Genomic DNA, 123,486 nt, shown 5'->3' on the forward strand with positions numbered 1-123,486 from the left:
GTCCACTGATAGTTGACTAGCGAAACAGGAGGGGCTCTGAAAGACACGGGGGTGTCCACTGATAGTTGACTAGCGAAACAGGAGGGGCTCTGAAAGACACTCATGTCCACTGATAGTTGACTAGCGAAACAGGAGGGGCCACTGTCCACTGATAGTTGACTAGCGAAACAGAAGGGGCTCTGAAAGACAGGGGGTGTCCACTGATAGTTGACTAGCGCGAAACAGGAGGGGCTCTGAAAGACACGGGGTGTCCACTGATAGTTGACTAGCGAAACAGGAGGGGCTCTGAAAGACACTCATGGGGTGTCCACTGATAGTTGACTAGCGAAACAGGAGGGGCTCTGAAAGACACTCATGGGGTGTCCACTGATAGTTGACTAGCGAAACAGGAGGGGCTCTGAAAGACACTCATGGGGGTGTCCACAGGAGGGGGCTGAAAGACACGGGGTAGTAGTGACTAGCGAAACAGGAGGGGCTCTGAAAGACACTCATGGGGGTGTCCACTGATAGTTGACTAGCGAAACAGGAGGGGCTCTGAAAGACACTCATGGGGGTGTACACTGATAGTTGACTAGCGAAACAGGAGGGGCTCTGAAAGACACTCATGGGGGTGTCCACTGATAGTTGACTAGCAAACAGGAGGGGCTCTGAAAGACAACTGGAACAACTGGAACGTAAAAGACACCCACTAAATTTTCCCAAGAGGCAAACAAAATAAAAACCCAAACTGGAAAGACAGGAAGCAAAACCAAAACTGGGAAGATCAGACACAGGAATGTTTATCTAGAAATCAAAGCGGGATGCGAACTAAAAGGTGTTGACCCTCCAGAACTCTCAAGACCACTGGCCCAGCCGCTTTTAAATTTCACCTGGGCACTTCACTGATTTCCTTATATGAACTGTAACTCAGTAAAATCTTTGAAATTATTACATTTATATTTTTTGTTCAGTGTAGTTCAATTACATGTAGTTCCCCGACAGCCCATTTTGTTTACAGTCTTTGGTATGACTAATTTTGTCCATTCTTCGTTATAAACCACCTGTTTTTGTAGGGGATAATACATGTCTATTCTGAGGAAGAGTTCCTTATCAGTAGGAAACACACTTTAGTGTGAAACTAAAGGAGGGACTAAGGCTACATAACAAATGACACACTATTCCCGATACAGTGCACTACAGAGCGCTATGGGCTAAAAACAAACTTCACTGCATTGCTGCACCACCTACAGGACGATATGAGAAACTACGGACTCCATTGAGAATGTGACTCAATAGCACCACCTACAGGACGACAGGGGAACTTAATTTATTTCAAACAGTTTTCACAGGATGAAACATAGTAGAATAGTTTATTTATTAAAATCAGATCAATACTCAGATAATAAAAGAGACAAATCAGTAAACTGTGTTTACCAGAGAATGTTCATTAGCACTGTAGTATACTATACTACTGTTTTGTGTCCCTACTGGCACCCTATTCCCTATATAGTGCACTACTTTAGGCTCTGAGCAACATTAGTGCACTATATAGGGAATAGGGTGCCATTTGGGAATCATGTTATATGATCAATATCAGATCGTGTACATTCTAAATGGATGGATGACATTTTACCATTAAGACCAGGGTCCCAAATGGCACCCTATTCCCTAATTATATAGTGCACTACTTTTAGCCAGAACCCTATGGGCCCTGGTCAAACGTAGTGCACTAAATTGGGTGTCATTCAGGACTCCAATAACAATTTCTTGTCAAACATCACATTCTGACACTTTAAAAAGCTCATATTTGAGCTCACAGAGTAAACCACTGATGTTCTGCAAAAGGGAGGAATAGTGTCCTGAATGGTGTCCCAACTCCCTTTATAGTGCAGTCCTTTTGACCAGAGTGAATAGTGTCCCTACTCCCTTTATAGTGCAGTCCTTTTGACCAGAGTGAATAGTGTCCCTACTCCCTTTATAGTGCAGTCCTTTTGACCAGAGTGAATAGTGTCCCTACTCCCTTTATAGTGCAGTCCTTTTGACCAGAGTGAATAGTGTCCCAACTCCCTTTATAGTGCAGTCCTTTTGACCAGAGTGAATAGTGTCCCAACTCCCTTTATAGTGCAGTCCTTTTGACCAGAGTGAATAGTGTCCCAACTCCCTTTATAGTGCAGTCCTTTTGACCAGAGTGAATAGTGTCCCTACTCCCTTTATAGTGCAGTCCTTTTGACCAGAGTGAATAGTGTCCCTACTCCCTTTAGAGTGCAGTCCTTTTGACCAGAGCCCACAGTGAATGGTGTCCCATTTGATCAGAGCCCACAGTGAATGGTGTCCCATTTGATCAGAGCCCACAGTGAATGGTGTCTCATTTGACCAGAGCCCACAGTGAATGGTGTCTCATTTGACCAGAACCCACAGTGAATGGTGTCTCATTTGACCAGAGCCCATAGTGAATGGTGTCTCATTTGACCAGAGCCCACAGGGAATGGTGTCCCATTAGGGACATCATGAAGCAGTAAAACCTCCCATCGTGATCACAGTTCAGACACACAATGGCACGTTTCCAGTACTGTTATTTCGTAGTCCGCTTAGAGAGGACTTTTATTTTGAAGCCACCGCCACCCCCGTGTCTTCACTAGGAGATGATTGGACAGTGTCTCTCATGTGACACTCTTGGTGCCTCTTCAGCTGCCCTGACGCCGTGAACCCTTTCCCACATGCGCTACACAGGAAAGGCCGCTCCCCGGTGTGTGTCCTCATGTGTAGCTTCAGACTCCCCGGTGTGGTGAACCCCTTATCACAGACAGTACAAGGGTACGGCCTCTCTTTAGTGTGTGTGATCTGGTGCACTTTCAGGTTGCCAGATTGGGCGAAACTGGTCCCGCATATGGCGCAGATGAATGGTTTCTCTCCGGTGTGTGTCCGCTGGTGGCTCTTCAGGTCTCCAGCACGCAAGAAGGTTCGGCCGCAGAAGGAACAGCAGAATGGTTTCTCTCCGGTGTGGGTTCTCTGGTGGGTCCGCAGGTTCCCCAGCTCTGTGAAGCTCTTCGATTGGAGACAGATAAACAAAAAGACAAAAACAAAAATGAAAGAGGGGAAGCAGAGAAATATCGCACATATAACAGATCTACAGCTTATAAGACTTGCTTTCAAAGAGAATGGAAAATCTATAACTCATTTCTATCTGAAAACTGTTGGTTCGTACACAAAGCTACATAAGGTAACTTTAATTGACACGCACCTTGCCACACTGGCAAATGTGGTAGGTCTTCTGCCCCGTGTGGAGCAGCTTGTGTTTCTTCAGGTCGTGGGCTCGGGAGAACCGTTTCCCGCACTCTGAGCATTGGTGTGGTTTCTCCTTGGTGTGTGTCTGCAGATGGGTCTTCAGGTTGCCGCGGATGGCGAACCCTTTACCGCATACGGAGCAGTGGTGGAGGTTCTCCCCTTTGTGGATCATCTGGTGGCACTTGAGCGACTTGAATCAAAACCAACTTTATTTAGATCATTACTTACAACAAAATGCAGTGCAAAGTGCTTCCCATACATAAAATCAATAAACCGTGTAAAAAGATAAAAACAAAACAGCAGACGAGGAGTAAATAGATCAATTTTAAGACCGTAAAACAACAACGAACCTTGAAGTAGGAGAAGCTTTTCCCACAGTCATTGCAGTGGTACGGTTTCTCCTCCCGGTGAGTCTGCTGGTGGTCTTTATAGTGGGCCAGCCGGGAGAAGCTTTTCTGACACTGGGAACACTGGTACGGTTTCTCCCCTGTGAATAGAATAACTTCATATTGATTCAAACTGGGGTTGAGAACAACGTTGCAGAAGTGGGCGGCAGAGTGGGGAGTTTCTCTCTGTGCTTAGTTATAATCAACTTCATGTTAAAAAAAATGCAATAAAATAAGCTAATGCAATTGAAGGCATGTATCAAATACTTGCTTATACTGAAACTCCCAATGTCATATCCAACCGTTATACTATCATAAAGCAATAGTCGTGTGTGTGTGTGGTCACCGAAATGATCATTTCAGCACTGACTTGATTGGGACAGCGCCACCACATTGCTTTAAGAGGAGTGTGGGTGACTCGTCTTGATAAATCAATTAACTAAAATGGCAGATTTTTTATTTTAGTCGCTGAATGTTCGTTTGGATATTGGATAACAATTAGGCCGGGGAAATGTTAGCTAAGTGAGTAATTGGATTCCAGTTTGCTCATATATTAAGTGATCAGAGCATTTTGCCAGCGTGTTATGTAGCTTAACAAGTGGATTCTGCTCTTCTCTGGCGTGGCAGCCTGTCCTCCTCCCAACCGAAGGCCTGTGTCTTGTCTGATAATCAGTCAATGAGAATTTATTCAACTTAAAAATCGCTGTCTGTACATCAGACTGAATTCACAACCCCTTGACTTTTTCCAAAATGTTTCATCATGGCCACAAATGTCTCTGGCCCAGCCACTACTGGAATCCTGGCTGCTGCTGCGGCTGAGAGAGAAACGTAGTGGGCTGAAAAGGTGGGCAGACTTCCATAGTTTTTACCCCCCCCCTTAACACAGCATGGCAAGCCTGAAACCGTCGGGCTGAGAATGAGAACTCTACACAGAACACATACCAATGATATGGAAGACAGAGACAAGATGAACATAAATACATTTTCATTTAAAAGCCGGTACAAAACATTGAGTGTCTTTCTGAGAGATATAAATCTGAGAGATAAAACAGCCCATGTATTATATAACAGACCTGTGTGGATGCGCTGGTGGATCTTGAGGTTACCCTGCGCAGTGAAACCTTTCCCACACTCGGAACACTGGAACGGCTTCTCTCCTGATACACAGACAGAACGTTTCAATGTCACAAATAACAGATTAAAAAAACACATTGACGCCCAATCCAAAGAGAGTTGAGACACTGATAACATTTGTAGGCAATTATAATATCAAAATCTGTTATAATACATTACATCATATCATTAACATCATGTATTTTTATTTAATTTGGCAAGTCAATTAAGAACACATTCTTATTTACAATGACGGCCTAGTGGGTTAAACTACCTTGTTCAGAGGCAGAACGACAGATTTTGACCTTGTCAGCTCGGGGGATTCGATCCAGCAACCATTTCGGGTTACTGGCCCAACGCCCTAACCACTAGGCTACGCTGCCGCGCCCTCATCATCAACAAACATCCCATGACATCATCCTTTATACACCTGGAAGAAGGAGCCACTACACCTGTGTGGGTCATCTGGTGTTTCTTCAGCCCTCCCAGACTGGTGAAAGTCTTCCCACACTGATGACAGACGTGGCTCACCCTCTCTCCTAGGGATGAGTTAGAGGTACCGATAAAGTCAAGCAAGAGCATCCATATATATCGATTCCAACATTTTGTCATCTAAGCCAGAAATCTTGCTTGTTTGTAGGTGACCAAATACTTATTTTCCACCATAATTTGCAAATAAATTCATTTTAAAAAATCCTACAATGTGATTTTCTGGATTTCTCTTCTCATTTGGTCTGTCATAGTTGGAGTGAACCTATGATGAAAATTACAGGCCTCTCATCTTTTTAAGCTGGAGAACTTGCACAATTGGTGGCTGACTAAATACTTTTGCCCCACTGTATATCGATTCCAACATTTTGTCATCTAAAAATAACACAGTTAAGTGATATTTCCCATTGCTAGACATATTTTTGATTCAGCCCCTCAATAAATGTGTGGCACATGCTTACCTCTCTCTTACTATGATAATAATACATACAACTTTTAAAATGTGACTGACCCCTCTCTCCTGTGTGGATACGGATTTATTTAGCATTTACATGAGAAGACCTCTACACTTCACAGCACTTCTACATAGAGAAGTAGTCGACGTCACTAAGAATGGTCCCAAATCCATCAGAAACATCAGACTGCATGGTCTGGTCTGGTGGATGTTGTGATGTTATGACAGGCATGGTCTGGTCTGGTGGATGTTGTGATGTTATGACAGGCATGGTCTGGTCTGGTGGATGTTGTGATGTTATGGCAGGCATGGTCTGGTCTGGTGGATGTTGTGATGTAATGTTATGACAGGCATGGTCTGGTGGATGTTGAGTTGTTATGGCAGGCATGGTCTGGTCTGGTGGATGTTGAGTTGTGATGTTATGGCAGGCATGGTCTGGTCTGGTGGATGTTGAGATGTTATGACAGGCATGGTCTGGTGGATGTTGAGTTGTTATGGCAGGCATGGTCTGGTGGATGTTGTGATGTTATGACAGGCATGGTCTGGTCTGGTGGATGTTGAGATGTTATGACAGGCATGGTCTGGTCTGGTGGATGTTGTGATGTTATGACAGGCATGGTCTGGTGGATGTTGAGTTGTTATGGCAGGCATGGTCTGGTCTGGTGGATGTTGAGATGTTATGACAGGCATGGTCTGGTGGATGTTGTGATGTTATGGCAGGCATGGTCTGGTCTGGTGGATGTTGAGATGTTATGACAGGCATGGTCTGGTCTGGTGGATGTTGAGTTGTGATGTTATAGCAGGCATGGTCTGGTGGATGTTGAGTTGTTATGGCAGGCATGGTCTGGTCTGGTGGATGTTGAGTTGTGATGTTATGGCAGGCATGGTCTGGTCTGGTGGATGTTGAGATGTTATGACAGGCATGGTCTGGTGGATGTTGAGTTGTTATGGCAGGCATGGTCTGGTCTGGTGGATGTTGTGATGTTATGACAGGCATGGTCTGGTCTGGTGGATGTTGAGTTGTGATGTTATAGCAGGCATGGTCTGGTCTGGTGGATGTTGTGATGTTATGACAGGCATGGTCTGGTCTGGTGGATGTTGAGTTGTGATGTTATGGCAGGCATGGTCTGGTCTGGTGGATGTTGAGATGTTATGACAGGCATGGTCTGGTGGATGTTGAGTTGTGATGTTATGACAGGCATGGTCTGGTCTGGTGGATGTTGAGTTGTTATGGCAGGCATGGTCTGGTCTGGTGGATGTTGTGATGTTATGACAGGCATGGTCTGGTCTGGTGGATGTTGTGATGTTATGACAGGCATGGTCTGGTCTGGTGGATGTTGTGATGTTATGACAGGCATGGTCTGGTCTGGTGGATGTTGTGATGTTATGACAGGCATGGTCTGGTGGATGTTGTGATGTTATGACAGGCATGGTCTGGTCTGGTGGATGTTGTGATGTTATGACAGGCATGGTCTGGTCTGGTGGATGTTGTGATGTTATGACAGGCATGGTCTGGTCTGGTGGATGTTGTGATGTTATGACAGGCATGGTCTGGTCTGGTGGATGTTGTGATGTTATGACAGGCATGGTCTGGTCTGGTGGATGTTGTGATGTTATGACAGGCATGGTCTGGTCTGGTGGATGTTGAGTTGTGATGTTATGGCAGGCATGGTCTGGTGGATGTTGAGTTGTGATGTTATGGTAGGCATGGTCTGGTCTGGTGGATGTTGTGATGTTATGACAGGCATGGTCTGGTCTGGTGGATGTTGAGTTGTGATGTTATGGCAGGCATGGTCTGGTCTGGTGGATGTTGAGTTGTGATAATTGGCAGGCATGGTCTGGTGTACTGAAGTTGGCGCTGTGGTGCAATAAGGCTTGAGCACCACCATGGCTGCTTACAGCTATATTCTATCTTGTAATAGTTTATGCAAAATACTGAAAAATAATCATTGTTCACAATAACCTGTGTGGATGGTGAGGTGTCTCTTCATGTCGTCTGAGCGTGAGAAACATTTCCCGCAGACGGAGCACCGGTGGGGTTTCTCTCCGCTGTGAGTCTGTGTGTGCCTCTTCAGGCTTCCCACAGTGATGAAGGTCTTGCCACACTGGGAGCAAGGGTGTGGCTTCTCCACTGCACTCTGAGCGTTCGAACTCTGTTCATTCTCCCCGTCTGAACAGTCTGTGTCCGAGTTGGCGCCCCCTCCTGTTTCCGTGACAACACTACAGGTTAAATACGGTCGGGGAACCGTGTGTATCTCTTTCAGATCAATTTTCTCTTACGTAAACACTATAAACTATCAAAGTGGATACAACCAAAGCTTTTTATCATCCCCATGAATGGTTATTGTGGTCTGTGATTACCGGAGTTGGTCTCATCTCCGCCACCTCCCTCCTCCTCTGCATCTCTTCTAACAATAGAAAGCCCTGTTAAAATACAGATTCACATGAATAGTACCGATAATATCCATCAGAACTTCTATAACCAGGCAACCAGGTAACCAGGCAACGGGGGCCTGAGTGTCTGCTGATGTTTATTATTTCTGTCAATCAGTGTTTGATATAGACATGGGTAACCAGGAGTGTACAATAATGAGTGCAGAAGGATAAGAGCCCAGAGGACTCTACTGTACCACCACCACTACCCAGAGGACTCTACTGTACCACCACCACTACCCAGAGGACTCTACTGTACCACCACTACTACCCAGAGGACTCTACTGTACCACCACTACTACCCAGAGGACTCTACTGTACCACCACTACTACCCAGGGGACTCTACTGTACCACCACTACTACCCAGAGGACTCTACTGTACCACCACTACTACCCAGGGGACTCTACTGTACCACCACTACTACCCAGAGGACTCTACTGTACCACCACTACTACCCAGAGGACTCTACTGTACCACCACTACTACCCAGAGGACTCTACTGTACCACCACTACTACTGTACCACCACTACTACCCAGAGGACTCTACTGTACCACCACTACTACCCAGAGGACTCTACTGTACCACCACTACTACCCAGAGGACTCTACTGTACCACCACTACTACCCAGAGGACTCTACTGTACCACCACTACTACCCAGAGGACTCTACCACTGAGGACTCCACCACTACTACCCAGAGGACTCTACTGTACCACCACTACTACCCAGAGGACTCTACTGTACCACCACTACTACCCAGAGGACTCTACTGTACCACCACTACTACCCAGAGGACTCTACTGTACCACCACTACTACCCAGAGGACTCTACTGTACCACCACTACTACCCAGAGGACTCTACTGTACCACCACCACTACCCAGAGGACTCTACTGTACCACCACCACTACCCAGAGGACTCTACTGTACCACCACTACTACCCAGAGGACTCTACTGTACCACCACTACTACCCAGAGGACTCTACTGTACCACCACTACTACCCAGAGGACTCTACTGTACCACCACTACTACCCAGAGGACTCTACTGTACCACCACTACTACCCAGAGGACTCTACTGTACCACCACTACTACCCAGAGGACTCTACTGTACCACCACTACTACCCAGAGGACTCTACTGTACCACCACCACTACCCAGAGGACTCTACTGTACCACCACCACTACCCAGAGGACTCTACTGTACCACCACCACTACCCAGAGGACTCTACTGTACCACCACCACTACCCAGAGGACTCTACTGTACCACCACCACTACCCAGAGGACTCTACTGTACCACCACCACTACCCAGAGGACTCTACTGTACCACCACCACTACCCAGAGGACTCTACTGTACCACCACTACTACCCAGAGGACTCTACTGTACCACCACTACTACCCAGAGGACTCTACTGTACCACCACTACTACCCAGAGGACTCTACTGTACCACCACTACCCAGAGGACTCTTCTGTACCACCACTACCCAGAGGACTCTACTGTACCACCACTACCCAGAGGACTCTACTGTACCACCACTACCCAGAGGACTCTACTGTACCACCACTACCCAGAGGACTCTACTGTACCACCACTACCCAGAGGACTCTACTGTACCACCACTCCCCAGAGGACTCTACTGTACCACCACTACCCAGAGGACTCTATCCTCACCCCATTCCAGCGAGCTACTGTCCTGCTACTACCCAGAGGACTCTCTCCCACCCCATTCTAGTGAGCTACTGTCCTGCTACTACCCAGAGGACTCTCTCCCACCCCATTCCAGCTAGCTACTGTCCTGCTACTACCCAGGACTATCCTCACCCCATTCCAGCTAGAAACTGTCCTGCTACTACACAGAGGACTCTATCCTCACCCCATTCTAGCTAGCTACTGTCCTGCTACAAGCCAGAGGACTCTCTCCTCACCCCATTCCAGCTAGAAACTGTCCTGCTACTACCTAGAGGACTCCCACCCCATTCCAGATAGCTACTGTCCTGCTACTACCCAGAGGACTCCCACCCCATTCCAGCTAGCTACTGTCCTGCTACTACCTAGAGGACTCCCACCCCATTCCAGCTAGCTACTGTCCTGCTACTACCTAGAGGACTCCCACCCCATTCTAGCTAGCTACTGTACCGCTACTACCCAGAGGACTCCACTGTACCACTACTACCCAGAGGACTCTACTGTACCACTACTACCCAGAGGACTCTCTCCCACCCCATTCTAGCTAGCTACTGTACCGCTACTACCCAGAGGACTCCACTGTACCACTACTACCCAGAGGACTCTACTGTACCACTACTACCCAGAGGACTCTCTCCCACCCATTCTAGCTAGCTACTGTCCTGATACTACCCAGAGGACTCTCTCTCACCCCATTCCAGCTAGCTACTGTCCTGCTACTACCCAGGACTATCCTCACCCCATTCCAGCTAGAAACTGTCCTGCTACTACACAGAGGACTCTATCCTCACCCCATTCTAGCTAGCTACTGTCCTGCTACAAGCCAGAGGACTCTCTCCTCACCCCATTCCAGCTAGAAACTGTCCTGCTACTACACAGAGGACTCTATCCTCACCCATTCCAGCTAGCTACTGTCCTGCTACTACCTAGAGGACTCCCACCCCATTCTAGATAGCTACTGTCCTGCTACTACCCAGAGGACTCCCACCCCATTCCAGCTAGCTACTGTCCTGCTACTACCTAGAGGACTCCCACCCCATTCCAGCTAGCTACTGTCCTGCTACTACCTAGAGAACTCCCACCCCATTCTAGCTAGCTACTGTACCGCTACTACCCAGAGGACTCCACTGTACCACTACTACCCAGAGGACTCTCTCCCACCCCATTCTAGCTAGCTACTGTACCGCTACTACCCAGAGGACTCCACTGTACCACTACTACCCAGAGGACTCTCTCCCACCCATTCTAGCTAGCTACTGTCCTGCTACTACCCAGAGGACTCTCTCCCACCCCATTCTAGCTAGCTACTGTCCTGCTACTACCCAGAGGACTCTCTCCCACCCCATTCTAGCTAGCTACTGTCCTGCTACTACCCAGAGGACTCTCTCCCACCCCATTCTAGCTAGCTACTGTCCTGCTACTACCCAGAGGACTCTCTCCCACCCTATTATAGCTAGCTACTGTACTACTACCCAGAGGACTCTACTGTACCACTACTACCCAGAGGACTCTACTGTACCACTACTACCCAGAGGACTCTACTGTACCACTACTACCCAGAGGACTCTACTGTACCACTACTACCCAGAGGACTCTCTACTCACCCGATTTCACTGCTTCGCCTTCCTCCTCATCCATGTCCACTTTCACAACGTTCTGCCCTGGTGGAGAACACAAGATACAGTACTGACAACAGACAGTAGTGATGAATAGACTAGCCTGACAACAGACAGTAGTGATGAACAGACTAGCCTGACTGACAACAGTGATGAACAGACTAGCCTGACTGACAACAGTGATGAACAGACTAGCCTGACTGACAACAGACAGTAGTGATGAACAGACTAGCCTGACTGACAACAGACAGTAGTGATGAACAGACTAGCCTGACTGACAACAGACAGTAGTGATGAATAGACTAGCCTGACTGACAACAGACAGTAGTGATGAATAGACTAGCCTGACAACAGACAGTAGTGATGAATAGACTAGCCTGACAACAGACAGTAGTGATGAATAGACTAGCCTGACAACAGACAGTAGTGATGAATAGACTAGTCTGACAACAGACAGTAGTGATGAATAGACTAGCCTGACTGAAAACAGACAGTAGTGATGAATAGACTAGCCTGACTGACAACAGACAGTAGTGATGAATAGACTAGCCTGACTGACAACAGACAGTAGTGATGAATAGACTAGACTGACTGACAACAGACAGTAGTGATGAATAGACTAGCCTGACTGAAAACAGACAGTAGTGATGAATAGACTAGCCTGACTGAAAACAGACAGTAGTGATGAATAGACTAGCCTGACTGAAAACAGACAGTAGTGATGAATAGACTAGCCTGACTGAAAACAGACAGTAGTGATGAATAGACTAGCCTGACTGAAAACAGACAGTAGTGATGAATAGACTAGCCTGACTGAAAACAGACAGTAGTGATGAATAGACTAGCCTGACTGACAACAGACAGTAGTGATGAATAGACTAGCCTGACTGACAACAGACAGTAGTGATGAATAGACTAGCCTGACTGACAACAGACAGTAGTGATGAATAGACTAGCCTGACTGAAAACAGACAGTAGTGATGAATAGACTAGCCTGACTGAAAACAGACAGTAGTGATGAATAGACTAGCCTGACTGAAAACAGACAGTAGTGATGAATAGACTAGCCTGACAACAGACAGTAGTGATGAATAGACTAGCCTGACAACAGACAGTAGTGATGAATAGACTAGCCTGACAACAGACAGTAGTGATGAATAGACTAGCCTGACAACAGACAGTAGTGATGAATAGACTAGTCTGACAACAGACAGTAGTGATGAATAGACTAGCCTGACAACAGACAGTAGTGATGAATAGACTAGCCTGACTGACAACAGACAGTAGTGATGAATAGACTAGCCTGACTGACAACAGACAGTAGTGATGAATAGACTAGTCTGACTGACAACAGACAGTAGTGATGAATAGACTAGTCTGACTGACAACAGACAGTAGTGATGAATAGACTAGTCTGACTGACAACAGACAGTAGTGATGAATAGACTAGCCTGACTGACAACAGACAGTAGTGATGAACAGACTAGCCTGACTGACAACAGACAGTAGTGATGAATAGACTAGCCTGACTGAAAACAGACAGTAGTGATGAACAGACTAGCCTGACAACAGACAGTAGTGATGAACAGACTAGCCTGACAACAGACAGTAGTGATGAATAGACTAGCCTGACTGACAACAGACAGTAGTGATGAATAGACTAGCCTGACTGACAACAGACAGTAGTGATGAATAGACTAGCCTGAAAACAGACAGTAGTGATGAACAGACTAGCCTGAAAACAGACAGTAGTGATGAATAGACTAGCCTGACTGACAACAGACAGTAGTGATGAATAGACTAGTCTGACTGACAACAGACAGTAGTGATGAATAGACTAGTCTGACTGACAACAGACAGTAGTGATGAATAGACTAGCCTGACTGACAACAGACAGTAGTGATGAATAGACTAGCCTGACAACAGACAGTAGTGATGAATAGACTAGCCTGACAACAGACAGTAGTGATGAATAGACTAGCCTGACAACAGACAGTAGTGATGAATAGACTAGCCTGACAACAGACAGTAGTGATGAATAGACTAGCCTGACAACAGACAGTAGTGATGAATAGACTAGTCTGACAACAGACAGTAGTGATGAATAGACTAGCCTGACTGAAAACAGACAGTAGTGATGAATAGACTAGTCTGACAACAGACAGTAGTGATGAATAGACTAGCCTGACTGACAACAGACAGTAGTGATGAATAGACTAGCCTGACAACAGACAGTAGTGATGAATAGACTAGCCTGACAACAGACAGTAGTGATGAATAGACTAGCCTGACAACAGACAGTAGTGATGAATAGACTAGTCTGACAACAGACAGTAGTGATGAATAGACTAGCCTGACTGACAACAGACAGTAGTGATGAATAGACTAGCCTGACAACAGACAGTAGTGATGAATAGACTAGCCTGACAACAGACAGTAGTGATGAATAGACTAGCCTGACAACAGACAGTAGTGATGAATAGACTAGCCTGACTGACAACAGACAGTAGTGATGAATAGACTAGCCTGACTGACAACAGACAGTAGTGATGAATAGACTAGCCTGACTGACAACAGACAGTAGTGATGAATAGACTAGCCTGACTGACAACAGACAGTAGTGATGAATAGACTAGCCTGACTGACAACAGACAGTAGTGATGAATAGACTAGCCTGACAACAGACAGTAGTGATGAATAGACTAGCCTGACAACAGACAGTAGTGATGAATAGACTAGTCTGACTGAAAACAGACAGTAGTGATGAATAGACTAGCCTGACTGAAAACAGACAGTAGTGATGAATAGACTAGTCTGACAACAGACAGTAGTGATGAATAGACTAGCCTGACAACAGACAGTAGTGATGAATAGACTAGTCTGACAACAGACAGTAGTGATGAATAGACTAGCCTGACTGACAACAGACAGTAGTGATGAATAGACTAGCCTGACTGACAACAGACAGTAGTGATGAATAGACTAGTCTGACAACAGACAGTAGTGATGAATAGACTAGCCTGACTGACAACAGACAGTAGTGATGAATAGACTAGCCTGACTGACAACAGACAGTAGTGATGAATAGACTAGCCTGACTGACAACAGACAGTAGTGATGAATAGACTAGACTGACTGACAACAGACAGTAGTGATGAATAGACTAGCCTGACAACAGACAGTAGTGATGAATAGACTAGCCTGACAACAGACAGTAGTGATGAATAGACTAGCCTGACAACAGACAGTAGTGATGAATAGACTAGCCTGACAACAGACAGTAGTGATGAATAGACTAGCCTGACAACAGACAGTAGTGATGAATAGACTAGCCTGACAACAGACAGTAGTGATGAATAGACTAGTCTGACAACAGACAGTAGTGATGAATAGACTAGACTGACTGACAACAGACAGTAGTGATGAATAGACTAGCCTGACAACAGACAGTAGTGATGAATAGACTAGCCTGACAACAGACAGTAGTGATGAATAGACTAGACTGACTGACAACAGACAGTAGTGATGAATAGACTAGCCTGACAACAGACAGTAGTGATGAATAGACTAGCCTGACAACAGACAGTAGTGATGAACAGACTAGTCTGACTGACAACAGACAGTAGTGATGAGTAGACTAGCCTGACAACAGACAGTAGTGATGAATAGACTAGCCTGACTGACAACAGACAGTAGTGATGAATAGACTAGCCTGACAACAGACAGTAGTGATGAATAGACTAGCCTGACAACAGACAGTAGTGATGAATAGACTAGCCTGACTGACAACAGACAGTAGTGATGAATAGACTAGCCTGACAACAGACAGTAGTGATGAATAGACTAGTCTGACTGACAACAGACAGTAGTGATGAATAGACTAGCCTGACAACAGACAGTAGTGATGAATAGACTAGCCTGACTGACAACAGACAGTAGTGATGAATAGACTAGCCTGACAACAGACAGTAGTGATGAATAGACTAGCCTGACTGACAACAGACAGTAGTGATGAATAGACTAGCCTGACTGAAAACAGACAGTAGTGATGAATAGACTAGTTTGACTGAAAACAGACAGTAGTGATGAATAGACTAGTCTGACTGACAACAGACAGTAGTGATGAATAGACTAGCCTGACTGACAACAGACAGTAGTGATGAATAGACTAGCCTGACTGAAAACAGACAGTAGTGATGAATAGACTAGCCTGAAAACAGACAGTAGTGATGAATAGACTAGCCTGACTGAAAACAGACAGTAGTGATGAATAGACTAGCCTGACAACAGACAGTAGTGATGAATAGACTAGCCTGACAACAGACAGTAGTGATGAATAGACTAGCCTGACTGACAACAGACAGTAGTGATGAATAGACTAGCCTGACTGACAACAGACAGTAGTGATGAATAGACTAGCCTGACTGACAACAGACAGTAGTGATGAACAGACTAGCCTGACAACAGACAGTAGTGATGAATAGACTAGCCTGACAACAGACAGTAGTGATGAATAGACTAGCCTGACTGACAACAGACAGTAGTGATGAATAGACTAGCCTGACAACAGACAGTAGTGATGAATAGACTAGCCTGACTGACAACAGACAGTAGTGATGAATAGACTAGCCTGACTGAAAACAGACAGTAGTGATGAATAGACTAGTTTGACTGAAAACAGACAGTAGTGATGAATAGACTAGTCTGACTGACAACAGACAGTAGTGATGAATAGACTAGCCTGACTGACAACAGACAGTAGTGATGAATAGACTAGCCTGACTGAAAACAGACAGTAGTGATGAATAGACTAGCCTGAAAACAGACAGTAGTGATGAATAGACTAGCCTGACTGAAAACAGACAGTAGTGATGAATAGACTAGCCTGACAACAGACAGTAGTGATGAATAGACTAGCCTGACAACAGACAGTAGTGATGAATAGACTAGCCTGACTGACAACAGACAGTAGTGATGAATAGACTAGCCTGACTGACAACAGACAGTAGTGATGAATAGACTAGCCTGACTGACAACAGACAGTAGTGATGAACAGACTAGCCTGACAACAGACAGTAGTGATGAATAGACTAGCCTGACTGAAAACAGACAGTAGTGATGAATAGACTAGCCTGACTGAAAACAGACAGTAGTGATGAATAGACTAGCCTGACAACAGACAGTAGTGATGAATAGACTAGCCTGACTGACAACAGACAGTAGTGATGAATAGACTAGCCTGACTGAAAACAGACAGTAGTGATGAATAGACTAGCCTGACTGACAACAGACAGTAGTGATGAATAGACTAGTCTGACAACAGACAGTAGTGATGAATAGACTAGCCTGACAACAGACAGTAGTGATGAATAGACTAGCCTGACAACAGACAGTAGTGATGAATAGACTAGCCTGACAACAGACAGTAGTGATGAATAGACTAGTCTGACAACAGACAGTAGTGATGAATAGACTAGTCTGACTGACAACAGACAGTAGTGATGAATAGACTAGTCTGACTGACAACAGACAGTAGTGATGAATAGACTAGTCTGACTGACAACAGACAGTAGTGATGAATAGACTAGCCTGAAAACAGACAGTAGTGATGAATAGACTAGCCTGACAACAGACAGTAGTGATGAATAGACTAGCCTGACTGACAACAGACAGTAGTGATGAATAGACTAGCCTGACTGACAACAGACAGTAGTGATGAATAGACTAGCCTGACTGACAACAGACAGTAGTGATGAATAGACTAGCCTGACAACAGACAGTAGTGATGAATAGACTAGCCTGACAACAGACAGTAGTGATGAATAGACTAGCCTGACAACAGACAGTAGTGATGAATAGACTAGCCTGACTGACAACAGACAGTAGTGATGAATAGACTAGCCTGACTGACAACAGACAGTAGTGATGAATAGACTAGCCTGACAACAGACAGTAGTGATGAATAGACTAGCCTGACTGACAACAGACAGTAGTGATGAATAGACTAGCCTGACTGACAACAGACAGTAGTGATGAATAGACTAGCCTGACTGACAACAGACAGTAGTGATGAATAGACTAGCCTGACTGACAACAGACAGTAGTGATGAATAGACTAGCCTGACTGACAACAGACAGTAGTGATGAATAGACTAGCCTGACTGACAACAGACAGTAGTGATGAATAGACTAGCCTGACTGACAACAGACAGTAGTGATGAATAGACTAGTCTGACTGACAACAGACAGTAGTGATGAATAGACTAGTCTGACTGACAACAGACAGTAGTGATGAATAGACTAGCCTGACTGACAACAGACAGTAGTGATGAATAGACTAGCCTGACTGACAACAGACAGTAGTGATGAACAGACTAGCCTGACAACAGACAGTAGTGATGAACAGACTAGCCTGACAACAGACAGTAGTGATGAATAGACTAGCCTGACTGACAACAGACAGTAGTGATGAATAGACTAGCCTGACTGACAACAGACAGTAGTGATGAATAGACTAGCCTGACTGACAACAGACAGTAGTGATGAATAGACTAGCCTGACTGACAACAGACAGTAGTGATGAATAGACTAGCCTGACTGACAACAGACAGTAGTGATGAATAGACTAGCCTGACTGACAACAGACAGTAGTGATGAATAGACTAGCCTGACTGACAACAGACAGTAGTGATGAATAGACTAGCCTGACTGACAACAGACAGTAGTGATGAATAGACTAGCCTGACTGACAACAGACAGTAGTGATGAATAGACTAGCCTGACAACAGACAGTAGTGATGAATAGACTAGCCTGACAACAGACAGTAGTGATGAATAGACTAGCCTGACAACAGACAGTAGTGATGAATAGACTAGCCTGACAACAGACAGTAGTGATGAATAGACTAGCCTGACAACAGACAGTAGTGATGAATAGACTAGCCTGACAACAGACAGTAGTGATGAATAGACTAGCCTGACAACAGACAGTAGTGATGAATAGACTAGCCTGACAACAGACAGTAGTGATGAATAGACTAGCCTGACAACAGACAGTAGTGATGAATAGACTAGCCTGACAACAGACAGTAGTGATGAATAGACTAGCCTGACAACAGACAGTAGTGATGAATAGACTAGCCTGAAAACAGACAGTAGTGATGAATAGACTAGCCTGACAACAGACAGTAGTGATGAACAGACTAGTCTGACTGACAACAGACAGTAGTGATGAATAGACTAGTCTGACTGATAACAGACAGTAGTGATGAATAGACTAGCCTGACAACAGACAGTAGTGATGAATAGACTAGTCTGACTGACAAGACAGTAGTGATGAATAGACTAGCCTGACTGACAACAGACAGTAGTGATGAATAGACTAGCCTGACTGAAAACAGACAGTAGTGATGAATAGACTAGCCTGACAACAGACAGTAGTGATGAATAGACTAGTCTGACTGACAAGACAGTAGTGATGAATAGACTAGCCTGACTGACAACAGACAGTAGTGATGAATAGACTAGCCTGACAACAGACAGTAGTGATGAATAGACTAGCCTGACAACAGACAGTAGTGATGAATAGACTAGCCTGACTGACAACAGACAGTAGTGATGAATAGACTAGCCTGACAACAGACAGTAGTGATGAATAGACTAGCCTGACAACAGACAGTAGTGATGAATAGACTAGCCTGACAACAGACAGTAGTGATGAATAGACTAGCCTGAAAACAGACAGTAGTGATGAATAGACTAGCCTGACTGACAACAGACAGTAGTGATGAATAGACTAGCCTGACTGACAACAGACAGTAGTGATGAATAGACTAGCCTGACAACAGACAGTAGTGATGAAGACTAGCCTGACAACAGACAGTAGTGATGAATAGACTAGCCTGACTGACAACAGACAGTAGTGATGAATAGACTAGCCTGACTGACAACAGACAGTAGTGATGAATAGACTAGACTGACAACAGACAGTAGTGATGAATAGACTAGTCTGATAACAGACAGTAGTGATGAATAGACTAGCCTGACTGAAAACAGACAGTAGTGATGAATAGACTAGCCTGACTGAAAACAGACAGTAGTGATGAATAGACTAGCCTGACTGAAAACAGACAGTAGTGATGAATAGACTAGCCTGACTGAAAACAGACAGTAGTGATGAATAGACTAGCCTGACTGAAAACAGACAGTAGTGATGAATAGACTAGCCTGACAACAGACAGTAGTGATGAATAGACTAGCCTGACAACAGACAGTAGTGATGAATAGACTAGCCTGACAACAGACAGTAGTGATGAATAGACTAGCCTGACAACAGACAGTAGTGATGAATAGACTAGCCTGACAACAGACAGTAGTGATGAATAGACTAGCCTGACAACAGACAGTAGTGATGAATAGACTAGCCTGACAACAGACAGTAGTGATGAATAGACTAGCCTGACAACAGACAGTAGTGATGAACAGACTAGTCTGACAACAGACAGTAGTGATGAACAGACTAGTCTGACTGACAACAGACAGTAGTGATGAATAGACTAGCCTGACTGAAAACAGACAGTAGTGATGAATAGACTAGCCTGACTGACAACAGACAGTAGTGATGAATAGACTAGCCTGACTGACAACAGACAGTAGTGATGAATAGACTAGCCTGACAACAGACAGTAGTGATGAATAGACTAGCCTGACAACAGACAGTAGTGATGAATAGACTAGCCTGACTGACAACAGACAGTAGTGATGAATAGACTAGTCTGACTGATAACAGACAGTAGTGATGAATAGACTAGCCTGACAACAGACAGTAGTGATGAATAGACTAGTCTGACTGACAAGACAGTAGTGATGAATAGACTAGCCTGACTGACAACAGACAGTAGTGATGAATAGACTAGCCTGACTGAAAACAGACAGTAGTGATGAATAGACTAGCCTGACAACAGACAGTAGTGATGAATAGACTAGTCTGACTGACAAGACAGTAGTGATGAATAGACTAGCCTGACTGACAACAGACAGTAGTGATGAATAGACTAGCCTGACTGACAACAGACAGTAGTGATGAATAGACTAGCCTGACTGACAACAGACAGTAGTGATGAATAGACTAGCCTGACAACAGACAGTAGTGATGAATAGACTAGCCTGACAACAGACAGTAGTGATGAACAGACTAGTCTGACTGACAACAGACAGTAGTGATGAATAGACTAGCCTGACTGAAAACAGACAGTAGTGATGAATAGACTAGCCTGACTGACAACAGACAGTAGTGATGAATAGACTAGCCTGACTGACAACAGACAGTAGTGATGAGTAGACTAGCCTGACAACAGACAGTAGTGATGAATAGACTAGCCTGACAACAGACAGTAGTGATGAATAGACTAGCCTGACTGACAACAGACAGTAGTGATGAATAGACTAGTCTGACTGATAACAGACAGTAGTGATGAATAGACTAGCCTGACAACAGACAGTAGTGATGAATAGACTAGTCTGACTGACAAGACAGTAGTGATGAATAGACTAGCCTGACTGACAACAGACAGTAGTGATGAATAGACTAGCCTGACTGAAAACAGACAGTAGTGATGAATAGACTAGCCTGACAACAGACAGTAGTGATGAATAGACTAGTCTGACTGACAAGACAGTAGTGATGAATAGACTAGCCTGACTGACAACAGACAGTAGTGATGAATAGACTAGCCTGACAACAGACAGTAGTGATGAATAGACTAGTCTGACTGACAAGACAGTAGTGATGAATAGACTAGCCTGACTGACAACAGACAGTAGTGATGAATAGACTAGCCTGACTGAAAACAGACAGTAGTGATGAATAGACTAGCCTGACAACAGACAGTAGTGATGAATAGACTAGTCTGACTGACAAGACAGTAGTGATGAATAGACTAGCCTGACTGACAACAGACAGTAGTGATGAATAGACTAGCCTGACAACAGACAGTAGTGATGAATAGACTAGCCTGACAACAGACAGTAGTGATGAATAGACTAGCCTGACTGACAACAGACAGTAGTGATGAATAGACTAGCCTGACTGACAACAGACAGTAGTGATGAATAGACTAGCCTGACAACAGACAGTAGTGATGAATAGACTAGCCTGACAACAGACAGTAGTGATGAATAGACTAGCCTGAAAACAGACAGTAGTGATGAATAGACTAGCCTGACTGACAACAGACAGTAGTGATGAATAGACTAGCCTGACTGACAACAGACAGTAGTGATGAATAGACTAGCCTGACTGACAACAGACAGTAGTGATGAATAGACTAGACTGACAACAGACAGTAGTGATGAATAGACTAGTCTGATAACAGACAGTAGTGATGAATAGACTAGCCTGACTGAAAACAGACAGTAGTGATGAATAGACTAGCCTGACTGAAAACAGACAGTAGTGATGAATAGACTAGCCTGACTGAAAACAGACAGTAGTGATGAATAGACTAGCCTGACAACAGACAGTAGTGATGAATAGACTAGCCTGACAACAGACAGTAGTGATGAATAGACTAGCCTGACAACAGACAGTAGTGATGAATAGACTAGCCTGACTGACAACAGACAGTAGTGATGAATAGACTAGCCTGACAACAGACAGTAGTGATGAATAGACTAGCCTGACTGACAACAGACAGTAGTGATGAATAGACTAGCCTGACAACAGACAGTAGTGATGAATAGACTAGCCTGACAACAGACAGTAGTGATGAATAGACTAGCCTGACTGACAACAGACAGTAGTGATGAATAGACTAGCCTGACTGACAACAGACAGTAGTGATGAATAGACTAGCCTGACTGACAACAGACAGTAGTGATGAATAGACTAGCCTGACAACAGACAGTAGTGATGAATAGACTAGCCTGACAACAGACAGTAGTGATGAATAGACTAGCCTGACAACAGACAGTAGTGATGAATAGACTAGCCTGACAACAGACAGTAGTGATGAATAGACTAGCCTGACAACAGACAGTAGTGATGAATAGACTAGCCTGACAACAGACAGTAGTGATGAATAGACTAGTCTGACAACAGACAGTAGTGATGAATAGACTAGTCTGACAACAGACAGTAGTGATGAATAGACTAGCCTGACAACAGACAGTAGTGATGAATAGACTAGCCTGACAACAGACAGTAGTGATGAATAGACTAGTCTGACAACAGACAGTAGTGATGAATAGACTAGTCTGACAACAGACAGTAGTGATGAATAGACTAGCCTGACAACAGACAGTAGTGATGAACAGACTAGTCTGACTGACAACAGACAGTAGTGATGAATAGACTAGCCTGACTGAAAACAGACAGTAGTGATGAATAGACTAGCCTGACTGACAACAGACAGTAGTGATGAATAGACTAGCCTGACTGACAACAGACAGTAGTGATGAGTAGACTAGCCTGACAACAGACAGTAGTGATGAATAGACTAGCCTGACAACAGACAGTAGTGATGAATAGACTAGCCTGACTGACAACAGACAGTAGTGATGAATAGACTAGTCTGACTGATAACAGACAGTAGTGATGAATAGACTAGCCTGACAACAGACAGTAGTGATGAATAGACTAGTCTGACTGACAAGACAGTAGTGATGAATAGACTAGCCTGACTGACAACAGACAGTAGTGATGAATAGACTAGCCTGACTGAAAACAGACAGTAGTGATGAATAGACTAGCCTGACAACAGACAGTAGTGATGAATAGACTAGTCTGACTGACAAGACAGTAGTGATGAATAGACTAGCCTGACTGACAACAGACAGTAGTGATGAATAGACTAGCCTGACAACAGACAGTAGTGATGAATAGACTAGCCTGACAACAGACAGTAGTGATGAATAGACTAGCCTGACTGACAACAGACAGTAGTGATGAATAGACTAGCCTGACTGACAACAGACAGTAGTGATGAATAGACTAGCCTGACAACAGACAGTAGTGATGAATAGACTAGCCTGACAACAGACAGTAGTGATGAATAGACTAGCCTGAAAACAGACAGTAGTGATGAATAGACTAGCCTGACTGACAACAGACAGTAGTGATGAATAGACTAGCCTGACTGACAACAGACAGTAGTGATGAATAGACTAGCCTGACAACAGACAGTAGTGATGAAGACTAGCCTGACAACAGACAGTAGTGATGAATAGACTAGCCTGACTGACAACAGACAGTAGTGATGAATAGACTAGCCTGACTGACAACAGACAGTAGTGATGAATAGACTAGACTGACAACAGACAGTAGTGATGAATAGACTAGTCTGATAACAGACAGTAGTGATGAATAGACTAGCCTGACTGAAAACAGACAGTAGTGATGAATAGACTAGCCTGACTGAAAACAGACAGTAGTGATGAATAGACTAGCCTGACTGAAAACAGACAGTAGTGATGAATAGACTAGCCTGACAACAGACAGTAGTGATGAATAGACTAGCCTGACAACAGACAGTAGTGATGAATAGACTAGCCTGACAACAGACAGTAGTGATGAATAGACTAGCCTGACAACAGACAGTAGTGATGAATAGACTAGCCTGACAACAGACAGTAGTGATGAATAGACTAGCCTGACAACAGACAGTAGTGATGAATAGACTAGCCTGACAACAGACAGTAGTGATGAATAGACTAGCCTGACTGTCAACAGACAGTAGTGATGAATAGACTAGCCTGACAACAGACAGTAGTGATGAATAGACTAGCCTGACAACAGACAGTAGTGATGAATAGACTAGCCTGAAAACAGACAGTAGTGATGAACAGACTAGCCTGACAACAGACAGTAGTGATGAACAGACTAGTCTGACTGACAACAGACAGTAGTGATGAATAGACTAGCCTGACTGAAAACAGACAGTAGTGATGAATAGACTAGCCTGACTGACAACAGACAGTAGTGATGAATAGACTAGCCTGACTGACAACAGACAGTAGTGATGGTTAGACTAGCCTGACAACAGACAGTAGTGATGAATAGACTAGCCTGACAACAGACAGTAGTGATGAATAGACTAGCCTGACTGACAACAGACAGTAGTGATGAATAGACTAGTCTGACTGATAACAGACAGTAGTGATGAATAGACTAGCCTGACAACAGACAGTAGTGATGAATAGACTAGTCTGACTGACAAGACAGTAGTGATGAATAGACTAGCCTGACTGACAACAGACAGTAGTGATGAATAGACTAGCCTGACTGAAAACAGACAGTAGTGATGAATAGACTAGCCTGACAACAGACAGTAGTGATGAATAGACTAGTCTGACTGACAAGACAGTAGTGATGAATAGACTAGCCTGACTGACAACAGACAGTAGTGATGAATAGACTAGCCTGACAACAGACAGTAGTGATGAATAGACTAGCCTGACTGACAACAGACAGTAGTGATGAATAGACTAGCCTGACTGACAACAGACAGTAGTGATGAATAGACTAGCCTGACTGACAACAGACAGTAGTGATGAATAGACTAGCCTGACAACAGACAGTAGTGATGAATAGACTAGCCTGACAACAGACAGTAGTGATGAATAGACTAGCCTGAAAACAGACAGTAGTGATGAATAGACTAGCCTGACTGACAACAGACAGTAGTGATGAATAGACTAGCCTGACTGACAACAGACAGTAGTGATGAATAGACTAGCCTGACAACAGACAGTAGTGATGAAGACTAGCCTGACAACAGACAGTAGTGATGAATAGACTAGCCTGACTGACAACAGACAGTAGTGATGAATAGACTAGCCTGACTGACAACAGACAGTAGTGATGAATAGACTAGCCTGACTGACAACAGACAGTAGTGATGAATAGACTAGCCTGACTGAAAACAGACAGTAGTGATGAATAGACTAGTTTGACTGAAAACAGACAGTAGTGATGAATAGACTAGTCTGACTGACAACAGACAGTAGTGATGAATAGACTAGCCTGACTGACAACAGACAGTAGTGATGAATAGACTAGCCTGACTGACAACAGACAGTAGTGATGAATAGACTAGCCTGACTGAAAACAGACAGTAGTGATGAATAGACTAGCCTGAAAACAGACAGTAGTGATGAATAGACTAGCCTGACTGAAAACAGACAGTAGTGATGAATAGACTAGCCTGACAACAGACAGTAGTGATGAATAGACTAGCCTGACTGACAACAGACAGTAGTGATGAATAGACTAGCCTGACTGACAACAGACAGTAGTGATGAATAGACTAGCCTGACTGACAACAGACAGTAGTGATGAACAGACTAGCCTGACAACAGACAGTAGTGATGAATAGACTAGCCTGACTGAAAACAGACAGTAGTGATGAATAGACTAGCCTGACTGAAAACAGACAGTAGTGATGAATAGACTAGCCTGACAACAGACAGTAGTGATGAATAGACTAGCCTGACTGACAACAGACAGTAGTGATGAATAGACTAGCCTGACTGAAAACAGACAGTAGTGATGAATAGACTAGCCTGACTGACAACAGACAGTAGTGATGAATAGACTAGCCTGACTGACAACAGACAGTAGTGATGAATAGACTAGACTGACAACAGACAGTAGTGATGAATAGACTAGTCTGATAACAGACAGTAGTGATGAATAGACTAGCCTGACTGAAAACAGACAGTAGTGATGAATAGACTAGCCTGACTGAAAACAGACAGTAGTGATGAATAGACTAGCCTGACTGAAAACAGACAGTAGTGATGAATAGACTAGCCTGACAACAGACAGTAGTGATGAATAGACTAGCCTGACAACAGACAGTAGTGATGAATAGACTAGCCTGACAACAGACAGTAGTGATGAATAGACTAGCCTGACTGACAACAGACAGTAGTGATGAATAGACTAGCCTGACAACAGACAGTAGTGATGAATAGACTAGCCTGACTGACAACAGACAGTAGTGATGAATAGACTAGCCTGACAACAGACAGTAGTGATGAATAGACTAGCCTGACAACAGACAGTAGTGATGAATAGACTAGCCTGACTGACAACAGACAGTAGTGATGAATAGACTAGCCTGACAACAGACAGTAGTGATGAATAGACTAGCCTGACTGACAACAGACAGTAGTGATGAATAGACTAGCCTGACAACAGACAGTAGTGATGAATAGACTAGCCTGACAACAGACAGTAGTGATGAATAGACTAGCCTGACAACAGACAGTAGTGATGAATAGACTAGCCTGACAACAGACAGTAGTGATGAATAGACTAGCCTGACAACAGACAGTAGTGATGAATAGACTAGCCTGACAACAGACAGTAGTGATGAATAGACTAGTCTGACAACAGACAGTAGTGATGAATAGACTAGTCTGACAACAGACAGTAGTGATGAATAGACTAGCCTGACAACAGACAGTAGTGATGAATAGACTAGCCTGACAACAGACAGTAGTGATGAATAGACTAGTCTGACAACAGACAGTAGTGATGAATAGACTAGTCTGACAACAGACAGTAGTGATGAATAGACTAGCCTGACAACAGACAGTAGTGATGAACAGACTAGTCTGACTGACAACAGACAGTAGTGATGAATAGACTAGCCTGACTGAAAACAGACAGTAGTGATGAATAGACTAGCCTGACTGACAACAGACAGTAGTGATGAATAGACTAGCCTGACTGACAACAGACAGTAGTGATGAGTAGACTAGCCTGACAACAGACAGTAGTGATGAATAGACTAGCCTGACAACAGACAGTAGTGATGAATAGACTAGCCTGACTGACAACAGACAGTAGTGATGAATAGACTAGTCTGACTGATAACAGACAGTAGTGATGAATAGACTAGCCTGACAACAGACAGTAGTGATGAATAGACTAGTCTGACTGACAAGACAGTAGTGATGAATAGACTAGCCTGACTGACAACAGACAGTAGTGATGAATAGACTAGCCTGACTGAAAACAGACAGTAGTGATGAATAGACTAGCCTGACAACAGACAGTAGTGATGAATAGACTAGTCTGACTGACAAGACAGTAGTGATGAATAGACTAGCCTGACTGACAACAGACAGTAGTGATGAATAGACTAGCCTGACAACAGACAGTAGTGATGAATAGACTAGCCTGACAACAGACAGTAGTGATGAATAGACTAGCCTGACTGACAACAGACAGTAGTGATGAATAGACTAGCCTGACTGACAACAGACAGTAGTGATGAATAGACTAGCCTGACAACAGACAGTAGTGATGAATAGACTAGCCTGACAACAGACAGTAGTGATGAATAGACTAGCCTGAAAACAGACAGTAGTGATGAATAGACTAGCCTGACTGACAACAGACAGTAGTGATGAATAGACTAGCCTGACTGACAACAGACAGTAGTGATGAATAGACTAGCCTGACAACAGACAGTAGTGATGAAGACTAGCCTGACAACAGACAGTAGTGATGAATAGACTAGCCTGACTGACAACAGACAGTAGTGATGAATAGACTAGCCTGACTGACAACAGACAGTAGTGATGAATAGACTAGACTGACAACAGACAGTAGTGATGAATAGACTAGTCTGATAACAGACAGTAGTGATGAATAGACTAGCCTGACTGAAAACAGACAGTAGTGATGAATAGACTAGCCTGACTGAAAACAGACAGTAGTGATGAATAGACTAGCCTGACTGAAAACAGACAGTAGTGATGAATAGACTAGCCTGACAACAGACAGTAGTGATGAATAGACTAGCCTGACAACAGACAGTAGTGATGAATAGACTAGCCTGACAACAGACAGTAGTGATGAATAGACTAGCCTGACAACAGACAGTAGTGATGAATAGACTAGCCTGACAACAGACAGTAGTGATGAATAGACTAGCCTGACAACAGACAGTAGTGATGAATAGACTAGCCTGACAACAGACAGTAGTGATGAATAGACTAGCCTGACTGTCAACAGACAGTAGTGATGAATAGACTAGCCTGACAACAGACAGTAGTGATGAATAGACTAGCCTGACAACAGACAGTAGTGATGAATAGACTAGCCTGAAAACAGACAGTAGTGATGAACAGACTAGCCTGACAACAGACAGTAGTGATGAACAGACTAGTCTGACTGACAACAGACAGTAGTGATGAATAGACTAGCCTGACTGAAAACAGACAGTAGTGATGAATAGACTAGCCTGACTGACAACAGACAGTAGTGATGAATAGACTAGCCTGACTGACAACAGACAGTAGTGATGGTTAGACTAGCCTGACAACAGACAGTAGTGATGAATAGACTAGCCTGACAACAGACAGTAGTGATGAATAGACTAGCCTGACTGACAACAGACAGTAGTGATGAATAGACTAGTCTGACTGATAACAGACAGTAGTGATGAATAGACTAGCCTGACAACAGACAGTAGTGATGAATAGACTAGTCTGACTGACAAGACAGTAGTGATGAATAGACTAGCCTGACTGACAACAGACAGTAGTGATGAATAGACTAGCCTGACTGAAAACAGACAGTAGTGATGAATAGACTAGCCTGACAACAGACAGTAGTGATGAATAGACTAGTCTGACTGACAAGACAGTAGTGATGAATAGACTAGCCTGACTGACAACAGACAGTAGTGATGAATAGACTAGCCTGACAACAGACAGTAGTGATGAATAGACTAGCCTGACTGACAACAGACAGTAGTGATGAATAGACTAGCCTGACTGACAACAGACAGTAGTGATGAATAGACTAGCCTGACTGACAACAGACAGTAGTGATGAATAGACTAGCCTGACAACAGACAGTAGTGATGAATAGACTAGCCTGACAACAGACAGTAGTGATGAATAGACTAGCCTGAAAACAGACAGTAGTGATGAATAGACTAGCCTGACTGACAACAGACAGTAGTGATGAATAGACTAGCCTGACTGACAACAGACAGTAGTGATGAATAGACTAGCCTGACAACAGACAGTAGTGATGAAGACTAGCCTGACAACAGACAGTAGTGATGAATAGACTAGCCTGACTGACAACAGACAGTAGTGATGAATAGACTAGCCTGACTGACAACAGACAGTAGTGATGAATAGACTAGCCTGACTGACAACAGACAGTAGTGATGAATAGACTAGCCTGACTGAAAACAGACAGTAGTGATGAATAGACTAGTTTGACTGAAAACAGACAGTAGTGATGAATAGACTAGTCTGACTGACAACAGACAGTAGTGATGAATAGACTAGCCTGACTGACAACAGACAGTAGTGATGAATAGACTAGCCTGACTGACAACAGACAGTAGTGATGAATAGACTAGCCTGACTGAAAACAGACAGTAGTGATGAATAGACTAGCCTGAAAACAGACAGTAGTGATGAATAGACTAGCCTGACTGAAAACAGACAGTAGTGATGAATAGACTAGCCTGACAACAGACAGTAGTGATGAATAGACTAGCCTGACTGACAACAGACAGTAGTGATGAATAGACTAGCCTGACTGACAACAGACAGTAGTGATGAATAGACTAGCCTGACTGACAACAGACAGTAGTGATGAACAGACTAGCCTGACAACAGACAGTAGTGATGAATAGACTAGCCTGACTGAAAACAGACAGTAGTGATGAATAGACTAGCCTGACTGAAAACAGACAGTAGTGATGAATAGACTAGCCTGACAACAGACAGTAGTGATGAATAGACTAGCCTGACTGACAACAGACAGTAGTGATGAATAGACTAGCCTGACTGAAAACAGACAGTAGTGATGAATAGACTAGCCTGACTGACAACAGACAGTAGTGATGAATAGACTAGTCTGACAACAGACAGTAGTGATGAATAGACTAGCCTGACAACAGACAGTAGTGATGAATAGACTAGCCTGACAACAGACAGTAGTGATGAATAGACTAGCCTGACAACAGACAGTAGTGATGAATAGACTAGTCTGACAACAGACAGTAGTGATGAATAGACTAGTCTGACTGACAACAGACAGTAGTGATGAATAGACTAGTCTGACTGACAACAGACAGTAGTGATGAATAGACTAGTCTGACTGACAACAGACAGTAGTGATGAATAGACTAGCCTGAAAACAGACAGTAGTGATGAATAGACTAGCCTGACAACAGACAGTAGTGATGAATAGACTAGCCTGACTGACAACAGACAGTAGTGATGAATAGACTAGCCTGACTGACAACAGACAGTAGTGATGAATAGACTAGCCTGACTGACAACAGACAGTAGTGATGAATAGACTAGCCTGACAACAGACAGTAGTGATGAATAGACTAGCCTGACAACAGACAGTAGTGATGAATAGACTAGCCTGACAACAGACAGTAGTGATGAATAGACTAGCCTGACAACAGACAGTAGTGATGAATAGACTAGCCTGACTGACAACAGACAGTAGTGATGAATAGACTAGCCTGACAACAGACAGTAGTGATGAATAGACTAGCCTGACAACAGACAGTAGTGATGAATAGACTAGCCTGACTGACAACAGACAGTAGTGATGAATAGACTAGCCTGACTGACAACAGACAGTAGTGATGAATAGACTAGCCTGACTGACAACAGACAGTAGTGATGAATAGACTAGCCTGACTGACAACAGACAGTAGTGATGAATAGACTAGCCTGACTGACAACAGACAGTAGTGATGAATAGACTAGCCTGACTGACAACAGACAGTAGTGATGAATAGACTAGTCTGACTGACAACAGACAGTAGTGATGAATAGACTAGTCTGACTGACAACAGACAGTAGTGATGAATAGACTAGCCTGACTGACAACAGACAGTAGTGATGAATAGACTAGCCTGACTGACAACAGACAGTAGTGATGAATAGACTAGCCTGACAACAGACAGTAGTGATGAACAGACTAGCCTGACAACAGACAGTAGTGATGAATAGACTAGCCTGACTGACAACAGACAGTAGTGATGAATAGACTAGCCTGACTGACAACAGACAGTAGTGATGAATAGACTAGCCTGACTGACAACAGACAGTAGTGATGAATAGACTAGCCTGACTGACAACAGACAGTAGTGATGAATAGACTAGCCTGACTGACAACAGACAGTAGTGATGAATAGACTAGCCTGACTGACAACAGACAGTAGTGATGAATAGACTAGCCTGACTGACAACAGACAGTAGTGATGAATAGACTAGCCTGACTGACAACAGACAGTAGTGATGAATAGACTAGCCTGACTGACAACAGACAGTAGTGATGAATAGACTAGCCTGACAACAGACAGTAGTGATGAATAGACTAGCCTGACAACAGACAGTAGTGATGAATAGACTAGCCTGACAACAGACAGTAGTGATGAATAGACTAGCCTGACAACAGACAGTAGTGATGAATAGACTAGCCTGACAACAGACAGTAGTGATGAATAGACTAGCCTGACAACAGACAGTAGTGATGAATAGACTAGCCTGACAACAGACAGTAGTGATGAATAGACTAGCCTGACAACAGACAGTAGTGATGAATAGACTAGCCTGACAACAGACAGTAGTGATGAATAGACTAGCCTGACAACAGACAGTAGTGATGAATAGACTAGCCTGAAAACAGACAGTAGTGATGAATAGACTAGCCTGACAACAGACAGTAGTGATGAACAGACTAGTCTGACTGACAACAGACAGTAGTGATGAATAGACTAGTCTGACTGATAACAGACAGTAGTGATGAATAGACTAGCCTGACAACAGACAGTAGTGATGAATAGACTAGTCTGACTGACAAGACAGTAGTGATGAATAGACTAGCCTGACTGACAACAGACAGTAGTGATGAATAGACTAGCCTGACTGAAAACAGACAGTAGTGATGAATAGACTAGCCTGACAACAGACAGTAGTGATGAATAGACTAGTCTGACTGACAAGACAGTAGTGATGAATAGACTAGCCTGACTGACAACAGACAGTAGTGATGAATAGACTAGCCTGACAACAGACAGTAGTGATGAATAGACTAGCCTGACTGACAACAGACAGTAGTGATGAATAGACTAGCCTGACTGACAACAGACAGTAGTGATGAATAGACTAGCCTGACAACAGACAGTAGTGATGAATAGACTAGCCTGACAACAGACAGTAGTGATGAATAGACTAGCCTGACAACAGACAGTAGTGATGAATAGACTAGCCTGAAAACAGACAGTAGTGATGAATAGACTAGCCTGACTGACAACAGACAGTAGTGATGAATAGACTAGCCTGACTGACAACAGACAGTAGTGATGAATAGACTAGCCTGACAACAGACAGTAGTGATGAAGACTAGCCTGACAACAGACAGTAGTGATGAATAGACTAGCCTGACTGACAACAGACAGTAGTGATGAATAGACTAGCCTGACTGACAACAGACAGTAGTGATGAATAGACTAGACTGACAACAGACAGTAGTGATGAATAGACTAGTCTGATAACAGACAGTAGTGATGAATAGACTAGCCTGACTGAAAACAGACAGTAGTGATGAATAGACTAGCCTGACTGAAAACAGACAGTAGTGATGAATAGACTAGCCTGACTGAAAACAGACAGTAGTGATGAATAGACTAGCCTGACTGAAAACAGACAGTAGTGATGAATAGACTAGCCTGACAACAGACAGTAGTGATGAATAGACTAGCCTGACAACAGACAGTAGTGATGAATAGACTAGCCTGACAACAGACAGTAGTGATGAATAGACTAGCCTGACAACAGACAGTAGTGATGAATAGACTAGCCTGACAACAGACAGTAGTGATGAATAGACTAGCCTGACAACAGACAGTAGTGATGAATAGACTAGCCTGACAACAGACAGTAGTGATGAATAGACTAGCCTGACAACAGACAGTAGTGATGAACAGACTAGTCTGACAACAGACAGTAGTGATGAACAGACTAGTCTGACTGACAACAGACAGTAGTGATGAATAGACTAGCCTGACTGAAAACAGACAGTAGTGATGAATAGACTAGCCTGACTGACAACAGACAGTAGTGATGAATAGACTAGCCTGACTGACAACAGACAGTAGTGATGAGTAGACTAGCCTGACAACAGACAGTAGTGATGAATAGACTAGCCTGACAACAGACAGTAGTGATGAATAGACTAGCCTGACTGACAACAGACAGTAGTGATGAATAGACTAGTCTGACTGATAACAGACAGTAGTGATGAATAGACTAGCCTGACAACAGACAGTAGTGATGAATAGACTAGTCTGACTGACAAGACAGTAGTGATGAATAGACTAGCCTGACTGACAACAGACAGTAGTGATGAATAGACTAGCCTGACTGAAAACAGACAGTAGTGATGAATAGACTAGCCTGACAACAGACAGTAGTGATGAATAGACTAGTCTGACTGACAAGACAGTAGTGATGAATAGACTAGCCTGACTGACAACAGACAGTAGTGATGAATAGACTAGCCTGACTGACAACAGACAGTAGTGATGAATAGACTAGCCTGACTGACAACAGACAGTAGTGATGAATAGACTAGCCTGACAACAGACAGTAGTGATGAATAGACTAGCCTGACAACAGACAGTAGTGATGAACAGACTAGTCTGACTGACAACAGACAGTAGTGATGAATAGACTAGCCTGACTGAAAACAGACAGTAGTGATGAATAGACTAGCCTGACTGACAACAGACAGTAGTGATGAATAGACTAGCCTGACTGACAACAGACAGTAGTGATGAGTAGACTAGCCTGACAACAGACAGTAGTGATGAATAGACTAGCCTGACAACAGACAGTAGTGATGAATAGACTAGCCTGACTGACAACAGACAGTAGTGATGAATAGACTAGTCTGACTGATAACAGACAGTAGTGATGAATAGACTAGCCTGACAACAGACAGTAGTGATGAATAGACTAGTCTGACTGACAAGACAGTAGTGATGAATAGACTAGCCTGACTGACAACAGACAGTAGTGATGAATAGACTAGCCTGACTGAAAACAGACAGTAGTGATGAATAGACTAGCCTGACAACAGACAGTAGTGATGAATAGACTAGTCTGACTGACAAGACAGTAGTGATGAATAGACTAGCCTGACTGACAACAGACAGTAGTGATGAATAGACTAGCCTGACAACAGACAGTAGTGATGAATAGACTAGTCTGACTGACAAGACAGTAGTGATGAATAGACTAGCCTGACTGACAACAGACAGTAGTGATGAATAGACTAGCCTGACTGAAAACAGACAGTAGTGATGAATAGACTAGCCTGACAACAGACAGTAGTGATGAATAGACTAGTCTGACTGACAAGACAGTAGTGATGAATAGACTAGCCTGACTGACAACAGACAGTAGTGATGAATAGACTAGCCTGACAACAGACAGTAGTGATGAATAGACTAGCCTGACAACAGACAGTAGTGATGAATAGACTAGCCTGACTGACAACAGACAGTAGTGATGAATAGACTAGCCTGACTGACAACAGACAGTAGTGATGAATAGACTAGCCTGACAACAGACAGTAGTGATGAATAGACTAGCCTGACAACAGACAGTAGTGATGAATAGACTAGCCTGAAAACAGACAGTAGTGATGAATAGACTAGCCTGACTGACAACAGACAGTAGTGATGAATAGACTAGCCTGACTGACAACAGACAGTAGTGATGAATAGACTAGCCTGACTGACAACAGACAGTAGTGATGAATAGACTAGACTGACAACAGACAGTAGTGATGAATAGACTAGTCTGATAACAGACAGTAGTGATGAATAGACTAGCCTGACTGAAAACAGACAGTAGTGATGAATAGACTAGCCTGACTGAAAACAGACAGTAGTGATGAATAGACTAGCCTGACTGAAAACAGACAGTAGTGATGAATAGACTAGCCTGACAACAGACAGTAGTGATGAATAGACTAGCCTGACAACAGACAGTAGTGATGAATAGACTAGCCTGACAACAGACAGTAGTGATGAATAGACTAGCCTGACTGACAACAGACAGTAGTGATGAATAGACTAGCCTGACAACAGACAGTAGTGATGAATAGACTAGCCTGACTGACAACAGACAGTAGTGATGAATAGACTAGCCTGACAACAGACAGTAGTGATGAATAGACTAGCCTGACAACAGACAGTAGTGATGAATAGACTAGCCTGACTGACAACAGACAGTAGTGATGAATAGACTAGCCTGACAACAGACAGTAGTGATGAATAGACTAGCCTGACTGACAACAGACAGTAGTGATGAATAGACTAGCCTGACAACAGACAGTAGTGATGAATAGACTAGCCTGACAACAGACAGTAGTGATGAATAGACTAGCCTGACAACAGACAGTAGTGATGAATAGACTAGCCTGACAACAGACAGTAGTGATGAATAGACTAGCCTGACAACAGACAGTAGTGATGAATAGACTAGCCTGACAACAGACAGTAGTGATGAATAGACTAGTCTGACAACAGACAGTAGTGATGAATAGACTAGTCTGACAACAGACAGTAGTGATGAATAGACTAGCCTGACAACAGACAGTAGTGATGAATAGACTAGCCTGACAACAGACAGTAGTGATGAATAGACTAGTCTGACAACAGACAGTAGTGATGAATAGACTAGTCTGACAACAGACAGTAGTGATGAATAGACTAGCCTGACAACAGACAGTAGTGATGAACAGACTAGTCTGACTGACAACAGACAGTAGTGATGAATAGACTAGCCTGACTGAAAACAGACAGTAGTGATGAATAGACTAGCCTGACTGACAACAGACAGTAGTGATGAATAGACTAGCCTGACTGACAACAGACAGTAGTGATGAGTAGACTAGCCTGACAACAGACAGTAGTGATGAATAGACTAGCCTGACAACAGACAGTAGTGATGAATAGACTAGCCTGACTGACAACAGACAGTAGTGATGAATAGACTAGTCTGACTGATAACAGACAGTAGTGATGAATAGACTAGCCTGACAACAGACAGTAGTGATGAATAGACTAGTCTGACTGACAAGACAGTAGTGATGAATAGACTAGCCTGACTGACAACAGACAGTAGTGATGAATAGACTAGCCTGACTGAAAACAGACAGTAGTGATGAATAGACTAGCCTGACAACAGACAGTAGTGATGAATAGACTAGTCTGACTGACAAGACAGTAGTGATGAATAGACTAGCCTGACTGACAACAGACAGTAGTGATGAATAGACTAGCCTGACAACAGACAGTAGTGATGAATAGACTAGCCTGACAACAGACAGTAGTGATGAATAGACTAGCCTGACTGACAACAGACAGTAGTGATGAATAGACTAGCCTGACTGACAACAGACAGTAGTGATGAATAGACTAGCCTGACAACAGACAGTAGTGATGAATAGACTAGCCTGACAACAGACAGTAGTGATGAATAGACTAGCCTGAAAACAGACAGTAGTGATGAATAGACTAGCCTGACTGACAACAGACAGTAGTGATGAATAGACTAGCCTGACTGACAACAGACAGTAGTGATGAATAGACTAGCCTGACAACAGACAGTAGTGATGAAGACTAGCCTGACAACAGACAGTAGTGATGAATAGACTAGCCTGACTGACAACAGACAGTAGTGATGAATAGACTAGCCTGACTGACAACAGACAGTAGTGATGAATAGACTAGACTGACAACAGACAGTAGTGATGAATAGACTAGTCTGATAACAGACAGTAGTGATGAATAGACTAGCCTGACTGAAAACAGACAGTAGTGATGAATAGACTAGCCTGACTGAAAACAGACAGTAGTGATGAATAGACTAGCCTGACTGAAAACAGACAGTAGTGATGAATAGACTAGCCTGACAACAGACAGTAGTGATGAATAGACTAGCCTGACAACAGACAGTAGTGATGAATAGACTAGCCTGACAACAGACAGTAGTGATGAATAGACTAGCCTGACAACAGACAGTAGTGATGAATAGACTAGCCTGACAACAGACAGTAGTGATGAATAGACTAGCCTGACAACAGACAGTAGTGATGAATAGACTAGCCTGACAACAGACAGTAGTGATGAATAGACTAGCCTGACAACAGACAGTAGTGATGAATAGACTAGCCTGACTGTCAACAGACAGTAGTGATGAATAGACTAGCCTGACAACAGACAGTAGTGATGAATAGACTAGCCTGACAACAGACAGTAGTGATGAATAGACTAGCCTGAAAACAGACAGTAGTGATGAACAGACTAGCCTGACAACAGACAGTAGTGATGAACAGACTAGTCTGACTGACAACAGACAGTAGTGATGAATAGACTAGCCTGACTGAAAACAGACAGTAGTGATGAATAGACTAGCCTGACTGACAACAGACAGTAGTGATGAATAGACTAGCCTGACTGACAACAGACAGTAGTGATGGTTAGACTAGCCTGACAACAGACAGTAGTGATGAATAGACTAGCCTGACAACAGACAGTAGTGATGAATAGACTAGCCTGACTGACAACAGACAGTAGTGATGAATAGACTAGTCTGACTGATAACAGACAGTAGTGATGAATAGACTAGCCTGACAACAGACAGTAGTGATGAATAGACTAGTCTGACTGACAAGACAGTAGTGATGAATAGACTAGCCTGACTGACAACAGACAGTAGTGATGAATAGACTAGCCTGACTGAAAACAGACAGTAGTGATGAATAGACTAGCCTGACAACAGACAGTAGTGATGAATAGACTAGTCTGACTGACAAGACAGTAGTGATGAATAGACTAGCCTGACTGACAACAGACAGTAGTGATGAATAGACTAGCCTGACAACAGACAGTAGTGATGAATAGACTAGCCTGACTGACAACAGACAGTAGTGATGAATAGACTAGCCTGACTGACAACAGACAGTAGTGATGAATAGACTAGCCTGACTGACAACAGACAGTAGTGATGAATAGACTAGCCTGACAACAGACAGTAGTGATGAATAGACTAGCCTGACAACAGACAGTAGTGATGAATAGACTAGCCTGAAAACAGACAGTAGTGATGAATAGACTAGCCTGACTGACAACAGACAGTAGTGATGAATAGACTAGCCTGACTGACAACAGACAGTAGTGATGAATAGACTAGCCTGACAACAGACAGTAGTGATGAAGACTAGCCTGACAACAGACAGTAGTGATGAATAGACTAGCCTGACTGACAACAGACAGTAGTGATGAATAGACTAGCCTGACTGACAACAGACAGTAGTGATGAATAGACTAGACTGACAACAGACAGTAGTGATGAATAGACTAGTCTGATAACAGACAGTAGTGATGAATAGACTAGCCTGACAACAGACAGTAGTGATGAATAGACTAGCCTGACTGAAAACAGACAGTAGTGATGAATAGACTAGCCTGACTGAAAACAGACAGTAGTGATGAATAGACTAGCCTGACAACAGACAGTAGTGATGAATAGACTAGCCTGACAACAGACAGTAGTGATGAATAGACTAGCCTGACAACAGACAGTAGTGATGAATAGACTAGCCTGACAACAGACAGTAGTGATGAATAGACTAGCCTGACAACAGACAGTAGTGATGAATAGACTAGTCTGACAACAGACAGTAGTGATGAATAGACTAGCCTGACAACAGACAGTAGTGATGAATAGACTAGCCTGACTGACAACAGACAGTAGTGATGAATAGACTAGCCTGACAACAGACAGTAGTGATGAATAGACTAGCCTGACTGACAACAGACAGTAGTGATGAATAGACTAGCCTGACTGACAACAGACAGTAGTGATGAACAGACTAGCCTGACAACAGACAGTAGTGATGAACAGACTAGCCTGACTGACAACAGACAGTAGTGATGAATAGACTAGCCTGACAACAGACAGTAGTGATGAACAGACTAGTCTGACAACAGACAGTAGTGATGAATAGACTAGTCTGACTGACAACAGACAGTAGTGATGAACAGACTAGCCTGACAACAGACAGTAGTGATGAATAGACTAGCCTGACTGACAACAGACAGTAGTGATGAGTAGACTAGCTTGACTGAAAACAGACAGTAGTGATGAACAGACTAGCCTGACTGAAAACAGACAGTAGTGATGAATAGACTAGCCTGACAACAGACAGTAGTGATGAATAGACTAGCCTGACTGACAACAGACAGTAGTGATGAATAGACTAGCCCAGCCTGGAGAAATTCCAGTTCTCTGGGGCCTGATTGGTATCCCACTGTTCCCTCATCCCTACCTAGCAAACACACCTGATTTAAACTAATTGCATTTTTAACTGAAGATCGTGATTAGATGATTATTGAAGTCAGGTGTGTTAGCTGGGGCTGGGACAACACTGTGACACCAATCAGGCCCTGGAGGACTGGAGTTGCCCAGGCTAGCCTGACTGAAAACAGACAGTAGTGTTGATGAAAGACCATCAGCACTATGAATAAACTAGCCTGACTGACAGTCTGTTTCTGCGCTCTTGTCAAATCACACTCCATAAGGAGTTGGCAATATAGGGGAAACAGGCTGGCAGTCAGGCTATGAAAAGGCTACACAGCACAGTAGAGTTTATTGTAGCCCAATATTGACTTGCCTCAACACCTGAACTTACCAGAGTCTACATCATCGCTATCCTCTTCATCAGCCTCCTCCTCGTCATTACCGTCATCATCTTTGACAGCCACACCGAGTTCCAGTGTTTGACTGCAGTCTTCCAGCTTCGCTGACGTCATCTCTGGACCTCTCAGGGAGCTTCTCTGGGCCGGATCACTAGCATCCGGGGATTCCGGATCAGACAGTCTTAAATATGAAGAGGAGATACGTGATCGATCGATCGATCGATCTATTCAGAGAACACACTGACGTCTAGCTGTCTGACGTCTTTATTGTATCAGATATGAGTCTAAGCTTGCAGAACATTGGAGGGAAAAACAACGACGGTCACTGATCTAGTTAACGTTAGCTAGTTACTGAGACGGGAATAGCCTTCACATGTTGGAGATTATACATCCTCTGTGGCTACTGACTAGGTGGAGGACGTGGGAAAAAAAGCCATAGGCGCATCCTCGTTAGCTCGACCTGACGCTTCCCTGGCTGGTAGTCGTTCTAGCAGCTTAAACACTGATATAGCATGTTGGGTACACATTTCAACGTTACACAGATTACCTGGGATGGGTTTTTCTTCAATTATTTGACATGGAAGAGGGTCGGGGAATCCAACTGTAAACTTCCGCCTGTATGAGGAAAAAGGTGTGTTCACGAGCATCACGGATGCGCAGTCATTGCGCTTCTTTCACTATGTTTGGATTGTTTTTATTATTATTTATTTTTACCCTTTATTTAACTAGGCAAGTCGGTTAATAACAAATTATTATTTATAATGACGGCCTACTAGTCGGTAGAGCAGTATACTATTCGGCGTACAGTAGTATTGGTGTAAAAATGAGATACATGTAGCAGATGCTCTTATCCAGAGCGATTTACAGGCGCAATTAGGCAAGACTCCTTGACTTTTTATTTAAATCTACGACATTTCTAGAAAAGCTATGTGTCTAAACGACTTGGTAAGCTCAACATTTTTAAACGTCTTTATTTTTTAAGGATAATTGTACTGCTGGAAAGGCCTCATCTTGGACAACCGAAATAATCCCCAAAATGTCCACCAAAACAGGTATTCATTCATTTTATTTTAGCATTTCTACACTCCACATGTTAAAAGTCTCTGGTGGCGGTTTCCCAGACACAGATCAAGCCCAGTGCTGGACTAAAAAAAAGCACTTTTTCACTATAAATTCTCAATTGAGAATGCTTTTTTTAGACAAGGACTAGGCTTAATCCGCGTCTGGTAAACCACCCCTCAGAGAACCCCAGACAAAGGACAACACATCACGCAGTTGGCGTTTATTGTCATAACATTTACTGACATGGTCACATTGTGTCACATCAAATCATGTGTATGTTATTAAGCTCTTTTTCACATCAGCAGGTGCCACAAAGTGCTCTTGGCCAGGGCTGAACTCTGACCCTTTGGGGGGCATGTGGTCAACAACAAAAAGCTCCAGCACCCAATGATGAGTAAAGTATTTTGACTATTTCAGTTGGAATAAACCCTGCCTAAAACCACAAAGTGCCCTGCAGATACCCTGCCTAAAACCACAAAGAACAAGCAATGCAGAGGCAGAATCAAAGGGACTAGGAAAAGCTCCCTAGAAAGGCAGAAACCTAGGAAGAAACCTAGAGAGGAAGCAGGGCTCTTATCGGTGACCATACATCTTCTGGCTGTGTTGGGTAGAGAGGAACCAGGCGCCGAGGCGTGACCTGACCTCTTCTGGCTGTGTTGGGTAGAGAGGAACGAGGCGTGACCTGACCTCTTCTGGCTGTGTTGGGTAGAGAGGAACCAGGCGCCGAGGCGTGACCTGACCTCTTCTGGCTGTGTTGGGTAGAGAGGAACCAGGCGCCGAGGCATGACCTGACCTCTTCTGGCTGTGTCGGGTAGAGAGGAACCAGGTGCCGAGGCGTGACCAGACCTCTTCTGGCTGTGCCGGATAGATTTAAGAGTCCATGTGACCATTAAGGCCAGATCATTCATAGATGACCAGCAGGGTCAAATAATAACCACGATGGCAATAATGGAAGGGGGATCCCTAGTCAGTTGTACAACTGGAATGCCTTCAACTGAAATGTGTCTTCCGCATTTAACCCAAACCCACTGAATCAGAGAGGTGTGGAGGGGCTGCCTTAATCGACATCCACGGCGCCCAGGGAACTGCCTTGCTCAGGGGCAGAATGACAGATTTTTACCTTGTCCGCTCAGGGATTCGATCTAGCAACCTTTCAGTTACTGGCCCAATGCTCTCAGCACTAGGCTGCCTAAAGAGGGCAACACATGACAGTTACTGGCCCAATGCTCTCACCACTAGGCTGCCTAAAGAGGGCAACACATGACAGTTACTGGCCCAATGCTCTCACCACTAGGCTGCCTAAAGAGGGCAACACATGACAGTTACTGGCCCAATGCTCTCGCCACTAGGCTGCCTAAAGAGGGCAACACATGACAGTTACTGGCCCAATGCTCTCACCACTAGGCTGCCTAAAGAGGGCCACACATGACAGTTACTGGCCCAATGCTCTCACCACTAGGCTGCCTAAAGAGGGCAACACATGACAGTTACTGGCCCAATGCTCTCACCACTAGGCTGCCTAAAGAGGGCAACACATGACAGTTACTGGCCCAATGCTCTCGCCACTAGGCTGCCTAAAGAGGGCAACACATGACAGTTACTGGCCCAATGCTCTCACCACTAGGCTGCCTAAAGAGGGCAACACATGACAGTTACTGGCCCAATGCTCTCACCACTAGGCTGCCTAAAGAGGGCAACACATGACAGTTACTGGACCAATGCTCTCACCACTAGGCTGCCTAAAGAGGGCAACACATGACAGTTACTGGCCCAATGCTCTCACCACTAGGCTGCCTAAAGAGGGCTGCAACACATGACAGTTACTGGCCCAATGCTCTCAGCACTAGGCTGCCTAAAGAGGGCAACACATGACAGTTACTGGCCCAATGCTCTCACCACTAGGCTGCCTAAAGAGGGCAACACATGACAGTTACTGGCCCAATGCTCTCACCACTAGGCTGCCTAAAGAGGGCAACACATGACAGTTACTGGCCCAATGCTCTCACCACTAGGCTGCCTAAAGAGGGCAACACATGACAGTTACTGGCCCAATGCTCTCACCACTAGGCTGCCTAAAGAGGGCAACACATGACAGTTACTGGCCCAATGCTCTCACCACTAGGCTGCCTAAAGAGGGCAACACATGACAGTTACTGGCCCAATGCTCTCACCACTAGGCTGCCTAAAGAGGGCAACACATGACAGTTACTGGCCCAATGCTCTCACCACTAGGCTGCCTAAAGAGGGCAACACATGACAGTTACTGGACCAATGCTCTCACCACTGAGGCTGCCTAAAGTGACAGTTACTGGCCCAATGCTCTCACCACTAGGCTGCCTAAAGAGGGCAACACATGACAGTTACTGGCCCAATGCTCTCACCACTAGGCTGCCTAAAGAGGGCAACACATGACAGTTACTGGCCCAATGCTCTCACCACTAGGCTGCCTAAAGAGGGCAACACATGACAGTTACTGGCCCAATGCTCTCACCACTAGGCTGCCTAAAGAGGGCAACACATGACAGTTACTGGCCCAATGCTCTCACCACTAGGCTGCCTAAAGAGGGCAACACATGACAGTTACTGGCCCAATGCTCTCACCACTAGGCTGCCTAAAGAGGGCAACACATGACAGTTACTGGCCCAATGCTCTCACCACTAGGCTGCCTAAAGAGGGCAACACATGACAGTTACTGGCCCAATGCTCTCACCACTAGGCTGCCTAAAGAGGGCAACACATGACAGTTACTGGACCAATGCTCTCACCACTAGGCTGCCTAAAGAGGGCAACACATGACAGTTACTGGCCCAATGCTCTCACCACTAGGCTGCCTAAAGAGGGCAACACATGACAGTTACTGGCCCAATGCTCTCAGCACTAGGCTGCCTAAAGAGGGCAACACATGACAGTTACTGGCCCAATGCTCTCACCACTAGGCTGCCTAAAGAGGGCAACACATGACAGTTACTGGCCCAATGCTCTCACCACTAGGCTGCCTAAAGAGGGCAACACATGACAGTTACTGGCCCAATGCTCTCACCACTAGGCTGCCTAAAGAGGGCAACACATGACAGTTACTGGCCCAATGCTCTCACCACTAGGCTGCCTAAAGAGGGCAACACATGACAGTTACTGGCCCAATGCTCTCACCACTAGGCTGCCTAAAGAGGGCAACACATGACAGTTACTGGCCCAATGCTCTCACCACTAGGCTGCCTAAAGAGGGCAACACATGACAGTTACTGGCCCAATGCTCTCACCACTAGGCTGCCTAAAGAGGGCAACACATGACAGTTACTGGACCAATGCTCTCACCACTAGGCTGCCTAAAGAGGGCAACACATGACAGTTACTGGCCCAATGCTCTCACCACTAGGCTGCCTAAAGAGGGCAACACATGACAGTTACTGGCCCAATGCTCTCACCACTAGGCTGCCTAAAGAGGGCAACACATGACAGTTACTGGCCCAATGCTCTCACCACTAGGCTGCCTAAAGAGGGCAACACATGACAGTTACTGGCCCAATGCTCTCACCACTAGGCTGCCTAAAGAGGGCAACACATGACAGTTACTGGCCCAATGCTCTCACCACTAGGCTGCCTAAAGAGGGCAACACATGACAGTTACTGGCCCAATGCTCTCACCACTAGGCTGCCTAAAGAGGGCAACACATGACAGTTACTGGCCCAATGCTCTCACCACTAGGCTGCCTAAAGAGGGCAACACATGACAGTTACTGGCCCAATGCTCTCACCACTAGGCTGCCTAAAGAGGGCAACACATGACAGTTACTGGCCCAATGCTCTCACCACTAGGCTGCCTAAAGAGGGCAACACATGACAGTTACTGGCCCAATGCTCTCACCACTAGGCTGCCTAAAGAGGGCAACACATGACAGTTACTGGCCCAATGCTCTCAGCACTAGGCTGCCTAAAGAGGGCAACACATGACAGTTACTGGCCCAATGCTCTCACCACTAGGCTGCCTAAAGAGGGCAACACATGACAGTTACTGGCCCAATGCTCTCACCACTAGGCTGCCTAAAGAGGGCAACACATGACAGTTACTGGCCCAATGCTCTCACCACTAGGCTGCCTAAAGAGGGCAACACATGACAGTTACTGGCCCAATGCTCTCACCACTAGGCTGCCTAAAGAGGGCAACACATGACAGTTACTGGCCCAATGCTCTCACCACTAGGCTGCCTAAAGAGGGCAACACATGACAGTTACTGGCCCAATGCTCTCACCACTAGGCTGCCTAAAGAGGGCAACACATGACAGTTACTGGACCAATGCTCTCACCACTAGGCTGCCTAAAGAGGGCAACACATGACAGTTACTGGCCCAATGCTCTCACCACTAGGCTGCCTAAAGAGGGCAACACATGACAGTTACTGGACCAATGCTCTCACCACTAGGCTGCCTAAAGAGGGCAACACATGACAGTTACTGGACCAATGCTCTCACCACTAGGCTGCCTAAAGAGGGCAACACATGACAGTTACTGGCCCAATGCTCTCAGCACTAGGCTGCCTAAAGAGGGCAACACATGACAGTTACTGGCCCAATGCTCTCACCACTAGGCTGCCTAAAGAGGGCAACACATGACAGTTACTGGCCCAATGCTCTCACCACTAGGCTGCCTAAAGAGGGCAACACATGACAGTTACTGGCCCAATGCTCTCACCACTAGGCTGCCTAAAGAGGGCAACACATGACAGTTACTGGCCCAATGCTCTCACCACTAGGCCTAAAGAGGGCAACACATGACAGTTACTGGCCCAATGCTCTCAGCACTAGGCTGCCTAAAGAGGGCAACACATGACAGTTACTGGCCCAATGCTCTCACCACTAGGCTGCCTAAAGAGGGCAACACATGACAGTTACTGGCCCAATGCTCTCACCACTAGGCTGCCTAAAGAGGGCAACACATGACAGTTACTGGCCCAATGCTCTCACCACTAGGCTGCCTAAAAGAGGGCAACACATGACAGTTACTGGCCCAATGCTCTCACCACTAGGCTGCCTAAAGAGGGCAACACATGACAGTTACTGGCCCAATGCTCTCACCACTAGGCTGCCTAAAGAGGGCAACACATGACAGTTACTGGCCCAATGCTCTCACCACTAGGCTGCCTAAAGAGGGCAACACATGACAGTTACTGGCCCAATGCTCTCACCACTAGGCTGCCTAAAGAGGGCAACACATGACAGTTACTGGCCCAATGCTCTCACCACTAGGCTGCCTAAAGAGGGCAACACATGACAGTTACTGGCCCAATGCTCTCACCACTAGGCTGCCTAAAGAGGGCAACACATGACAGTTACTGGCCCAATGCTCTCACCACTAGGCTGCCTAAAGAGGGCAACACATGACAGTTACTGGCCCAATGCTCTCACCACTAGGCTGCCTAAAGAGGGCAACACATGACAGTTACTGGCCCAATGGCTCACCACTAGGCTGCCTAAAGAGGGCAACCATGACAGTTACTGGCCCAATGCTCTCACCACTAGGCTGCCTAAAGAGGGCAACACATGACAGTTACTGGCCCAATGCTCTCACCACTAGGCTGCCTAAAGAGGGCAACACATGACAGTTACTGGCCCAATGCTCTCACCACTAGGCTGCCTAAAGAGGGCAACACATGACAGTTACTGGCCCAATGCTCTCACCACTAGGCTACCTAAAGAGGGCAACACATGACAGTTACTGGCCCAATGCTCTCACCACTAGGCTGCCTAAAGAGGGCAACACATGACAGTTACTGGTCCAATGCTCTCACCACTAGGCTGCCTGCCACCCCTACACTCTCACCACTAGGCTACCTGCCACCCCTACACTCTCACCACTAGGCTACCTGCCACCCCTACACTCTCACCACTAGGCTACCTGCCACCCCTACACTCTCACCACTAGGCTACCTGCCACGCCTACACTCTCACCACTAGGCTACCTGCCTCCCCTACACTCTCACCACTAGGCTACCTGCCACCCCTACACTCTCACCACTAGGCTACCTGCCGCCCCTACACTCTCACCACTAGGCTACCTGCCGCCCCTACACTCTCACCACTAGGCTACCTGCCGCCCCTACACTCTCACCACTAGGCTACCTGCCTCCCCTACACTCTCACCACTAGGCTACCTGCCGCCTCTACACTCTAACCACTAGGCTACGTGCCTCCCCTACACTCTCACCACTAAGCTACCTGCCGCCCCTACACTCTCACCACTAGGCTACCTGCCGCCCCTACACTCTCACCACTAGGCTACCTGCCTCCCCTACACTCTCACCACTAGGCTACCTGCCGCCCCTACACTCTCACCACTAGGCTACCTGCCGCCCCTACACTCTCACCACTAGGCTACCTGCCGCCCCTACACTCTCACCACTAGGCTACCTGCCTCCCTACACTCTCACCACTAGGCTACCTGCCTCCCCTACACTCTCACCACTAGGCTACCTGCCTCCCCTACACTCTCACCACTAGGCTACCTGCCACCCCTACACTCTCACCACTAGGCTACCTGCCTCCCCTACACTCTCACCACTAGGCTACCTGCCTCCCCTACACTCTCACCACTAGGCTACCTGCCTCCCCTACACTCTCACCACTAGGCTACCTGCCTCCCCTACACTCTCACCACTAGGCTACCTGCCTCCCCTACACTCTCACCACTATGCTACCTGCCTCCCCTACACTCTCACCACTAGGCTACCTGCCTCCCCTACACTCTCACCACTAGGCTACCTGCCTCCCTACACTCTCACCACTAGGCTACCTGCCTCCCCTACACTCTCACCACTAGGCTACCTGCCTCCCCTACACTCTCACCACTAGGCTACCTGCCTCCCCTACACTCTCACCACTAGGCTACCTGCCTCCCCTACACTCTCACCACTAGGCTACCTGCCTCCCCTACACTCTCACCACTAGGCTACCTGCCTCCCCTACACTCTCACCACTAGGCTACCTGCCTCCCCTACACTCTCACCACTAGGCTACCTGCCACCCCTACACTCTCACCACTAGGCTACCTGCCGCCCCTACACTCTCACCACTAGGCTACCTGCCTCCCCTACACTCTAACCACTAGGCTACCTGCCACCCCTACACTCTAACCACTAGGCTCTACAAATTCTGTCATGACTAGTGAGATGTTGAAAAGTACATTTGCGGCACAATTTCAGATTACTTTTATTTTGAAAACCCATGTCCTTAAATGGATTTATAGACTGTTTCAAATGTAGACGTTCCACTGGTACGTGCCCGAAGCCCAGCGATGCTAGTGAGAGCAGCAGAGAAACCACCAGCAATCCTTTGGCCATTGAAACCTGGATTTTTTTTTCTGAATTCATCAGTCCTCGAGTCCTTCCATTCTCTCTCCTCAGCTTCTTCTCAAAACTCATTGAAGGAGAAGAAGGTCTGAGGAGAGGGACTTTAGATATTCTCCTCCAATACAGTTGAGGAGGTGAGGAGAGAGGATGCGAGATAATCGAGGAAAGATGAATTGAGAAAGGATAGGCCTCAGTGACTAAAGTACTGGCCACTGGTCTCATTGACGACATGTGTTTTCCAAAATAAAAGGCCTCCAGACAAATTGTAGGCTTTTCCTATGTCATGTCCAAGGAGGCTGTCATCTCGCTTGTGTGATGCTCCTGGTGTTTCTTCAGCAATTTGGGTACATGGAACCCTTTCCCACACAGGCTACAGACATACGGCTTCTCCCTGTATGGAGCCTCATGTGCACCTTCAGACTCCCGGTGTGGTGAACCCCTTATCACAGACAGTACAAGGGTACGGCCTCTCTTTAGTGTGCGTGATCTGGTGCACTCTCAGGTTCCCAGACTGGGCGAAACGAGTCCCGCATATAGTGCAGACGTACGGTTTCTCTCCAGTGTGTGTTCTCTGGTGGCTTTGAAGGTCACCAGCCCGTACGAACGTCCGACCGCAGTACGAGCAGCAGAACCTCTTCTCAAGGTTCTTCAAGTGCGTCCTTGCATGCGTCTGCAGCTTCTCTACATCCGTGAAGCTCTTACCGCAGTCGCAGATGTGGTAGAGGACCTCTTCCATGTGTAACTTCTTGAGCTTGTGTTTTTTCAGGCACTGGGATCTGGCGAAGCGTTGTCCGCAGATGGAGCACTGATGCGGTTTCTCCTTGGTGTGGGTCAGTAGGTGGGTGTTGAGGTTCCCTCTGATCGTGAAGCCCTTCCCGCAGTAGGAGCAGTGGTGGAGGTTCTCTCCTGTGTGGATCAGACGATGAACCTTGAGGGTTCTGAAGTGGGAGAACATCTTGCCACAGTCATCACAGTGGTATGGTTTCTCGATACGGTGGGTCTGTCTGTGCTTCCTATACTCCAACAGGTGGGCAAAACTCTCTGCGCACTTGGAGCAGTGGTATGGTTTCTCTCCCGTGTGGACTCGCTGGTGGATCTTGAGGTGCCGTAGCAAGGCGAAGGTCTTCCCACACGGATGGCAGACGTGCTTGGTTTTCTCTCCGGTGTGGATGGTCATGTGTCTCCTCAGGTCGTCGGGTCGTAAGAAACACTTCCCGCAGACAGAGCACCGATGTGGTTTCTCTCCGCTGTGAATCAGCGCATGTCTGTTCAACCGCGTCTTTGTGAGGAACCTCTTTCCGCACTCGGAGCAGCGGTGGTGCTTCTCAGAGATGTCTGTGTCAGATCTGGCAACCTCTCCTGTTTCAATGACAACATTATAGGGGTTAGAGATGCTGCTAGGACAGAGAGGAGAGAACAGCATCACTTGCATGCTTAACAGTATACTGTACATATAGTAAAATACTATAGCGACCCAACACCTAGCAACCTCGTCAAGCGGTTCAGATCACTGTTGGGTTGACAGTCTCCTGGACCCAGTTTGCATACTGGTCGGAGGTACACCCCAAATTTGATACAATACCATGTACCTGCACCCATAGAGATCCTACTCAATTACTAGAGGGGCTGTGTTGTGAACCCTCAAAGTTCCATAATGGTCTGAAAATGGCAGCCATCTTGGTCAGGGAGAAATCCAACACAGTCTAATTGGAATGAATGGCAGTAGGTGATGCATTTCCTGCTTTAACTGACGCAGGGAAATAAAAGGCATGTGATGCATCAGAAATTGGGTAATATAATTAGTCGACCTAAAATATTGGTCATATAATTATAAATACAGTTTATACAGGTTTTAAACACATTTTCCGTATAATTAGCCTCTAAAATATATGTAAACAAACCCACAATGACTCAATGTGTGCTCTCTTGGACAGCAGTGAGTGTTTTTATACGATACAATATCAGTACTTGCATTTTACAACTTGTCAAATGTCCTGTCAACAACTGATGTCATAAAGTGTACGGCTGTGGATTGACTGCATTGTTTTAATGGCATGTTGGCAGCTATTTTTTTAAGCTGTCTGGATAGCTAGCTAAAAAGCAAACAGTGGAGATCATTTTCAAATTCATTGTGTTACACAATAGTGTACCTGTACCATAGTCAATCAAATAGTTTAACATCAGGGTATGGGTGTTTCTCTCACCTTTGTGAACCACCTGGTGTCGTCTCAGGTCATAGGATCGCAAGAAGGCCTTCCCGCAAACGGAACAATGGTGGGGTTTCTCTCCGCTGTGGGTCATCGTGTGTATCTTCAAGCTGCTGGCTGCAGTAAACCGCTTGCCGCACTGGGAGCAGAGGTACGGTCTCTCCGGGTCAGGGTCCCCAAGGCTGTCTGGGTCAGAGCTGGCACCCTCTCCTGTTTTAATGGCAACATTACAGGGGTTAAACACTTGTTTTCTATTTTATATGCTATACTATGCATCGGTATCTAAAAAGGTAGAAAGGATAGTTGACTTCTCCTAAATGTATATTCTGATCTGAGTTGGTCCTACCCACACCTTCCTCCTCCTCTTAGATGCATGTTCTGATCAGCGATTACTGGGATATTCAAGTCCGGGCTCTGGCTGGGCCACTCAAGGACATTCAGAGACTTGTCCCGAAGCCACTCCTGCGTTGTCTTGGCTGTGTGCTTAAGGTCGTTGTCCTGTTGGAAGGCGAACCTTCGCCCCAGTCTGAGGTCCTGAGTACTCTGGAGCAGGTTTTCATCAAGAATCTCCCTGTACATTGCTCCGTTCATCTTTTCCTCGATCCTGACTAGTATCCCAATCCTGGCCGCTGAAAAACATCCCCACAGCATAATGCTGCCACCACCATGCTTCACCATAGGGATGGCGCCAGGTTTCCTCTTTGGCATTCAGGCCAAAGAGTTCAATCTTAGTTTCATCAGACAAGATAATCTTGTTTCTCACGGTCTAAGTCCATAAAGGCCTGATTGGTGGAGTGCTGCAAAGATGGTTGTCCTTGTGGAAGGTTCTCCCATCGCCACAGAGGAACTCTGGAGCTCTGACTGAGTGACCATCGGGTTCTTGGTCACCTCCATGACCAAGGCCCTTCTCCCCGATTGCTCAGTTTGGCAAGGTGGCTCTAGGAAACCCTTCCCCATATCTGTGTCGTGACACAGTCCTGTCTCTGAGCTCTAAGGACAATTCCTTCGACCTCATGGCTTGGTTTTTGCTCTGACATGCACTGTCAACTGTGGGACCTTATATAGACAGGTGTGTGCCTTTCCAAATCATGTCCAATCAAATACATTTACCACAGGTGGACTCCAATCAAGATGTAGAAACATCAAGGATGATCAATGGAAACAGGATGCACCTGAGCTCAATTTCGAGTCTCCTAGCAAAGGGTCTCTGTTTTGATTTTTAATATATTTGCAAACATTTCTGAAAACCTGTTTTTGCTTCGTCATTATGGGGTGTTGTGTGTAGATTGATGAGGATGTTTTAAATTTGTTTAATCTATTTTAGAATAAAGCTGTAGTGTAACAAAATGTGGGGAAAGTCAAGTGGTCTGAATACTTAGCGAATGCACTGTATGTCGGTAAGTAGCCTTCCACAAGCCTTGGCCTGAACAAACCAGAACGGCTCATAGGACAGATCTCCTGTTTCTGAAGCGTGAGGCAGAGGCAGGAGAGTATGTAGTGTTATGTAGTGTTATGTAGTGTTATGTAGTGTTATGTAGTGTTATGTAGTGTTATGTAGTGTTATGTAGTGTTATGTAGTGTTATGTAGTGTTATGTAGTGTTATGTAGTTTTATGTAGTGTTATGTAGTGTTATGTAGTGTTATGTAGTGGTATGTAGTGTTATGTAGTGTTATGTAGTGTTATGTAGTGTTATGTAGTGTTAGTGTTATGTAGTGTTATGTAGTGTTAGTGTTATGTAGTGTTATGTAGTGTTATGTAGTGTTATGTAGTGTTATGTAGTGTTATGTAGTGTTATGTAGTGTTAGTGTTATGTAGTGTTATGTAGTGTTATGTAGTGTTATGTAGTGTTATGTAGTGTTATGTAGTGTTATGTAGTGGTATGTAGTGTTATGTAGTGTTATGTAGTGTTAGTGTTATGTATATTTTATGGATATCATGTATTTTATTTGTTGCGTTTTATTTATTTATTTGCTGAACCTCGGCAAGACGGAGCTGCTCTTCCTCCCGGGGAAGGACTGCCCGTTCCATGATCTCGCCATCACGGTTGACAACTCCATTGTGTCCTCCTCCCAGAGCGCTAAGAACCTTGGCGTGATCCTGGACAACACCCTGTCGTTCTCAACTAACATCAAGGCTGTGGCCCGTTCCTGTAGGTTCATGCTCTACAACATCCGCAGAGTACGACCCTGCCTCACACAGGAAGCGGCGCAGGTCCTGATCCAGGCACTTGTCATCTCCCGTCTGGATTACTGCAACTCGCTGTTGGCTGGGCTCCCTGCCTGCGCCATTAAACCCCTACAACTCATCCAGAACGCCGCAGCCCGTCTGGTGTTCAACCTTCCCAAGTTCTCTCACGTCACCCCGCTCCTCCGCTCTCTCCACTGGCTTCCAGTTGAAGCTCGCATCCGCTACAAGACCATGGTGCTTGCCTACGGAGCTGTGAGGGGAACGGCACCTCAGTACCTCCAGGCTCTGATCAGGCCCTACACCCAAACAAGGGCACTGCGTTCATCCACCTCTGGCCTGCTCGCCTCCCTACCACTGAGGAAGTACAGTTCCCGCTCAGCCCAGTCAAAACTGTTCGCTGCTCTGGCCCCCAATGGTGGAACAAACTCCCTCACGACGCCAGGACAGCGGAGTCAATCACCACCTTCCGGAGACACCTGAAACCCCACCTCTTTAAGGAATACCTAGGATAGGATAAGTAATCCTTCTCACCCCCCTTTTAAGATTTAGATGCACTATTGTAAAGTGACTGTTCTACTGGATGTCATAAGGTGAATGCACCAATTTGTAAGTCGCTCTGGATAAGAGCGTCTGCTAAATGACTTAAATGTAAATGTAATGTAATTTCCTGTTTTGACCCCAGTAAGAGGGGCTAATTGAGGATCCCAATAAATACTACTAAATACTACACAACTTATTCTGAGACCTGGACCAGGCTGCATGTAGCTGGTTTGAAAATGATTTAAAAGTCATATGAATGTGGCTCACCTTTTAGTCAGTTACATTTCTATGGGAGCGAATCCTTCACCAACTAACCTCAGGCCAACTCTATCCTGAATGAATCCTTCACCAACTGACCTCAGGCCAACTCTATCCTGAATGAATCCTTCACCAACTAACCTCAGGCCAACTCTATCCTGAATGAATCCTTCACCAACTGACCTGCTCCCGGGCAGGCCAACTCTATCCTGAATGAATCCTTCACCAACTAACCTCAGGCCAACTCTATCCTGAATGAATCCTTCACCAACTAACCTCAGGCCAACTCTATCCTGAATGAATCCTTCACCAACTGACCTCAGGCCAACTCTATCCTGAATGAATCCTTCACCAACTGACCTCAGGCCAACTCTATCCTGAATGAATCCTTCACCAACTGACCTCAGGCCAACTCTATCCTGAATGAATCCTTCACCAACTAACCTCAGGCCAACTCTATCCTGAATGAATCCTTCACCAACTGACCTCAGGCCAACTCTATCCTGAATGAATCCTTCACCAACTGACCTCAGGCCAACTCTATCCTGAATGAATCCTTCACCAACTAACCTCAGGCCAACTCTATCCTGAATGAATCCTTCACCAACTAACCTCAGGCCAACTCTATCCTGAATGAATCCTTCACCAACTGACCTCAGGCCAACTCTATCCTGAATGAATCCTTCACCAACTGACCTCAGGCCAACTCTATCCTGAATGAATCCTTCACCAACTGACCTCAGGCCAACTCTATCCTGAATGAATCCTTCACCAACTAACCTCAGGCCAACTCTATCCTGAATGAATCCTTCACCAACTGACCTCAGGCCAACTCTATCCTGAATGAATCCTTCACCAACTGACCTCAGGCCAACTCTATCCTGAATGAATCCTTCACCAACTGACCTCAGGCCAACTCTATCCTGAATGAATCCTTCACCAACTAACCTCAGGCCAACTCTATCCTGAATGAATCCTTCACCAACTGACCTCAGGCCAACTCTATCCTGAATGAATCCTTCACCAACTGACCTCAGGCCAACTCTATCCTGAATGAATCCTTCACCAACTGACCTCAGGCCAACTCTATCCTGAATGAATCCTTCACCAACTAACCTCAGGCCAACTCTATCCTGAATGAATCCTTCACCAACTGACCTCAGGCCAACTCTATCCTGAATGAATCCTTCACCAACTGACCTCAGGCCAACTCTATCCTGAATGAATCCTTCACCAACTGACCTCAGGCCAACTCTATCCTGAATGAATCCTTCACCAACTAACCTCAGGCCAACTCTATCCTGAATGAATCCTTCACCAACTAACCTCAGGCCAACTCTATCCTGAATGAATCCTTCACCAACTAACCTCAGGCCAACTCTATCCTGAATGAATCCTTCACCAACTAACCTCAGGCCAACTCTATCCTGAATGAATCCTTCACCAACTAACCTCAGGCCAACTCTATCCTGAATTAATCCTTCACCAACTAACCTCAGGCCAACTCTATCCTGAATGAATCCTTCACCAACTAACCTCAGGCCATCTCTATCCTGCATGAATCCTTCACCAACTAACCTCAGGCCAACTCTATCCTGAATGAATCCTTCACCACCTAACCTCAGGCCAACACTATCCTGAATGAATAGTCTGAACCGCGAGTTGAGGACCAATGAAATCAGAATCCCTCCCTCTTGCAAAGAGTGCGTCATCATCTCCTTCATTTGAGGAAGAAGACTGATTAAATATGTTATTAATTAAATGTTTTTGTGTGATTTTTATTTATTTTTACAATTTAAAAAAAATACCTATCACATGATTTAGTAATGACAGAATGCATTTAGAATCTAAAATAAGCATTTATTATTATTATTATTTATTTTAACAATCAGAATCAACACAGCAAAGTAAAACAATGAAGAAGATACATCTAAACGCTTATTTCACACCTCCGCCTGCTGAATCCGTAACATTACTTTTCCTTCATTATGATTTTCGTCTCAAATTTGAACATGGCACTGATTTGCCCATGGATTTGACGTTTCAGCATCGTCTCAATGAAGAATTCGACAAGCCATGTTGAGGACCAATCAGAATCCTTCTGCTGGAGTCAGCGGCAGGCAGAAGAGAAATATCCACCGTCGTAGTACGGATGAAGCCTGAGCTGGGATACCAAGCTAACTGAAGCCCGGTTAGCTTTAGAAAACCCAGAGTAGCTTGCTTCGTAGGATACCCCTCAGAACACAGTGTGTATTTACTGATGGTGTCAAATCAGGTTCTGGACGTAACAAAGGGTTTCCCGGAGGGATCCATTCTTGGTCTGTTTTTTTCTCTCTCTCTCTCTCATTATCTTAAAATGGTATCGTTCACCTGTACGCAGATGACACTGTGGTGTGTGCTGTTGCCTTCGCAGCTGACCAGGCTCTGACAGAGCTTCAATCTGTCTTCATTGTTCTGCAGAAAGCCTTTGTTGAACTGAAACTTAATGCAGGTAAAACCAAGTACACGTACATTTTCCAAATCACTTTTTTTATTTTAAATATCTGATGATTTATGCATAAGTATAGTATACGTACTTTGTATGGTGCTCTCGCGGATCGTGTCCCCGCCTATATACATATCTGACTACCTGGATGGGTGAAAAGCGATCTTTAAAAAAAAAGTATGTTGATGCATTAGTTCAAAGAAATTAATAATATTACAAAATAAATAAAAACCATTCTTTTTTAAATCGGCTTCTTCTATAGGAACTGGTCTTTCGTTAAATAGCAGAAAACAAATAATTTCGTCAACATTCGTTCCAGGTATATTGACTATGGCGGATATTGTCTATCTGAATGCAGCTGCCACTATTGAAGTCATTGGATGTGGTTCATCACGATGCGTTGCGATTTATTACGGCCGATAGGTTCAGCACACATTGCATTTTGTATCAGAACGCAGCAGGCTGGCCCACCTTGAAGTCTCGTACATAGATGCATTGTGCTCTTTTTGTCTATAAAAATGGCCTATTGCATACATTTCCGCCATACCTTACCTCATTGTTAACCTGTAGATGTACGGGCTACCGGACCCGGGCTCAGAGATGGCAACTCTCTAGATATCCTTTCGAGATCCCCCGAGTTGGGTAGATCTGCTTTTAGTTTTTTTGTACTTCAGTGTGGAATGATCTACAATGCACTTTAAAATGGTAGGAATTGGTGCCTCTTGGGCCTTTCAGATGGTTGTCAGGGGGACCCTCTAGGGCCTTCCAGACGGTTGTTAGGGGGACCTTCTAGGGCCTTTCAGACAGTTGTTAGGGGGACCTTCTAGGGCCTTTCAGACGGTTGTTAGGGGGACCTTCTAGGGCCTTTCAGACGGTTGTTAGGGGGACCTTCTAGGGCCTTTCAGACAGTTGTTAGGGGGACCCTCTAGGGCCTTTCAGATGGTTGTTAGGGGGACCTTCTAGGGCCTTTCAGACGGTTGTTAGGGGGACCTTCTAGGGCCTTTCAGACGGTTGTTAGGGGGACCCTCTAGGGCCTTTCAGACGGTTGTTAGGGGGACCTTCTAGGGCCTTTCAGATGGTTGTTAGGGGGACCTTCTAGGGCCTTTCAGATGGTTGTTAGGGGGACCTTCTAGGGCCTTTCAGACGGTTGTTAGGGGGACCTTCTAGGGCCTTTCAGACAGTTGTTAGGGGGACCCTCTAGGGCCTTTCAGACGGTTGTTAGGGGGACCTTTTAGGGCCTTTCAGACGGTTGTTAGGGGGACCTTCTAGGGCCTTTCAGATGGTTGTTAGGGGGACCTTCTAGGGCCTTTCAGATGGTTGTTAGGGGGACCCTCTAGGGCAGGGGTGTCAAAGTCAAATGGACGGAGGGCCAAATAAAAAATTTAGCTACAAGCCGAGGGCCGGACTGTTCGAATGTTCATTGAAAATATTTTAAATGACGCATATAGTCTAGTGAACCTAATTGAACCTACTGAAAACCTAACAAATATATTCCAATATGATCAGATAAATAAAGCAATATTTTCTTATGGCTCTGTCAGTAATCTTTAATTTTCAACAGACACAAAAGACAAATTTCCTTTATATAAAAATCCCCATAACATGAACATTAAATGAAAGAAACCGGTATTCAAGGCACCATCAGTAGCCTATATTTTCTATTTTAGCAAAAGTGGGCTAAATTTACTTCAAAGAAAAAAACAATAATAGCAATTTTCTATCATCCACTCAACTTGGTTTTAAATGCCTTCACTGTACTGTACATATCAGAGATGACACGATCCCGACCCTGCAGCTGCAAGTTCATTGCATTCAGATGACTCGTAATGTCACACAGAAAAGCCATTTCACACAGAAACATTTCGTCTCGGAGTTGTGTTGTGTCTTTCCCTTTGCTGTCCAAGAACAGACAAATCTCCTCACGAAGCTCGAAACATCTTTGAAGCACCTTTCCCTGGCTTAGCCATCGCACCTCTGTGTGATAAGGCAAATCACCATGCTCCGTTTCTAACTCCGTCAGAAATGCCTTGAACTGGCGGTGATTCAAACCTTTGGCTCTGATAAAGTTAACTGTGCGCGTGATGATGCTCATTACATGCTCCATTTTCAAGGCTTTACCGCACAACGCTTCCTGGTGTATGATACAATGATAAGCTGTCAGCTCACCTGTCGCGTTTTCCTCTTGCATCTTTTCCCGTATCTTCCCACCAGTCCGCTCCTGTGTCCACACATCGCAGGTGCTCCGTCGGTTGTCAAACCCACGAGTTTTTCCCAAGGCAGCTCCATCTCATTTACACATCTTGACACCTCTTCATACAAATCATGCCCCGTAGTTGTGCCATGCATAGGACGTAAAGCCAAAAACTCCTCTGTCACGCTTAGGCTGGAGTCCACTCCGCGGATGAAAATTGACAACTGGGCAATGTCAGAAATGTCGGTGCTCTCATCCACAGCCAAGGAATATGCAATGAAATCTTTTCCCTTTTTCACAAGCTGCTCTTTTAGATTGATGGACAACTGGTCTACTCTCTCGGCAATGGTGTTTCTGCTCAGACTCACATTTAAAAAGAGTTGCCTTTTTTCTGGGCAAACTTCGTCACAAACTTTAATCATGCAGTTTTTGATGAAATCCCCTCCGTAAATGGCCGGGCTGATTTAGCGATCTCTTCTGCCAAAATAAAACTGGCCTTGACAGCAGCCTGGCCTTGTGATTTGGCTTTTTGAACAGAGCCTGTCGAGATTTGAGGCCTCGTTTTAATTCCTCTGCCTTTTGTAGCCTTTGTTCCATGTCCATATTCTTGTTTTTGTCCGCGTGTTTCGTTTCATAATGTCGTCTCAGATTATACTCTTTCAGTACCGCCACACTTTCTCCACACAGAAGACACACAGGTTTTCCAGCTACCTCCGTGAACAAATACTCCGACTCCCACCTTGTTTGAAACCCCCGGTTCTCAGTGTCCACCTTCCGTTTTGCCATTTTTGATGGGTATCTGAAAGTTAATTTTACTGTGATGCTGACAACTGCTGTGCCAATAAATATTGAAATGAAGCAGCCTACTGCTCGGTGCGTCACCGTTGCATTGTGGGAAATGTAGTATTGGTGCGTGTAAAAGATCTGCGGGCTGCCGGCTTGCTGCGGTCTGCGGGCCGGTTCTAATAACAAATCAAGATCATCCCAGGGGCCGTAAAAAACCTTCTCGCGGGCCGGATGTGGCCCGCGGGCCTTGACTCTGACATATGTGCTCTAGGGCCTTTCAGACGGTTGTTAGGGGGACCCTCTAGGGTCTTTCAGACGGTTGTTAGGGGGACCTTCTAGGGCCTTTCAGACAGTTGTTAGGGGGACCCTCTAGGGCCTTTCAGACGGTTGTTAGGGGGACCTTTTAGGGCTTTCAGATGGTTGTTAGGGGGACCTTCTAGGGCCTTTCAGACAGTTGTCAGGGGGACCCTCTAGGGCCTTTCAGACGGTTGTTAGGGGGACCCTCTAGGGCCTTTCAGACGGTTGTTAGGGGGACCCTCTAGGGCCTTTCAGACTGTTAGGGGGACCCTCTAGGGCCTTTCAGACGGTTGTTAGGGGGACCTTCTAGGGCCTTTCAGACTGTTAGGGGGACCCTCTAGGGCCTTTCAGATGGTTGTTAGGGGGACCTTCTAGGGCCTTTCAGACGGTTGTTAGGGGGACCTTCTAGGGCAGGGGTGTCAAACATACGGCCCGCGGGCCGGAACCGGCCCCCTAGGAAGTTCGATCAGGCCCGCAGGATAATTTGAAAGTGGAAAAAATGCATAAAAGACATGGAATTAATATTTTTAATTCGCTGCAATTCATGGATTATCCGCTAAGGGGCGCACTCTTTCCATCAGAGTAGAAGACAAGCCGCATCACTGAGACAGACTGAAAACAGCAGACGGTATCAATGCGCCATCTGCTGCTTGTTACGACGTTGTTAATACCTTGGTCTCTACCTCTCCGCTACACCCTCATTAGCCAAAATGTCGTTATCCAAACGGAGAAAAGTAGATAAGGAGTGTAGAATTTTCAAAGAAAAATGGACCACATCCTATTTATTTACAGAGATGCACGGAAAACCTTCGTGCTTGGTGTGTTTGCAACAAGTTTCGGTATTGAAGGAATATAATATTCGACGCCACTACGAGACTCATCACAGCGAAAAATATGACGGCTTGCAAGGACAACTGAGAAGAGATAAGATTAACGAATTGCTGGCGGGTCTGAGGAAACAGCAGTCAACTTTCAGCCAGAGCCGAGAAGTCAGTGAAGCAGCGGTAAAAGCCAGCTACCTAATTGCTAGCGAAATAGCATTAGCATCGAAGCCGTATTCCGACGGTGACTTTGTTAAACAATGCATGATGAAGGCGGCTGAACTTGTATGTCCCGAGAAGCGACAAGCTTTTGCCAATATTAGCCTGACGAGGAATACTATAGCAGAGAGGATTTCTGTCATGTTTTGTCTTATATTGTCTTGTCATTTTGCTTTCCCTTCTGTTCGTTTTCCCCTGCTGGTCTTTTTTGGTTCGTTCCCTTTTTCTCTCTTCCTCCCTCTCTCTCTTCTCTCTATCGTTCCGTTCCTGCTCCCAGCTGTTCCTATTCCCTAATCAATCATTTAGTCTTTCCACACCTGTTCCCTATCTTTTCCTCTGATTAGAGTCCTTATTTCTCCCCTTGTTTTCCGTTTCTGTTCTGTCGGATCCTTGTATATTGTTCACCGTGATGTGTCTTTGTCTCGCCGTGTCGTGTTTCCCTCAGATGCTGCGTGGTGAGCAGGTGTCTGAGTCTGCTACGGTCAGTGCCTTCCCGAGGCAACCTACAGTTTATGGTCGAGTCTCCAGTCTGTCCTCGTCATTACGAGTGGAATTGTTTTTTATGCTTTGTTTACCGCTCCGATTTGTCTAGGAGTTTTGCATATTTCCTTTACTGGAATAAAGACTCTGTTTTCGCCAAGTCGCTTTTGGGTCCTCATTCACCTGCATAACAATTTCGAACTATCGGCAGATTTAGACAGTCAATTGAAACAGAGAGTCAAGTCATTTATTGCATTTTCCGTGGCAATTGACGAGAGCACTGACATCACAGACGTGGCCCAACTGGCCATATTTATTAGAGGAGTTGATAATATGAGACATTGACTATATATATTGACTATATTGACTGCATTACTATATTTTTCAGTACCAATTAAAGTTTTGTGCCTTTGTACAATCAGTGGGATCAGTTGCAATGCATATTTGTGAATGATAAAAGTAAATTGCACATTTGTCTAAGGAAATATGAGGTGTTTCATGAAATGTTTTGTAAAAGGATAGTTCATTAAATTTCAATATTTTCCTAATGTTCTTGTGCTTCTTTACACCAAAACAAAGGAAAGACATGATATTTTGGTTATTTATAGCAGAGTATGGTATAATTTTAATGGTCCGGCCCACTTGACATCTCCCTAGGCCGTATGTGGCCCACGATGCGAAATGAGTTTGACACCCCTGTTCTAGGGCCTTTCAGATGGTTGTTAGGGGGACCTTTTAGGGCCTTTCAGATGGTTGTTAGGGGGACCTTCTAGGGCCTTTCAGATGGTTGTTAGGGGACCTTCTAGGGCCTTTCAGATGGTTGTTAGGGGGACCTTCTAGGGCCTTTCAGATGGTTGTTAGGGGGACCTTCTAGGGCCTTTCAGATGGTTGTTAGGGGACCGTTTTACTGAATGTGTCTGTTTTTTATAATTTTGTTTTGCTTTTCGTGTTGATGTGTATAATAATGTGTACATGAATGGGTAGTTTAATGGTTTTATTGTATATTAATGTGTATATGAATGGGTAGTTTAATAGGTTTATTGTATATTAATGTGTATATGAATGGGTAGTTTAATGGGTTTTATGTATATTAATGTTTATATGAATGGGTAGTGTAATGAGTTTATTGTATATTAATGAGTAGTTTAATAGGTTTATTGTATATTAATGTGTATACGAATGGGTAGTTTAATGGGTTTTATGTATATTAATGTGTATATGAATGGGTAGTTTAATGGGTTTTATGTATATTAATGTGTATATGAATGGGTAGTTTAATAGGTTTATTGTATATTAATGTGTATATGAATGGGTAGTTTAATGGGTTTATTGTATATTAATGTATATGAATGGGTAGTTTAATAGGTTTAAATAAAATCACATTTTATCTGTCACATACACATGGTTAGCAGATGTCAATGCGAGTGTAGCGAAATGCTTGTGCTTCTAGTTACGACAGTGCAGTAATATCTAACAAGTAATCTAACAAATTCACAACGACTACCTAATACACACACACAATGTAAGGGGATGGAATAAGAATATGTATCTATAAATATATGGATGTGCGATGGCTGTGCGGCATAGGAAAGATGCAATAGATGGTATAAAATACAGTATATATACATATGAGATGAGTAATGTAGGATATGTAAACATATAAAAGTGGCATTATTTAAAGTGACAACATGATTAAATCCATTTATTAAAGTGGTCAGTGATTTGAGTCTGTATGTTGGCAGCAGCCTCTTTATATTAGTGATGGCCTTGAGATAGAAGCTGTTTTTCATTCTCTCAGTCCCAGCTTTGATGCACCTGTACTGACCTCGCCTTCTGGATGATAGCGGGGTGAACAGGCAGTGGCTCAGGTGGTTGTTGTCCTTGATGATCTTTTTGGCCTTCCTGTGACATCGGGTGGTGTAGGTGTCCTGGAGGGAAGGTAGTTTGCCCCCCCCCCGGTGATGCGTTGTGCAGTCCGCACCACCCTCTGGAGAGCCTTGCGGTTCAGGGAAGTGTAGTTGCCCCGGTGATGCGTTGTGCAGACCGCACTACCCTCTGGAGAGCCTTACGGTTCAGGGAAGGTAGTTTGCCCTACCAGGTGGTGATAAAGCCTGACAGGATGATCTCGATTGTGCATCTGTAGAAGTTTGTGGGGGTTTTAGGTGACAAGCCAAATTTCTTCAGCTTCTTCACCATGCTGTCTGTGTGGGTGGACCATTTCAGTTTGTCTGTGATGTGTACGCAGAGGAACTTAACTTTCCACCTTCTCCGCTGCTGTCCCATCAATGTGGAAAGGAGGTGCTCCCACTGCTGTTTCCTGAAGTACACGATCATCTCCTTTGTTTTGTTGACATTGAGTGAGAGGTTATTTTCCTGACACCACACTCCGAGGGCCCTCACCTCCTCCCTGTAGGCCATCTCGCCATTGTTGGTAATCAAGCCTACCACTGTAGTGTCGTCTGCAAACTTGATGATTGAGTTGGAGGCGTGCATGGCCACGCAGTCATGGCTGAACAGGGAGTACAGGAGAGGGCTGAGAACACACCCTTGTGGGGCCCCAGAACCCCTCATAGCCTGGTTTCTCTCTAGGTTTCTTCCTAGGTTTTGGCCTTTCTAGGGAGTTTTTCCTAGCCACCGTGCTTCTACACCTGCATTGCTTGCTGTTTGGGGTTTTAGAATGGGTTTCTGTACAGCACTTTGCATATTAATGTCTATATAAATGTGGAGTTTAATGTATTTATTGTATATTAATATGTGTATGAATGGGTAGTTGAATGTGTTTATTGTATATTAATGTGTATATGAATGGGTATTTGAATGTGTTTATTGTATATTAATGGGTAGTTGAATGTGTTTATTGTATATTAATGTGTATATGAATGGGTAGTTTAATAGGTTTATTGTATATTAATGTGTATATGAATGGGTAGTTTAATGGGTTTATTGTATATTAATGGGTAGTTGAATGTGTTTATTGTATATTAATGTGTATATGAATGGGTAGTTTAATAGGTTTATTGTATATTAATGTGTATATGAATGGGTAGTTTAATGGGTTTATTGTATATTAATGTGTATATGAATGGGTAGTTGAATGTGTTTATTGTATATTAATGTGTATATGAATGGGTAGTTGAATGTGTTTATTGTATATTAATGTGTATATGAATGGGTATTTGAATGTGTTTATTGTATATTAATGGGTAGTTGAATGTGTTTATTGTATATTAATGTGTATATGAATGGGTATTTGAATGTGTTTATTGTATATTAATGGATAGTTGAATGGGCTCCGGGCAGCCGATGTCGGAAATGGAGGAAAATGCTTGCCTCCCTGCGGACCTGGCATCCTTTCACTCCCTCCTCTCTACATTTTCCTCCTCTGTCTCTGCTGCTAAAGCCACTTTCTACCACTCTAAATTCCAAGCATCTGCCTCTAACCCTAGGAAAGCTCTTTGCCACCTTCTCCTCCCTCCTGAATCCTCCTCCCCCCCCTCCTCCCTCTCTGCAGATGGCTTCGTCAACCATTTTGAAAAGAAGGATTTGAGTCGACATCCGATCCTCGTTTGCTAAGTCAAAGACACCGCTGGTTCTGCTCACACTGCCCTACCCTGTGCTCTGACCTCTTTCTCCCCTCTCTCTCCAGATGAAATCTTGCGTCTTGTGACGGCTGGCCGCCCAACAACCTGCCCGCTTGACCCTATCCCCTCCTCTCTTCTCCAGACCATTTCCGGAGACCTTCTCCCTTACCTCACCTCGCTCATCAACTCATCCCTGACCGCTGGCTACGTCCCTTCCGTCTTCAAGAGAGCGAGAGTTGCACCCCTTCTGAAAAAACCTACACTCGATCCCTCCGATGTCAACAACTACATACCAGTATCCCTTCTTTCTTTTCTCTCCAAAACTCTTGAACGTGCCGTCCTTGGCCAGCTCTCCCGCTATCTCTCTCAGAATGACCTTCTTGATCCAAATCAGTCAGGTTTCAAGACTAGTCATTCAACTGAGACTGCTCTTCTCTGTATCACGGAGGCGCTCCGCACTGCTAAAGCTAACTCTCTCTCCTCTGCTCTCATCCTTCTAGACCTATCGGCTGCCTTCGATACTGTGAACCATCAGATCCTCCTCTCCACCCTCTCCGAGTTGGGCATCTCCGGCGCGGCACACGCTTGGATTGCGTCCTACCTGACAGGTCGCTCCTACCAGGTGGCGTGGCGAGAATCTGTCTCCTCACCACGCGCTCTCACCACTGGTGTCCCCAGGGCTCTGTTCTAGGCCCTCTCCTATTCTCGCTATACACCAAGTCACTTGGCTCTGTCATAACCTCACATGGTCTCTCCTATCATTGCTATGCAGACGACACACAATTAATCTTCTCCTTTCCCCTTCTGATGACCAGGTGGCAAATCGCATCTCTGCATGTCTGGCAGACATATCAGTGTGGATGACGGATCACCACCTCAAGCTGAACCTCGGCAAGACGGAGCTGCTCTTCCTCCCGGGGAAGGACTGCCCGTTCCATGATCTCGCCATCACGGTTGACAACTCCATTGTGTCCTCCTCCCAGAGCGCTAAGAACCTTGGCGTGATCCTGGACAACACCCTGTCGTTCTCAACTAACATCAAGGCGGTGGCCCGTTCCTGTAGGTTCATGCTCTACAACATCCGCAGAGTACGACCCTGCCTCACACAGGAAGTGGCGCAGGTCCTAATCCAGGCACTTGTCATCTCCCGTCTGGATTACTGCAACTCGCTGTTGGCTGGGCTCCCTGCCTGTGCCATTAAACCCCTACAACTCATCCAGAACGCCGCAGTCAGTCTGGTGTTCAACCTTCCCAAGTTCTCTCACGTCACCCCGCTCCTCCGCTCTCTCCACTGGCTTCCAGTTGAAGCTCGCATCCGCTACAAGACCATGGTGCTTGCCTACGGAGCTGTGAGGGGAACGGCACCTCAGTACCTCCAGGCTCTGATCAGGCCCTACACCCAAACAAGGGCACTGCGTTCATCCACCTCTGGCCTGCTCGCCTCCCTACCACTGAGGAAGTACAGTTCCCACTCAGTTCCCACTCAGCCCAGTCAAAACCTGCTCTGGCCCCCCCAATGGTGGAACAAACTCCCTCATGACGCCAGGACAGCGGAGTCAATCACCACCTTCCGGAGACACCTGAAACCCCACCTCTTTAAGGAATACCTAGGATAGGATAAGTAATCCTTCTCACCCCCCCCCCCCCCCCCTAAAAGATTTAGATGCACTATTGTAAAGTGGCTGTGCCACTGGATGTCATAAGGTGAATGCACCAATTTGTAAGTCGCTCTGGATAAGAGCGTCTGCTAAATGACTTAAATGTAATGTAATGTAAATGTGTTTATTGTATATTAATGTGTATATGAATTGGTCATGTGTTTAAATAAATCCTGGCTTGGTCCCATCTATACCTTCCTCCTCCTCTCCATCCCCCACCTCCTCCTCTGGATGCATGTTCTGATCAGTGATTACCTGGCTTGGTCCTATCCACACCTTCCTCCTCCTCCTCCTCTTCGTCCTTCTCTCTGTCCCTCTCCTCCTCATCCTCTCTTTTAACAATAACAAGCCCTGTAAAACATCAAACCAATAAGACTGGAACACAATGTTCATTAAAACTTTATAATAGATCTTCACATAATAATAGTAATACAAATGTAAAACAATAATAATAGTAATAATAGTAATAATAGTAGTAGTAGTAGTAGTAATAATAATAGTAGTATTAGTAGTAGTAGTAGTAATAATAAGTAGTAGTAGTAGTAGTAATAATAATAATAATAGTAGTAGTAGTAGTAATAATAATAATAGTAGTATTAGTTTGTAGTAGTAGTAATAATAAGTAGTAGTAGTAGTAGTAGTAGTAGTAGTAATAATAATAATAGTAGTAGTAGTAGTAGTAGTAGTAGTAGTAGTAATAATAAGTAGTAGTAGTAGAAGTAGTAGTAATAATAAGTAGTAGTAGTAGAAGTAGTAATAATAATAATAGTAGTATTAGTAGTAATAATAATAGTAGTAGTAGTAGTAATAATAATAATAGTAGTAGTAGTAGTAATAAGTAGTAGTAGTAGTAGTAGTAGTAGTAGTAGTAATAATAGTAGTATTAGTAGTAATAATAATAGTAGTAGTAGTAGTAGTAGTAGTAGTAGTAGTAGTAGTAGTAGTAGTAGTAGTAATAGTAGTAGTAGTAGTAGTAGTAGTAGTAATAATAAGTAGTAGTAGTAATAATAATAGTAGTATTAGTAGTAATAATAATAGTAATAATAGTAGTAATAATAACAGCAATAGTAGTAGTAGTAGTAGTAGTAGTAGTAGTAGTAATAATAGTAATAAAAATAGTAGTATTAGTAGTAATAATAATAGTAACAATAATAGTAGTAGTAGTAATAACAATAGTAATAATACTAATAATAGTAGTATTAGTAGTAATAATAGTAGTATTAGTAGTAATAGTAGTAGTAGTAGTAGTAATAATAATAGTAATAATACTAATAATAATAATAGTAGTATTAGTAGTAATAATAATAGTAACAATAATAGTAGTAGTAGTAGTAATAATAATAGTAATAATACTAATAATAATAATAGTAGTATTAGTAGTAATAATAGTAGTAGTAGTAATAATCATAATAATAGTAATAATAATAATAATAATAGTAGTATTAGTAGTAATAATAATAATAATAATAGCAATAATAATAATAGTAATAATAATAGTAGTAATAATGATAATAATAGTAGTAATAATAACAATAATACTAACAATAATAATATAATAGGCTTTATTCTATTCTCTTTCTATTGTAATATATTACCTGGGTTAGTTCTCTTTCTATTGTAATATATTACCTGGGTTAGTTCTCTTTCTATTGTAATATATTACCTGGGTTAGTTATCTTTCTATTGTAATATATTACCTGGGTTAGTTATCTTTCTATTGTAATATATTACCTGGGTTAGTAATATATTACCTGGGTTAGTTCTCTTTCTATTGTAATATATTACCTGGGTTAGTTCTCTTTCTATTGTAATATATTACCTGGGTTAGTTCTCTTTCTATTGTAATATATTACCTGGGTTAGTTCTCTTTCTATTGTAATATATTACCTGGGTTAGTCCTCTTTCTATTGTAATATATTACCTGGGTTAGTTCTCTTTCTATTGTAATATATTACCTGGGTTGGCCACACCTCTTTCTCCCTGGTCCTCCTCTTCTTCCATATCTATTTGAATAACATCAAAACAGGGGCTTAGAGGTTATTTTGGGACTACTGTGTGTGCCACACTAGACAATAGTAGACATGGGTTCAATTCAAATTGAAAATCTGTCTGTGCTTGATTGAAATCAATATGTGCCTGGTCCAATAGTCTCAAAAGTGACCACCACCCCACTTAACTAGCTGACACTTCAGCAAGGCTCCAAAAACACTGAAAGTATTTGAATGTTTTTAAATCATATTTGAACCCAGATCTGGACTTTAAGGACTATGATGTAACCCAGAATGTTGGCATAGCCAACCTGGACTCACCAGAGTCAATGTCATTATCTTCCTCATCCTCTTCTTCCTCCTCCTCGATTTCTCGCTCCTCCTCCTCCTCTTTGATAATCACATTGAACCCAGAGTTCCAGTGTTTGACTGCAGTCCTCCAGCTTCACTGATGCCATCTCTGGACCCTGTTGTGAGCTTGTCTGGGCTGCAACCCTGCAGCCAGAACCCAGTTCAGACATGGTATGAACACGGCAGCCAGAACCCAGTTCAGACATGGTATGAACACGGCAGCCAGAACCCAGTTCAGACATGGTATGAACACGGCAGCCAGAACCCAGTTCAGACATGGTATGAACACGGCAGCCAGAACCCAGTTCAGACATGGTATGAACACGGCAGCCAGAACCCAGTTCAGACATGGTATGAACACGGCAGCCAGAACCCAGTTCAGACATGGTATGAACACGGCAGCCAGAACCCAGTTCAGACATGGTATGAACACTGCAGCCAGAACCCAGTTCAGACATGGTATGAACACGGCAGCCAGAACCCAGTTCAGACATGGTATGAACACGGCAGCCAGAACCCAGTTCAGACATGGTATGAACACGGCAGCCAGAACCCAGTTCAGACATGGTATGAACACTGCAGCCAGAACCCAGTTCAGACATGGTATGAACACTGCAGCCAGAACCCAGTTCAGACATGGTATGAACACGGCAGCCAGAACCCAGTTCAGACATGGTATGAACACTGCAGCCAGAACCCAGTTCAGACATGGTATGAACACGCAGCCAGAACCCAGTTCAGACATGGTATGAACACTGCAGCCAGAACCCAGTTCAGACATGGTATGAACACTGCAGCCAGAACCCAGTTCAGACATGGTATGAACACTGCAGCCAGAACCCAGTTCAGACATGGTATGAACACGGCAGCCAGAACCCAGTTCAGACATGGTATGAACACTGCAGCCAGAACCCAGTTCAGACATGGTATGAACACTGCAGCCAGAACCCAGTTCAGACATGGTATGAACACGGCAGCCAGAACCCAGTTCAGACATGGTATGAACACTGCAGCCAGAACCCAGTTCAGACATGGTATGAACACGGCAGCCAGAACCCAGTTCAGACATGGTATGAAGTGGACTGGATGCTTTTAATTTCATTTTAAAGAAAGTGTCTGAATCAGAAAACTAAAATCTAAGTGTTGTTCAGAAATTAAATAAACTAACAGAAAAACATATATAATATACATATACACTTATATACATATATTATATATACACTTATATAAATATATTATATACACACTTATATATACACATATATAATATACATACACTTATATACATATATTATATATACACATATATATACACATATATAATATATATATACACTTATATACATATATTATATATACACATATATATACACATATATTATATATACATATATATATATAATATATATATTATATATATATATAATATATATACATATATTATATACACACATATATATACACATATATAATATATATATACATATATTATATATACACATATATATACACATATATAATATATACATATATATATATATAATATATATATAATATATATTATATATATATTATATATAATATATATACATATATTATATACACACATATATATACACATATATAATATATATATACACTATATACATATATTATATATACACATATATATACACATATATTATATATACATATATATATATAATATATATATTATATATATATATAATATATATACATATATTATATACACACATATATATATACACATATATAATATATATATACATATATTATATACACACATATATATACACATATATAATATATATATACACTTATATACCACTACCGTTCAAAAGTTTGGGGTCACTTAGAAATGTACTTGTTTTTGAAAGAAAAACATTTTTTTTTTTATCCATTAAAATTGATCAGAAATACAGTGAAGACATTGTTAATGTTGTAAATGATTATTGTAGCTGGAAACGGCTGATTTGTAATGGGATATCTACATAGGTGTACAGAGGCCCATTATCAGCAACCATCACTCCTGTGTTCCCCTGGAACACTGTGTTAGCTAATCCAAGTTTATCATTTTAAAAGGCTAATTGAACATTAGAAAACACTTTTGCAATTATGTTAGCACAGCTGAAAACAGTCGTGCTATTTAAAGAAGCAATAAAACTGGCCTTTAGACTAGTTGAGTGTCTGGAGCATCAGCATTTGTGGGTTTGATTACTGGCTCAAAATGTCTAGAAACAAAGAACTTTCTTCTGAAACTCGTCAGTCTATTCTTGTTCTGAGAAATTAAGGCTATTCCATGTGAGAAATTGCCAAGAAACTGAAGATCTCGTACAACGCTGTGTACTACTCCCTTCACAGAACAGCACAAACTAGCACTAACCAGAATAGAAAGAGGAGTGGGATGCCTCGGTACACAACTGAGCAAGAGGACAAGTAAATTAGAGTGTCTAGTTTGAGAAACAGACACCTCACAAGTCCTCAACTGGCAGCTTCATTAAACAGTACCCGCAAAACACCAGTCTCAATGTCAACATTGAAGTGGAGACTCCGGGATGCTGGTCCTTCTAGGCAGAGTTGCATAGAAAAAGCCATATCTCAGACTGACCAATTTAAAGACAAGATTAAGATGGGTAAAAGAACACAGACAATGGACAGAGGAAGATTGGGGAAAAAAAAGTGTTATGGACAGACAAATCTAAGTTTGAGATATTCGGATCACAAAGGAGATCATTCGTGAGACGGAGAAAAATGAAAAGATGCTGGAGGAGTTCTTGACGTCATCTGTCTAGCATGGTGGAGGGAATGTGATGGTCTGGGGGAGGGAATGTGATGGTCTGGGGGAGGGAATGTGATGGTCTGGGGGAGGGAATGTGATGGTCTGGGGGAGGGAATGTGATGGTCTGGGGGAGGGAATGTGATGGTCTGGGGGAGGGAATGTGATGGTCTGGGGGAGGGAATGTGATGGTCTGGGGGAGGGAATGTGATGGTCTGGGGGAGGGAATGTGATGGTCTGGTGGAGGGAATGTGATGGTCTGGGGGAGGGAATGTGATGGTCTGGGGAGGGAATGTGATGGTCTGGGGGAGGGAATGTGATGGTCTGGGGGAGGGAATGTGATGGTCTGGGGGAGGGAATGTGATGGTCTGGGGAGGGAATGTGATGGTCTGGGGGAGGGAATGTGATGGTCTGGTGGAGGGAATGTGATGGTCTGGGGGAGGGAATGTGATGGTCTGGGGGAGGGAATGTGATGGTCTGGGGGAGGGAATGTGATGGTCTGGGGGAGGGAATGTGATGGTCTGGGGGAGGGAATGTGATGGTCTGGGGGAGGGAATGTGATGGTCTGGGGGAGGGAATGTGATGGTCTGGGGAGGGAATGTGATGGTCTGGTGGAGGGAATGTGATGGTCTGGGGGAGGGAATGTGATGGTCTGGGGAGGGAATGTGATGGTCTGGGGAGGGAATGTGATGGTCTGGGGGAGGGAATGTGATGGTCTGGGGGAGGGAATGTGATGGTCTGGGGGAGGGAATGTGATGGTCTGGGGAGGGAATGTGATGGTCTGGGGGAGGGAATGTGATGGTCTGGGGGAGGGAATGTGATGGTCTGGGGGTGCTTTGGTGGTGGTAAAGTGGGAGATTTGTACAGGGTAAACGGGATCTTGAAGAAGGAAGGTTATCACTCAATTTTTCCACGCCATGCCATACTCTGTGGACGGTGCTTAATTAGAGCCAAAGCACAGCTCCAAACTATGCAATAACTATTTAGGGAAGAAGCATTCAGCTGGTATTCTGTCTATAATGGAGTGGCCAGCACCGTCACCGGATCTCAACCCTATTGAGCTGTTGTGGGAGCAGTTTGACCGTATGGTACATAAGAAATGCCCATCAAGCCAATCCAATTTGTGGGAGGTGCTTCAGGAAGCATGGGGTGAAATCTCTTCAGATTGACAACTAGAATGCCAAAGGCCTGCAAACGCTGTAATTGCTGCAAATTGAGGATTCTTTGATGAAAGCAAAGTTTGAAGGACATAATTATTATTTCAATTAAAAAACATTATTTATAACCTTGTCAATGTCTAGACTATATTTCCTATTCATTTTTACAACTAATTTCAAGTATGTTTTCATGGAAAACAAGGACATTTCTAAGTGACTCCCCATTTTTGAACGGTAGAATATATATATACACACACATACTGACTCGGTATCCTCTTTTCATTATATTTGTCACGGTGTGATGAGTCCGTTTTCTTGCTTGTGCAACAAGCGCTACAGTAGAACAATAAGGGTATTTAACTAATCAGCACTTTTTTTTACACAGTACCATACTCTTACTCAGATATACATTCATGTTGAGTCCTCACCTATGTAATGGCTTGTATCGATAACGACCCTGAGTAGAAAATAAAAATAAATAAACATGACAGACGGAAACCACAACAACCGCTGCAAGCCGGACAAAACTGACACTATTCAACTGCTGCAATCTACCACATTACCGATTGACAATAAACGTTTACTGTACTGTTCAACGCTTGTCTATCGTTTATATGATCACGAAAGCATTTTCGGATTACCTGAAATCGCTGGTCTTTTATTGATAAACTGGGAGGAGGGTTGCGAATCGGTCGGTGTGATGGCCGACCCCTGCGCTTACATGACGCCCGTGAACATGACGCCCTTTCCCATCCTGCGCGCAGGCGGAAGTTTACTGTACTGGCTCATCCGACTCTCCATGCTCAGAGTCTAATCAAACAATAAAAGACCAGTGATATCAGGTAATCTGTCGTGTTTTGATTATAGTAATTTAAACTATAACCAGACGCTGAAACTTACAGTTAACGTGTATTGTCGGTCGGCGATGTGGAAGATGTTGAACAGTGAGGTTGTAGAGAGCCACGGTCCGTTGGGTTGTCTCGGTTGTTGTTCTGGCCAGGAACGTTATCGATAAAAATCCATTACAGTCCAGGGGAGGAACTTCATATGAATGAATTATGTCGGAGTGAAAACACTGTACGTAGAAAGACTACATTATTTTGCGCGGTCGTACATTACATCACCATTTAGCCTATACAAACATGGTGATTGGTGAAATGGCCTTTAGCTAATTGTTTATCTGCAGCGCTTTCCCTGGCATGAAAGTCGGTTCCTCCCATTGGGATTTATATATATTTTATTGTTTTATATATTATTTTAATTACATGAACATATCTATTTTCCTTTCTTATTAAAGCATCCGCCTCTAGCATACCATGACTGAACCGAGTCCGGCCCAGAAAAGCTCACAGCCAGGTCAAGAGATGGCGTCAGTGAAGCTGGAGGACTGCAGTCAAACACTGGAGCTCAATGTGATTGTCAAAAAAGAGGAAGAGGAGGATGAGAGAAGAACCGAGGAAGATAACGGAGGAGTAGAACAGGAGAGGGAAGACGGTAACGTTGACTCGGGTGAGTCTAAGATGCCTACAACTGCCGCTGGATGTAGACCCCGATCCTAGCTCTCAGTTCCATTACAGAAGACATTGGGTGAAGGCGTCTTCTGTACAGGGGGGAGTTTTGTTAAGAGCCCATTCGCCCAATCTGAATATTAACACGAGTCGCTTGCGGTACGGTTTTGGAAGGATAAGGACCTTTTTATAATAAAAAAAAGAAAAAAAAGGTTAAATTGATACACACCTTGATAGGGTTATTGTTCCCATACGGCCATATCTTCAACTTACAGCTCTTGTTTATGGAAAACAGATGGAATACAAGAGGCCACCTGTGCCAATTAGCTGTCTAGCATGCTCCGAACACCTGTGTGTAAGTGTAACTCGGGAAGAGTAGTGGAAGTGTAGTTTGGTAGGATGGGGGCTCCATAGCTGAATGGATCTGTAACTGCTACAGTGTAGTTTAGTAGGATGGAGGCTGTATGGATCTGGTACTACTACAGTGTAGTTTAGTAGGATGGAGGCTGTATGGATCTGTTACTACTACAGTGTAGTTTAGTAGGATGGAGGCTGTATGGATCTGTTACTACTACAGTGTAGTTTAGTAGGATGAAGGCTGTATGGATCTGTAACTGCTACAGTGTAGTTTAGTAGGATGGAGGCTGTATGGATCTGTTACTACTACAGTGTAGTTTAGTAGGATGGAGGCTGTATGGATCTGTTACTACTACAGTGTAGTTTAGTAGGATGGAGGCTGTATGGATCTGTTACTACTACAGTGTAGTTTAGTAGGATGGAGGCTGTATGGATCTGTTACTACTACAGTGTAGTTTAGTAGGATGGAGGCTGTATGGATCTGTTACTACTACAGTGTAGTTTAGTAGGATGGAGGCTGTATGGATCTGTTACTACTACAGTGTAGTTTAGTAGGATGGAGGCTGTATGGATCTGTAACTGCTACAGTATTTGAAGGATTCTTTCTCACCGATGAAAGATAAGGGCCATTTGTTTTGAAAGCCTTATCTCAAGCGATGATTATTGATGTTTCTCAACGTTAAAACATGATGGCTGAAAACTGTAGGGAGAAGGCAGAATGCTGCCTAGAGTTACAGAGAGCTTGGTTGCATCCTAATATGAGTTTTTGGTTGCAAGGTTACATCCTAATAGGAGTTTTAGGTTGCTAGGTTACATCCTAATAGGAGTTTTAGGTTGCTAGGTTACATCCTAATATGAGTTTTAGGTTGCTAGGTTGCATCCTAATATGAGTTTTTAGGTTACTAGGTTACATCCTAATGGGAGTTTTAGGTTGCTTGGTTACATCCTAATAGGAGTTTTAGGTTGCTTGGTTGCATCATAATAGGAGTTTTAGGTTGCTTGGTTACATCCTAATAGGAGTTTTAGGTTGCTTGGTTGCATCATAATAGGAGTTTTAGGTTGCTTGGTTACATCCTAATAGGAGTTTTAGGTTGCTTGGTTGCATCATAATAGGAGTTTTAGGTTGCTTGGTTACATCCTAATAGGAGTTTTAGGTTGCTTGGTTGCATCATAATAGGAGTTTTAGGTTGCTTGGTTACATCCTAATAGGAGTTTTTAGAGAGCTAGATTAAATCCTAATCTAGTTTTAAAAATATATAACAAATCATTTAAAACATTCAAATCCTTCAGCGTTTGGTTGAGCCTGCCTGGAGGGCCAAATAGCCAGGGGGGCGGGGTGACACTTTTGGGACTATCCCATTTGGTTCAATTGCTCCAGGCAAGCTCAATCAAGCACAGATGAAGCATTTGAATGGTTTCAAATACTATTTGAACCCAGGTCTGCTATAGTTCAGAGTAGTAGTAGAAGTAGCATAGTAGTAGCATAGTAGTAGTAGCATATAGTGCACTATATAGGGAATAGTGTGTCATTCCGGACACAGACCAATATGTGTGATGTTGATGTTGTTCCAGTAGATATGGAAGAAGAGGAGGATCAGGAAGGAGGAGGTGTGGCCAACCCAGGTAATAAGTACACTAGCCAGGGAATAGACTAGATGTATTATCCCAAAACCTTATTATGTGAATATTGATTGATTTTAAATTGATTAGGTAATTAAAAGTAGTTGTCTGCTCCAGCTGAAGACAAGACAACACAACATGACCTGACACGACCTGACACAACATGACCTGACACATGACATAACACGACACGACATGACACAACATAACACGACACAACATGACACAACATGACACAACATGACATGACACAACATGACCTGACACATGACATAACACGACACAACATGACAGAACATGACATAACATATTTCCATTGTGGTCCTGTGAGATGGCAGGTTATTATTTCCATTGTGGTCCTGTGAGATGGCAGGTTATTATTTCCACTGAGAGATGGCAGGTTATTATTTCCACTGAGAGATGGCAGGTTATTATTTCCACTGTGGTCCTGTGAGATGGCAGGTTATTATTTCCACTGTGAGATGGCAGGTTATTATTTCCACTGAGAGATGGCAGGTTATTATTTCCACTGAGAGATGGCAGGTTATTATTTCCACTGAGAGATGGCAGGTTATTATTTCCACTGTGGTCCTGTGAGATGGCAGGTTATTATTTCCACTGTGAGATGGCAGGTTATTATTTCCATTGTGGTCCTGTGAGATGGCAGGTTATTATTTCCACTGTGGTCCTGTGAGATGGCAGGTTATTATTTCCATTGTGGTCCTGTGAGATGGCAGGTTATTATTTCCATTGTGGTCCTGTGAGATGGCAGGTTATTATTTCCATTGTGGTCCTGTGAGATGGCAGGTTATTATTTCCACTGTGGTCCTGTGAGATGGCAGGTTATTATTTCCACTGTGAGATGGCAGGTTATTATTTCCACTGTGAGATGGCAGGTTATTATTTCCACTGTGAGGTGGCAGGTTATTATTTCCACTGAGAGATGGCAGGTTATTATTTCCACTGTGAGATGGCAGGTTATTATTTCCATTGTGGTCCTGTGAGATGGCAGGTTATTATTTCCACTGTGAGATGGCAGGTTATTATTTCCACTGTGGTCCTGTGAGATGGCAGGTTATTATTTCCACTGTGAGATGGCAGGTTATTATTTCCACTGTGAGATGGCAGGTTATTATTTCCACTGAGAGATGGCAGGTTATTATTTCCACTGTGAGATGGCAGGTTATTATTTCCACTGTGAGATGGCAGGTTATTATTTCCATTGTGGTCCTGTGAGATGGCAGGTTATTATTTCCACTGTGAGATGGCAGGTTATTATTTCCACTGTGGTCCTGTGAGATGGCAGGTTATTATTTCCACTGTGAGATGGCAGGTTATTATTTCCACTGTAAGATGGCAGGTGATTATTTCCACTGAGAGATGGCAGGTTATTATTTCCACTGTGAGATGGCAGGTTATTATTTCCACTGAGAGATGGCAGGTTATTATTTCCACTGTGAATGGGAGGTTATTATTTTCACTGAGAGGTGGCAGGTTATTATTTCCACTGAGAGATGGCAGGTTATTATTTCCACTGAGAGATGGCAGGTTATTATTTCCACTGAGAGATGGCAGGTTATTATTTCCACTGTGAGATGACAGGTTATTATTTCCACTGTGAGATGGCAGGTTATTATTTCCATTGTGGTCCTGTGAGATGGCAGGTTATTATTTCCACTGTGGTCCTGTGAGATGGCAGGTTATTATTTCCATTGTGGTCCTGTGAGATGGCAGGTTATTATTTCCATTGTGGTCCTGTGAGATGGCAGGTTATTATTTCCACTGTGGTCCTGTGAGATGGCAGGTTATTATTTCCATTGTGGTCCTGTGAGATGGCAGGTTATTATTTCCACTGTGGTCCTGTGAGATGGCAGGTTATTATTTCCACTGTGAGATGGCAGGTTATTATTTCCATTGTGGTCCTGTGAGATAGCAGGTTATTATTTCCACTGTGAGATGGCAGGTTATTATTTCCACTGTGGTCCTGTGAGATGGTAGGTTATTATTTCCACTGAGAGATGGCAGGTTATTATTTCCACTGTGAGATGGCAGGTTATTATTTCCACTGAGAGATGGCAGGTTATTATTTCCACTGAGAGATGGCAGGTTATTATTTCCACTGTGAGATGGCAGGTTATTATTTCCACTGTGAGATGGCAGGTTATTATTTCCACTGTGAGATGGCAGGTTATTATTTCCACTGAGAGATGGCAGGTTATTATTTCCACTGAGAGATGGCAGGTTATTATTTCCACTGTGAGATGGCAGGTTATTATTTCCACTGTGAGATGGCAGGTTATTATTTCCACTGAGAGATGGCAGGTTATTATATCCACTGTGAGATGGCAGGTTATTATTTCCACTGTCGTCCTGTGAGATGGCAGGTTATTATTTCCACTGTGAGATGACAGGTTATTATTTCCACTGTGAGATGGCAGGTTATTATTTCCACTGTGAGATGGCAGGTTATTATTTCCACTGTGAGATGGCAGGTTATTATTTCCACTGAGAGATGGCAGGTTATTATTTCCACTGAGAGATGGCAGGTTATTATTTCCACTGTGAGATGGCAGGTTATTATTTCCACTGTGGTCCTGTGAGATGGCAGGTTATTATTTCCATTGTGGTCCTGTGAGATGGCAGGTTATTATTTCCATTGTGGTCCTGTGAGATGGCAGGTTATTATTTCCATTGTGGTCCTGTGAGATGGCAGGTTATTATTTCCATTGTGGTCCTGTGAGATGGCAGGTTATTATTTCCATTGTGGTCCTGTGAGATGGCAGGTTATTATTTCCATTGTGGTCCTGAGAGATGGCAGGTTATTATTTCCATTGTGGTCCTGTGAGATGGCAGGTTATTATTTCCATTGTGGTCCTGTGAGATGGCAGGTTATTATTTCCACTGTGAGATGGCAGGTTATTATTTCCACTGAGAGATGGCAGGTTATTATTTCCACTGTGAGATGGCAGGTTATTATTTCCACTGAGAGATGGCAGGTTATTATTTCCACTGAGAGATGGCAGGTTATTATTTCCATTGTGGTCCTGTGAGATGGCAGGTTATTATTTCCACTGTGAGATGGCAGGTTATTATTTCCACTGTCGTCCTGTGAGATGGCAGGTTATTATTTCCACTGTGAGATGACAGGTTATTATTTCCACTGTGAGATGGCAGGTTATTATTTCCACTGTGAGATGGCAGGTTATTATTTCCACTGTGAGATGGCAGGTTATTATTTCCACTGAGAGATGGCAGGTTATTATTTCCACTGAGAGATGGCAGGTTATTATTTCCACTGTGAGATGGCAGGTTATTATTTCCACTGTGGTCCTGTGAGATGGCAGGTTATTATTTCCATTGTGGTCCTGTGAGATGGCAGGTTATTATTTCCATTGTGGTCCTGTGAGATGGCAGGTTATTATTTCCATTGTGGTCCTGTGAGATGGCAGGTTATTATTTCCATTGTGGTCCTGTGAGATGGCAGGTTATTATTTCCATTGTGGTCCTGTGAGATGGCAGGTTATTATTTCCATTGTGGTCCTGTGAGATGGCAGGTTATTATTTCCATTGTGGTCCTGAGAGATGGCAGGTTATTATTTCCATTGTGGTCCTGTGAGATGGCAGGTTATTATTTCCATTGTGGTCCTGTGAGATGGCAGGTTATTATTTCCACTGTGAGATGGCAGGTTATTATTTCCACTGAGAGATGGCAGGTTATTATTTCCACTGTGAGATGGCAGGTTATTATTTCCACTGAGAGATGGCAGGTTATTATTTCCACTGTGAGATGGCAGGTTATTATTTCCATTGTGGTCCTGTGAGATGGCAGGTTATTATTTCCACTGTGAGATGGCAGGTTATTATTTCCACTGTGGTCCTGTGAGATGGCAGGTTATTATTTCCACTGTGAGATGGCAGGTTATTATTTCCACTGTGAGATGGCAGGTTATTATTTCCACTGTGAGATGGCAGGTTATTATTTCCACTGAGAGATGGCAGGTTATTATTTCCACTGTGAATGGGAGGTTATTATTTTCACTGAGAGGTGGCAGGTTATTATTTCCACTGAGAGATGGCAGGTTATTATTTCCACTGAGAGATGGCAGGTTATTATTTCCACTGAGAGATGGCAGGTTATTATTTCCACTGTGAGATGACAGGTTATTATTTCCACTGTGAGATGGCAGGTTATTATTTCCATTGTGGTCCTGTGAGATGGCAGGTTATTATTTCCACTGTGGTCCTGTGAGATGGCAGGTTATTATTTCCATTGTGGTCCTGTGAGATGGCAGGTTATTATTTCCATTGTGGTCCTGTGAGATGGCAGGTTATTATTTCCACTGTGGTCCTGTGAGATGGCAGGTTATTATTTCCATTGTGGTCCTGTGAGATGGCAGGTTATTATTTCCACTGTGGTCCTGTGAGATGGCAGGTTATTATTTCCACTGTGAGATGGCAGGTTATTATTTCCATTGTGGTCCTGTGAGATAGCAGGTTATTATTTCCACTGTGAGATGGCAGGTTATTATTTCCACTGTGGTCCTGTGAGATGGTAGGTTATTATTTCCACTGAGAGATGGCAGGTTATTATTTCCACTGTGAGATGGCAGGTTATTATTTCCACTGAGAGATGGCAGGTTATTATTTCCACTGAGAGATGGCAGGTTATTATTTCCACTGTGAGATGGCAGGTTATTATTTCCACTGTGAGATGGCAGGTTATTATTTCCACTGTGAGATGGCAGGTTATTATTTCCACTGAGAGATGGCAGGTTATTATTTCCACTGAGAGATGGCAGGTTATTATTTCCACTGTGAGATGGCAGGTTATTATTTCCACTGTGAGATGGCAGGTTATTATTTCCACTGAGAGATGGCAGGTTATTATATCCACTGTGAGATGGCAGGTTATTATTTCCACTGTCGTCCTGTGAGATGGCAGGTTATTATTTCCACTGTGAGATGACAGGTTATTATTTCCACTGTGAGATGGCAGGTTATTATTTCCACTGTGAGATGGCAGGTTATTATTTCCACTGTGAGATGGCAGGTTATTATTTCCACTGAGAGATGGCAGGTTATTATTTCCACTGAGAGATGGCAGGTTATTATTTCCACTGTGAGATGGCAGGTTATTATTTCCACTGTGGTCCTGTGAGATGGCAGGTTATTATTTCCATTGTGGTCCTGTGAGATGGCAGGTTATTATTTCCATTGTGGTCCTGTGAGATGGCAGGTTATTATTTCCATTGTGGTCCTGTGAGATGGCAGGTTATTATTTCCATTGTGGTCCTGTGAGATGGCAGGTTATTATTTCCATTGTGGTCCTGTGAGATGGCAGGTTATTATTTCCATTGTGGTCCTGTGAGATGGCAGGTTATTATTTCCATTGTGGTCCTGAGAGATGGCAGGTTATTATTTCCATTGTGGTCCTGTGAGATGGCAGGTTATTATTTCCATTGTGGTCCTGTGAGATGGCAGGTTATTATTTCCACTGTGAGATGGCAGGTTATTATTTCCACTGAGAGATGGCAGGTTATTATTTCCACTGTGAGATGGCAGGTTATTATTTCCACTGAGAGATGGCAGGTTATTATTTCCACTGTGAGATGGCAGGTTATTATTTCCATTGTGGTCCTGTGAGATGGCAGGTTATTATTTCCACTGTGAGATGGCAGGTTATTATTTCCACTGTGGTCCTGTGAGATGGCAGGTTATTATTTCCACTGTGAGATGGCAGGTTATTATTTCCACTGTGAGATGGCAGGTTATTATTTCCACTGTGAGATGGCAGGTTATTATTTCCACTGAGAGATGGCAGGTTATTATTTCCACTGTGAGATGGCAGGTTATTATTTCCACTGTGAGATGGCAGGTTATCTATTTCCATTGTGGTCCTGTGAGATGGCAGGTTATTATTTCCATTGTGGTCCTGTGAGATGGCAGGTTATTATTTCCATTGTGGTCCTGTGAGATGGCAGGTTATTATTTCCATTGTGGTCCTGTGAGATGGCAGGTTATTATTTCCACTGTGAGATGACAGGTTATTATTTCCACTGTGAGATGGCAGGTTATTATTTCCATTGTGGTCCTGTGAGATGGCAGGTTATTATTTCCACTGTGGTCCTGTGAGATGGCAGGTTATTATTTCCATTGTGGTCCTGTGAGATGGCAGGTTATTATTTCCATTGTGGTCCTGTGAGATGGCAGGTTATTATTTCCACTGTGGTCCTGTGAGATGGCAGGTTATTATTTCCATTGTGGTCCTGTGAGATGGCAGGTTATTATTTCCACTGTGGTCCTGTGAGATGGCAGGTTATTATTTCCACTGTGAGATGGCAGGTTATTATTTCCATTGTGGTCCTGTGAGATAGCAGGTTATTATTTCCACTGTGAGATGGCAGGTTATTATTTCCACTGTGGTCCTGTGAGATGGTAGGTTATTATTTCCACTGAGAGATGGCAGGTTATTATTTCCACTGTGAGATGGCAGGTTATTATTTCCACTGAGAGATGGCAGGTTATTATTTCCACTGAGAGATGGCAGGTTATTATTTCCACTGTGAGATGGCAGGTTATTATTTCCACTGTGAGATGGCAGGTTATTATTTCCACTGTGAGATGGCAGGTTATTATTTCCACTGAGAGATGGCAGGTTATTATTTCCACTGTGAGATGGCAGGTTATTATTTCCACTGTGAGATGGCAGGTTATTATTTCCACTGAGAGATGGCAGGTTATTATTTCCACTGTGAGATGGCAGGTTATTATTTCCACTGTCGTCCTGTGAGATGGCAGGTTATTATTTCCACTGTGAGATGACAGGTTATTATTTCCACTGTGAGATGGCAGGTTATTATTTCCACTGTGAGATGGCAGGTTATTATTTCCACTGTGAGATGGCAGGTTATTATTTCCACTGAGAGATGGCAGGTTATTATTTCCACTGAGAGATGGCATTATTATTTCCACTGTGAGATGGCAGGTTATTATTTCCACTGTGGTCCTGTGAGATGGCAGGTTATTATTTCCATTGTGGTCCTGTGAGATGGCAGGTTATTATTTCCATTGTGGTCCTGTGAGATGGCAGGTTATTATTTCCATTGTGGTCCTGTGAGATGGCAGGTTATTATTTCCATTGTGGTCCTGTGAGATGGCAGGTTATTATTTCCATTGTGGTCCTGTGAGATGGCAGGTTATTATTTCCATTGTGGTCCTGTGAGATGGCAGGTTATTATTTCCATTGTGGTCCTGAGAGATGGCAGGTTATTATTTCCATTGTGGTCCTGTGAGATGGCAGGTTATTATTTCCATTGTGGTCCTGTGAGATGGCAGGTTATTATTTCCACTGTGAGATGGCAGGTTATTATTTCCACTGAGAGATGGCAGGTTATTATTTCCACTGTGAGATGGCAGGTTATTATTTCCACTGAGAGATGGCAGGTTATTATTTCCACTGTGAGATGGCAGGTTATTATTTCCATTGTGGTCCTGTGAGATGGCAGGTTATTATTTCCACTGTGAGATGGCAGGTTATTATTTCCACTGTGGTCCTGTGAGATGGCAGGTTATTATTTCCACTGTGAGATGGCAGGTTATTATTTCCACTGTGAGATGGCAGGTTATTATTTCCACTGTGAGATGGCAGGTTATTATTTCCACTGAGAGATGGCAGGTTATTATTTCCACTGTGAGATGGCAGGTTATTATTTCCACTGTGAGATGGCAGGTTATTATTTCCATTGTGGTCCTGTGAGATGGCAGGTTATTATTTCCACTGTGAGATGGCAGGTTATTATTTCCACTGTGGTCCTGTGAGATGGCAGGTTATTATTTCCACTGTGAGATGGCAGGTTATTATTTCCACTGTAAGATGGCAGGTGATTATTTCCACTGAGAGATGGCAGGTTATTATTTCCACTGTGAGATGGCAGGTTATTATTTCCACTGAGAGATGGCAGGTTATTATTTCCACTGTGAATGGGAGGTTATTATTTTCACTGAGAGGTGGCAGGTTATTATTTCCACTGAGAGATGGCAGGTTATTATTTCCACTGAGAGATGGCAGGTTATTATTTCCACTGAGAGATGGCAGGTTATTATTTCCACTGTGAGATGACAGGTTATTATTTCCACTGTGAGATGGCAGGTTATTATTTCCATTGTGGTCCTGTGAGATGGCAGGTTATTATTTCCACTGTGGTCCTGTGAGATGGCAGGTTATTATTTCCATTGTGGTCCTGTGAGATGGCAGGTTATTATTTCCATTGTGGTCCTGTGAGATGGCAGGTTATTATTTCCACTGTGGTCCTGTGAGATGGCAGGTTATTATTTCCATTGTGGTCCTGTGAGATGGCAGGTTATTATTTCCACTGTGGTCCTGTGAGATGGCAGGTTATTATTTCCACTGTGAGATGGCAGGTTATTATTTCCATTGTGGTCCTGTGAGATAGCAGGTTATTATTTCCACTGTGAGATGGCAGGTTATTATTTCCACTGTGGTCCTGTGAGATGGTAGGTTATTATTTCCACTGAGAGATGGCAGGTTATTATTTCCACTGTGAGATGGCAGGTTATTATTTCCACTGAGAGATGGCAGGTTATTATTTCCACTGAGAGATGGCAGGTTATTATTTCCACTGTGAGATGGCAGGTTATTATTTCCACTGTGAGATGGCAGGTTATTATTTCCACTGTGAGATGGCAGGTTATTATTTCCACTGAGAGATGGCAGGTTATTATTTCCACTGAGAGATGGCAGGTTATTATTTCCACTGTGAGATGGCAGGTTATTATTTCCACTGTGAGATGGCAGGTTATTATTTCCACTGTGAGATGGCAGGTTATTATTTCCACTGTGGTCCTGTGAGATGGTAGGTTATTATTTCCACTGAGAGATGGCAGGTTATTATTTCCACTGTGAGATGGCAGGTTATTATTTCCACTGAGAGATGGCAGGTTATTATTTCCACTGAGAGATGGCAGGTTATTATTTCCACTGTGAGATGGCAGGTTATTATTTCCACTGTCGTCCTGTGAGATGGCAGGTTATTATTTCCACTGTGAGATGACAGGTTATTATTTCCACTGTGAGATGGCAGGTTATTATTTCCACTGTGAGATGGCAGGTTATTATTTCCACTGTGAGATGGCAGGTTATTATTTCCACTGAGAGATGGCAGGTTATTATTTCCACTGAGAGATGGCAGGTTATTATTTCCACTGTGAGATGGCAGGTTATTATTTCCACTGTGGTCCTGTGAGATGGCAGGTTATTATTTCCATTGTGGTCCTGTGAGATGGCAGGTTATTATTTCCATTGTGGTCCTGTGAGATGGCAGGTTATTATTTCCATTGTGGTCCTGTGAGATGGCAGGTTATTATTTCCATTGTGGTCCTGTGAGATGGCAGGTTATTATTTCCATTGTGGTCCTGTGAGATGGCAGGTTATTATTTCCACTGTGGTCCTGTGAGATGGCAGGTTATTATTTCCACTGTGAGATGGCAGGTTATTATTTCCATTGTGGTCCTGTGAGATAGCAGGTTATTATTTCCACTGTGAGATGGCAGGTTATTATTTCCACTGTGGTCCTGTGAGATGGTAGGTTATTATTTCCACTGAGAGATGGCAGGTTATTATTTCCACTGTGAGATGGCAGGTTATTATTTCCACTGAGAGATGGCAGGTTATTATTTCCACTGAGAGATGGCAGGTTATTATTTCCACTGTGAGATGGCAGGTTATTATTTCCACTGTGAGATGGCAGGTTATTATTTCCACTGTGAGATGGCAGGTTATTATTTCCACTGAGAGATGGCAGGTTATTATTTCCACTGAGAGATGGCAGGTTATTATTTCCACTGTGAGATGGCAGGTTATTATTTCCACTGTGAGATGGCAGGTTATTATTTCCACTGTGAGATGGCAGGTTATTATTTCCACTGTGGTCCTGTGAGATGGTAGGTTATTATTTCCACTGAGAGATGGCAGGTTATTATTTCCACTGTGAGATGGCAGGTTATTATTTCCACTGAGAGATGGCAGGTTATTATTTCCACTGAGAGATGGCAGGTTATTATTTCCACTGTGAGATGGCAGGTTATTATTTCCACTGTCGTCCTGTGAGATGGCAGGTTATTATTTCCACTGTGAGATGACAGGTTATTATTTCCACTGTGAGATGGCAGGTTATTATTTCCACTGTGAGATGGCAGGTTATTATTTCCACTGTGAGATGGCAGGTTATTATTTCCACTGAGAGATGGCAGGTTATTATTTCCACTGAGAGATGGCAGGTTATTATTTCCACTGTGAGATGGCAGGTTATTATTTCCACTGTGGTCCTGTGAGATGGCAGGTTATTATTTCCATTGTGGTCCTGTGAGATGGCAGGTTATTATTTCCATTGTGGTCCTGTGAGATGGCAGGTTATTATTTCCATTGTGGTCCTGTGAGATGGCAGGTTATTATTTCCATTGTGGTCCTGTGAGATGGCAGGTTATTATTTCCATTGTGGTCCTGTGAGATGGCAGGTTATTATTTCCATTGTGGTCCTGTGAGATGGCAGGTTATTATTTCCATTGTGGTCCTGAGAGATGGCAGGTTATTATTTCCATTGTGGTCCTGTGAGATGGCAGGTTATTATTTCCATTGTGGTCCTGTGAGATGGCAGGTTATTATTTCCACTGTGAGATGGCAGGTTATTATTTCCACTGAGAGATGGCAGGTTATTATTTCCACTGTGAGATGGCAGGTTATTATTTCCACTGAGAGATGGCAGGTTATTATTTCCACTGTGAGATGGCAGGTTATTATTTCCATTGTGGTCCTGTGAGATGGCAGGTTATTATTTCCACTGTGAGATGGCAGGTTATTATTTCCACTGTGGTCCTGTGAGATGGCAGGTTATTATTTCCACTGTGAGATGGCAGGTTATTATTTCCACTGTGAGATGGCAGGTTATTATTTCCACTGTGAGATGGCAGGTTATTATTTCCACTGAGAGATGGCAGGTTATTATTTCCACTGAGAGATGGCAGGTTATTATTTCCACTGTGAGATGGCAGGTTATTATTTCCATTGTGGTCCTGTGAGATGGCAGGTTATTATTTCCACTGTGAGATGGCAGGTTATTATTTCCACTGTGGTCCTGTGAGATGGCAGGTTATTATTTCCACTGTGAGATGGCAGGTTATTATTTCCACTGTAAGATGGCAGGTGATTATTTCCACTGAGAGATGGCAGGTTATTATTTCCACTGTGAGATGGCAGGTTATTATTTCCACTGAGAGATGGCAGGTTATTATTTCCACTGTGAATGGGAGGTTATTATTTTCACTGAGAGGTGGCAGGTTATTATTTCCACTGAGAGATGGCAGGTTATTATTTCCACTGAGAGATGGCAGGTTATTATTTCCACTGAGAGATGGCAGGTTATTATTTCCACTGTGAGATGACAGGTTATTATTTCCACTGTGAGATGGCAGGTTATTATTTCCACTGTGGTCCTGTGAGATGGCAGGTTATTATTTCCATTGTGGTCCTGTGAGATGGCAGGTTATTATTTCCACTGTGGTCCTGTGAGATGGCAGGTTATTATTTCCACTGTGAGATGGCAGGTTATTATTTCCATTGTGGTCCTGTGAGATAGCAGGTTATTATTTCCACTGTGAGATGGCAGGTTATTATTTCCACTGTGGTCCTGTGAGATGGTAGGTTATTATTTCCACTGAGAGATGGCAGGTTATTATTTCCACTGTGAGATGGCAGGTTATTATTTCCACTGAGAGATGGCAGGTTATTATTTCCACTGAGAGATGGCAGGTTATTATTTCCACTGTGAGATGGCAGGTTATTATTTCCACTGTGAGATGGCAGGTTATTATTTCCACTGTGAGATGGCAGGTTATTATTTCCACTGAGAGATGGCAGGTTATTATTTCCACTGAGAGATGGCAGGTTATTATTTCCACTGTGAGATGGCAGGTTATTATTTCCACTGTGAGATGGCAGGTTATTATTTCCACTGAGAGATGGCAGGTTATTATTTCCACTGTGAGATGGCAGGTTATTATTTCCACTGTCGTCCTGTGAGATGGCAGGTTATTATTTCCACTGTGAGATGACAGGTTATTATTTCCACTGTGAGATGGCAGGTTATTATTTCCACTGTGAGATGGCAGGTTATTATTTCCACTGTGAGATGGCAGGTTATTATTTCCACTGAGAGATGGCAGGTTATTATTTCCACTGAGAGATGGCAGGTTATTATTTCCACTGTGAGATGGCAGGTTATTATTTCCACTGTGGTCCTGTGAGATGGCAGGTTATTATTTCCATTGTGGTCCTGTGAGATGGCAGGTTATTATTTCCATTGTGGTCCTGTGAGATGGCAGGTTATTATTTCCATTGTGGTCCTGTGAGATGGCAGGTTATTATTTCCATTGTGGTCCTGTGAGATGGCAGGTTATTATTTCCATTGTGGTCCTGTGAGATGGCAGGTTATTATTTCCATTGTGGTCCTGTGAGATGGCAGGTTATTATTTCCATTGTGGTCCTGAGAGATGGCAGGTTATTATTTCCATTGTGGTCCTGTGAGATGGCAGGTTATTATTTCCATTGTGGTCCTGTGAGATGGCAGGTTATTATTTCCACTGTGAGATGGCAGGTTATTATTTCCACTGAGAGATGGCAGGTTATTATTTCCACTGTGAGATGGCAGGTTATTATTTCCACTGAGAGATGGCAGGTTATTATTTCCACTGTGGTCCTGTGAGATGGCAGGTTATTATTTCCACTGGTCCTGTGAGGTGGCAGGTTATTATTTCCACTGAGAGATGGAAGGTTATTATTTCCACTGTGGTCCTGTGAGATGACAGGTGGGCCTGATTTACACATGATTCTCAATGCAATTTAAAACAACATTATCATCAATTACAAAATATATATACAACAACTTAGAACAATTAACAGCACATAGGTGCTCGTTTTAAGAGTCACCTCTTGAAAGAATAGCTTACCCCTAATCACCCCGTTCCGTTACTTTACAGATAGTTCCACAAGTGACACTTTACATGTTCAGTACCACAGAACTGCAGCAGAGTACCAGAATGTGTCCCCTCCCCAAGGAGCTCTTGATTCTACAGGGAACCAAGTTAGAGCTCCCTCTGGTGGAGTACTGATGGGAGGCATTTATATTATAAAGTGTTTTTAGATCTTTTGGTTTGACGTTTTACAGGACTTGTTACTGTTAAAAGAGAAGAAGAGGAGGAGGGGGTCAGAGAGGAGGAGGATGGAGAGGATGAGATTGGGGACAGAGAGGAGGAGGACGGAGAGGAGGAGGTTGGGGACAGAGAGGAGGAGGATGGGGACAGGACCAACCCAGGTAATTAATCACTGATCAAAACATCCAGGTGGAGCTACAGTATATTGAGACCAGTTTCAGATGACTAAGGAGGTTGGAGACAGGACCAACCAGGTAATCTCTGATCAGAACATCAGAGACCAGTTTCAGATGACTAAGCAGGTTGGGGACAGGACCAACCAGGTAATCCCTGAAACAGAACATCAGAGACCAGTTTCATGGAACCCAGTTCCCTATATAGAGCACTACTTTTGAGAAGGGCCCAGAAGGCTGAGTGACTGCTTATAGCTGTCAATCTTGTATGTACTAAACTGTACCCCCCTAACCAAATAACTCCTGATCAGTTTACATTGAAAGGTGTCTAAGAGGAGTCATCTTCCCTTTCTACCTTCCTACATACCAATGCATAGTGTTGTATACAGTATAATAAACTGGGTGGTTCGAGCCCTGTATGTTGATTGGCTAACAGCCGTGGTTTATCAGACCGTATACCACGGGTATAACATAATATGTATTTTTACTGCTCTAATTACGTTGATAACCAGTTTATAACAGCAATAAGGCACCTTGGGGGTTTGTGGTATATGGCCAATATACCACGGCTAAGGGCTGTGTCCAGGGACTCCTGTTTAACCCCTGTGATGTTGTTATAGAAACAGGAGAGGGTGCCAGCTCAGACAAAGAGAGACCGTTCCTCTGCTCCCAGTGTGGTAAGCGGTTCACTGCACCAAGCAGCCTGAAGACTCACATGCAGAGACACAGCGGAGAGAAACCCCACCAGTGCTCCTTCTGTGGGAAGCGCTTCCTACGATCCACAGACCTGAAGAGACACCAGATGATCCACAAAGGTAAGAGAGACACCCAAACACCCGACGCTCCTCTCACACCCGGGGTCGCTCCTCTCTCTCCCCCGGCGTCACTCCTCTCTCTCCCGGCGTCGCTCCTCTCTCACCCGGCGTCGCTCCTCTCTCTCCCCCGGCGTCGCTCCTCTCTCTCCCGGCGTCGCTCCTCTCTCACCCGGCGTCGCTCCTCTCTCACCCGGCGTCGCTCCTCACCCACCCGGCGTCGCTCCTCTCCCACCCAGGGTCGCTCCTCTCTCTCCCGGCGTCGCTCCTCTCTCACCCGGCGTCGCTCCTCTCTCACCCGGCGTCGCTTTCACTCTCACCCGGCGTCGCTCCTCAAACACCAGGCATCGCTCCTCTCTCACCCGGCGTCGCTCCTCAAACACCGGCGTCGCTTCTCTCTCAACCGGCGTCGCTCCTCGCTCTCCCGGCGTCGCTCCTCTCTCACCCGGCGTCGCTCCTCTCTCACCCGACGTCGCTCCTCTCTCACCCGACGTCGCTCCTCTCTCACCCGGCGTCGCTCCTCTCTTACCCGACGTCGCTCCTCAAACACCCGGCGTCGCTCCTCTCTCACATCTCTCTGTTGGAACACTGTCAATCAACGTGTCCACACCAGTGCACCTGTTTATCAGTTAAATAAGTTGATCTATACGGTGTAGGTTCATTCCCATGTAAAATTACCCCATGAGCACCAACGTGAAGTTCATTGGAGCGTGTCAAATTGTGTGTTAAATGAAAGCAGAGAGTCTATATTTTGAAGAAATTAAGGCATACATACATTTGAACCATTTTCCATCCATGTGAATAAGCTTATTGGATGGACAAGGGTTCCTAAAAAAACATCTACCAGAAAAATTCTTAGAAGAAATACATCAAAACACAATAATATTGAAGTAAAAACCCTGCCAACTAATATCAATTCTTATATTTAGTTTTGGATACATTTTACTGAATCGTTGCCTCGTTACTAAAAACCACATATCTTAAAGATATTTCCTCATAAGGAGGATAATGAAAGTTCACAAATGTAACAAGTAAATGTAGACCTACCAATTTAGCTATAGTGTTTTTACTGATATCAATTTTGTTTATGAATTCGAAATTCTTTGACCCCCCCCCAAATAATTTTTGGGGCACATAATCACGTAAACAAGTCTACAAGTTGTGACCGGAAATGACAACCAAAAGATACAAGGAATTGGTAGTGATGGTGCTCTGTAAGGTAGTGATGGTGCTCTGTAAGGTAGTGATGGTGCTCTGTAAGGTAGTGATGGTGCTCTGTAAGGTAGTGATGGTGCTCTGTAAGGTAGTGTTGGTGCTCTGTAAGGTAGTGATGGTGCTCTGTAAGGTAGTGATGGTGCTCTGTAAGATAGTGTTGGTGCTCTGTAAGGTAGTGATGGTGCTCTGTAAGGTAGTGATGGTGCTCTGTAAGGTAGTGATGGTGCTCTGTAAGGTAGTGTTGGTGCTTTGTAAGGTAGTGATGGTGCTCTGTAAGGTAGTGATGGTGCTCTGTAAGGTAGTGATGGTGCTCTGTAAGGTAGTGATGGTGCTCTGTAAGGTAGTGTTGGTGCTCTGTAAGGTAGTGATGGTGCTCTGTAAGGTAGTGATGGTGCTCTGTAAGGTAGTGATGGTGCTCTGTAAGGTAGTGTTGGTGCTCTGTAAGGTAGTGATGGTGCTCTGTAAGGTAGTGATGGTGGTCTGTAAGGTAGTGATGGTGCTCTGTAAGGTAGTGTTGTTGCTCTGTAAGGTAGTGATGGTGCTCTGTAAGGTAGTGATGGTGCTCTGTAAGGTAGTGATGGTGCTCTGTAAGGTAGTGATGGTGCTCTGTAAGGTAGTGTTGGTGCTCTGTAAGGTAGTGATGGTGCTCTGTAAGGTAGTGTTGGTGCTCTGTAAGGTAGTGATGGTGCTCTGTAAGGTAGTGATGGTGCTCTGTAAGGTAGTGATGGTGCTCTGTAAGGTAGTGATGGTGCTCTGTAAGGTAGTGTTGGTGCTCTGTAAGGTAGTGATGGTGCTCTGTAAGGTAGTGATGGTGCTCTGTAAGGTAGTGTTGGTGCTCTGTAAGGTAGTGATGGTGCTCTGTAAGGTAGTGTTGGTGTGGATTATAGTTCAGTATAGTACCATACAGTCATTTACATTTTTACATTTAAGTCATTTAGCAGACGCTCTTATCCAGAGCGACTTACAAACAGTCCTGTGGAGTATAGTTCAGTATAGTACCATACAGTCCTGTACTGTGGAGTATAGTTCAGTATAGTACCATACAGTCCTGTGGAGTATAGTTCAGTATAGTACCATACAGTCCTGTACTGTGGAGTATAGTTCATTATAGTACCATACAGTCCTGTACTGTGGAGTATAGTTCATTATAGTACCATACAGTCCTATGTAGTATAGTTCATTATAGTATCAAACAGTCCTGTGGAGTATAGTTCATTATAGTACCATACAGTCCTGTGGAGTATAGTTCATTATAGTACCATACAGTCCTGTGGAGTATAGTTCATTATAGTACCATACAGTCCTGTGGATTATAGTTCAGTATAGTACCATACAGTCCTGTGGAGTATAGTTCATTATAGTACCATACATACAGTCCTGTACTGTGGAGTATAGTTCACTATAGTACCATACAGTCATGTGGAGTATAGTTCATTATAGTACCATACAGTCCTGTGGAGTATAGTTCATTATAGTACCATACAGTCCTGTGGAGTATAGTTCAGTATAGTACCATACAGTCCTGTACTGTGGAGTATAGTTCATTATAGTACCATACAGTCCTGTGGAGTATAGCTCATTATAGTACCATACAGTCCTGTGGAGTATAGTTCATTATAGTACCATACAGTCCTGTACTGTGGAGTATAGTTCATTATAGTACCATACAGTCCTGTGGAGTATAGTTCATTATAGTACCATACAGTCCTGTGGAGTATAGTTCATTATACACCAAATGTGGTTTTGCTGCGGAGCAGATTTAAATAATTGCCCGTGTGTAGAATAATACCCACATATGTAGAGGAGGATGTTGGATCATAATACCCACATATGTAGAGGAGGATGTTGGATCATAATACCCACATATGTAGAGGAGGATGTTGGATCATAATACCCACATATGTAGAGGAGGATGTTGGATCATAATACCCACATATGTAGAGGAGGATGTTGGATCATAATACCCCATACATAGGTAGAGGAGGATGTTGGATCATAATACCCACATATGTAGAGGAGGATGTTGGATCATAATACCCACATATGTAGAGGAGGATGTTGGATCATAATACCCACATATGTAGAGGAGGATGTTGGATCATAATACCCACATATGTAGAGGAGGATGTTGGATCATAATACCCACATATGTAGAGGAGGATGTTGGATCATAATACCCACATATGTAGAGGAGGATGTTGGATCATAATACCCACATAGGTAGAGGAGGATGTTGGATCATAATACCCACATAGGTAGAGGAGGATGTTGGATCATAATACCCACATATGTAGAGGAGGATGTTGGATCATAATACCCACATATGTAGAGGAGGATGTTGGATCATAATACCCACATATGTAGAGGAGGATGTTGGATCATAATACCCACATAGGTAGAGGAGGATGTTGGATCATAATACCCACATAGGTAGAGGAGGATGTTGGATCATAATACCCACATAGGTAGAGGAGGATGTTGGATCATAATACCCACATATGTAGAGGAGGATGTTGGATCATAATACCCACATATGTAGAGGAGGATGTTGGATCATAATACCCACATATGTAGAGGAGGATGTTGGATCATAATACCCACATAGGTAGAGGAGGATGTTGGATCATAATACCCACATATGTAGAGGAGGATGTTGGATCATAATACCCACATATGTAGAGGAGGATGTTGGATCATAATACCCACATATGTAGAGGAGGATGTTGGATCATAATACCCACATATGTAGAGGAGGATGTTGGATCATAATACCCACATATGTAGAGGAGGATGTTGAATCATAATACCCACATAGGTAGAGGAGGATGTTGGATCATAATACCCACATATGTAGAGGAGGATGTTGGATCACAATACCCACATAGGTAGAAGAGGATGTTGGATCATAATACCCACATATGTAGAGGAGGATGTTGGATACCCACATATGTAGAGGAGGATGTTGAATCATAATACCCACATATGTAGAGGAGGATGTTGAATCATAATACCCACATATGTAGAGGAGGATGTTGGATCATAATACCCACATATGTAGAGGAGGATGTTGGATCATAATACCCACATATGTAGAGGGGGATGTTGCATTTATGTCATGCAATAAAATGCAAATGAATTACTTAAAATCCAGAAAATCACATGTACCTATGATGAAGTGTACCTATGATAAAAATTACAGACCCCTACATGCTTTGTAAGTAGGAAAACCTGCAAAATTGGCAGTGTATCAAATACTTGTTCTCCCCACATATGTAGAGGAGGATGTTGGATCATAATACCCACATAGGTAGAGGAGGATGTTGGATCATAATACCCACATATGTAGAGGAGGATGTTGGATCATAATACCCACATATGTAGAGGAGGATGTTGGATCATAATACCCACATATGTAGAGGAGGATGTTGGATCATAATACCCACATAGGTAGAGGAGGATGTTGGATCATAATACCCACATATGTAGAGGAGGATGTTGGATCATAATACCCACATATGTAGAGGAGGATGTTGGATCATAATACCCACATATGTAGAGGAGGATGTTGGATCATAATACCCACATATGTAGAGGAGGATGTTGGATCATAATACCCACATATGTAGAGGAGGATGTTGGATCATAATACCCACATATGTAGAGGAGGATGTTGGATCATAATACCCACATAGGTAGAGGAGGATGTTGGATCATAATACCCACATATGTAGAGGGGAGGTTGGATCATAATACCCACATATGTAGAGGAGGATGTTGGATCATAATACCCACATATGTAGAGGAGGATGTTGGATCATAATACCCACATATGTAGAGGAGGATGTTGGATCATAATACCCACATATGTAGAGGAGGATGTTGGATCATAATACCCACATATGTAGAGGAGGATGTTGGATCATAATACCCACATAGGTAGAGGAGGATGTTGGATCATAATACCCACATAGGTAGAGGAGGATGTTGGATCATAATACCCACATATGTAGAGGGGGATGTAAAAGTTATAAAAAAAGTTATACTACCCGTTGGAGCGACGTGCAGATGCGACCACTCGCTCCAACCGGAACCGGAAGTTGAGGAGGATGTTGGATCATAATACCCACATATGTAGAGGAGGATGTTGGATCATAATACCCACATATGTAGAGGAGGATGTTGGATCATAATACCCACATATGTAGAGGAGGATGTTGGATCATAATACCCACATAGGTAGAGGAGGATGTTGGATCATAATACCCACATATGTAGAGGAGGATGTTGGATCATAATACCCACATATGTAGAGGAGGATGTTGGATCATAATACCCACATATGTAGAGGAGGATGTTGGATCATAATACCCACATATGTAGAGGAGGATGTTGGATCATAATACCCACATAGGTAGAGGAGGATGTTGGATCATAATACCCACATAGGTAGAGGAGGATGTTGGATCATAATACCCACATATGTAGAGGGGGATGTAAAAGTTATAAAAAAATAGTTATACTACCCGTTGGAGCGACGTGCAGATGCGACCACTCGCTCCAACCGGAACCGGAAGTTGAGGAGGATGTTGGATCATAATACCCACATATGTAGAGGAGGATGTTGGATCATAATACCCACATATGTAGAGGAGGATGTTGGATCATAATACCCACATATGTAGAGGAGGATGTTGGATCATAATACCCACATATGTAGAGGAGGATGTTGAATCATAATACCCACATAGGTAGAGGAGGATGTTGGATCATAATACCCACATATGTAGAGGAGGATGTTGGATCACAATACCCACATAGGTAGAAGAGGATGTTGGATCATAATACCCACATATGTAGAGGAGGATGTTGGATACCCACATATGTAGAGGAGGATGTTGAATCATAATACCCACATATGTAGAGGAGGATGTTGGATCATAATACCCACATATGTAGAGGAGGATGTTGGATCATAATACCCACATATGTAGAGGAGGATGTTGGATCATAATACCCACATATGTAGAGGAGGATGTTGGATCATAATACCCACATATGTAGAGGAGGATGTTGGATCATAATACCCACATAGGTAGAGGAGGATGTTGGATCATAATACCCACATAGGTAGAGGAGGATGTTGGATCATAATACCCACATATGTAGAGGGGGATGTAAAAGTTATTAAAAAAGTTATACTACCCGTTGGAGCGACGTGCAGATGCGACCACTCGCTCCAACCGGAACCGGAAGTTGAGGAGGATGTTGGATCATAATACCCACATATGTAGAGGAGGATGTTGGATCATAATACCCACATAGGTAGAGGAGGATGTTGGATCATAATACCCACATATGTAGAGGAGGATGTTGGATCATAATACCCACATATGTAGAGGAGGATGTTGGATCATAATACCCACATATGTAGAGGAGGATGTTGGATCATAATACCCACATAGGTAGAGGAGGATGTTGGATCATAATACCCACATATGTAGAGGAGGATGTTGGATCATAATACCCACATATGTAGAGGAGGATGTTGGATCATAATACCCACATATGTAGAGGAGGATGTTGGATCATAATACCCACATATGTAGAGGAGGATGTTGGATCATAATACCCACATATGTAGAGGAGGATGTTGGATCATAATACCCACATATGTAGAGGAGGATGTTGGATCATAATACCCACATAGGTAGAGGAGGATGTTGGATCATAATACCCACATATGTAGAGGGGGAGGTTGGATCATAATACCCACATATGTAGAGGAGGATGTTGGATCATAATACCCACATATGTAGAGGAGGATGTTGGATCATAATACCCACATATGTAGAGGAGGATGTTGGATCATAATACCCACATATGTAGAGGAGGATGTTGGATCATAATACCCACATATGTAGAGGAGGATGTTGGATCATAATACCCACATAGGTAGAGGAGGATGTTGGATCATAATACCCACATAGGTAGAGGAGGATGTTGGATCATAATACCCACATATGTAGAGGGGGATGTAAAAGTTATAAAAAAAGTTATACTACCCGTTGGAGCGACGTGCAGATGCGACCACTCGCTCCAACCGGAACCGGAAGTTGAGGAGGATGTTGGATCATAATACCCACATATGTAGAGGAGGATGTTGGATCATAATACCCACATATGTAGAGGGGGATGTTGCGTATTTACACCCTTTTTTGTAGAGATCTGTTACCGGGTGTAAATCCACTTCACTCACTTCTTTCAAGCTCAATGTGTCCTGTCATAAACCGACACGCCGTTCTTTATGCAGAGTCTTTAACAAAACCAGGTCACGTAAATAAACTGAGGGAGATTTGACTGAAATTCTGCTACCAAACTTCCTCACAACTCCCGCCAAACTCCCTCACCACTCCTACCAAACTCCCTCACAACTCCTACCAACCTCCCTCACAACTCCTAACAAACTCCCTCACAACTCCTACCAAACTCCCTCACAACTCCTACCAAACTCCGTCACAACTCCTACCAAACTCCCTCACAACTCCTACCAACCTCCCTCACAACTCCTACCAACCTCCCTCACAACTCCTACCAAACTCCCTCACAACTCCTACCAAACTCCCTCACAACTCCTACCAACCTCCCTCACAACTCCTACCAACCTCCCTCACAACTCCTACCAAACTCCCTCACAACTCCTACCAAACTCCCTCACAACTCCTACCAAACTCCCTCACAACTCCTACCCAACTCCCTCACAGTTCTTCCAGTAAATGTGTTTTTTTTGGGAGGGTCAAATGTTCAGTGTAAACGTAGTCCTTGTGCATAAAGTTGTATGTTTGTTAAAAATCTATGTTTTTTTTTGTAGAGCATACATTTTATGTTAAAAAAATCTGTCTCCATTCAGTTAAAATAGAATTGCCCATATATGCCTAATACTGTATGCGCTGGTGGTGCTGTTCTCTCCTTTGTGTACTGCAGCGGTTTAACCTCTGTGATGTTGTCATTAAAGCAGTCACCTCAGACAGACCGCACTGTTGTTCGGAGTGCGGCAAGACGTTCACCTCGCCCACCAGCCTGAGGATCCACCTGAAGATCCACAGCGAAGACAAACCCCACCAGTGTTCCGTCTGCGGGAAGCGTTTCCTGTGGCTGTGTGTTCTGAAGAGACACCAGGTGGTGCACAAAGGTGAGAGAAACATCTCTCTGCTGGAAGACACGTCCTGTGTGGCTCGTTGGTAGAACATGACCTTCGCAAGCCCCAGGATCGTGTTCGGAATGACAGAACGGTGCATCGTTGAATTCAACGGAAACAGTACTGTACGACCGGTTGTGATTATGGTGGCTCAGAGGACAGTTACCATAGGGTGTGGTTATAGAGGCTCAGAGGACAGTTACCATAGGGTGTGGTTATAGAGGCTCAGAGGACAGTTACCATAGGGTGTGGTTATAGAGGCTCAGAGGACAGTTACCATAGGGTGTGGTTATAGAGGCTCAGAGGACAGTTACCATAGGGTGTGGTTATAGAGGCTCAGAGGACAGTTACCATCGGGTGTGGTTATAGAGGCTCAGAGGACAGTTACCATAGGGTGTGGTTATAGAGGCTCAGAGGCCAGTTACCATAGGGTGTGGTTATAGAGTCTCAGAGGACAGTTACCATCGGGTGTGGTTATAGAGGCTCAGAGGACAGTTACCATAGGGTGTGGTAATAGAGGCTCAGAGGCCAGTTACCATAGGGTGTGGTTATAGAGGCTCAGGACAGTTACCATAGGGTGTGGTTATAGAGGCTCAGAGGACAGTTACCATAGGGTGTGGTTATAGAGGCTCAGAGGACAGTTACCATAGGGTGTGGTTATAGAGGCTCAGAGGACAGTTACCAAAGGGTGTGGTTATAGAGGCTCAGAGGACAGTTACCATAGGGTGTGGTTATAGAGGCTCAGGACAGTTACCATATGGTGTGGTTATAGAGGCTCAGAGGACAGTTACCATAGGTTGGTTATAGAGGCTCAGAGGACAGTTAAAATAGGGTGTGGTTATAGAGGCTCAGAGGACCGTTACCATAGGGTGTGGTTATAGAGGCTCAGAGGACAGTTACCATAGGGTGTGGTTATAGAGGCTCAGGACAGTTACCATAGGGTGTGGTTATAGAGGCTCAGGACAGTTACCATAGGGTGTGGTTATAGAGGCACAGAGGACAGTTACCATAGGGTGTGGTTATAGAGGCACAGAGGACAGTTACCATAGGGTGTAGTTATAGAGGCTCAGGACAGTTACCATAGGGTGTGGTTATAGAGGCTCAGAGGACAGTTACCATAGGGTGTGGTTATAGAGGCTCAGAGGACAGTTACCATAGGGTGTGGTTATAGAGGCTCAGAGGACAGTTACCATAGGGTGTGATTATAGAGGCTCGGAGGACAGTTACCATAGGGTGTAGTTATAAAGGCTTGGAGGACAGTTACCATAGGGTGTGGTTATAGAGGCTCAGAGGACAGTTACCATAGGGTGTGGTTATAGAGGCTCAGAGGACAGTTACCAAAGGGTGTGGTTATAGAGGCTCAGGACAGTTACCATAGGGTGTGGTTATAGAGGCAGAGAGGACAGTTACCATAGTGTGTGGTTATAGAGGCTCAGGACAGTTACCATAGGGTGTGGTTATAGAGGCTCAGAAGACAGTTACCATAGGGTGTGGTTATAGAGGCTTATAGAGGACAGTTACCATAGGGTGTGGTTATAGAGGCTCAGAGGACAGAGTTACCAAAGGGTGTGGTTATAGAGGCTCAGAGGACAGTTACCATAGGGTGTGGTTATAGAGGCTCAAGACAGTTACCATAGGGTGTGGTTATAGAGGCTCAGAGGACAGTTACCATAGGGTGTGGTTATAGAGGCTCAGAGGACAGTTACCATAGGGTGTGGTTATAGAGGCTCAGAGGACAGTTATAGATAGAGGCTCAGAGGACAGTTACCATAGGGTGTGGTTATAGAGGCTCAAGACAGTTATCATAGGGTGTGGTTATAGAGGCTCAGAGGACAGTTACCATAGGGTGTGGTTATAGAGGCTCAGAGGACAGTTACCATAGGGTGTGGTTATAGAGGCTCAGAGGACAGTTACCATAGGGTGTGGTTATAGAGGCTCAGAGGACAGTTACCATAGGGTGTGGTTATAGAGGCTCAGAGGACAGTTACCAAAGGGTGTGGTTATAGAGGCTCAGAGGTCAGTTACCATAGGGTGTGGTTATAGAGGCTCAAGACAGTTATCATAGGGTGTGGTTATAGAGACTCAGAGGACAGTTACCATAGGGTGTGGTTATAGAGGCTCAGAGGACAGTTACCATAGGGTGTGGTTATAGAGGCTCAGAGGACAGTTACCATAGGGTGTGGTTATAGAGGCTCAGAGGACAGTTACCATAGGGTGTGGTTATAGAGGCTCAAGACAGTTACCATAGGGTGTGGTTATAGAGGCTCAGAGGACAGTTACCATAGGGTGTGGTTATAGAGGCTCAGAGGACAGTTACCATAGGGTGTGGTTATAGAGGCTCAGAGGACAGTTACCATAGGGTGTGGTTATAGAGGCTCAAGACAGTTACCATAGGGTGTGGTTATAGAGGCTCAGAGGTCAGTTACCATAGGGTGTGGTTATAGAGGCTCAGAGGACAGTTACCATAGGGTGTGGTTATAGAGGCTCAGAGGACAGTTACCATAGGGTGTGATTATAGAGGCTCGGAGGACAGTTACCATAGGGTGTAGTTATAAAGGCTTGGAGGACAGTTACCATAGGGTGTGGTTATAGAGGCTCAGAGGACAGTTACCATAGGGTGTGGTTATAGAGGCTCAGAGGACAGTTACCAAAGGGTGTGGTTATAGAGGCTCAGGACAGTTACCATAGGGTGTGGTTATAGAGGCAGAGAGGACAGTTACCATAGTGTGTGGTTATAGAGGCTCAGGACAGTTACCATAGGGTGTGGTTATAGAGGCTCAGAAGACAGTTACCATAGGGTGTGGTTATAGAGGCTCGGAGGACAGTTACCATAGGGTGTGGTTATAGAGGCTCAGAGGACAGTTACCAAAGGGTGTGGTTATAGAGGCTCAGAGGACAGTTACCATAGGGTGTGGTTATAGAGGCTCAAGACAGTTACCATAGGGTGTGGTTATAGAGGCTCAGAGGACAGTTACCATAGGGTGTGGTTATAGAGGCTCAGAGGACAGTTACCATAGGGTGTGGTTATAGAGGCTCAGAGGACAGTTACCATAGGGTGTGGTTATAGAGGCTCAAGACAGTTACCATAGGGTGTGGTTATAGAGGCTCAGAGGTCAGTTACCATAGGGTGTGGTTATAGAGAGCTCAGAGGACAGTTACCATAGGGTGTGGTTATAGAGGCTCAGAGGACAGTTACCATAGGGTGTGGTTATAGAGGCTCGGAGGACAGTTACCATAGGGTGTGGTTATAGAGGCTCAGAGGACAGTTACCAAAGGGTGTGGTTATAGAGGCTCAGAGGGGTCAGTTACCATAGGGTGTGGTTATAGAGGCTCAAGACAGTTATCATAGGGTGTGGTTATAGAGACTCAGAGGACAGTTACCATAGGGTGTGGTTATAGAGGCTCAGAGGACAGTTACCATAGGGTGTGGTTATAGAGGCTCAGAGGACAGTTACCATAGGGTGTGGTTATAGAGGCTCAACAGACAGTTACCATAGGGTGTGGTTATAGAGGCTCAGAGGACAGTTACCATAGGGTGTGGTTATAGAGGCTCAGAGGACAGTTACCATAGGGTGTGGTTATAGATAGAGGCTCAGAGGACAGTTACCATAGGGTGTGGTTATAGAGGCTCAAGACAGTTACCATAGGGTGTGGTTATAGAGGCTCAGAGGTCAGTTACCATAGGGTGTGGTTATAGAGGCTCAGAGGACAGTTACCATAGGGTGTGGTTATAGAGGCTCAGAGGACAGTTACCATAGGGTGTGGTTATAGAGGCTCGGAGGACAGTTACCATAGGGTGTGGTTATAGAGGCTCAGAGGACAGTTACCAAAGGGTGTGGTTATAGAGGCTCAGAGGTCAGTTACCATAGGGTGTGGTTATAGAGGCTCAAGACAGTTATCATAGGGTGTGGTTATAGAGACTCAGAGGACAGTTACCATAGGGTGTGGTTATAGAGGCTCAGAGGACAGTTACCATAGGGTGTGGTTATAGAGGCTCAGAGGACAGTTACCATAGGGTGTGGTTATAGAGGCTCAGAGGACAGTTACCATAGGGTGTGGTTATAGAGGCTCAGAGGACAGTTACCATAGGGTGTGGTTATAGAGGCTCAAGACAGTTACCATAGGGTGTGGTTATAGAGGCTCAGAGGACAGTTACCATAGGGTGTGGTTATAGAGGCTCAGAGGACAGTTACCATAGGGTGTGGTTATAGAGGCTCAGAGGACAGGACAGTTACCAAGGGTAGGGTGGTTATAGAGGCTCAGAGGACAGTTACCATAGGGTGTGGTTATAGAGGCTCAGAGGACAGTTACCATAGGGTGTGGTTATAGAGGCTCAGAGGACAGTTACCATAGGGTGTGGTTATAGAGGCTCAGAGGACAGTTACCATAGGGTGTGATTATAGAGGCTCGGAGGACAGTTACCATAGGGTGTAGTTATAAAGGCTTGGAGGACAGTTACCATAGGGTGTGGTTATAGAGGCTCAGAGGACAGTTACCATAGGGTGTGGTTATAGAGGCTCAGAGGACAGTTACCAAAGGGTGTGGTTATAGAGGCTCAGGACAGTTACCATAGGGTGTGGTTATAGAGGCAGAGAGGACAGTTACCATAGTGTGTGGTTATAGAGGCTCAGGACAGTTACCATAGGGTGTGGTTATAGAGGCTCAGAAGACAGTTACCATAGGGTGTGGTTATAGAGGCTCGGAGGACAGTTACCATAGGGTGTGGTTATAGAGGCTCAGAGGACAGTTACCAAAGGGTGTGGTTATAGAGGCTCAGAGGACAGTTACCATAGGGTGTGGTTATAGAGGCTCAAGACAGTTACCATAGGGTGTGGTTATAGAGGCTCAGAGGACAGTTACCATAGGGTGTGGTTATAGAGGCTCAGAGGACAGTTACCATAGGGTGTGGTTATAGAGGCTCAGAGGACAGTTACCATAGGGTGTGGTTATAGAGGCTCAAGACAGTTACCATAGGGTGTGGTTATAGAGGCTCAGAGGTCAGTTACCATAGGGTGTGGTTATAGAGGCTCAGAGGACAGTTACCATAGGGTGTGGTTATAGAGGCTCAGAGGACAGTTACCATAGGGTGTGGTTATAGAGGCTCGGAGGACAGTTACCATAGGGTGTGGTTATAGAGGCTCAGAGGACAGTTACCAAAGGGTGTGGTTATAGAGGCTCAGAGGTCAGTTACCATAGGGTGTGGTTATAGAGGCTCAAGACAGTTATCATAGGGTGTGGTTATAGAGACTCAGAGGACAGTTACCATAGGGTGTGGTTATAGAGGCTCAGAGGACAGTTACCATAGGGTGTGGTTATAGAGGCTCAGAGGACAGTTACCATAGGGTGTGGTTATAGAGGCTCAGAGGACAGTTACCATAGGGTGTGGTTATAGAGGCTCAGAGGACAGTTACCATAGGGTGTGGTTATAGAGGCTCAAGACAGTTACCATAGGGTGTGGTTATAGAGGCTCAGAGGACAGTTACCATAGGGTGTGGTTATAGAGGCTCAGAGGACAGTTACCATAGGGTGTGGTTATAGAGGCTCAGAGGACAGTTACCATAGGGTGTGGTTATAGAGGCTCAAGACAGTTACCATAGGGTGTGGTTATAGAGGCTCAGAGGTCAGTTACCATAGGGTGTGGTTATAGAGGCTCAGAGGACAGTTACCATAGGGTGTGGTTATAGAGGCTCAGAGGACAGTTACCATAGGGTGTGGTTATGGAGGCTCAGGACAGTTACCATAGGGTGTGGTTATAGAGGCTCAGAGGACAGTTACCATAGGGTGTGGTTATAGAGGCTCGGAGGACAGTTACCATAGGGTGTGGTTATAGAGGCTCAGAGGACAGTTACCATAGGGTGTGATTATAGAGGCTGGGAGGACAGTTACCATAGGGTGTAGTTATAGAGGCTTGGAGGACAGTTACCATAGGGTGTGGTTATAGAGGCTCAGAGGACAGTTACCATAGGGTGTGGTTATAGAGGCTCAGAGGACAGTTACCAAAGGGTGTGGTTATAGAGGCTCAGGACAGTTACCATAGGGTGTGGTTATAGAGGCAGAGAGGACAGTTACCATAGGGTGTGGTTATAGAGGCTCAGGACAGTTACCATAGGGTGTGGTTATAGAGGCTCAGAAGACAGTTACCATAGGGTGTGGTTATAGAGGCTCGGAGGACAGTTACCATAGGGTGTGGTTATAGAGGCTCAGAGGACAGTTACCAAAGGGTGTGGTTATAGAGGCTCAGAGGACAGTTACCATAGGGTGTGGTTATAGAGGCTCAAGACAGTTACCATAGGGTGTGGTTATAGAGGCTCAGAGGACAGTTACCAAAGGGTGTGGTTATAGAGGCTCAGAAGACAGTTACCATAGGGTGTGGTTATAGAGGCTCGGAGGACAGTTACCATAGGGTGTGGTTATAGAGGCTCAGAGGACAGTTACCAAAGGGTGTGGTTATAGAGGCTCAGAGGACAGTTACCATAGGGTGTGGTTATAGAGGCTCAAGACAGTTACCATAGGGTGTGGTTATAGAGGCTCAGAGGACAGTTACCAAAGGGTGTGGTTATAGAGGCTCAGGACAGTTACCATAGGGTGTGGTTATAGAGGCAGAGAGGACAGTTACCATAGGGTGTGGTTATAGAGGCTCAGGACAGTTACCATAGGGTGTGGTTATAGAGGCTCAGAAGACAGTTACCATAGGGTGTGGTTATAGAGGCTCAGAGGACAGTTACCATAGGGTGTGGTTATAGAGGCTCAGAGGACAGTTACCATAGGGTGTGGTTATAGAGGCTCAGAGGACAGTTACCATAGGGTGTGGTTATAGAGGCTCAAGACAGTTACCATAGGGTGTGGTTATAGAGGCTCAGAGGACAGTTACCATAGGGTGTGGTTATAGAGGCTCAGAGGACAGTTACCATAGGGTGTGGTTATAGAGGCTCAGAGGACAGTTACCATAGGGTGTGGTTATAGAGGCTCAGAGGACAGTTACCATAGGGTGTGGTTATAGAGGCTCAGAGGACAGTTACCATAGGGTGTGGTTATAGAGGCTCAGAGGACAGTTACCATAGGGTGTGGTTATAGAGGCTCGGAGGACAGTTACCATAGGGTGTGGTTATAGAGGCTCAGAGGACAGTTACCAAAGGGTGTGGTTATAGAGGCTCAGAGGACAGTTACCATAGGGTGTGGTTATAGAGGCTCAAGACAGTTATCATAGGGTGTGGTTATAGAGGCTCAGAGGACAGTTACCATAGGGTGTGGTTATAGAGGCTCAGAGGACAGTTACCATAGGGTGTGGTTATAGAGGCTCAGAGGACAGTTACCATAGGGTGTGGTTATAGAGGCTCAGAGGACAGTTACCATAGGGTGTGGTTATAGAGGCTCAGAGGACAGTTACCATAGGGTGTGGTTATAGAGGCTCAGAGGACAGTTACCATAGGGTGTGGTTATAGAGGCACAGAGGACAGTTACCATGGGTGTAAGTCTACTGAATGTGTACTTGCTGTTCTTGCTTCTGTCTCGATGTGTTCTAAACCCTGTGACGTGGTCATTGAAGCAGGAGAGAGCGCCACCTCGGACCCAGACAGCCCAGGGGATCCCGAACAGGCAGAAGCCGTACCCGGACCCTAAAAGACTGTACCTCTGCTCAGAGTGTGGCAAGAGGTTCACCACAGCGCCTTTACTAAAGTCTCACATGAAGTCTCACAGTGGGGAGATACACCACCAGTGCTCTGTCTGTGGGAAGTGTTTCCTGCTGTTCCAGGACCTCAAGATACACCAGGAGATCCACAAAGGTGAGAGAGACACCAGCAGATACACAAAGGTGAGAGAGAGACACCGGGCGATCCACAAAGGTGAGAGAGACACCGGGAGATACACAAAGGTGAGAGAGAGACACCAGGAGATACACAAAGGTGAGAGAGAGACACCGGGAGATCCACAAAGGTGAGAGAGAGACACCGGGAGATCCACAAAGGTGAGAGAGAGACACCGGGAGATCCACAAAGGTGAGAGAGACACCGGGAGATACACAAAGGTGAGAGAGAGACACCAGGAGATACACAAAGGTGAGAGAGAGACACCAGGAGATACACAAAGGTGAGAGAGACACCGGGAGATCCACAAAGGTGAGAGAGAGACACCAGGAGATACACAAAGGTGAGAGAGAGACACCGGGAGATACACAAAGGTGAGAGAGAGACACCGGGAGATACACAAAGGTGAGAGAGAGACACCGGAAGATACACAAAGGTGAGAGAGAGACACCGGGAGATACACAAAGGTGAGAGAGAGACACCGGGAGATCCACAAAGGTGAGAGAGAGACACCGGGAGATCCACAAAGGTGAGAAAGAGACTCCGGGAGATACACAAAGGTGAGAGAGAGAGACTCCAGGAGATACACAAAGGTGAGAGAGAGAGACACAAGGGTGAGAGAGAGACACCGGGAGATACAAGGGTGAGAGAGAGACGCCGGGAGATACACAAAGGTGAGAGAGAGAGATACAAGGGTGAGAGAGAGACGCCGGGAGATACACAAAGGTGAGAGAGAGAGACACAAGGGTGAGAGAGATACACAAAGGTGAGAGAGAGAGACACAAGGGTGAGAGAGAGACACTGGGAGATACAAAGGTGAGAGAGATACACAAAGGTGAGAGAGACGCAAACACACTGATTCACTGTAGCAAAATGTTTTGCAATGGAAAGGGAAACATTTTTGTGCAAAAATTCTATTGGACAAATTCAGGTAGGTTCCTTCTCCATTTTGTTCTGTTTGCTTCCATTTTTGTTCCTAGTGAATACACCCCTGAAGTCTATGCTCACACACTTGGGTCATATTCATTAGGAACCAAACAGAAACAAATGGGCCCAAAGTGGGAGGGACTATCCAATAATAATACACTTGTTTTCCGTTTGCAAAACATTTTGCAGCAGTACTTTGCAGTAATGAACAAGGACCCTGAGATCTCTGCTGGAACACAGGTGACTTGAAGAAACATAAACATATCCACACCAGTGCTTCTTTCCATAAATTAGCTGGGTATTTATATGTGTATCAGTCTGTAATAAACTGTCATTTAATTGATAGTGCAGCATTTTAACCCCTGTAAATGTTGTCATTGAAGGGGGCAACAACTCTGACGCAGACAGTCCAGGGGAAGCAGATCCGGAGAGACCGTTCCCCTGCTCTGTGTGTGGTAAGAGGTTCACCGCAGCCTTCAGGCTTAAGGCACACATGAAGATCCACAGCGGAGAGAAACCCCACCAGTGCTCCGTCTGTGGCAAGGCCTTCCTTCGACCCTACGACCTTAAAAGACACCTGGTGACCCATAAAGGTGAGAGGAACACCAGGTTGGAGTTGCGCTATCCTTATCATTTTCCTCCTGTGTTAAACCCTTCTAATGGTGTCATTGAAACAGGAGAGGGCACCAGCTCTGACCCTGACAGTCCAGGGGATCCTGACCAGGAGTTGAAGCCATATTTCTGCTCCCAGTGCGGTAAGAGGTTCACTGCAGCCAGCAGCCTGAAGACACACACAATGACGCACAGTGGAAAGAAACCCCACCAGTGCTCCGTCTGTGGGAAGTGTTTCCTGCGATACCAGGACCTGAAGAGACACCAGGTGATCCACAAAGGTAAGAGAGACCCACACACCGGAGTCATGTTTACTAGGAAACCACACTGAAGCAAACAGGCAGAAACAAGGATGGTCTACCAGATCTTTTCCAGTAAGAAACGCTTTGTTTCTGCTACGGTGCACCAATTAATTTATCCTCTCTGTCTTGTAATGTTGTCATTGAAACAGGAGAGGGCACCAGCACAGGAAAACCCCACCAGTGCTCTGTCTGCGAGGAGAGTTTCTTGAAGCTCGACGACTTGAACATCCACGTGACGATCCACACAGGAGAGAAGACCAAGCACATCTGCCAACCATGTGGGAAGACCTTCACTCTGCTGCAGGACCTAAAGACTCACCAGCGCACCCATACGGGAGAGAAACCGTACCACTGCTCCAAGTGCCCAGAGAGCTTTGGCAACCTGTTGGAGTACAGGGAGCACAAGCAGACACACAATAACAAGAAACCGTACCTTTGTGACCAATGCGGCCAGACGTTCACCCACTTCTACACCCTCAAGACCCACCGGTCAATCCACACAGGGGAGAACCTCCTCCACTGCTCCTACTGTGGGAGGGGCTTCACTCAGAAAACCTCCTTGGCGACCCACATACTGATCCACACCAAGGAAAAACCGCACCAGTGCTCTGTGTGTGGCCAACGTTTTGCCAGAAGCGAAAGCCTGAAGAAACACAAGAGGATACACATGGCAGAGGTCCGCCATCACATGTGCGAGTGCGGGAAGAGTTTCCCTGACATGAAGAGGTTGGAGGTGCACGCGAGAATGCACTACAAGAGCCTGGAAAAGAAGTACTGCTGCTCATACTGCGGGAGAATGTTCCTACGGGACGGGGATCTAAAGAGTCACCAGAGAACACACACCGGAGAGAAACCCTTTGTCTGCGCCATATGCGGGAAAAGTTTTGCCCAATCGGGGAACTTGAGAGTGCATCAGATCAAGCACACTAAAGAGAGACCGTACCCTTGTACTGTCTGTGATAAGGGGTTCACCACCTCTGGGAGTCTGAAGGTGCACATGAGGAGGTTTCATACAGGGGAGAAGCCGTACGTCTGTAGCCTGTGTGGGAAAGGGTTCATTGTACCCAAAGCACTAAAGACACACCAACAGAAACATATGAAAGAGACTACCGTCTAGTTTGACGGGAGATAGGAAAAGGAAAAGACTGTCTTTCTGTGATTCCTCGCTCCACTCTCCTCTCAACTGTAATAGAAGAGAAGTTCCGAGGTCCCTCCTCTCTGACTTTATTCTCCATTTTGAGGAGGAGACGAAGAGAAAGAGGAATCGGGGAATGATGAATTGAGATATAGCCGAGCCTGCTGCTGGTTTTACCTGCTGCTCCCATTGAGGACATGTTTTTTTCAAAATAAAAGTCCCCCCCTACATGCATCCATGTAATTGTACTCTAAATGTGCCATTAGACATCACTCACCATGACTGAATGGCTAGTGGTTAGTTTAGTGATACTCTACAGAAACTCTGAAGTTTTATCACCAAACTAACCACTAGCTATTCAGTCTGTAAGATACAACCTCAATAAAGTTTCTGTAGAGTATCTTAATGTCCGATATGAATTGACAGGATGATATGATTATGTATGGCATGATATGACACAATATGCATTATGACAATAATACATTTAAACCTGACATGAGGTCTCTACTCACCATGACTGGTACCTATTGACATGATGTCTCTACTCACCATCACTGGTATCTATTGACATGATGTCTCTACTCACCATGACTGGTATCTATTGACATGATGGCTCTACTCACCATGACTGGTATCTATTGACATGATGGCTCTACTCACCATGACTGGTATCTATTGACATGATGTCTCTACTCACCATGACTGGTACATGATGTCTACTCACCATGACATGATGTCTCTACTCACCATGACTGGTACCTATTGACATGTCTCTACTGGTACCTATTGACATGATGTCTCTATGACTGGTACCTTGACATGATGTCTCTACTCACCATGACTGGTACCTATTGACATGATGTCTCTACTCACTGGTACATGACTGATGTCTCTACCTATTGACATGATGTCTCTACTCACCATGACTGGTACCTATTGACATGATGTCTCTACTCACCATGACTGGTATATTGACATGATGTCTCTCTACTCACCATGACTGGTACCTATTGACATGATGTCTCTCTACTCACCATGACTGGTACCTATTGACATGATGTCTCTACTCACCATGACTGGTACCTATTGACATGACATGATGTCTCTACTCACCATGACTGGTACCTATTGACATGATGTCTCTACTCACCATGACTGGTACCTATTGACATGATGTCTCTCTCTACTCACCATGACTGGTACCTATTGACATGATGTCTCTACTCACCATGACTGGTACCTATTGACATGATGTCTCTACTCACCATGACTGGTACCTATTGACATGATGTCTCTACTCACCATGACTGGTACCTATTGACATGATATCTCTCTCTAATCACCATGACTGGTACCTATTGACATGATGTCTCTACTCACCATGACTGGTACCTATTGACATGATATCTCTCTCTAATCACCATGACTGGTACCTATTGACATGATGTCTCTACTCACCATGACTGGTACCTATTGACATGATATCTCTCTCTAATCACCATGACTGGTACCTATTGACATGATGTCTCTACTCACTGGTACATGACTGGTACCTATTGACATGATGTCTCTCTCTACTCACCATGACTGGTACCTATTGACATGATGTCTCTACTCACCATGACTGGTACCTATTGACATGATATCTCTCTCTAATCACCATGACTGGTACCTATTGACATGATGTCTCTACTCACCATGACTGGTACCTATTGACATGATGTCTCTACTCACCATCACTGGTACCTATTGACATGATGTCTCTACTCACCATGACTGGTACCTATTGATTGACATGATGTCTCTACTCACCATGACTGGTACCTATTGACATGATGTCTCTACTCACCATGACTGGTACCTATTGACATGATGTCTCTCTCTGACTCACCATGACTGGTACCTATGACATGATGTCTCTACTCACCATGACTGGTATATTGACATGATGTCTCTACTCACCATGACTGGTACCTATTGACATGATGTCTCTACTCACCATGACTGGCACCTATTGACATGATGTCTCTACTCACCATGACTGGTACCTATTGACATGATGTCTACTCACCATGACTGGTACCTATTGACATGATGTCTCTACTCACCATGACTGGTACCTATTGACATGATGTCTCTACTCACCATGACTGGTACCTATTGACATGATGTCTCTACTCACCATGACTGGTACCTATTGACATGATGTCTCTCTACTCACCATGACTGGTACCTATTGACATGATGTCTCTACTCACCATGACTGGTACCTATTGACATGATGTCTCTACTCACCATGACTGGTACCTATTGACATGATGTCTCTACTCACCATGACTGGTACCTATTGACATGATGTCTCTACTCACCATGACTGGTACCTATTGACATGATGTCTCTACTCACCATGACTGGTACCTATTGACATGATGTCTCTACTCACCATGACTGGTACCTATTGACATGTCTCTACTCACCATGACTGGTACCTATTGACATGATGTCTCTACTCACCATGACTGGTACCTATTGACATGATGTCTCTACTCACCATGACTGGTACCTATTGACATGATGTCTCTACTCACCATGACTGGTACCTATTGACATGATGTCTCTACTCTCATGATGTCTCTACTCACCATGACTGGTACCTATTGACATGATGTCTCTACTCACCATGACTGGTACCTATTGACATGATGTCTCTCTACTCACCATGACTGGTACCTATTGACATGATGTCTCTACTCCACTCACCATGACTGGTACCTATTGACATGAGGTCTCTCTCTACTCACCATGACTGGTACCTATTGACATGATGTCTCTACTCACCATGACTGGTACCTATTGACATGATGTCTCTACTCACCATGACTGGTACCTATGATGACATGACTGTCTCTACTCACCATGACTGGTACCTATTGACATGATGTCTCTACTCACCATGACTGGTACCTATTGACATGATGTCTCTCTCCACTCACCATGACTGGTACCTATTGACATGAGGTCTCTCTCTACACACCATGACTGGTACCTATTGACATGATGTCTCTACTCACCATGACTGGTACCTATTGGCATGATGTCTCTACTCACCATGACTGGTACCTATTGACATGATGTCTCTACTCACCATGACTGGTACCTATTGACATGATGTCTCTACTCACCATGACTGGTACCTATTGACATGATGTCTCTCTCTACTCACCATGACTGGTACCTATTGACATGATGTCTCTACTCACCATGACTGGTACCTATTGACATGATGTCTCTACTCACCATGACTGCTACCTATTGACATGATGTCTCTACTCACCATGACTGGTACCTATTGACATGATGTCTCTACTCACCATGACTGGTACCTATTGACATGATGTCTCTACTCACCATGACTGCTACCTATTGACATGATGTCTCTACTCACCATGACTGGTACCTATTGACATGATGTCTCTACTCACCATGACTGGTACCTATTGACATGATGTCTCTACTCACCATGACTGGTACCTATTGACATGTCTGCCCCCTTGACCTTTTCCATGTTACAGCCTCATTCTAAAAAAAATGTTTTTATCAATCTACACACAATACCCCACAATACCCCATTTTTTTGTAGATTTTTTTTTTTAGCAAATGTATAAAAAAATAAAACTGATGACATTTACATAAGTATTCAGACCCTTTACTCAGTACTTTGTTGAAACACCTTTGGCAGCGATTACAGCCTCGAGTCTTCTTGGGTTTGACGGTACAAGTTAGGCACATCTGTATTTGGGGAGTTTCTCCCATTCTTCTCTGCAGATCCTCTCAAACTCTGCCAAGTTGGATGGGGAGCGTCGCTGCACAGCTATTTTCAGGTCTCTCCAGAGATGTTTGATCGGGTTCCAGACCGAGCGCTAGGCCACTCATGGACATTCAGAGACTTGTCCCGAAGGCACTCCTGCGTTGTCTTGGCTGTGTGCTTTAGGGTCATTGTCCTGTTGAAAGGTGAACCTTCACCCCAGTCTGAGGGCCTGAGCGTTCTGGAGCAGGTTTTCGTCAAGTATCTCTCTGTACTTTGCTTTGTTCATCTTTCCCTCGATCCTGACTAGTCTCCCTGTTGCTGAAAAACATCCCCACACCATGATGCTGCCACCACCACACTTCACCATAGGGGGTCGTACCATGTTTCCTCCAGACGTGACGCTTGGCATTCAGGGAATCTTGTTTCTCATGGTCAGAGTCCTTTAAGAGACTTTTGGCAAACTCCAAGCGGGCTGTCATGTGCCTTTTACTGAGGAGTGGCTTCTGTCTGGACACTACCATAAAGGCCTGATTGGTGGAGTGCTGCAAAGATTGTTGTAATTCTGGAAGGTTCTCCCATCCCTACAGAGGAACTCTGTCAAAGTGACCATTGGGTTCTTGGTTACCTCCCTGACCAAGGCCCTTCTCCCTGATTGCTCAGTTTAGCCAGGCGGCCAGCTCTAGGAAGAGTCTTGGTGGTTCCAAACTTCTTCAATTTAAGAATGATGGAGGCCACTGTGTTCTTGGGGACCTTCAATGCTGCAGAAATGTTTTGGTACCCTTCCCCTGATCTGTGCCTCGACACAATCCTGTCTTGGTGCTCTACGGACAATTCCTTCAACCTCTGGTTTTTGCCCTGACATGCACTGTCAACTGTGGGACCTTATTTTCACAGGTGTGTGCGTTTCCAAATCATGTCCAATCAATTGAATTTACCACAGGTGGACTCCAAGTTGTAGAAATATCAAGGATGATTAATGGAAACAGGATGCACCTGAGCTCACTTTCATGTCCCAATGCAAAGGGTCTGAATACTTATGTAAATAAGTTATTTCTGTTATTTATTTTTTATAAATGTGCTTAAATGTAAAAAAAAAAAAAGAATGAAAAAAAGGGCTTTGTGTTTAGATGGTTTCTTCTCAATCTATTCCATTTTAGAATAATTCACCGTAGCTATCATCACCTATGTAGCCAGCTATCTACCTTGACATTGCTGACAAGGTGATTTTTTTTTATATCACAATCTTAAAAATGAGAATTATACCCAGTGTGTAATATTTTTTTGTACCTGTTCTGGAGACATTGTTGCAAAAAATGTAATTGAATCATTTTCAATCTTATCATGTCTCAAACATCCCGACTCTGTTGGGTTGTCACTAGTTGCCACAAAGTCTCAGCAGGGACTAACAATGAGAGCTGGGGATTCTGGGATATTGTGTTCTAATCTATAAAATACTACTTTGCCAGAAGGGTCTCCAAAATCACATGTACACACAGTAATGCATAGAGGACTAAGGGACAGAGGAGGGCTTAACACTTTTTTGGTTACTACATTATTCCATATGTGTTATTTCATAGTTTTGATGTCTTCACTATTATTCTACAATGTAGAACATAGTAAAGTAAAAAATAAAGAAAAACCCTTTGAATGTGTTGTGTCCAAACGTGTGACTGGTTCTGTATGTGAGAGAGAAGGTGTTTGGGGACTGTGGGATTCTTTCATCAGTTTGTCTCGTTAGACAGGTCAGAGTGTGTTTGAAGTTGTTGAGTGGTATGGAGGTTTTTTTGGCAATACACTGTAGACGTGATTCAAAGTAGAGAGACCCACAGTAGCTACTGTAATTTAGTACTGGCAGTGTCTGCTGTGGCAGGTACAAGTTACCTGAAAAATATCTAATATCTCTCAATGTTCTAATCTCAAAGTGCACCAAATCCATGCATTTACAGTTGAAGTCGGAAGTTTATACACCTTAGCCAATTACATTTAAAGTTTTTCACAATTCCTGACATTCCCTGTTGTTGGTCAGTTAGGATCACCACTTTATTTTAAGAATGTGAAATGCCAAAATAATTATAGAGAGAATGATTTCTTTCTTTCATCACATTCCCAGTGGGTCATGAGTTTACATACACTCAATTAGTATTTGGTAGCATTGCCTTTAAGTTGTTTAACTCGGGTAGCCTTCCACAAGCTTCCCACAATAAGTTGGTGAATTTTGGCCCATTCCTCCTAACAGAGCTGGTGTAACTGAGTCAGGTTTGTAGGCCTCCTTGCTCACACACTCTTTTTCAGTTCTGCCCACACATGTTCTATAGGATTGAGGTCAGGGCTTTGTGATGGCCAATCCAATACCTTGACTTTGTTGTCCTTAAGCCATTTTGTCACAACTTTGGAAGTATGCTTGGGGTCACTGTCCATTTGAAATACATCCACAAGTACACCTCCAATTGACTCAAATTATGTCAATTAGCCTATCAGAAGCTTCAAAAGCCATGACATTTTCTGGAATTTTCCAAAGGCACAGTCAACTTAGTGTATGTAAACTTCTGACCCACTGGAATTGATACAATGAATTATAAGTGAAATAATCTATCTGTAAACAATTGTTGGAAAAATTACTTGTGTCTTACACAAAGTAGATGTCCTAACCAACTTTCCAAAACTATAGGTTTGTCATAAAGACATTTGTGGTGTGGTTGTTGAAAAACGAGATTTAATGGCTCCAACCTAAGTGTATGTAAACTTCTGACTTCAACTGTATGTAAACTTGTAGAAAATCATGGCCAAATAGTGGCTAGGCATTCAGGGTACGTGCACAGGGGACCTGACCTCCAGGGGGCCTGACCTCCAGGGGGCCTGACCTCCAGGGGGCCTGACCTCCAGGGGGCCTGACCTCCAGGGGACCTGACCTCCAGGGGGCCTGACCTCCAGTGGGCCTGACCTCCAGGGGGCCTGACCTCCAGGGGGCCTGACCTCCAGGGGGCCTGACCTCCAGGGGGCCCCAATTGATTTTGTTAATCACACTCACAGATATCATTAAAGGTGCAATATGTGGAAATCTCTCAGCCATTTTCTGGTTGCTGAAATTCAAATAGTTTGCCTAATAGTTGACCAAATCTCGGGTTAGGACCCCCCCCCAAAAGGCTAGATCCGGACCTGCTGTCTCCTGTCCCATGGCCAACAGATAGTTTCTCAGGCCTTCCATTTTGAGTTCGGAAAAATATGGACTGAATTTTGCTTTTGTTGATGAGCTACTACATAGTCCGAGGCTGTAGAGAACACAAGCCAAAGCCATTGTCCTCACATAATGGATTGTATAGCAGACTAGATTTACATCCTTCTGTAGCTCAGTTGGTAGAGCATGGCGCTTGTAACGCCAGGGTAGTGGGTTCGATCCCCGGGACCACCCATACGTAGAATGTATGCACACATGACTGTAAGTCGCTTTGGATAAAAGCGTCTGCTAAATGGCATATATATTATATTACATAAAGCACTTTGAGAAATTGTACCAGAGTTAACTCCCATCAGCAACACGATTGTGTTATTTTCTATCCACAAGGTGCTGTCACAAGCATGACTGTTGCTATGGGAAGGCTGAGAATCTGGGTTGTCAGACCAAGACGGACAAGTACCAGTGGACCTGTGAGAACAAGATGTCCAACTGCGGTACAAACTACACATCCCCATAATTCAACACTGTATTTCTGTATGAACTACACATCCCCATAATTCAACACTGTATTTCTGTATGAACTACACATCCCCATAATTCAACACTGTATTTCTGTATGAACTACACATCCCCATAATTCAACACTGTATTTCTGTATGAACTACACATCCCCATAATTCAACACTGTATTTCTGTATGAACTACACATCCCCATAATTCAACACTGTATTTCTGTATGAACTACACATCCCCATAATTCAACACTGTATTTCTGTATGAACTACACATCACCATAATTCAACAATGTATTTCTGTATGAACTACACATCCCATAATGCAACAGTGATACAGTGAGTTAAGTGAAATAATCTGTAAACAATTGTTGGAAAAATTACTTGTGTCCTGCACAAAGTAGATGTCCTAACTGACTTGCCAAATCTATAGTTTGTTAACAAGAAATTTGTGGAGTGGTTGAACAACGAGTTTTAATGACTCCAACCTAAGTGTATGTAAACTTCTGACTTCAACTGTAGCTGTTAATGTTTATTTTTTGGGGGTGGGGGAGGATGCCCACAACCCCCCCCCTACTGGTTGTGGTCTAAGCCCCCACTGTTTTAAAATCCTAGAAATACCATTGTTGGTCAACAGCTTATTTGGCATGCGAAAAGAGCAAAAAATCAAATCTATTCTGAATAAATGTTGGATTGCATCATTTCACACCTAACCCTACACTCGTTAAAAACCCACCACCCTACTCCACTAAATCTATGTAGTCGTACTTCAGGCCAACAGCCTGAAAGGACAGGACACCATCTTCTCAACTCTACACGCTGTCTCTCTTCTCGTTCAACCAAATACTTCTCTGCAGCTGCCACCACAACCTCTATTTTCTGTGACTTATATTCCATCCCTTCAGTGAAGTTGATAACTATTGCTATGAACGCTAAAAAGACAATCTTACTGAAGCATACATCACTCCTCGGCCTATCGCTCTGTTCTGGTACAGATCTACTACTAACACCACTCCCCTCAGGATCCCTCCCTCTGTTCTGGTACAGATCTACTACTAACACCACTCCCCTCAGGATCCCTCCCTCTGTTCTGGTACAGATCTACGACTAACACCACTCCTCTCAGGATCCCTCCCTCTGTTCTGGTACAGATCTACGACTAACACCACTCCTCTCAGGATCCCTCCCTCTGTTCTGGTACAGATCTACTACTAACACCCCTCCTCTCAGGATCCCTCCTCTGTTCTGGTACAGATCTACTACAACACCCCCCTCTCAGATCTACTACTAACACCACTCCTCTCAGGATCCCTCCCTCTGTTCTGGTACAGATCTACTACACACCACCCCTCTCAGGATCCCTCCCTCTGTTCTGGTACAGATCTACTACACACCACCCCTCTCAGGATCCCTCCCTCTGTTCTGGTACAGATCTACTACTAACACCACTCCTCTCAGGATCCCTCCCTCTGTTCTGGTACAGATCTACTACACACCACCCCTCTCAGGATCCCTCCCTCTGTTCTGGTACAGATCTACTACTCACACCACCCCTCTCAGGATCCCTCCCTCTGTTCTGGTACAGATCTACTACTAACACCACTCTCAGGATCCCTCCCTCTGTTCTGGTACAGATCTACTACTAACACCACTCCTCTCAGGATCCCTCCCTCTGTTCTGGTACAGATCTACTACTAACACCACTCCCTCAGGATCCCTCCCTCTGTTCTGGTACAGATCTACTACTAACACCACTCTCAGGATCCCTCCCTCTGTTCTGGTACAGATCTACTACTAACACCACTCCCTCAGGATCCCTCCCTCTGTTCTGGTACAGATCTACTACTAACACCACTCTCAGGATCCCTCCCTCTGTTCTGGTACAGATCTACTACTAACACCACTCCCCTCAGGATCCCTCCCTCTGTTCTGGTACAGATCTACTACTAACACCACTCCCCTCAGGATCCCTCCCTCTGTTCTGGTACAGATCTACTACTAACACCACTCCCCTCAGGATCCCTCCCTCTGTTCTGGTACAGATCTACTACTAACACCACTCCTCTCAGGATCCCTCCCTCTGTTCTGGTACAGATCTACTACTAACACCACTCCTCTCAGGATCCCTCCCTCTGTTCTGGTACAGATCTACTACTAACACCACTCTCAGGATCCCTCCCTCTGTTCTGGTACAGATCTACGACTAACACCACTCCTCTCAGGATCCCTCCCTCTGTTCTGGTACAGATCTACTACTAACACCACTCCCCAGGATCCCTCCCTCTGTTCTGGTACAGATCTACTACTAACACCCCTCCTCTCAGGATCCCTCCCTCTGTTCTGGTACAGATCTACTACTAACACCACTCTCAGGATCCCTCCCTCTGTTCTGGTACAGATCTACGACTAACACCACTCCTCTCAGGATCCCTCCCTCTGTTCTGGTACAGATCTACTACTAACACCACTCCTCTCAGGATTCCTCCCTCTGTTCTGGTACAGATCTACTAGTCACACCACTCCTCTCAGTCCCTCCCTCTGTTCTGGTACAGATCTACTACTAACACCCCTCTCAGGATCCCTCCCTCTGTTCTGGTACAGATCTACTAGTCACACCACTCCTCTCAGTCCCTCCCTCTGTTCTGGTACAGATCTACTACTAACACCACTCCTCTCAGTCCCTCCCTCTGTTCTGGTACAGATCTACTACTAACACCACTCCTCTCAGTCCCTCCCTCTGTTCTGGTACAGATATACTAGTCACACCACTCCTCTCAGTCCCTCCCTCTGTTCTGGTACAGATCTACTACTAACACCACTCCTCTCAGTCCCTCCCTCTGTTCTAGTACAGATCTACTACTAACACCCCTCCTCTCAGGATCCCTCCCTCTGTTCTGGTACAGATCTACTACTAACACCACTCCTCTCAGGATCTCTCCCTCTGTTCTAGTACAGATCTACTACTAACACCCCTCCTATCCCTCTGTAGTGGTACAGATCTACTACTAACACCCCTCCTCTCAGGATCCCTCCCTCTGTTCTGGTACAGATCTACTACTAACACCACTCCTCTCAGGATCCCTCCCTCTGTTCTAGTACAGATCTACTACTAACACCACTCCTCTCAGGATCCCTCCCTCTGTTCTGGTACAGATCTACTACTCACACCACTCCTCTCAGGATCCCTCCCTCTGTTCTAGTACAGATCTACTACTCACACCACTCCTCTCAGGATCCCTCCCTCTGTTCTAGTACAGATCTACTACTAACACCCCTCCTATCCCTCTGTAGTGGTAACCTCTCCTTCTTGGGGTTGGGGAACCCTGCCTTATGATGATATTATACTTCTCCTAACCTCTCCTTAGGGAACCCTGCCTTATGATAATATTACACTTCTCCTAACCTCTCCTTCTTGGGGAACCCTGCCTTATGATAATATTGCACTTCTCCTAACCTCTCCTTCTTGGGGTTGGGGAACCCTGCCTTATGATATTACACTTCTCCTAACCTCTCCTTCTTGGGGAACCCTGCCTTATGATAATATTACACTTCTCCTAACCTCTCCTTCTTGGGGTTGGGGAACCATGCCTTATAATATTACACTTCTCCTAACATCTCCTCCTTGGGGTTGGGGAACCCTGCCTTATGATAATATTACACTTCTCCTAACCTCTCCTTCTTGGGGTTGGGGAACCATGCCTTATAATATTACACTTCTCCTAACATCTCCTTCTTGGGGTTGGGGAACCCTGCCTTATGATAATATTACACTTCTCCTAACTTCTCCTTCTTGGGGTTGGGGAACCCTGCCTTATGATAATATTACACTTCTCCTAACATCTCCTCCTTGGGGAACCCTGCCTTATGATAATATTGCACTTCTTATAACCTCTCCTTCTTGGGGAACCCTGCCTTATGATAATATTACACTTCTCCTAACCTCTCCTTCTTGGGGTTGGGGAACCCTGCCTTATGATAATATTACACTTCTAACCTCTCCTTCTTGGGGTTGGGGAACCCTGCCTTATGATAATATTACACTTCTCCTAACCTCTCCTTCTTGGGGTTGGGGAACCCTGCCTTATGATAATATTACACTTCTAACCTCTCCTTCTTGGGGTTGGGGAACCCTGCCTTATGATAATATTACACTTCTAACCTCTCCTTCTTGGGGAACCCTGCCTTATGATAATATTACACTTCTCCTAACTTCTCCTTCTTGGGGAACCCTGCCTTATGATAATATTACACTTCTCCTAACTTCTCCTTCTTGGGGAACCCTGCCTTATGATAATATTACACTTCTAACCTCTCCTTCTTGGGGTTGGGGAACCCTGCCTCATTATAATATTACACTTCTCCTAACATCTCCTTCTTGGGGAACCCTGCCTTATGATAATATTACACTTCTAACCTCTCCTTCTTGGGGTTGGGGAACCCTGCCTTATGATAATATTACACTTCTCCTAACTTCTCCTTCTTGGGGAACCCTGCCTTGTGATAATATTACACTTCTCCTAACCTCTCCTTCTTGGGGTTGGGGAACCCTGCCTTATGATAATATTACACTTCTCCTAACCTCTCCTCCTTGGTGGAACCCTGCCTTATGATAATATTACACTTCTCCTAACCTCTCCTTCTTGGGGTTGGGAACCCTGCCTTATGATAATATTACACTTCTCCTAACCTCTCCTTCTTGGGGTTGGGGAACCCTGCCTTATGATAATATTACACTTCTCCTAACCTCTCCTTCTTGGGGAACCCTGCCTTGTGATAATATTACATGTCTCCTAACTTCTCCTTCTTGCCCTCTCAAGGGATGCCATTTTCCTGACCTCCCTGAAAGTGTACAAAAATGCATTGTTGTGGTTGCCATGCCAACCAACATAATACAATGTCAATGAAGAAGAGGCATTACAGTTTGTTCTGCTTGTATTTATAATTCAATTCGAGGATACATTTACACACACAGGTTACATCCAGATGATGACGCAACAATACACTCATATAGTTTACTTCTGATGTCAATCCAGACCAGCCCTTCTCCTGAGGTTAAAAAGAGAATGGCTGTCATAATCCTACTGGGCAAAAAAAACCCTGTGGTTGAATCAACGTCGTTTCCACGTCATTTCAACCAAAAAACGTCAAAGCGATGACGTTGAATCAACGTGGAAAAACTGATTGGATTTGAAAAAAAGTATTTAAATGTTTTGAGAATTTGATTTTTTTTTAAAATTGGGGACCTAAATCCAATGACATGGTGAAATGTTTTGTTGATTTCACATTGAATTCACAACCAAATCTGAATTAAAAGTAGACGTTGAACTGACGTCTGTGCCCAGTGGGATGATTCTATGGACACACGTTGTATTCAATAGGATATAGCCCACAGGGCATTATTCTCTGGATGCTGTACTACTCGTAAACAGGAAGGAGGCGGGGCAGGTTGTATTTCAGATCAACTTATCAATGTACCTTGTACAACGTGTAATAGGTGATCCAGATGTGCCTTCTTTGCACATCTCACTCATCAGTTTCAACAGCAGGGCAGAGACACTGTTCAACAACGTAAACTGTAGACCTATCTGACCTCTGACCTCTGTGAACTGTTGTAATGGTATATGTAAATGTTATGATACTGTAGTGTTTAAAGGGGGGATCTGCAGTTGTAATGGTATATGTAAATATGTTATGATACTGTAGTGTTTAAAGGGGGGATCTACTGTTGTAATGGTATATGTAAATATGTTATGATACTGTAGTGTTTAAAGGGGGAATCTGCAGTTGTAACATACATTTTTAGACTTATATAAATGAATAGTACTGTATATCCCTATTGATTCTTGAAAACTATTAATTTATATTCCCTCATAAGATTATTTCAACTGTCACACTCCATCAGAACTACAAAATATAAGTTTGTTTTCCTCCAATGTTTGGAAACATTGTAAATGTAAACAAACCCCGTATAGCCTAAAAACATGGTTAAAATCATCATTTTGAGATCATGAATGGTCAGTCCATAGCAGATCATTTTGAGATCATGAATGGGCAGTCCATAGCTAAAATGATCATTTTGAGATCATGAATAGTCAGTCCATAGCTAAAATGATCATTTTGAGATCATGAATGGTCAGTCCATAGCAGATCATTTAGAGATCATGAATGGCCAGTCCATAGCAGATAATTCTGAGATCATGAATGGCCAGTCCATAGCAGATAATTCTGAGATCATGAATGGCCAGTCCATGAATCATTTAGATATCATGAATGGTCAGTCCAGCAGATCATTTTGAGACCATGAATGGTCAGCCCATAGCAGATCATGAATGGTCAGATCAGATCATTTAGAGATCATGAATGGCCAGTCCATAGCAGATCATTTAGAGATCATGAATGGCCAGTCCATAGCAATCATGAATGGTCAGTCAATAGCAGATTTTAGAGATCATGAATGGTCAG

General features: G+C 44.2%; 4 protein-coding genes across 4 annotated transcripts; 2 read left to right on the forward strand and 2 right to left on the reverse strand.

The window, feature by feature from the left end:
- Positions 1-1,920: 1,920 nt before the first annotated feature.
- Positions 1,921-40,931, reverse strand: LOC124017133 (zinc finger protein 501-like). Its single transcript, XM_046332527.1, has 10 exons — positions 40,782-40,931; positions 40,228-40,415; positions 11,445-11,501; positions 8,068-8,130; positions 7,670-7,909; positions 5,216-5,302; positions 4,724-4,807; positions 3,615-3,751; positions 3,221-3,454; positions 1,921-3,024 (listed from the first exon to the last, which is right to left on the reverse strand). Exons 2-10 carry the CDS (start codon positions 40,346-40,348, stop codon positions 2,581-2,583), a joined length of 1,467 nt encoding a protein of 488 aa, XP_046188483.1. The 5' UTR covers positions 40,349-40,415; positions 40,782-40,931; the 3' UTR covers positions 1,921-2,580.
- An 8,124-nt stretch (positions 40,932-49,055) lies between these two features.
- Positions 49,056-68,694, reverse strand: LOC124017130 (zinc finger protein 436-like). Its single transcript, XM_046332524.1, has 5 exons — positions 68,661-68,694; positions 68,307-68,354; positions 66,607-66,702; positions 50,845-51,057; positions 49,056-49,999 (listed from the first exon to the last, which is right to left on the reverse strand). The coding sequence occupies exons 2-5, from the start codon at positions 68,350-68,352 to the stop codon at positions 49,056-49,058; spliced, it is 1,299 nt and encodes a 432-aa protein (XP_046188480.1). The 5' UTR covers positions 68,353-68,354; positions 68,661-68,694.
- A 20,770-nt stretch (positions 68,695-89,464) lies between these two features.
- Positions 89,465-98,795, forward strand: LOC124017131 (gastrula zinc finger protein XlCGF17.1-like). Its single transcript, XM_046332525.1, has 3 exons — positions 89,465-89,514; positions 90,147-90,341; positions 98,566-98,795. The coding sequence occupies exons 2-3, from the start codon at positions 90,242-90,244 to the stop codon at positions 98,793-98,795; spliced, it is 330 nt and encodes a 109-aa protein (XP_046188481.1). The 5' UTR covers positions 89,465-89,514; positions 90,147-90,241.
- Positions 98,796-106,210: 7,415 nt separating this feature from the next.
- On the forward strand, positions 106,211-117,006 carry LOC124017132 (gastrula zinc finger protein XlCGF57.1-like; the record flags this gene model as incomplete). The annotated part of the gene is made up of 6 exons (XM_046332526.1): positions 106,211-106,216; positions 106,298-106,532; positions 107,864-108,073; positions 108,158-108,373; positions 108,544-109,420; positions 116,900-117,006. Coding segments are annotated over exons 1-6 (1,651 nt in total), but the record flags the coding sequence as incomplete, so codon positions are not given.
- Positions 117,007-123,486: the final 6,480 nt, after the last annotated feature.

The sequence above is a fragment of the Oncorhynchus gorbuscha genome, unplaced genomic scaffold, assembly GCF_021184085.1.
Source record: "Oncorhynchus gorbuscha isolate QuinsamMale2020 ecotype Even-year unplaced genomic scaffold, OgorEven_v1.0 Un_scaffold_1642, whole genome shotgun sequence".
Classification (NCBI taxonomy): domain Eukaryota; kingdom Metazoa; phylum Chordata; class Actinopteri; order Salmoniformes; family Salmonidae; genus Oncorhynchus; species Oncorhynchus gorbuscha.

Bases quoted from the DNA above. Each gene is read 5' to 3' on its own strand.
- LOC124017133 (XM_046332527.1), bottom strand. From the start codon at position 40,348: ATGACGTCAGCGAAGCTGGAAGACTGCAGTCAAACACTGGAACTCGGT. The intron at 5,303-7,669 runs GTTATTGTGAAC...ACTCATCCCTAG, and splicing joins ACACCTCACCATCCACACAG to GAGAGAGGGTGAGCCACGTC. The intron at 3,025-3,220 runs GTGCGTGTCAAT...CTCCAATCGAAG, and splicing joins ACATTTGCCAGTGTGGCAAG to AGCTTCACAGAGCTGGGGAA.
- LOC124017130 (XM_046332524.1), bottom strand. From the start codon at position 68,352: ATGGAAGAAGAGGAGGACCAGGGAGAAAGAGGTGTGGCCAACCCAG. The intron at 66,703-68,306 runs GTAATATATTAC...GATGTTTTACAG, and splicing joins AAGAGGTGTGGCCAACCCAG to GGCTTGTTATTGTTAAAAGA. The intron at 50,000-50,844 runs GTGAGAGAAACA...TCATTGAAACAG, and splicing joins ACACCAGGTGGTTCACAAAG to GAGAGGTTGCCAGATCTGAC.
- LOC124017131 (XM_046332525.1), top strand. From the start codon at position 90,242: ATGCAGAGACACAGCGGAGAGAAACCCCACCAGTGCTCCTTCTGTGGG. The intron at 90,342-98,565 runs GTAAGAGAGACA...TTGTCATTAAAG, and splicing joins ACACCAGATGATCCACAAAG to CAGTCACCTCAGACAGACCG.